Source organism: Rhinolophus sinicus, chromosome 4, assembly GCF_057876585.1.
Source record: "Rhinolophus sinicus isolate RSI-liver-muscle chromosome 4, RSI-T2T, whole genome shotgun sequence".
Taxonomy (NCBI): Eukaryota; Metazoa; Chordata; class Mammalia; order Chiroptera; family Rhinolophidae; genus Rhinolophus; species Rhinolophus sinicus.
This window is the reverse complement of record NC_142504.1, coordinates 25,554,638-25,696,079: the sequence shown is the minus strand read 5'-3', so window position 1 is coordinate 25,696,079 and position 141,442 is coordinate 25,554,638. Positions and strand designations below refer to the sequence as shown.

Below are 141,442 nucleotides of genomic sequence, written 5' to 3'. Positions count from 1 at the left end.
GTGTAATCTTGGCTGATTCGCTTAAGTTTTCTGAACCAATCTTTATTTGGGGGGAAGGGGTTTAAGATAATTAAATGCAATGGTATATATAAATTGCTGGCAATGTCCCTTATATCTTCTGGATGCACTTGTCATTGATTATTATTATTAATGATAATATAGAGACATGTCTTTGCATGACCATGGAAAAGTTACTTAATTTTCTGTGGCTTAGTTTTATCATCTGAGAAAACGACAATAATTATAGTATCAACTTCAAAGAGTTGTTATGAAAAGTCAAAAGTTTATATTTGTAAAACACTTGGAACATAGCACATGTCACTTAGAAATTGGCATATTTTATGAATAAAAATTTTAAAAACTATGTATTTTCTGTGTGCAAAATAAAATATATGCAGGGTCCAGGGACTAGCCAAGTCCAAGAGTTGACTGAAGACGTGTGTGTGTGTGTGTGTGTGTGTGTGTGTGTGTGAGAGAGAGAGAGAGAGAGAGAGAGAGAGAGAGAGAGAGAGAGAGTTCAATAAGATAGTCAATGGATTTGTGTAAATCCATTGGAGGGGAATCCAGAGAGTGAGACTTTAGTAGACAGTTCTCCAAGAGGACCAGATTACAGATTAATATATAAAGAGGAGACAGATGGCCAGAAAATTTCCTTTAAATGGGCAGAAGTTCATTTTATATTTACAAGCAATAGGTATGAAGTCATGCCACCAATGACTTAAGAGTGTAGACTTATCCTTAAAAAGTTTACATTGTCGTTATTTCAAATTGCAAAGATCCTGCAGTACTATGAGAAACTCTTGATTGCTACAGCGATAGCAGGGGCTTCTCCCCTATAGAGGATATTATACTTGAACTTAGTAATTGGAGGCTCCAACCACAAAGGAAATGACATGGCAGTCCATCACCAAGTTTCTTAAAGTGGTTACAGAAAATCATAGACTACCACTGACTGTAGCACGATGAAACAGGGCCTCCAGTCTCGCCAGAAACTTACTCTTCCTAGCTGTCCCTAGGAAGTGGCTTCTTCCATTTACTTCAAGAGTAAATATACCTTCATATCCCACAGGCTTCTCACAATAAAAATGTTTCAATCAAAAGTCACAGTTTCCTTTCTTTTTTTTTTCTTTTCAGAAATATTTGATATACTACATAGCGAATTGAACTCGGTGATGTTTCAACAAAATAGCTCTATTTTTCCTCAAACAATGACTTTCAAATGTGCTGTGTTGGATCTCCTTCCCTCAGCTTGAGAACTTCTTTGACAGATACTATAGGTTTTTAACTAATTCACTTGTACTAGCAGTGTCATTTCAGTAATTTAAACTCATGTTCAGTCATGAGACATTCAGGCTAGGATAAAAATATGTATTAGTCAGATCTCACACCATGCCTAAAGAAATCAATTCACGGCTGGATGGCTCAATTGGTTAGAGCGCGAGCTCTGAACAACAGGGTTGTGGTTTCAATTCCCTCATGGGATGGTGGGCTGTGCCCATTGCAACTAAAGACTGAAAAACAGCAACTGGACTTGGAGTACGCCCTCGACAACTAGATTGAAGGACAACAACTTGGAGCTGATGGGCCCTGGAGAAATACACTATTCCCCAATATGCCCCAATTTAAAAAAAAAAAAAGAAACTTTAAAAAAATTTTAAAAAGTTTTAGAAAAAGAAATCAATTCACATGAATTGTAGATTTAATATGAAAAAAAAATAATAATAAAGCTTCCAGAATACATTTGGGAAATTAAATGAAAACTTAGGACACCCCCCCCCCAAAGGCAGTATCCACACAGAAAAAAAATTGTAAAATGTTCTACTGAAGCAGTAAAACTCCAATTTTCTATTCATCAATAGACACCATTAAGAAAGTAAAAAGACAGCCACAGAGTTCAGAGAAGATATTTGTTACTCATATAACCAAAGGAAAATAAAAAGATATGTATTAATAATATATTATGAACTCATGCAAATAAATAATAGTCAAGCAATCAAATAAAAATAAAATATTTCATAAAACAGGATATCTAAATGACCAAATATATGAAAATGTACTCATCTTCATAAGTCATCAGGGAAAGGCAGTGCGATACACAATGGCATACTATTGCAAACACATCAGTATAGCTAAAATAAAAGACAACACAAAGTACTAGTAAAAGTATGAAGCAACTAATACACTGCTTGAAGGAGTGTAAAGTAGAACAAGTAACCTGAAAAACTATTTGACAATATATTCTAAAGTTGAATGTGTGTACATAACTTATGACACAAGATCTATTCTTAAGTATATTTAGCTAAGATATATACAGTGTGTACCCATACACTCTAAGGTATGTGGCGTGCATGTATTAACAGGAATGTTAATAGCAGAATTATTTGTGATAGCCTTCAAACTAGAAACAAACCCAATTCCAATAAATAATAGAATGGATAAAAAAAAGTGTGGTATATTTACACAATGGATTACCATACAGGAAATGAGAGAGAGGAGAAGAGGGAAGGGAAGGGAAGGGAAGGGAAGGGAAGGGAAGGGAAGGGAAGGGAAGGGAAGGGAAGGGAAGGGAAGGGAAGGGAAGGGAAGGGAAGGGAAGGGAAGGGAAGGGAAGGGAAGGGAAGGGAAGGGAAGGGAAAAGGAAGGGAGGGAGGGAAAGAGGGAGGCAGGGAAGAAGGAAGAGGGAAATGAAAGAAACACTCACCCATTCTAAATTAAAACTTGAACCTCACAACATCTTTACTCTCCTTCACAAAAGCCTGCCCTGAAGCTGGGGCATTTACAGTGGGAAAGGGAACATCATCTCCCTGTTTTCTCTTTCTCCACAATTGGACATTAAATGGTCCATTGTTAACACTGGTCAGCACTCCACCGTACTGATGCTGAAAGAGGAGACATTTAGTAACTATGTGATATATGACGTATTTAGAAGTCATTGATTTTTGCATCCTTTACTGTCTTTTACAAATCAAACTCAGCATTGTGCAATCACTTTCATAGACATAACTTCACTCAATTCTTTACAGAGCATGTGATGTTTAGTTAGGTATTACTATTATTGTTATCATCATGATTATTATTATTACAATTTTATAAACTAGGAAACTGAAGTCCTCATGGGCAATGTAATGTTCACAGCACTTAGTCACGATGAAGCTCCAAAACACTCACAGAGCTGCAGACTGCAGTGGCCTATGCATACCTTCTGATAAATTACCAAGAAATAATTTGTTTGGCTAACACAGTACAGTTCTCATTCCATATCTTAGTTGTAGTCAGGCTCAACTATTCCTGTTTGTTAACATGTGGTTATGAGCTTGGTTTTAGACGGACTTCTCTCTAATGAGATAAGAGGACTGAGCAGATGACATCTAGCCTTTGCAGTCATGTTTCTGGTTCCGGGAGTGACATATCAGGTAAGCTTCATGCTTTATAGAAGTTGATTCAGGAAACCCTGCTTTCACATTTTCTTTTGTTCATTTCGATAGCTAAGGGACCAAAACAACATAGGACTTCCAGAAATCTCCTGAATATTCATCTTCTGTGCATTTCCTTATGAAAACACTGATGGATGTTGGCATTGTTCTGGATTCCAGGGAAATATGCACTCTCCGAGAGGCTCTAAAACAACAAGCTTTAAAAAAAAAAAATGTTGCCTAAATTGAAATTTTCTTGTAACAGTGATAAGAATACTGTCATCAGGGTTTTGATTTAGTTTGTGAAAGAAGATCTTTTAACTATGAGCCGAAATGCTTGTACTTTCTGTTAACACCCAGAGTTAAAGCGATGCTCTAATCTCAGGTTAAGCTAAGAAAAGTCAGGTAAATAATAAGAATAATGCTTACTGATTTTGACCACCAAGCTTCTCCAAGGCGGGCATTGCAAATTTTCTGTTTGCATCCTTCATAGTAACAAGAACTCCCTGAATAGCATATATTCTCTTTGAGGATGAATATTATACTATTTGGCGGGATATAGTTGGTTAAAAGTCTACATTTTTGGCATCAAAAAATAGAGAACAATGTAGCAAAAGTTAAAGTATAAAAATAGGGCATTTTTTCAGGGGGATATTATCCAAAGAAAAAATAGAAGAAATTTTAATTTGTGGTATACAGCATTGTTTCTTAACATTTAAATTGTTCCCAGAAGTAGATTTTATTTCAGGAATCTTAGGATAGTATTTATTTGTTAAAATAAATTCAAGAGTTATATGTATGAACTTTATGTTCATATTTAAAAGGTGACATAAGCTGAAACAATCAAAATTTCTTTGTATGTTTACTGCATATTGAATCAAAATCTTAAACTTTATTTTCCAATTTTTGCAATACATTTTTTATTTATTTATTTGAGACACTCAAATATATTAAAAGAGAGAGAACCTCCAGCTAACTGAGACAAACAAAATATATCCTTCATGAAGATAATCAGATACTTGGAGAAATTATAGTTACGGAGGAGGGAAAAGTCTTTCTTTGAACATGTTAAAATCATTTTCTAAAATTTTGTTTAAATCTTAAAAAAGGAAAGAAAACAAATGACTTGAAATATCTTCCTTGTTTTTGATCAGCATTTGATAATTATCATTTTAAATAAAGCAAAAGGGGGTAGAACCTCATACCACTGATATTTTTATCAAATTAATTAGCCTGTCTTCTTTTCAATTTGATATGAAAACTCATTGGAATAAAGTCAAATAAGGATTTCATAGCTCTGTTTGCATAAGCAACATTAAGTGGAAAGATGAAGCAATGCGCTATATTATTTCCCAGAAGATGTTCGACATAATACAAGCTCCTAGGAATTTTAATAGGCGAACCACAAAAAGGAAACATATTCTTTAGAAAAATAAATGTAGCAAATACTAGATTAAATATATTAGATAGCTGAATTTATTCAGGACATGTGAGTAGAAATGTTGGAATGCTTCAGGGCTCAGTTCTTGGCCCTCATCTCTTCCCTGTCTACACACACTGCCTTGGTGATTTCATTAATTCTTGTTGCTTTAAATGTCATTGGCATGTCTAAGATACCCTGATGTATATTCCTAGTCCTGGCTTCTCTCCTGAACTCCAGACCCTTAGATTCTTATGTATGACAACCTACTTCACATCTCCCCACAATGTCTACCAGTCCTCTCAAACTTATCCTTCCCAAATCTTAGTCCTGGTATTCTTCCCCAATCCTCTCACAGTCTTGCCTGTCTCATTAAAGAGCAACTCTATTCTTCCATTTCCTCAGGCAAAAAACAAATGTAAACTGGAATCATCCTTGATTCTATTCTTTATTTTACACCCTTTGTCAGCCAATCCTGTCCTTTTAACTTCGCATTATACCATGACCCCAACTACATTTAATCACTTCTAGTAGATACACTGATCCAATTCCCTATCATCTCTTGCCTGAATTATTGCAATAACCTCCTATCTGGAGGTCCCATGGAGGTCCATCCCCCCACCTCAGTCTATTCTCAAACAACAGCAGAGTTGTTTGACTCTTCTTATAAAAGGCATTTCCTATCATGTCATTCCTCTGCTCAAAACCCACCAATATCTTTACATCTTAAGCCAAAGTTCTTTCAGTATCCTTTGCTACTTAGCCTTGGTTACTTCACTGGGCTCATCTCCTACTATTCTCCTTATTTCCTTTTTTCCAGCTACTGGGGTCCTCCTCTAATATGCAAGCTTCATGAAGGCAGGGAATTTGTGCGCTCACTGTTGTGTCCCAGTGCCAGTAGAGTAGCTGATGCATAGTAAGTGACTATGAACTATTTGTTAAATGAATGACTAGGGATTAGCATGTTCCCTGAATATGTGGTAGGAATTATGTATAATTAAATTAAAACAAACTTTTTTTTTTCAATTATAGTTGACAGATAATATTATATTGGTTTCAGGTGTATTACATAGTGATTAGACATTTCTATAACTTATGAAGTGATCACCCTAAGTCTAGGGATCCATCTGACATTATATATAGTTATTGCAATATTATTGACTTTATTCCTTATGTTGTACTTTATAATAATTTTTTGGCTGGTACTTTGAGAGAAAACTTTCAATTAGTAATACAATATACTTCGTGGCTACTATTCTTCTCAAGTTGTTTTTTTCATCTCTTACTAATTTTTGTCACTTCACATTTTTACATTCTTTGTTCATTTAATTTGGTTTTCTAATGTACTGTGAAATCATTATTTACAACATAATTTGATAACTTGTCAATATCTTTTATATCTTTAGTTATTTTACCTACTTCATTCTGTGTTTTGTTTGTTTGCATACATACTCTTTCACTGATGATCCAGTTTTTCAAATGTATGTCTGGCTTACTATCTTTAAAAAACAGCTTTCAGTTTCGTAAATCATACCTCTTTCTTCCATTTCGTTTTAATGATGTTATTTTTATTATTTCTTTGTTACATGTTTGATATCGTTGTTTGTTTATTCTGTTGATATTTTTCTATATTCTTTATTTGAAGGTTATTGATAATTAATATGCTGTTTTAGTTTCATATAATGTTTTACTTTCAAATAATGTTTTCAAAACCATTACCTCTATTCATTGCTGTATTAACTTTGAATTATCTCCTAGAATGAGAAGTATTCAATTTGCAATGGTTCTTTAGATTTTCTGAGTTATACTTGCTGACTTGATCTGATATTCTTTATTTTTGTCAAATACTTGTCCTCTCACAAGGAAAATTTGTTCAAAAACTTGAATTTGATATATAGCTTATTCATTTCATCCCCGTCTCCTGTTGAAGACTATGCTTCTTTTCTAGAGCAGTGACTTTCTTTGACAATTTGACTATTATACTTACTTAGCTTTCTCAAAGAGTGAGGAAAAAAATAAAAATGTTATGAATTAAGAGAAGTTTTAAAAATTAAAACCATGTGAAAGGTACATATTCTACCCAAGGAGATTATAAATTGAGCTGCCATCAGTCTTTCCAGATTTTAACATTATGTCTCATAATTTCCATCTATAATTTTACATAATAAAAGTAAATTTCAATAAGAAAAATCATGTTCAACATGAGATTAATTTTGTTTAAAAAACCACATATGTATACATATAAAGATTGGAAAATATTTGAAGTGATTGTATCAAAATAGAATTTTACTTTAATTTTTATATATTTTCTAGATTTTCTCCAATTTATGTGCATTAATTTAGCAATTAGAAAATAAACAATAAATGCCAATAAATAATCCTAATAAAAAATAAAACTGATTTAAATATCACCCCTCACGAAAACAAATTTGTACCACAGATTATCCCTTTAAAATTTTTGTCAAGTGTGCCAATATATATATTTTAAGATCTAAATGGTATGTTTTCCTACCTGAGTCTGGCCTACAAAACTGAATATCTTCATGGCTGGTAGACATTTATAAGTGGAATATTAAACTTCATTATTTTCAAAAGAAGGGTTGTGCCAAACCAGAAGTTGAAGAAACTCCCTGAATTAAAGTTTTGAAAAAAATATACTTTGAAAGAAACTGTGTTTGAAATGCACTCCTATTTAGCTGAAATAATGTTGTAAAGCCCTATGATTTCAGGAAAAGGCAAAAATACCTAGAAGAGGAAGCTAAACATAAAAAGAGTACCAGCCAAATTTCTCAATATGGACCCATGTGACAGGAAATGTCTCGGCAAGAGATGATCTGCACAAATAAAGCAATTTCAGACCAGACATCAAGCCTTCACTTTCAATTCAAATTACCCTAAATGCTGGGGTGTATTATTTGGTTTTCTCTTGTTGGGCCTTAGTCACTGAAGAGCAATATATAACTACGGACTGAATAATCTTTACAGTCCCATCCCCTCTCAATTTCTACTTCTGATTTCATGTTTATTTAACCACGTCTGAGGCAAATGGCTACTTAATCGATAGAAAGCTATATAATTACAATCACATGTGCAAAAGTGTTTTATATGAAGATTAAATGTCTGAAGAACAAAAAGCTATAAAATTATCTTAGAACCTGGTTAGTGTTATCAACTTCTCAGGATCCCAGGGATCCTAGCCCCTCTTCTCTGAGTGATCCATACGCATTTTGAGAGCACTTGGGCAGTTTTAAACGGCTGGGTCTCCTTTTCTTCTCCAGCAATAGGTGGCTGAATTCTGTCTCTGATCTCTCAACACCCCTAAGGAATAAAATGGAGGGTCATTGAATTTCAAACAGTCAGGTCTTATTAGATAAGAAATAGCTTTTGGAGAAAATACTGGCACTTGTATGACAAGAAGCTTTTCATTGGAGCCACAATAACATTGATTTAATTCGGAGGTTGGTGAAAATATTAATAATTAAGAATTGAAAGCAGTGAGAAGAAATATTCTATGTTTGCCTATAGTTGTACAACAGTGAGCTGGAGATGCATTTCTACACTTTCTTAAGTTCAAACAATTGCTTTAACAACTGGTACAGGCCCAGGTATAAACTGCAACTTTTCTTTGTGAAAGTTTTGAGCAATCAAAAGCCTATCCAATAAAATAAAATAATAAAATAAAATAAAATAAATAAAGTGATGCCATCATCAGGGTGAGGTAGAGATTATCAAACACTTATTTTAGAAAAAAAAAAAAAAAAAAAGAGCAGTGATATCCAACACTAATTCAAACCAAATGTAGGAACGTAGTTTTCCAATGAGAACACTTTGTCTCTTTCGGGGAATTTCAGAACAACGTTCAGAATCATTCAACTATGCAGATACACACTGCATTTTTACCTCATTCTGTACAACAAATATGTTTCTAAAACTTCTTTTAAAAACAATTATTTTCCGAAGAGGATGTATCATTGCTATATATTTTAAATTAAATGTAAATGCTATCCCAGAACACATAATAACTGTTTGTTGAATACATTCCATAAATGTTCTAGTTACTTGTTATGTACCTTGTATACACAATTTAACCTAATCTTTACAACAGTGTGTGCATTTTATAAATGGGGAGGTTGAAGACGTGACTAATTTGCCAAAGGTCATACTGCTTATAAATGGAGGATCTGGAAATCAAACCCAGGTAGTTTGGGTTTTACCAAATGCAAAGTCCAGATGCTAAACTACTATATGCAGTGCCTCTAAGAGTTATAAGCATGCAAAGGGCAGGAACAGGTTTCAAGTGTCTTCATCTCTTTAAGGGTTTTTATTCTTCACTTTAAGGTGAAGAATGCCTTTTCTATGTTTTCTAGGATAACAGAAAAAAAAAACTTTAAAGCAAAAATAACTGCTGTATTGTTTTTCTTTTTAATTTTTTATTGGGGAATGTTGGGGAAGGGTGTGTTTTTCCAGGGCCCATCAGCTCCAAGTCAAGTTGTTATCCTTCAGTCTAGTTGTGGAGGGCACAGCTCAGCTCTAATCACCATTTTCAATCTTAATTGCAGGGGGCACAGCTCACCATCCCATGTGGGAATTGAACCGGCAACCTTGTTGTTAAGAGCTCATGCTCTAACCAAATGAACCATCCGGCCACCCTGTATTTTTAATGACATTCCAGTTTTTCACTCACTGAAACACTAAGTTAAAATATTCAGATTTCAAACTATCTTCCTTTCATTGAGGTCAAACTTTAAACTTTTATTTTTCTATTTCAATTTCATCATGAAATTTTTAAATTTCTCTTAGCATATGGGCAGGTGCTTTCTGTAGAAAAGATTCACTCTAAGTCTCATAATCCCAAAAGGAAAAATTGGAGGCTCTGTAAATTAAAAATCTGCCCTCGTCATGCAAATGACAAAAGAAAGTTAACTTTCTGACCACCTTATGAATGATGTCACTCTTCTCTAAAAAATGGGCTTAATTTATTCAATATGTCAAGGAAAAAAAGCCGGCTAGTTATATTGTTAAATAGAAAGGCTGCTGGGCAGAGACATCCAGAGTTGTTCTCATCAGCCTCTCAACATTCTCCTTTAGATTTTAGTGCTCATAATTTAAAATGTTTAAATTATCATGAACTTTCAAAACAAATGTTACTCATTTTGAACTAGTATTTTAATATAGAAAATTCGCCCTAAACAGAATGACTCACTTATTTAAGCTGTGTCAATAACATTAACCAATTTCACTCACTAATCTCCTTTTGTGCAATTGTTCTCTGTACCGCCTTTTGGAAATTGCAAAAAAAAGAAAAAGAAAATCATTCTATTCCTTCACAGTTACTTGATTATAATAAAGATTCATTACTTGACAGGTTAATTTTTAAATTGTTCAATGAGAGGGAAAACAATATTTGTAGACATGAGCTTCCCCACACAAACTTGGAGAGGAAGAAAACTCCCCAAGAATAACCACACATATGGAAAAGCAGCCCCCACCTGCCAGTTGAAATGGGATATGTGTGTTAGGCCATCCCTCATCCTGAATGTCACTGGCCTTTTGGACTGGCATCAACAACACTTCTAAATGTATCGCGCCCTCTAGCTCTAAGAACTTTATTCATTCATAAATATTTCAAAAGGCAATTATAGTAAAATGACTTTTAAAACCACACAAAGCCTGTGTGTAGTTAATAATAATAATAACGTAGTTCCCCCAATGATTTTATTATTGTTTTAAGAAAAACTTTTGACGATGGGGAATTTTAATCTTATACAAAAGTTGGCCTAAGAAAATAGTGAACCCATATACACCCATCACTTCATAGCAATAATTATTATCACTTTGCCAATTTCATTTCATTTATTCCTCCCCAAGTTTCTTCCTGGGGTATTTCTATTTTTTTTTAATTAAAGTTTATTGGGGTGACAATTGTTAGTAAAGTTATATAGATTTCAGGTGTACAATTGTGTAATACATCATCTATATATCACATTGTGCGTTCACCATCCAGAGTCATTTCTCCTTCCATCACCATATATTTGATCCCTTTTACCCTCATCTATCACCTGCCTCCCCTCTCACCCTCTGGTAGCCACTAAACTGTTGTCCGTGTCTATGAGTTTTGTTTCTTCATTTGTTTGTCTTGTTCTTTTGTTGTTCTCAGTTTTATATACCACATATCAGTGAAATCATATGGTTCTTGACTTTTTCTGACTTATTTCACTTAGCATAATAATCTCAAGATCCATCCATGTTGTCACAAATGGTACTATTTCATCTTTTCTTATGGCAGAATAGTATCCCATTGTGTATATATACCACGTCTTCTTTATCCAATTATCTATCAAAGGACACTTTGGTTGTTTTCATGTCTTGGCCATGGTAAGCAAAGCTGCAATGAACATCGGAGCACATATATCTTTACGGATAAATGTTTTCAGATTTTTTGGGTAGATACCCAGAAGAGATATTGCTGGGTCATATGGTAATTCTATCCTGGTGTATTTCAAAGGAAACCCCAAACAAAAAATTTATGAATTTTATTCATAAATATTTTATCATATGACTAAATAAGAATGAGATGCTTTTATCTTTTTTTACCTCTTATGGTAAAGAAATATATACACTGTATTTTTTGTTGTTATTTTAGTAATTAAATATTGCAATCACATAACATAATACAGGGCATAAATGCAAGAGCATAGTAATTAAGACCATTGGAAGGAATATAGCTAAAGGGAATAAATATTTTTCTCCATTTTTCTGCCTTCTCTTACATTAAGTACTCACCAAGCTGTTTCCTCTTTGTTTCCTTGATTGAATAAGTAAGTATGTTTACTGGGTCCTTTAAGCATTAAAACTAAACAAAAAAGAAAGGCCAACATAAATCCATTATAAAGCATATCATCCTTAACAATTATTTGAATGTTTTTATAATGATAGTTTGTAAGGCTGCAAGATTTCAGGTCATAGAAACAAGTATTTTTCTACACATTCTTGAACCAGACAGTAATAAAATAGTAAATCAATAACCCAGGTTTCACGATTCATGTGAAACACTTCCTGATTTAAAGATTTTTCTTTTTGTCACATAAACTAAAAGAATATACTACAGGGGAAAAAATGGAGTTAGAACGACTATGTTCTTCTCCAATAATTAATTCTCTTTGTGCTATTCTTTAGGCCCCGGATTGCTTTAAATCCCTACATAATTTTTTATTATAATAGGTATAAGTTTTATATATTGATATGCCAAAATTAAAAAAAAAATTCACTTCAGATAGATAGATTGATTTTTAAAGTTTTTTCTCTATTTTCATTTTGTTTTGCTTTGAAATTTTGAAACTCAGTTGCACAGAATTGAATTGACTGTATTCCTTGGTTCATGTCAAATTTTTATTGTCAACCAGTATACCTTCCCTCTTTTGTTTTATTTCATGATTTTTCCCATTCATTTCTCTGTCATCAATTCCCTTCCCACCCCGACCTGGCACCCACTCACATGCAGTTAATGGATGCTCTTCCAATCCACATTCCATATGGTTCATGATCATTTGCAAATATATGCATCCATGAAATTTATTTTTACTAATATAGGTATAATTTTAATGGCACAAATAGCATCACGTTCTGTTTCTTATTATTTTATTCAACTTTATAGTTTTGAAATCTGCCTATGCTGCTATTCTTTCCATGTTGTTCTTTGGCTCTGATACTGCAGAGTATTCCTTTCATGCATGTCCATTTTATTTATACATTTACCTATTTTTAAACTCCTAGGTGGCCTTTAAATTCTTTCTACCACAATATGCTTTGGTGGACATCATTGTACATGTCTCCTTGTGCTTCTATGAAGAGTATCTCTAGAATACATACCCAAGAGTGGAATTTTGGAGCACAAAGTACGTGGCTGCAATTTTCACTCCGTACTGCCAGATTGCTCTCCAAATGGTGATATCATGTTAGAGCTGCCCCCTCGCTATTATTATATGAGATTTCTCATTTCTCCACATTCTCAATGGCCTTTGATGTTATCATTCTCATTTATAACAATCTGATAGCATAAAAAGGTGTAACAAAAACAGCAGAGTCCTAGTGGTGTGGTGGTTAGGTGGGTGGACTAAGATTCTAGATCTACCACTTAATACTTGTGTAACTTTCTGTTTCCTGATTTGTAAAAAGAGAAAATAATTATACCTAGTTTATTGAATTGCTATAAGGATCAGAACAGTTATATTTACAAGCACTTAGAACTGTGCCTAAACATAGAAAGCACTCAAATATTGGCTGTTTATGTAGTTCCCCCAATGAATAGTGAGGCCAAAATCCATGAATACTGTTCATATATTTAGTGGCCAGATTACTCCATATATTTACATTACTTTTCCATAAAGTTCCTTCACTTTTCTCCTGTTGCAACCTTTTTTGTTTGTATATATTCTTGATATCCTTCGTTATTTATAGAAATTAAAAACATTTTTCCACAGTCTACCACCGTCATTTAATTTTGTCTTTATTGTCCTCTTCTGAGGTCATATCTTTATTTCAATGTAGTCAAAGCAATCAATTTTTCCCTTTATATTTCATGCTATTTTTGGTATTCTTTAAGAAAACTTGTTTCAGTTTTGAATCTGAAATCATAGACACATACAATTTTAAATATTTTAGTTCTTTTGAATTTGTATTCATATTATGTCACATTCTAGTCATTTGATAATCTTGTTCAACTTTTTTTATTAGTTTGTCAGTGGAGTCTTAGACTTTTCATTTTCACATTATCATCTGCAAATAATGGTTTGATTTTTTCTAGTTATTGCCAATATATTTTCTTACTTTTTCTGATCTTATGCTGTTGTCTAAGACTTTCAGTACCCTATTGAACAGTAGTGAGATACTGGGAATCCTATTGTTTTTTTCCTGTATTTTTTCAATTGTAAGTGAAATTCTTCTAAATATTTTCCATTTGATATGTTATTGCTGTAATTTGTTATGTCATTAGATTAAGAAAGTTTCCTTTTTTTCTAGTTTTCTCCCTTTGCCAGATTCAGAATACAGAGTTCTCTGAAATATATAAACTAAAATGTTTACCAAATCCTTCCAATCAATGTGAATTGTCCGTAAGAACCTATGATTTCAGGGAAGCCTCAAAATATTGAGATACGGGGAATCTAAGAGTGAAAGGAGAACCAGTCAGATTGCTTAATTTAAACTGATATAAGGAGAAGTTGAAGTTAGAAGAGAATTAACTAAATAAGTGATTTCTGATCAGTGAGAAGGAAACCTTCAAGACTTAACTCTTAAATGACCAGCCATTTGGTTTAAGTGAATTAATGAACCTTATCTTTGTAAGTACCTGCACAACAAAATGTGATCATGTCTGACTGCCACCTTTCTCTATGGTCACATAATTCTGACATTCAAATATTCCCAGTAATTGCTGACGTACGAGGTCGGACAATTAAGTTTTCGAACTCATCCTAGAGAAAGTGCTACTAACCTCATTGCTGAACATCACTACAGTCACCTTCGAAGTACTCCCCTTGGGAAGCTTTGCACTGATGTCATTTCCTAGTCCACCCCTCAAAGCAATTTTGGAACTCTTTTTCTGGAATGTCCATCAGAGCTGTCGTTGTATTATCCTTGATGTCCTGAATGTCAGCAAAATGTCTTCCTTTCAATATTTCCTTTATATTCAGGTAAAGAAAGAAGTCATTGGGGCCAGATCAGGTGAGTAGGGAGGGTGTTCCAATACAGTTATTTATTTACTGGCTAAAAACTCCCTCACAGACAGTGCTGTGTGAGCTGGTGCATTGTCGTAATGCAGGAGCCATGAATTGTTGGCGAAAAGTTCAAGTCATCTAACTTTTCACACAGCCTTTCCAGCACTTCCAAATAGTAAACTTGGTTAAGTGTTTGTTCAGTTGGTACAAATTCATAATGAATAATCCTTCTGATATCAAAAAAAGGTTAGCAACATCGTTGCAACAAGTTCACAAACTTAATTGTCAGACCTCCTATGCCTTGGAAATTTGAAGTTGTTTCTCACAACCTGGTAAAGTCAGGGCTACACACAAACAAAACTGAATAAAACGTTAATTGTGATTATTAATTAACAGATACATTTAGAAAAACCAGACAAAAAAGCTGCTATATTCTCAAGCAGATTTAGCCTCAATTTAATTTTTTAAATCAGAATTATCCTCTGATTTCTATTTGCATAAACATAAGCTTAAAGCAAAAATTATTCTTCTTAAATCATAAATCTCTATGAACTGTGAATCCTCAACCTTTCTTTTGGTCATAAGCATTCTCTAATATTTAAACTCCTAAAGTAATGATGACGTCTTCTCTTCTCTCAATAATCTCATAAGGGTTAGCTATTTCCTAAATAATAATAATAAATTTTTATATATAATAAAAAAAATATTAAGAAGACAGTGCTGAATTAACCTGCTATGTTAAGCAGGTTTACAAAATATGGATTATCGATCAAAACAGCAGACATTCACGACCAACAAAACCTTCAGATTAGTATTGAGCCATGACTATTCTGTGAACAAAAAAGTGGTCACATAGTAAACCTGACAAGTTCGGGGGAGGTCATCATGGTGGGCCCTGCAAACTCAGAGACCGAAAGTAACCACATAGGATGATTGCCCATAAAAATTCCTAACTAAAAATGGGTCATGGTGGGTACTCATGTCCTAGACCTGTAGCTTCCTTGACAAAGCTCAGTCTTTACCTTAATCAGGCCTAACTATGTTGTCTTTTTGCATCTCAGATAACACCCCTTTGAAATGTCAGAGTAAACTCCTTTTCCAGACCCCTCCGGGCACAACCCACCACAGGAGAGCACCAGACCACAGAACCCCTCATTGTTATTCCCCAAATATCATCTCTATGTGCTGTAAATGTTAATTATTAACTATCCTGTACCCCCCAAAGTAAAAGAAATGTGTGTTTCTCTGTTTTACTTTTAATCCAATCCCAGAGATTTCCCCACTTTGCTTTCTCCTGCCCCCTTAATCTACCACCAATGGATCTCATCTCCTCCTTTGATTCTAATGTATCAAATAAGCTGCGAAACTGCCGTTCTCTGAGTATTTTCTCAATGTGTTGAGATTTTGTTTCCCAGCAATTGTCATCAGTCAGAATCAAATAAACACATAAAAATTCTCTACAGGTTTGGACGTTTCTTATATTGACAATGCCTTATAGTTACAGTATGTGCAATTTAAAAAATGACGAATGAGTGAAAGGGAAAGTCCTAGATCCTGATTGAAGCTTTTTAAAAATAACAGGTGAATTGGGTGAATTTTTAAAATCATTTCTAGTTTGTCTAGTATTGACAGGAAGGATGAAAATATACTTCCTTAGAAGACATTTTCACTTTTAATCATCACATAGCTTTGATAAATAATGGGGCTAAGGGACCCTGCTGATTATTAACTGTGTTTATTTATTGTATTCCCAGGGCTTTCACATACATTATCTCTTTTAATCCTCAAAGCACTCAAAGTCTTCTGACTCTAAGTTCCAGGCTTAAACCCTCAAATCATTTGGAAAATCAAACATAAGTTATTACAATTTAGCAGGATGTGGTGGCTAAAAAAAAACAAACACTTATCTTTGCACTTTCTAAATTCCTCTAGTTGGGCTGATAGTCAAATTAACAGAGACAGATTAACAGGGGGAATCAAATTTTAATACATACACATTGCGGAATTCACATAAGCATGAAAATTCCAAAGACAGTGAGGGAATACTGGGTATGTATATTTCGGACAAAGAGAAAGGGTGGGTGGAACGGGGTATTAGATTTCAGAAGGGAGAATGGGTGATGTATAGATAGTTGAGGAAGAACGGAACATACATGGCAGGAAAATTCCTGCCAGGCAACTCAGAAACATTGGGACACAGCAGGTATCTAGCTAACAGTCCTCTGCCTGAAGACCTCCTATTGACTATACTTAATCCAAATTAGGCGAAGGTGAACATCCTAAGATTTCCTTTCTGAAGCAGGTTTTTCTGTCTGAATCTCCTGGACAGGAACGGGGGGAGGGGCAAAGGTTCTTTCTGAGTCTTGTTTCTTAATAAATAGGTTAAAATCAATATCCCACAAAGGCAGCTCCAGGATGGCAACATTTTGGTTCCCTTCCCATGTTAGAAGAACACCTACCTTGAATTCAAACAGAGGCCCCACACCTCAGACCTGACTTAGTAAAAGGCTTACTCAGCTTGGCTGTTTCTACCTGGATTGAGAGCATATGGGTAAATTGATTTTTTAATGTAATTTAATCCAAAATCAACTATTGAACCACATCTTTTCAACATGTATTATTATAAAGCCAGGGAATAAAATAATTAGACAAAAGTCTGTGAGTGAGCCTACAATCCTGTGAGAGAAAACACAGTTCAGTGTAATAACTGCTAGAATATAAGAGCATCTCATATCAAAGGTGTTAGGAGCACAGAGGATGCAGAAACTGGGTGAAGCCAGGGGAATAATGAAGATAAAGATGTATGTGTAACTTTAGTTAAACCTTAAAGAATTGGTAAAACTTCAACAGACAGATAATGGAAGAAGGGTTATAACATGAAGGGGGAGGAAATAATCTAGTTTTAAGAACCTGGGGGAGAGAGAGAGAGAGAGAGAGAGAGAGAGAGAGAGAGAGAGAGAGAGAGAGAGAGAGAGAGAGAGAGAGAGAGAGAGAGAGAATAAAGGCATGGAGAAGAAATTGGCATCTGGTTTTAGAGACACTATTTTTCATAGGAAACAGGCAGTTCTTATCTGAACTAGCCTTGGAAACATTATTCTTATAGGGCTAGATTTGAACAGGCAAATAAACCACTCATCAACCTCAGGTGAGTTACTGCCACAGTATATATGCAGGCACCATTCCTGCTTTATATTTATTTACCTATTTAACACTCACAACAATCCTGTGAGGTCATTTCTTTCAGTATTCCCATCCCACAATAAAACAATACACGAGACACAATAATGTTAGGTAACTTGTCCAAGCTCAATCAGCTAAAAAGTACAGGCGCTAGGATTCAACCTAGAACAAGGTCATACTGTAAACTAGGCCATTTCACTCCACTGCATGTTTCTCCTGAAGATGGGAATCAGAGAACTAGCAAGAGAGTGGGCAGCTGGGATGGATTTGAGAAACATTTTGGACACCATAATTGAATGAATGTGGAGATAAAAGGAAAGTGCTGAGTCAAAATTAACTCATGCTGTCAATGATACTAGGATGACTAGGGGAAGCGTGTTCAGAGGTAATGCTGAGATTGTTTTGAGCATGCTGAACTTGACCTTAGCAGGATCAGTTAGGTAGTTATGTCTAGTAGGGAGTTGCAAGTTTGAATTTGGAGGTTGCTTAGACAGGTCAGAGCTGGCATGATGGGAATGAGGCACTTGCCTTAGGCACACAATTTAAGAGGGATGGCAAAATTAATGCCCAAAATGATGAACCAAATATCAAAATTTTACGTAGAGGAAGATCAGTATATTTCCTTTAAGGCCTCAGCCTCCAACATGGCCTCATACACTATTAACAAGTATGCCTTTATTTGAAATTTTGCTGTTTTTATTATGATTTTTCAATTAATTTTGATTGTTTTAAAATACTTACTCAAAATAGTATACTGCCTCTTCATTACTGAGCCTTTTTTGGTGCCGCCCAGGCCTCACTTAATCCTGGTCTAAATGAGAGGGAATTTCACTTATCTATGCCAAAGTTGTTTTTTATTTCTCCACTAAAAGAAATTCCTTCACTTACAGGAGGAATTATCACTAATACTGAACTTAAGTGATAACTCTGATATTTAACTAAGTCCAGAACATCAGTTCTTATATTTGTTTCCCTAAAGAAGGGAAGAGAATAAATGATTTTCACTTTACGGACAAGGAAACCAAGACAGCCAAGTATAATGGCTCAGTTACAAAGTTAAAACTAAACTTGGTGCTGCATGAGACACCCTAGATCAGAAGCTTCTCGAGGAACACGTTGGAAGAAAATGAAAATATAAACTACACTTACGCAAACAAATCTTGGCCAAATAATTTGGAGTGAAAGAATAAGTTTTTGTAAAGAGCACGTGCTTTTGCATTAGACACAAATGGGCTTGAATTCTTTTGACAGTCAACATCTGACAAGTTTCAAAGCCTCAGTTTCCTTATCTGTAAAATGAGGCTCACACATCTGCTCTTCATTGTCTGGGTTAGGAGAGAAAAAGAGAATGTAGCTAATGATATTTCTCAATCAGTATCTCAACCTATAACAAATGACACACACACACGCACAAAAAAAAAAAAAACAGAAAAATTCCAGGAGATTTTTCTTAAGTGGTGAAATAAAGATAAATTGTATTGCACAGCTTGTACTTTCAATTTTTTTTTTGACCATTTGGACATGTAACACCTGTTTAAAAACAAGTTAATTAAGATAAAATCAAATTGTACATTATTGGTGACTTTTGGGGACTCTTGTAATTTGGGAAACAATGACAAAAAATGTACATACATAAAAATCATCTTTCTTACTCTTTACCTAGAGATTGATTTGATTTTTCAATAACAGTAAAATACTTTGCTTCTGTTAAATGAATGCAAAATAAAGAGTAAACCTCCGTTTGTATTTTACAGTGCTTTGCCTGCACTGGAAAAGCAAAAACGGTAAGGAAAACAATGAGAAAATGAGCACCTTGAAGTTAGAGAACAGGTAACTAACTCACAAAGCAGGCCAAGCGTGATCACAGCCACAAACAGCCCAACCTGAGAGCACCTGTTCTTTTCAGCAACTTTCTTGGCCAAAGGACACAGGTGGCAAGGAGCTTCACCACAGCTCCTGAACCCCAGGGGATTTACAGAGCTCTGTCCCCCGGGGTAGGACCGCCAGCCTTCCAGGTTTTCATTCTTTCCAAGAAATCCGACGTGTTGTTTTTCAAGATATATTCAAACCGGGAAGATCAAGACAGAGAATAGAGAGACTGGCCAATGGAATGATGGCGTTGATGATTAGGATGATTATTACCTGGCCAGTCAATTTTTTCAAAACGATGCGCCAATCACTTTTTATTTTTAATCTCTTCCATCTGCCGCCAGGGATAACGCCCTTCCTTGGAGGAGGCACTTCCAGGAGTTTCTATAAATTCCCTCCGGATCTCAATTTTTAGAGACCCCGATTCTCCTCCCACCCGGGATGGGAATAGGAGTTTGGTGCGAGGCGCAGCGCTCCCCCTGGGGAGGGACGGGCTCCTGGTGAGCAACTCCCGCTTGGGCACTTAGCCCCTCCCGTCTCGGTGCCCCGCCTCCCCGCAGGGCAATCCTATAAAGTCGCCGCGAAGAGGGTCCCTCCGGACGCTCTCGGTTCTGTCCGACTCCAAGGTCAACAGGGCCCCGCGCCCCCTCTCAGGAGCATCGCGTGCCAGTCATGGCCCAGGAGCTGTACCACGCGGAGTTCGCCCGCGCGGGCAAGAAGGCGGGGCTGCAGGTTTGGAGGATCGAGAAGCTGGAGCTGGTGCCGGTGCCCAAGAGCGCTCACGGCGACTTCTACGTCGGGGATGCCTACCTTGTGCTGCACACGACCAAGGCGTGCCGGGGCTTCACCTACCGTCTGCACTTCTGGCTGGGTAAGGGAGGCGGGCAGCCGAACCCGGACGCGACCAGGTCGGGGAGGGGCGAGCCTCGGTGGGGCTGAGATTTGTAGGCTGGGGGAAGGGACAGGGCAAATGGGGCTGGCCTGGTGTGCGCCCCCGCGGGGCCGCGTCTTTGAGGCTGGCCACCTTCTCAGAACCCGCTCCTGCAAACGCGGCTGCAAACGCGGGGCGCAGCGAAGTCAGGGGCAGTCATGCCCCTGACATGCACCTTTGTGGTGTCCATCTCCCGGGTGTGGGGGCAGGTTCCTCCGGCTGGTTCCTCCCCCCTTTCACCTTCCAGCTCCAACTCCCACTCCTTTCCCGGCCCGCTGCTCGGCGCACCCTGGCTCTGGCCAAGTCCCGCGGACAAGTTCAGTCCTGGTTACCCCGTCAGGGAAGAGATGAAGTCAGACAAGTTCGTGGGCACCCGCCGCAGCTGGCGAGAAGTTGTTTTCTGTTGTTTGCTTTGGTTAATTCCTGTGGTGTTTTTTTTGTGTGTTTTTTTTCGTGCATTAAATCACCGTGCTGCTCGCAGGTGTAGCGAACGAATTCTTTAGTAGGATGCTAAAGACTTTGGATGGAAGCAGGAAACAATTTAATAGCTTTATATGGCCTATTTATTTATTTATTTATTTATTTATTTATTTATCTATCTTTTAAATGGAGGCATAGGCTCCCCGTACATATGGCCTATTTATTTAAATGAACTGCTTTAATTGTAATTATTTTTAAATTAGTATGTATCTATTTGAACAAGGACACCGTGTGGAACAAAACGTCTCCTTCAGCAGTAATTATTTTGGGCTGCGCTCACGCCAGGCTCTCAGGACACTGGGCCTTGTGTGTTCTACTTTTTCCACCTTCTACTTTTACTCGTAAACATCCTGAATGCCCTGCCTCTCCCGGTGAGATCCTGCACCAGTGAGCACACCCATCTAACAACGCGTCGATTATCTGAGCCTCACCGCCTTCTTTTTAAACTACTTTGCGTCCCCTGGAGTTGTGTTTCTTATTTTCAGTTTTATTCCTGAGCTTCTGGGAAAACACACAAAACCACACACACTTACAGGTTTTGAAGACTCTGGAAGCCAACATATTTATTAATAACATTTGAAGATTTTTAAGAAAGAATGATAGAAAACATTGAGAAACGCTGTGCTCAATAAAGCTGTTATGGACATGATATTCATGCAGAAATCTATACAGGAATGTCCGCAGCAGCTTCACTGGGAAGCGCTGTTCTCAATGCTAGTTAACACCTGGTGGAGACACTCCAAGTGGCAAATACATTGAGGGAGAAAGGACTGTTGTTCTCATTACAGATTTTGATGTTAAAATGTTGTGCCTGCTTGAGGATGCTGAAGCTGAGTTCCAAACTCATTTTGGTCTCCCACTGTAATGTCACTATTCCTGTTATCAGTGATCTATTTACATTTTCTACAAGAAAACACTGAAACATTAGTATATAATCCTGTTCATAAATGAATGATGCTAGATAGAATAATAGTGTCCTCACCTTGGTCTTTCCATCCAGAACTTGGATCTGGAATGAATAAAAGTGTCTGAAACGCTACATTTGTCATTTTGTTGAAATGTGACAGAACTTCGTCTCTTGCTGTAGACAACAGCTGAGTTTGACTTTGTCAGAAGATTGCAAGAGGGCTTTGAACACACTTTTTTAACACTATAGTGTCCTTCTTATCCAAAGAAGGTCTTTAAGCACTATGTTTCCTAGGGTTTACAGAGAATCATTATTAATTATTAACTTAATTATTCATTTAGTACTTACCAATTTTAAAAATGTAATAGAAAATGCTCTGAGCAGAAATATGATCTGAAAGATCTGCTAAAACTGAAGTTAATAATGGGTTAATTAGTAAGTTGTGGGGGTTTTTTGGGCAGTTTTATAACTTTATTCAACAATCAGCAGTTAGTTCTCATCCACATTATTAACTATTTGTAGATTTTTGAAAGTGGTGACAGGTACATAGGTACAACCAATGTATGGAGCTTATTTGGTGACTCTTCATCCTCATTACGCTTTCTGGACAGCCACACCCGTATATGCTATGGGGAATTATTCCTTTGGCCCAGACAGCTTTGTTGAGTCTAGTGTCAATTCACACATATGGGGTTCCTGTCTCCTTCATGGCAAATTTCCGATCTCTTTGAGTGCCCTAGGGGCACGCTTCTTGAATGTGCTTGTGAATGTTGATGGTGTGTTCTCTGGTCACTACCTCATTGAGTGGTCCTTCTTGCCACTCCTCTGTGTGGGAGCATTCTTGCCAGCCCCAAGTTGGAAAGAAAGCAAATTAATTTCTTCACTAATTATTCAATGTGTCCAGAATTGTAGAAGGCATTTTTGTGTATGAATAATTTATGAACCTTTATGAAAGTTTATAATCTCAAAGGTGCAATAAGGCAAAATGTGATATAACACAGGTAAAATGTGATAAGTGCTGTGAAAGAGACACTCAGTGTCTGGGGTTAGGGGGAAACAGAAGCCTTGACAGAAAAAGAAAAATGAGAGTAATTGGGAGGGATCTTGTGTCGTGAAAATCATGGGGAACATGGAAAAGTTTAGAGTAAAATAGTCAACAGGCCTTTCAATGAAATTGTTCAGCAGTTCTCCCTATGTGTGGTCCCTGAAGCAAGGTGGATTTCATCCAAAATATTCTACTCAAAGACCTAAATTTAGATAAATTCATGAGGATCAATCAGACAATTTCAGAGAAAGTTCCAAGAGGGAGAGCTAAAGTTCAAGGGAAAATAAAGTTTGACTAACGGAAATCAGTTGGAAGGAAGGTGAAAGGAAGGGAGTGAAGTTAAAATCAGATTGAGATGAAAAAGGTGCATACAGTAGAAATGAAGAAACAGACTAAGTAAGAGGAAGAAAGGGATAAGGAAGAAGTGGGACATGAAATAGGAGAACAGAGAGTTATCTTCCCTGGTCTCTCCTTCAGTGACTTTCCATAATACCCTTGCATATCTCCGATTGTTTTTTTTTATTATTTTCTTTACAAAATAAGAATTTGTTGCATATAATTTGAAATGTGCTGTGTTGGTTCTTTGTAAAAAGCATTTCCGCTTTGTACCTAGTGGTTTAAAGGCATCCACATTCTGCATCTGGTTACTTACAGCATCGTGTCTATGAGCAGGGCTAGGCGATAAAGCTACTCTCTGTCCTATCCTGGACTTAGGCTACAAACACCCACCCTCACCATTTCTCCTTGCCAGTTTTAGACTTTACATAACTATATTTGAGAACGACAAACATATATGGTATCACTAGTCTGTGGTAGCTACGCTCTATGCAAGGCACTGGGAACCCAAAGAGTTGGATTACAAATACATACAATATAAAGAACTGATACAAGGGCTGGCGAGGATGCCGAGAAACTGAATTTTTCTATCTTGCTTGGGGGAGGGGTAGAAAATGGTACAACCGTTATGCAAAAGAGCTGGGCAGTTTCTTAAAACACTGAACATGCAACTGCCATATGACCCAGCAATTTCATTCATGGATATTTATTCTAGAGAAATGAAAATGTCTATTTATGTAAAACCCTATGCATGAATGTCCATAGCAGCTTTATTTGAGTAGACAAAAAACTTAAATCAGCCCAGATATCCTTTAACAGGTGACTGGTTAAACAAATTGTGGTACATCAATAACAAGGAATACTACGCAGTAATAAAAAGGAACAAACTTTTGATACACACAGCAACTTGGATGAACGTTCATGGACTTCTGCTGAGTAAAAAAAAAAAAAATTGGCCAAAATGTTCCATACTGTGTGATGTCATTTATGGCAGGGGTGATACATAAAGGAGGTAGGTGTAGATATAAAAGGGCAACAAGGGATTTTTTGGTTATGGAACTATACAGTATCTTGACTGTTAGGGTGGGTATATGAATTTACACATGTGATAAAATTTTATAGAATTTTAATGTACAAACACACATCGATGAGTACAAGAAAAATTGGGGAAATATGAAAAGGATAGGTGGTTTGTATCAATGTCAATATCCTGATTGTGGTATTCTGTGGTGTACTGCACTTATATGCTTATACTTTAGTATACTAGAGATACTAAACTATAGTTTTACAAAATGTTAACCTTGGGGGAAACATGGTCTACTGATCTATGTGTCTATACTTCCACTGTAGCTACATAGTGGACATTAATATCAGATAGAGTTGTTCCTTCTAGCTTTGTCAAGATTCTTTTAGCTATTCTAGGGCCTGTGCCTTTTCCTATAAATTTTATAATAACCTTGTGGACTCTATAATAAACCTTGCTGTGATTTCAATAGGAATAGCATTAAGCCTATAGATCAATTTGGGGAAAATTGACATCTTTATTATATTGAGTCTTACAATCCATGAACACTATCTTTCTAGTTACTAAGGTCTGACTTTTTTTTATCATCATTTTGTAATGTTTAGCATAGAGATCATGTATCTATTTTGTTTTATATATATACGTAGATATATATATACGTATATATATATCTACGTATATATATACACACCTCAGTATTTCAGTTTCTTTGATCGTAAATGGTATCGTGCTTTTAATTTCAATTTCTGCATGTTCATTGTTTCTATTTAAAAATGAGAGTGCTTTTGTCATTGATTAACCTTTATCCATCTAGTTTACTGAATGCACTTACTATGGGAAGTTTTACTTTTTTTGTATTTCTGTAGATTCTTTAGGATTTGCTATGTAGAAAAATCTCTAAATAGAGACATAGCTATTGCTTCTTTTCCAGTCTGTATGTTTTTCTTACCTTATTGCAGTGGTTAGAATTCCGTACATGATGTTGAGTGAGAGTAGTGAGTGGACATCCTTGTCTTGTTCCCAGTCTTAGGGAGAAAGCATTCAGTTTGTGCCGTTAAGAATTACGTTAGATGTATGTTTTTTGTAGATGCTATTTATCAAATTGAGGATGTTCCCCTGTATTCCTAACTTGGTAAATATTTTTCTTTTTTTTAATCATGAATGTTTGATTAACCTAGTATAAAACTTCCCTTTTAATCTATGTTTTACATATAAAACATCACATCCCCAAAACAATTTTAGGAAGTTTATAGCATGTATACAAATATACCATAATGTAACATAAATAACATAACACAAAACAACACGAAAGACTGGTAAAATTAGCATAGGGGAAATATTATAAAATGAACCAGAATTCATGCAGAAAGTTTCTGATCACTTGCTAGAATTTCATCATGATACAACTGAATTTAATTCTAGTTTTCACATTTAAAGGCCGATGTCGGCTTCATTAAGACCTTTCACCTTTAGAGCAAGGACTCTGGTTTAGTCATATTGGTAGTCCTTGGCCTAGCACAGTATGTCAACACCAACAAATGATAGCATAATTTAATTAACTTACTTTCAGTTCATTCATTAATTGCATGCCTGTCTGTTTGCATCTACCTATAGAGACTCAAGTAAGAATGTTTGCTTGAGTAAATATTCAATGTTTCAACTTGTACTTAAGTAAGAATGTTTATGTCAAATACATCATCCTTAACACCTTTGATATTAACCTTGACTTAAGTTTCCCTTTTAAAGCATCTGTGTGCAAATCTACATCTATGCCTTAATTAGTATTCATTTATCGGTGGGAAAGGGAAAGTGGGCAGAAGAATGACACTGAGTTCTTTCGAACTGCAAAATTACATGTGTGTTTTTTTATGTGTTATTACATAATTTCCTTTGACCACAACAAGCTTACAAAATTTATGTCCTGTCAAATCCTCTTATAACTACTGAGACGATACTTGCTGCACAGGTCTGGTTTGAGAGTAGGGGAGGAATTGTAAAGAACCCAGTTCATTCTTTAATATAGCTGACTGATTTTCTTTCTTCAACTTTAGTGAATATTTTCAATTGGGGTTTCAGGTAAACTACAGTATTGTTACAGCTTTTAAACACTTATGCATCAATTGTCCATGGAGGAGAATAACATACCTTTGTTACCACAAAAGTTTTTTGCTTATGAGAATCTGAGTATGAAAAAAAAAAAATTTAGTATTGTAGTTTCTAAGAGCTTGTGCTTCAGAGTCACAGAAACACAGGTCTGGGTTGAGTTCTACCAAAGGTTAACGTTAGACCTCAGGGAAGTTACTTGGCCTCTCTAAGCCTCTAGATCTTCTGTTGTAACATGATAGAGAATAGTTTCTGCTGCAAGGGGTTGCTTGGTGATTAAATGAGATCATCCATGTACAACACTAGTGTAAATTCTGGCCCATAGCAAGGGTACTATAAATGTGTAAATGCTATCTATGATTATTTCTAGAACCATTCACAACGGTCACACCGTTCAGATGTTATAAGGGTTTTGAAATGTCTTTTATAGAATTTGAGTTCCCTTTAGGACTGTCCTGGCTCTGATTTTCATGCAAACTGAAAACACTAGTTCTTAAGAATTGGTGTTTCAAGCTCAGTGAAATTGCCTGGATGGGATCTGTATTAGAATTGTGAAAATTAAATGTCTGTGGTATGTGAAATTCCTGGGATAGTGCTACATATGTTAACGTTCAATAGATGTTAGCATGCTAGTTGCTTTACTCTCCCTTTTCCTTCAGAGAGTATTCTCTTATATCAATAAGATAGTGAAGTGGGAAAACTAGGACTCACAAATAGGGGTAAGGTCAAGTTATATTCATTTCCCATTCTAAAAACCACTTGCTTTTCTGAACTTGTTTAGCTATGGCCTATAATGTGTATATTCCTTACAAATATTAACATATCACATAGTAGATTCCTAAACTTACTTACTTGATAAAGGCTAAAGCAATTGTGAAATGTTTTCGTAGCCTGATCTTATTGACTCTACCAAATGAATCTGAATCCTACCAGAATATCTATATATCTGTATATCCGTATATCTATATATCTATATCTCTCTCTCTCTATATATATATATATAACTATATAACTGTATAACTCTAATACTATATATTGTTATAGAATATAACTATGTTGTTATAGCTTCTTGAGCATATTCAGACCATGGTATATATTTTTCAATTAAGAAATAAAGAATTGGAAAGCAGTAAGAAAACAATTATTTTAGTTATTGGAAAAATAGTGTTTTTTACATTACACCATTTCTGCTAAAAGAGTGTTCTGTTGAAGACAGTGTGTTGTATTGGTTTATAATATAAAGAACATTTCTGAGGTTTTTATGTCAGAAACTGCCTTTAGCCTTTTCCTTGCCTGATAAATGAGGCGCTATCGTTTGCTGTTTCAGGAAGGGAGTGTACTCAGGATGAAAGCACAGCCGCCGCCATCTTTACTGTTCAGATGGATGACTATTTGGGTGGTATGCCAGTGCAGAACAGAGAACTTCAAGGCTATGAGTCTAATGATTTTGTTGGCTATTTCAAAAGAGGTCTGAAATACAAGGTAAGCTTTTCTCTCAAACGGTTTCTGTTATTACCCCCTTTCTCTTTCTATCCATCCATACCTCATGTCTTCATAGAACCAAAGTACATTAACAGCAGAGTTTTCTGTTTTAACCCATTTTGTTCACTGAACTAGAAGCTGCTAGACACATAATAGGTCATCAACAAATGTTTGTGGACTGTTATGGGACAATATGTGGACTATTCTTACTTGATTTCACTTAACAGTTTCACTTTTATCAACGTTAAGAGCTTCCAGTTATGCTGTCTCAAGGAATTATTGGAGTGACGTTACTTCAATAATTAAATATTGATAAATTGGGTATTAATAGTTTTTGATTTGCTATTCTAGAGAATCTCTGAATTTGCTGCAAACAATCCATGATGTGGGAATCTCAGTTGTTCTGGAACATCTTAATATAGTATTTGTAACAATTATAACTTCAGTTAATACAAAGAACTGTACATATAGTGTGGCTTGATCTTGGAAAGGGTACAAATGAAACCATTGAATATGTGTGGTTCAGCCTCACAAATTCAAATGAATATACATTGGCACACACACACACACACACACACACACACACACACACACACAGTTTATTGGCCTGAAACACTAATCATCAGGGCAAGTACATAAGTTTTCTGTGCTCAGTAATAGGTCTAATGATAGCTTCCTTGTGTGTGTTGTAAGGATTAAGGATTAAATTGAATAATACAATACCTATGTCTTACATATATAATCAATGGGAACTTACATTATTATTTGTCCTTCTGGGTATTAACAGGACTTCTGAAATCAAACTTCTAGATACATATTTAAAAGTGGACACGATAAAAGTAATTTTAGAGTTATTGGGTAATTATTTTCTAATTATCAACATTAAACCCACCACCAATCAGCATTTTTAGAAAGAGGATGTTTGCAAATGGAGGTCAAATTTATCAGTAAAAAAAATCAGTTCACTAGCTTATCATTAGTGACATTGAGCGAATGGCAATGTGTGTGGTTGCAACAATACTTGCTAGGAAATGTAGAAGCAGAGATAATTTACCACCCAGAAGAGCAAAGGCGATTATGCTATACTTAATTTCATGCTTATAGGAATGTGCTAAGCAGTTCATGTATATTAGCTCATTTAATCTAAACAAAAACCCTGTGGTGCAGTTTCTATCCTTATCACCCTATTCAAATAAGTAAACAGAGGCTTAGAGAGAAAGACTGTGTAACTTGCCAAGGCCTAATAACTGATATGTTACTGGGTGACCATCTGACTCCACCGCCTAAGCTGGTAATCGTTATACTATGATGCTCTCCACATAAATAAATGCTTCAAATGTCAGGACAAATTTTTTATGTCTATTTGGAATGGGCAAAGCTTGGCAAAGCCTACCATTACCAAGTCAGCCACCACCATATTTAGTTGTCATACGTAATGTAAAGATTCAGCTAGGAAACATTAAGACCATCTTCTCATGTCGTTTCACTGACTTCACTTTTTTTCTCTGTGAAATGTTTTAGGGGGTTGGAAGGGATTATAGAGGGCTATTACTTACACTGCTCCCTTATATTAAATCTCTGGTTAATTATACCTTTCCCAAACTCAAGAAGACCCAGCCCTCAGCTGTGATTGTAAATAGCAACCACCAGACATCTTCCAGCTAGCAAAACTGTATTTGTGTCGCCACGGATTTAGGCGACCTTGTTGTTGAATGAAAACATCTACCTTGTTCTAATTCTGTAGAATAGGTAGGAAGAGGCAGGGGGTTTTTAGGGTTGATTCAAACAATATTCACAAAACTACTTACTGTCTCAAACACACATACATGAAACAAAGTTTTTTGTACATTTTTGGCATCAAATATTAGAGAGAAAATTAGTTTTTAAAATACTGTTAAAGTTCATAGACTATATATCACCATGATGGTTCATCATATGAAATTAGCCTAAATGTTGAATATGTATTCTTAGTCTACATCTATTCTATATTTTATAACTTTTTTGCAGATTATAGTGTTCTTATACTATATATTTTTGTACTTATTGAACAAAAAATCGAAATAGCCAAGAAGTATATAGATACAGTAGTATATAGATAAAAACTTGTGTTTTTTTTTATTATTATATAGTACTTTGTTCCATCAAGAAATATGGCAAACTTTGTAAAATTATGGACTGGGAAATTATTATGTATTTCTTAAAATTTGTGGTTGTAATTGTCCTGAAGTCAACATTTAGCGCATACCAACAAAACCTTTCTATTCATGAGGGGCTTTTCCTGGAGAATGGGGGAAATTTAAAGTTAATGGAAATATAAAGAGTGTTCTAATGATTAACTATACAGCTTAGCCTCCTTTTTCGGATTCACTGTATATGTTTATATAATAAATTTGAAAGTTGAATTAATATATAGATTTCTTATACTGCTAATTTTTCTTATATCATCATAGGAGGCCTTATGTCCATCAATGGCAGAGATTTGTTTACACTGCATCTTTATTATACACATTGCCGCATGATTAATTGTGGAAATAAAGATTATTGTTCTTAGCATTTAATTAGGAAAAAATGAAAAGATAAATGCTGATTTCAAATAATGCAAGAAGATGTACTTGATACAGTTAATATTTGGCCTTCAGAATTTCTTAATTCAATGTGGTTGTGTATTGCTTTGTTTTGTTTTTGGTTGGGGATGTGCAAGCAAGATACTGCACCGCTCCTAACTTAGAGTATAAATACCTAGGCATGGCATATTTAGTAAACTCTTATTACCAAAAAATAAGCAAGACAGGTGATTTTTTTTTTTTTTAACTTAAAAACAAGGACCATAAATAGTAGCAGCCCATACCAGGCCAGAACTTAACTCCCCTTCTCTGTCCTAATGCTGTGACAGTGGGTGCCTTTGAGCCCCTCCTTCTCTGGGAGCTCCTCCCCTGTACTTGTTCCCTCAGACTCCCCTCCATCATCTTGCTGCCTTCTTTGAAATCCTTGTCTGCCTTCTCAGTCCAGGACTTACGAATAATTAGTTCCCAAAGGACACCAGCTACAGCTTCTTTTTGTTCATGTAGCAGGTTTTAGACAACTGAGGGTTCTCAGTCAATATTTGCAATATTAAATTGAATGGTTGAAATAGGAAGAACAAAGAACCTACATTTTTTGTTGTTGTTGTTGTTAAACCTATTGATTAGCCAAGGAATTCTCTTCTTCATATTTAATTTTTCACATGCACGGAGGTGGCTATTGTATTTTGGCTTGACAGGCAGTTTGGTCACAAACATCTGTGGTTTTACACATGGCTGGGTCTAGTTAGAAGCCTCATCGGTTTTGTTTTTTCTGTCTTCTTCCCACTGATCAGGCTGGAGGTGTGTCATCGGGACTACATCATGTTCTCACAAATGACCTGACCGCCAAGAGGCTCCTGCATGTGAAGGGTCGGAGAGTGGTCAGGGCCACGGAAGTTCCCCTTAGCTGGAACAGTTTCAACAAGGGTGACTGCTTCATCATTGACCTTGGCACTGTAAGTTTATAGACTCATGTAGACATCTAAAGGAAAGTAAATTGTCTTCTGATGTACGTGTCATGGGAGATAATCACTTTTTCTACACACTAGAAAGAGGTCATGTTTATGTGAGATATAACCCTATCATAGGAGTAATTGGCTAGTATTGAAATGAGACATATAGTGAAACTTCAAAGTTTTTATTTTCTGATAGGTTTAGAATGTGTAGTGATTTAGTTCTTCCTACCATAGAACATAAATTGAATAATTTTTAATTATATTTCCCCTTTTCTCTGAACAGAGCTTCCTCTAATTATTTTTGTCACTAATGGTGTGTGGGAAAACATTGCTTGAGGGGAAAATTGATTCCCCGAGAAAACAAAGTTTCTAGAATTTTACGTGGACATAGCATAAGTCCCAACAGCCTGCCTGAAGGGTTTTGGGCAATATTCCTTACACACACACACACACACACACACACACACACACACACAGACCATACTATTTCACACTTTTTAATTATCTTAGGGCTATTAGAAGAACAAGGACAAGTATTAGGTGGGTACAAAAGTAATTGAGGTTTTTGCAATTATTTTTAACCTTTTAAACCGCAATTACTTTTGCACCCACCTAATACTAATATCAAGTATCATCTTAATGGGATACGCAATGTTATATTATATCTGACCTATGTGTGCTTCCAGGAACAGAGACCTCTCTCATGTCAGGTATACTCAATTACTATTATCATGACAAAGAAGTAGCATTGCAAGGTTTTGTCCTAGACTCTAGTAGGTAGAATTTAAGTTGTGTCTTGACAATATTGTAAGGTTTTAAAAATAGAAATAAAGGGCATGGCCCCAACCTTTAAATGCCATTGATTTCTCTACATTAGGGGACACCTACAGTTTTATTACTGCTAATATATAACCCAGCTGTTTTGGATCACACCAGCTCATGTGATCTCACAGTTGAGATCATAACATTAATGTCCGAAGTACAATTCTCAGGGTTGCACTTAAACATCTGCACCCAACAATGGTAGCACTCTTGCCCTGACTCTCAGAATGGGGTACATGAGAAAGTCCTTTCAACCTTAAATGCTGACCCATCCCCCTACCCAGGCTGGTCTTGACCCTCAGATTGAGGCAGAAAACGAATGCTGTTCCAGCCCTCCGTTCTTCTGAAACCAAAACTGTAACGTATACAATTAGATAACTGTGTGTGCCATCAAGCTACACAGTTCCAAAAACAATTACCAGTATTCAGAGTCTCTCAAAGCCTATGCACAGTCATTGATTGCTTGTCTCAAATTTCATCTCAACCACTTACATAGTAAAGCCCTTTATCCCTTTATAAAGTACTTTTACATATAAAACGGTGTTTTTCATAGAAAAAGGGGACCTCAGGTTTAATCCAAGTTTACTGTAATCTCAGGTTCTTACTTACGAAAAGTTAGGTATTTGGTTCGATGATCTCTATGGCCCTGAAACAAGAGACTCTTCCCATTGATCATGTAGTTCATCGTGGCCATTACTTGAAAATATTTATTTTCTAAAAAAAACTTTTTATGGGTAATATAATTGTTCTACAAATGCAATAGTCGTGAATAGTGTTCAATTCAGCTCTCCAGTCATCTACTATTTGTTGTTTTGTTTTGTTTTGTTTTATTGGGTAAGGGGAACAGGACTTTACTGGAGAACAGTGTGTACTTCGGGACTTTTCCAAGTCAAGTTGTTGTCCTTTCAGTCTTAGTTGTGGAGGGCGCAGCTCAGCTCCAGGTCCAGTTGCCGGGGGTGCAGCCCACCATTCCTTGCGGGAGTCGAACCGACAACCCTGTGGTTGAGAGGATGTGCTCCAACCAACTGAGCCATCTGGGAGCTCAGCGGCAGCTCAGCTCAAGGTGCCGTTTTCTATCTTAGTTACGGAAGGCACCTCACTGGCCCATGTGGGAAATGAACCAGCAGCCTCGTTAACCAGAGCTTGCGCTCTAACCAACTGAGCCACCTGTCTGCCCCTACTGTTTGGTCTTGAACAAGTAATTAACCTCTCCAAGCCTTAACTTCCTTATTTATTTATTTATTTGTTTGTTTTCATCTTGACTCTGGTTTGTAATAACATTTTTAACCTTAGCTGGCTATGATTCAGTCTCATCTGACACACAGTCACATGTGGAAATGACAATTATTATCCCAGTTTCACAAGAGGAAGAAAAGCCTTAGAAGGAGTGAGCAAGTCACTTGCATTAGTACAGGTTGAGTGCTGACCTGGGATAGGACCTGGGTTTTTCTATATCCTTTTCACTACACTAAGTGAACTTGGTAGTATATCAGATGGTATGACTCTATAACAGAATACCTTGCAACAATTTCATAAATTGCTGGATTCAGAATTGATTATGTGTAACCTGGCTTAGAATGTACTGAAAGTAGTATTGTAAGTGAAATCACTTATTTTGTTGAACAAGCATCAATTGAGTTTCCATAGTGGGCTAATTAATAGTTGGGTGCTGTGGTAGACAGATTGTTGTTCTAGTAACACATGCTGTATATGTTCCCATAGATAATGTCTGCCCTTGGGAGTATGACCCACAAATCCAGGCTCACAAAAAATGGACAGAGTCTTCATAATAAGGTTCAAGAACATTCATCTGTTTAATAGTAAATTATCTTTATTTTACATAGTTAATGATCCTCAATAACTTTCAAGTGGTCACCCACTCTCATGCCTGGTTAGAGACCTTTGGAATGATTTTGTTGCGGAGATACCTGAGTTTGATTATCTCTTCTGTTGTGAAAGTTTCTTACACCCCAAAGGGATACCTTAGGAGGAAATCAAGCACTGGATTCCTAAGTACGTTGGAACAAATACCCACATGATCTGTGTTTATGTTGCTAACTTTTAACTAGTTGGTGTATCGCCAAAGGTTACTAAATGGTGATGATAAGATCTTGCAGTTACCTTGGGGACTTTACTTTGAGGGTGTGTCAAAATAAACAGAGTAGGCATGGAACCAAAATTTTCTCTACCGTAACATTTTAATAGTAAGGTAATTATTTAGTGATCACCTTCTGCTTTAGAGCACACAAGAGGAAACCCGTGCCATTTCTTCAAGTTTGTTTGATCACCCAGGTATGAAAACAGTAGGTTAGACATCTAAAACTGTCTCCCAATGAAAGCCCACTGGCCAATTCTTGGGTTATGGATATAACCTAAATCTTATATCTTACTTGTATTTAAAGGAAGTCAGCTTTTTGATAAACAATCACTATTACTAATATCACGTGCCATATAATTTAAAAACATTTGCTGTGATAAGATTTTGGACTACAGTAAATATTCCCTAGATGTGACAATGTAACCTCCTCAACCTAAAATATGAGATTGTAACATTATCCATTTAATCACTTTGAAAGTTAAGCAAAGCATCAACATTTTAGAGGATAATTTGGATAAGTTGTCTTATATTTAGCATGTTTTCAGAAAAAATAATATGTAACATAGCTAGATCTCACCAATTTGGAATTTAGTGTATCTTTGGAAAATGCTTTTGAACCATATATTTTAATGTTGGTGAATTTATACATCACTATTTTCCCGCTATTTTTAAAGCTATGAGGTATTTGTAGAAATTAACTAATACATTATGTCTAAATATATCACAAAAAAGCATCCATAACTACAGAATGTGAATGATAATGAAAAAAGCCCATATTCTCAAAGCTTGGCACCTAGACTTAACTCTTTTAGAAATATGGTATATGTCTGAGTCAACCACTAGTGGAGAATTAGATTTTACAGGGTGGGAATTTCTGTGGTGAGTTCTTTATGTTCTGTTTCCTTGTTAACTTGTTTGGTCACTCATGCAGCTTTGCCCTAATCCCTTTGCTATTTATATTCCATCATCCCCCTCATTGTTTAGTCATGCTGCTTTGAAAAAGCAGTCTCCACTTCCTTATTTACCAGTCAGTCTTCAACCCACATTTTCTGACTTTCACTCACATTATTTCTTTGAAACTGTTCTTCCTAGGGGCATAATGCCTTTTGCTGAATCCAGTGGCCACTTTATCATTATCCACTTGATTCCTGTGCTGCAGTTGACACTTGATGACTCCTTTCTACTTCAGCCTCACTCCTCCCCTGGCTCCTTGCTTCTCCTCCCTTTGAAGCTACATTTTCTTATTCTTTTTCATATGGTCTGCCCACCCCCTCAGACTTTTTGTTTGTTTGTTTGTTTAAGGATTCCACTTTTGATCATTGCCTTTTCTTTATATAGTCTTCCTGAGCAAACTCATCTTCACCCACAGCTTCAACTACTCGCCTACTGGTAAATCTCATTTGTATAGTCCAGTGCCGACCTCTTACCTGAGCTCTAGCTCAGTATTTCAGACTGCTTCCCAGATCCTTCAGCTTGTGTGCATCATGAGAACCTCAAACCCAAGTCTAAACAAAAATCATGAGCTTCACCCTCTCATTCCAGAATGATTTCTCCTCTTACTGTCCTTATATTGTGAATGGTGCCATCACTCAGTCAGGCCCTCAAACCCGAAATCCAGGAGTCGTCCTGACAACTTCTCCCAAATGCTGTGCATTCACTCACTCATATGTTTAGCTTATTCTAGCTCTTAAGTGTCTCTTGAATCCCTCCTGTCCTCTCAGTCACCTTCAGACTACCTCAGTACCCTGGGTTTGAAACTTTCCCTCAAGTCGCCATGCTTTTGCTTTTGTATGCATTGTTTCCTTTGCCTAAAATGCTCTCTTCTTCTGGGTCACCTTTCTCCAGTAAGCATTCGATACCATTTCACCCTTAAATATTCAACTCAGTATTGCCTTCTTTGTAATGAGTTCCCTGACCTCTTCCTCCACCCCTTCCGCTGTCCTACAACATACCCCTGTAGGTGTAGGCATACCTTACCTTAACTTTCCTGTCACCATGCAGAGACTCACCTCTCAGTACTTTTCACATTGCCTGCCCGTTCATTTATTACCCTCACTCATTCCCTTTCTCCCTAATCTAAGGCCCAGAACTTAGTCATTCCAACAAATGTATAGCTGTCCAACATAGTCTCATGCAGTCATGCATCTAAAGATGTAATTTTCTTTTTTCATCTGTAACTTAACCCGACTTTATTCACAAGCCCCTAATTCCACAGGAAACTTAAAAATAAAATAATCTTGGCTTATTAAGGTGAAGTTTGTTTACCACTAAAGCAATTCCAACTTACCCCGCCCAGCCCCTTTTGTATACCGCAGGTTGGAATTCGTGTGTAATATTATGCCCTAAGCATGGGGGTTGGGGTTGAAAATGGACCTGTGAGTCTGGTTTGCTTGCAGTCTTCAGGCTTCACTCCTCTCTAATTTTCATGGAGGCCCAGCCATTTCATTCATTTTTCAGCTTTGGGCTATGACCTCTGTCCCAAGATATTTGCTGGAAAATATCCATGGTCTGACCTTGTTCTCTTGATATGCCTACATATCCACTGCAAGATCCTTTGTGGTTCTGTCATCCACTACTACTCCGCCCCACCCCCACCTCCCCACTCAGGAATTCTGCGTTGCTTTTCCCATGCCACACTGGAGTTGTGGGGACCCTGTATCCACATTGTACCAACACCTATTGGTCCAACTGCCCATCATTGTTTCTGCTCTGATGCTTAGGATCATGGATGAATATACGACAAATATGTTGGGGGGTAGGGTACCAAACTCTTCTCAAAGATTTGTTGCACCTGATCAAGTTTCATAGTTCTCTTGTAATCTACTTTTCTCTTCTTGGGCCTCACAAACGAGTCTTACACCATTTTACACTGTCATCTACTCCATGGTTCCTGCAGTGCACTCTAGCCCCTAAGGACATGACTCTGTGTGTGATGGGAAAAACCAGCTTTCCAGACTGCATCCTCACTTTTCCTCAAAAAGACCTTTAGCAAAATCAAGGTTCTTTTAAATTAAAATGATGTTGGCTTTCAGATGTTTATCTCTGCTGTGACTTAAAACTGCTTATTTTAAAACTAAAAACTGAGCAAAGTCTTCTTTGTATGGGATAAATTTGTCCTTACCTCAAAGTAATGCTATTCACTAGGTTTATAAGGGGAGAGCCTTGAGGCAACAAGAAAACATAATGGAAAAGATTACTTAATCTTAAATCTCCAAAACTTACCTTGCGATAAAAGTAGGGATAAATGGCATTTATTGTTTGCTTAGCTGGGTACATGGAACATAAGGATGAAAACCATATAGTCTTTGACCTCAAGGTGCTGTCAAATGGTGAGAGGCACTCACACATACAGAAGCCATAGTATTTCACATCAGAATCATTTGGAAGAGGTTTTACAAATACTAATGTGATTTGACCCCTAAAGATTCTGATTTTAAAGTTCTGGGATGGGATTTTGAGTACTTATTGAGCCCCACCCCCAGGTTATTATAATGTACAGTGAACTTTGGGAACCAGTTCAATATGGGAAATGTCTAAAGGTGCTGAAACATTCAGGGACTATATGCCTAAAGAACCAATAGGCCAGTTAAAAATAGTTCATTCACCAACTAGGAGAATTAGTTTTTGATAAAATGTGATGTTAAAACTTCTTTGGTGTGCCAAATACTTTGAGAGAACATGCTTTCACCTACTCTCGCTGTCACTACAAAAAGAACCCTCCAAAGTTGTCTCCCAGTCCCAGTAAGTGGCGTCATTAACAGCAGCCAAGCTGGAATCATCCAAGTCATTTCTCCCTTGCCCTGTCGTCCAGGACACCCAGAGGGCATTGTTAGCCAATCCTGTAGATTTCAGCCTTCTACAGAGCCCTCGATTCTTCTCTTCCCCTCCATCACCACTGCTCTGCCCTAGTTCACATGTAATTGGTTCCTTGCTAGTCCCCAAGCCATCAGTGGCCCTACATACCTAGTCCATTCATCTTCTTTTGTCAGAGGTATTTTTTAAAAAACACATATATATGTCATTGATGGACATTGAGTTGGCTTGGCTTTGATCAACAACACTATAGGACATAAACTGCTATTTGTTTATCCAAAAACAAAGTCATGTTATAAAGTTTTTTTGGGGAAAAAAAAAAACGATGATTCCTGGAATTATCGCATAAATTATTACCGCTTTTAAGCTATGCTTAGAGAAACTCCAGCCACGAGGTATAGTTGAATGATAACTAGATCTAAGGCGAAACTAAGCACAGCAAAAACAAAGCCAATAGAAGCAAGAAAGAGAAAGAGGACTGCTCCCCCTTCTCCTTGTATAACATTTTAGACGTATTTAGAATCAGTAACTTAGAAAAGGACAAAAGGGTAGCGAGTATGTGTTGAATTATTTGCACATGTTATGAGTCAACGTCACATGGGCTGTTTGGGGCGTTCCTTTAAAACTCAGCTTCCGAAATCTTGTTTCCCTTCAAGGGCATCATTGAACATTGTTTAATTCCTGCTCTTATTTCCTGTCTCCAAATGAGGTTTGGCTGTACTTTGATGTCTTACTAATTAACTCTGACTACATAATTTAAAGGAAATTTTAGAAACCTCTAGTTTGCCCCCAATGTGGTGGTTTCTTTAAATATCACTCATTTTGGTTTTGTTTCTTGTTGCTAGTGAACCAGACTAATTGCCACAAACAGATTGTCTTTACTCTCCTATTTCTTCCTTTCGCAACCATCCAGAGTAATTTTGTTTTCCTTTAAGAGTTCGTATATTAAGAGTTAACTATAGTTCCATAAACTTCTATTAGAGAGTGTTCATGGGCCATATATGTCTATTAACAAATTTCAGCTAAAATTTAAGTGGACTTATTCTGAATTGAATGGATACTTCCATATTTACAGGGAGTTTTTGTGTCCCTTCGCTAAAGAAATATAACATTTAGTGTTGAGTTGTTAAATTCTTTAGGATCTTAGAGCATCAAATAGCTTCTTCTGAAACCATGTTTGCTTTAAACATGGTTTTAAATTAATGATTTTCCACTTAAATCAGGTTTACAAAAGGTTTCTCTTTTAAATCCCAGGAAAGTATTATAAATAAAACAATTTAAGTGATCATGAAAAGTTTTTGTTGTAGTGATACAGATCAACCTCTCTCATCAATTCAGACATTTGTTAGCTCTTTGAAGAATTTCCTTTTTGCATCCCATTCGCTCTGAAAAAAGGGTAAGTTGAATTATAGGAGAGACTTTTTCAAACATGGTGCCAATTGAGTACAAAGTTTCCTTGTGCACAGTGGTGAAGTCGTCTTAACCAACTACCTTCAAATAAAGCGAGCAGCACAGTTTATTAATAGTACTCCGTACACACATTTATTTTAGCACAGTAGAGCTCTGTTCAAATGAGGTACCCGAAACACATCACCCACACATGGTGGAGAATATGAATTGCTCAAATGTAATGAACTGCTAAAATTCTGTTTAAGATTTTAAAGCACGTTTAAATGTGCTGCAGTCATAATCGAAAAATTAATTAGCGTTGAATGAAAAGGGTGTTTTAATTAATAAGACTGTTGAAACAGTTCTGACTTTTAGCAGTTTATAATTAGAATCCATATTTTATTGCATTTCTTATCTGACTAAACCATTGAAAATTAAGCTAGTAAATAAGATGTCACTTTTATGGAAATAGTAGCACAAAGTAAGGTGAAAATAAGAGGAAGCATAACATAGCATTCATTTTTGTGGTCAATAAAAAATAAAAATAAAAAACATCTGTACAACTTTCTTTAGTGACTTAGTTATCTTTGAGTTCAAAGGAAAATTTCACTCTTAAAAGTTATATTATTTTTATGACTATTTCCTGGATTTTTTTCTTTTCTTTTTTTTTTTTTTTTTTTTTGCTGTTTTAAAGGTAGAAAATGTGGCCTATAAGCAATGATGAGGAGTATTTCCTACAACTAAATTTATCTAATTTATCTGTGAATTGATACTGCACATAAAAACTCCCAAACCAAAGTAGTAGTAGAAAATGTTTTGGGATCCATAGAATATTGTGAAATACTACATTAAATAATAATTATGTTTATAAAATGATTATCTTCAATTCGTTTTTAAACACATTTTACCAAGCTTTCATAATGCTTTATAAATGCTAATAAAATTTTGTGTGATTTATATAATCTCTTTGAAGTAAATGAGAGGTCATTATACAACCAAGGTAAGGAGAACATAAACAACTGTTAGATGATCATATAAATACAGGGCAAGTGTGTGATGAAAGTTGCTAGTAAATTTGAGAAATCTAGAGAGCTAACTTCTGATCTACCTACTAAATTTCATTGTAACGTAAATTAGCAGTTTGCTTTCTCAGACCTATTGAGGAAAGAGTCATTTGCAAAATCACGTGGAATAAGGTAGGAAAGGAATCTGAGCTAAGAGCCGACCTAGGTGTACTCAGGAGAGTAGCATGCTTGGCTGCATTGGTAAGTACTAGATGTTACAGGTTCTCTCTAATGCCTGCCAGGTACCACGTGTTCAGGGCGACCAGCAGGGGTTCTCAGCCCTGAGAGAATGCTACAATCACCTGGGGAGTGTTCAATAAACAGGGCTGCCCAGAACATACCTGAGAGTCCCTAAGGGGAAGGCTTAGGTAGCTGCATTTTTAAAAATAGCCTTTTTACTCCAACATTTGATTTTAATGTGATTGGGCGTTGCCTGATAGTTGGGAATCATTTTTTTTTTTTTCACTCTTTGTCACTCCTAACCTGGGCATGGTATTCAAATTACCTCCACATAGGAGCCTGATCCTCAGAGGCCCAGATGTAGAAAGGAGGTTAGAGGGGAAATAGTAGAAGTGCACGATTCGTTCCGAAACAGAAAAGCCACCCCTTGCCCATGTTGACTATATCAGATTCTAGAGTGAAAAGGATTGCAAAGCCTAGTCCTTTTTATTTTACTTCTTTCGAAGGCTTTAATTCCTAAAATGTATATTTTATTTTTAAAGAGGAATATGGACTAAGTCCATCAGGATCAGAGTGGGGTGAGAGATCACAGAGTCTGTAACAGCCGATGTGGCTCCAAGAAATACCTCCAGGGCCTGGAAGACAGCCCGCCCCCTTTTAAGTGATAAATACACTTTTTGAATGAAGAAATGACTCTGAAAATGTCTTGTGATCAGAGAAAAGAGCCAATGTTTTTGAATGTTTGGGTGCTCTTTTATTTTGCTCTTATTATTTGCTCTTTTAAAAATTGCACATGCAAGGTCACGGAGCCAATAAGTGGCTACCAAGGTCTGTCTCCTTCACACTTAACCGCAATGCTAACTGCCTCTGAAGTATGTATGTGTGGAAATGTTTTGAAAACCAAATTTAGTGCAAATATATTACTAGCATTAGTTGTCTACGCGTCAACGTCTCCTGCTAGTTTTCTCTCATTCATTTCTCTATCCCCACTATCTAGCTCATAACAGATACCTAATAAATGTGAGTGACATTTTTGTAGGAAAAGGAAAAAAATCACTGACTTAGATACTATAACAACTGAAGGCTGTCTTTCTGTGTATACCAACCCCACCCCATGTGTTAAAGCTGTTTTTGAACGTGTTTTTCTGCAAATGCATAAAGAGCATATTTTTGTTTCTACATTATTCTATGGAACTATATTATTCTATGGCTTTAGTTTATTCTTGATGATATACCTTGCACAATTTTCTACATCAATATTGATACTTTTTCCTCAATTTTTAACAATTGGCAACCTGCAGTATCCATTTAATGACATTTATGTAGCTATCTTTCTATTGATGAAAATTTTTGGTTTGTTTGTTTCTTTGTTTTTGTATCCCATTATATTGGTGAGGCACATGATACTAATATAATGGGATAGATTTTGAATGCTTCTACAGAATAGATTCCTAGAAACGGAATTTCCTAATTGTAAACGCACATACAATTTTTTGATATGATCCCAAACTGCCCTCCAAAAAGCCTGCGTTAGTTTATACCTCCCACTAGTGTGTAATAATGCCCATTCCCACACCCCACCGGGGCTAGGTACCATTAAACTTCTCTTTTAACCACACTTAATGGAGAAAATGATATTGTTATTTTACGTTTATATTTGTATACCTTCTGAACACTGTACTGAAGTCTAAAATATATACTATTTTAATCTAAATGGCAGTTAATATAATCTATCTAATTTACAATATATCAAACTGTTGTTCAGTTTATTTTTTTAAAAAATATAACTTTGATATTTAAGTATTTTTTCTATGTATCATAATTTATGTAACTGTTGTTTTATTATTGAACATTTAGTGTCTTTCCAGTGCCTCACTTATATAATCTCATAGCAATAAACACTTGTACATGTGTTTTTCTATCTTTTTATGAACAATTTATTAACATAAATTTTGGATAGTGCTATTATTGGGCCAAAGGTTCTAACTCTTTTAATGGTTTTTGATAAGAATCATTAAATTGCTTTACAAAAGTGTTGTATCAGTTTTTATGACCATCAAGAGCATATTACTGTAACAGCTTCTTGACCACTTTTCTGAAGTATGGTTTATTATTTATGATTTTAAATGTAAGTAACCTACATAAGTTTACTTTCATAAATTGTACTTAGTGGATTATACAAAGAATGGTGAAATACGTATTTATGTTTCCCATATTTAAAAAAGGCTTACTTTATCATTCTGAGAGCAACAAGGTACAGAATGAGGTATAAATTAAATATATAAAACCATATGTACCTCAACTATAGATAATTTTAAAACATTTTCAGTAATAAATTGATTGGGGTAATATTGGTTAAAAACATTATATAAATTTCAGATGTGCAGCTGTATAATATAGTATCTGTATACTCTATTGTGTGCTCGCCACCCAAAGTTTGGTCTCCTTCTATCACTTTGGTTTTTTGGGGGTTTTTTTTATACCTTTTTTTTGGTCATAATTAATAACCATGTGTATTACAACATGCTTGAATGTCCACCACATATTCCTGGGGTCAAAAGATCTATCTCTTTCTTTTAGGAAATTTACCAATGGTGTGGTTCTTCATGTAACAAATATGAGCGTCTGAAGGCAAGCCAGGTTGCCATTGGTATTCGGGACAATGAAAGGAACGGAAGATCTCAATTAATTGTGGTGGAAGAAGGAAGTGAACCATTTGAGCTTATACAGGTATTGTGACTTTGGTGGTTTTTTAAAAGGTTACCACTCTTAAATTGAGTGTGTGAGGAGAGACATGTGTGTATGTGTGTGTGCGTTAGGTTTAACAAATTCTCTACTACTTAGGCTTGGATTAGGTAAGAGGAAGTATCAGCGTTATCTTAAATCATGGTACTAGGAGAGGAGAACATTAAGACTGTTTTCTCTCACCATTGAAATCATTATCGAAGGAAGCCTTGGCCCTGTCTTCTGTGGTATTCAAGGACAAATAGGTGGGCAATACTTTTGAGAGTGACTTAAGAATTTATTTTGGAAGAAAAAATGGTTTATTCATCTTGGCGTCTTGACTGTTTTTTAAACAGTGATGTTGAATTTTAAAATCGAACAATTATTTCATTAAATAAAGTCTTACACCAAGAGATGGAAAACACCAATATTTTACATATTTCAATAATTTGACACTAAAAATTACAGACAAGACATTTATAATTTTAATATAGTTGTTAATGTAAAATGTGTTTACATGGCTCTTTATACCTATGTCATGTACTTAATCATTATACCAGTCACATTTAATGGTGACCAATTTTGCCCCTTTACTAACACTGCAGGGAGTATCTGAGTGTATTTATTGCATATATTCCCTAAAGTAAGATTATAAGTCAAAGGGTTATCGTGTCATATTCAGGTGTCTAGATATATATTGATCAATTGATTTCCATTTATTCATTTAGCAAATATTTATGGAACGTCTATGGTGTGCCAGGCACTAAATGTTTGCACCAAATGCTTCTTCCTTGCACAAGCACTGTGTTCCCTCATGGACTTACAGAACTCTGTCAGGATATACTGTTGTGACACTTTTTGAATCTTCCTGCATGTAGTAGTAGCAGGTGGTATCTCTGAATTTTCATTTCTCTAATTTCCTGGGATATTACACATTTTCCTCCCAATGAGGTTAGCCATTTGCATTTAAGTTTTCTTAAAGATTATCTTGTAAACATATGTTTAAATAATATTGATATAGAGCAATGTAATACATTGCGTTACCTGATCCAGTGATAGCCTTCATAGTCTAGTGATCAAATATTATATAATAAGATCATTTTTATGGCTTATAATGTCTTTAAACTTTATGACTTTAATAACCACCAAACACAGACTTGCACATTAATGATGTTTTAGAAACAATTTTAATTCAGTGGGGAGATGCTCATGGTATATAATGCTAAGAAAAAAGACAGACTATAAAATTTTGTATATAATATTATGTTAATACGTAAGCTTATATGTGTATGCTTTTGGTGTCCTTACTTATTGGAATTCATTGAAAGTTCTGAGACAGAAAAGTTTAAACAGTTAACATATTATACTGTTAAATTAAGAAAATGTAAACCTGAAAAAAAATATGTGTAAAAATATAACTTTGATTATAAAATATTAGTGATAGGGATAAGGGACATATTTCCTAATATAAAATGCCATGTCTGTATTTTAGGGGCATTTCACTTTTAGCTTTTTTAAAAATCCTAGAAAATACCTACTGTGTTTCCATTCAGTACATTCAATGTATACAGCATTATATTGACAGCTCTCACAAACTGAATCAAATTTTCAGTGAGAGCCTTCATTTTTTTTTTTTTTCAAAGCGTGCCATGGGATTTTTGTTTTTATACATGTTGTTTTGTAGCCTGATCACAAAGTTTAGTAGTTATCTGATGAATTAATTATGCTATGATAAACTGGTTTGTGTAGGCTCTTTTAATGTTGTACTTGTAACTATGGAATACAAAAAGATCACGAACTTGGTTGGGAAAAAAATCAAAACTTCAGTTTCACTAACCTCTTAATGAAGATTTTCTCCAATGTGAAGATAGTCAGCAAACTAGCATGAGCAGTACCTGTGACTTTTCAGATCCCATTATTGTTATTGCAGGTAACCTCAAAATATCATTTACTTTCATCACTACTTGGTAATTTTTATGACAGTTATTAGACCTGCTGTTCAATAATGTTATTTAATGTTTTAATGAAGAGGCCCATATATTATTTTATCACATGTATTTTAAATATATTTTGATATTTTGATAGTTGTATTCCGATATAATTGGTTTCCATCATAATACTTTGTATTGTATCTTACACATTTAAAAATATTTTTCTTAGACGAGGTTCATAAGCTTCAAAAGTGGTCTAAACTGGTTCAAAGAATACACACACAAAGTTGCCTGGTTTAAAATAATGGAATACTGTTTCTTTTTCTGAAACTCTAAAGCAACTGTTGACATTGCTAGAGAAGGATTCTAAAAATCTTTTAAAATATCTTTTTCAATTGACCTTTTAAGTGACTCATTTTTAATGAGAATCTTTTAAAATTATTTATCTTCTAATTTTTTGAAAGTCTTAATATAATGGTTAGTAATGGCTTTGAAATCGAGAACTTTTCAGCCAGTTAAATGATCCTATTATCATTACTTCATATTCAATGCTGAAATTTTGGAACATGTTTTTCTAATACATTCGAGCGCTCAGTACCGAAAATATTTTCTTAATTTTCCTTAAGGCAATGATACTTAGCATAAACCCAAAATCCAAAGAATGATAGTAACAAGTAATGTATGCTGCAAGGTTGTGATGCTTTCAAGAGCACGATAGTTGCTATTGCCATTTATTCCACCATTTATTGATAGCTTACCATGTGCCAGGTGCTGTTCAAGGAACCATCCATTACTTGTCATTTACTTAATGAATCTTTTGTTTGCATTTCTAGCATTCAGGTACCCATTTTGTTCCTTACCAGTTCATCCAGTGGGGGAAGTAGAAATATTCTGAAAAAAGGAATATAGTAACAGAATAGTTATCCATATGCTACAATAAAATAATATTCCAAATAATCTTCTACTTTGTCACACCAAAGCTCAACATGAAGAGAGGTGACCTTACTGATAAGATGTCACTTTTATATAATCAGTCCAAATTAATACCACTTTGCAATCATTTCTGACTGATGTAATTTTCCCGTTAGCTTTGCAACTGAATTGAGGGACTGATGATAGACCTAAATAGAAAAATGCAATGCTAAGATGGATGGACTGTCTAGGAGGGAGGATCTTTGCCCCACAAAGAAACTGTATGGGACAAACTGTATGAGAAATTGACCTACTGAGGCTGAAGGGACTGCGGATTTAGCTGGTAACTCCCATCCCTCACTGGTTGAGGGACACTCCTTGGGTGTTAACTGCCCAGAACCTCCAGCCTGCTTGTGTGTGGCTACAGTACAGCTCGATGGCCAGATAAACCCATCAGATGGAGAGCAGAAGGCTTTGACTTGATGAACTATCTGCAGATGACCTCTGTGGTAGACTGAGGTGAGGTGTGTAGAGCACCAATAGCATTTCTACACCCTCACTTTACAGATGAAGAGAGTGAGTCAGAGAGAGGCTGTGCCACCTCCCCAAGTAGGAATAGGAAGGAGCCATCTGTGATTCACACACAGGCAGCCTTCCTTCTAGAGAATGCAATCTTAAGCCTACAGAGATGGCTATCCCATCTGCAGGGAAGTTATTTTATAACTGCCAAACGTTTGCCGCACAGTTTTGACAATCATACCTATTTTCTGTATTCCACATCCTAAGTAATAGCCTTAGTAGCACGATGTTTCTGCTCAGTGGACCCGCCTGACCTTTTGTTTTATATCTCTTACTATGAGCATTCAACCTTTCAGCCAATGCCATGCAATCATTAGATACAGGGTAATGGGGGTAGACATTTTTTTTTTTTTTTGGAAAGAAAATACATTCCTTTAATATGAGTATAAAATCTATGCAAATATTTCTCAAGCATCCCAGAGTACATAAAAGCCATTTTGAGTTTGCTCAATTAAATTTTGGTGCTTGGAAATTTTCTGAATTATGTAGATCAAAAGGAAGTTTTCACAACTCTCTTGCCATAAAACTGGTGCTAATCTGCTTAAACATTTTATGTGAATCAGGTTTATTTACCTCTCCCTGCGTAGGCGAGGGACATAGGCGATAAGATGAAATAAATGTGCGTAAATGTGCGAGTATGTGAATATGATGAGGGGGATAATGAAAAAATACTCCTAGAGCTGTAGCTCATCTTCTCATCATAAGCATGCTCTGTGTAGCTCTTTGTCTGATTGTTGGCCTCAAAGGAAGAGACTGGAGAAGAAGAAACTGAAAAAGGAAAACAGTTTCTTGTCCATTCCTCCACTCGTCCAACCTAATGTAGTTTTTCCTCTGGTTATCTTCAAAGTCGATGAAAATAAGCAATGCGTTACTGAGCAAAGAAGCCCAGAGGCATAATGGTGGAGAGCCAACTTTAAGAGGAGCAGGGTGGTCCTCTGTGGACCTGAAACTCTAAATATCTCTTAAGAATTTGAGAATCCTTACAGGCTATTTTCATCTGTTTGGGGTTAAAAATAAATGATATACACATCTTATTATTTCTCCTACCTGCCCATGCATGTAATAACTGGTAGGTCATGTTAAATTTTTTCACTAAATTTGGAAGGAACCTCAGAATCTTTCTCTGCAGACTGCTCCAGCAGCCACTCCCTGCATGGGAATTTAGCAAGGACAGGTAAAACCTAGTTAGCATTCCTGCACTGAAAGTCCTCTTGCTGAGGGATCACAGCTAACTGTTAACCATTACAGCCTGGCCCTTTGTAATGCTGATAAATCATAGACACCCTATGATAAATCTTATATAACTGATATGTCCTGCCTCACCAAAAGATGGTCATATGTACAACACTACATGGGGAGATGTGATTGAATCATGTGGGAAGATCAAAGAATTCGTTTTGTAACCAAGGAGGACTAATGAGATTGTACACACCATAATTGTGGAGGAACTTCAAAGGGAAGAGAATATTACGTCTTATTCTTCTGTTTCAGCATTATCAGCTATTCCCTTTCTGCTTGCACAGGAGATTGCTGTCTAGATTTTGCTCGAAGAAAGATTTATAGATCTGTCTTCAATTGGTAGTTTTAAATCTAAAAGATAAGGCTTTGACAGAGTACACTATCAAGACATACAGATTACTTAATGACATCATTAGATCAAGACATGAACCAAGTATTAAGTGTAGGTTGATGGGGCAGTGTGTGACAAGAGCCTTAATGGTAAAATTGTCATGCAAAGAACCAGAGCGGTGATATGCAAGGGCATCTCCAGGAGAAAGAATGACCTTTTGACGAAAGTAGGATTTGACGCTGGATACAAGATCCAACTTGTGTTGAGTTTTCACTATGTGCCAGGCATAGTGATAGTCACTTCACATACATTATTTCTCTTAATCCGCATAATAATTGTGAGTGATATACTAATTTTTATACCATTTTAAATATGAGAACAAGGTAACAGAGTCACTCAGTAGTGGGTCCATGCGGCTCAGATTGCCTGAGCCTACCAAATGAAGGGGTTGTCAAAAGGAAAAGGAGGCGGTGCTCATTGTAAAGCATAGAAATTAGGCACCCCAAAGGCAAACGATGGCAGTGTCCACTTCCAGCCCTGGTCAGGTAGTTGTCCAAGTGGGTTTAAGGTCTTACTGAAAAAGCTTTAGCGATCCCGTACAGGGCAGATGGCCTAACATTTTTACCTGAGATTTGTTCCAGGGCAGCTTCCAGACTACCAGACCATGATAATTTGTCCAGGGGAGAAATTTCCTAAGAAGCTATGGGAACATCAGAAATGCTTGGCAGATGTGTGCCCTCATGGTTGAAGTGAATGGACCAGGTTTACAAAGCTGATCCTACTGAAAACTGGAATTTATCACTGAGCCAGGCCCAGGGAGATTTTTGAAAACACATTGCCAGGGCTTCAATCGGAATCTCAGGTTCAGATGCAGATTTTTGTATTCTTTATCATAACTCCTCTTAATATGCAGCCAGTGCTAACAACTGTTCTAGTTTAAGAAGTTGGCATTCTGGCTTATGTATTTTAATAACTTGTGAGTTAGCGGTCCATGTAATAGTAATTTGTAAGTTAGCTTTCCATATTATAGTAACTGGTAAATTAGCTTCACATAGTATAACTTATGAGTTAACTCTTACGAGTTGGATCCTCTGAATCTCATCTCTAATATGCTAATGTTACAGTAACACTGAAGATCAGAGCTGCATCAGGGTGAGTTGCCCAAGGCCACCACATCCCCTGTCAACTACAGTATCCATGAGATACAAATGGCTGTTGAAGTTCTGATTTAAATAAGATAAATTTAAATAGAATTTAAAATTCGTCATTTGGTCACACTAGCCACATTTCAGGTGCTCCGTAGCTACATATAAGCTGGTGATACCCTATTGGACAGCACAGCTATAGAATACTTCAGTGACAGAAAAGTCTGTCGTTGGACAGCGCTGGCCCAGATAATTAAATAGCCAAACCTCTCTTGCAGCTACCCAATTCACTTTATCCTTTTATCCAAATATGTATTTCACATGCTTTCCCTCAATCTAAAGTACCTTTATCCACTATTTGACGTATTAAATTACCCTTTACTTGATATGTCAATAAAGGGATAAAGGTGTTTTAGAGGCGAGCACATCACTGAGAGAGCAGGAGAGCAGGGGTTGGGATCTCATACCCAGATTAGGTGGAGCTGGCTACAGGAAGTCACGGCTTTCCTCAGAATTACCTATCTTTGATTGATCTGTGTATCTTCCCTATTAGTAAATATTTGTCTTACCTAAGGCATAAAATGCCTCGTAGGCAAGTAAATACACCATAACAAAAAAAAATTCTTCACTTTTTATAATGTATTTCTATTCACCATATGCTTGCAATCTATTGACTTTATGTTTTTTTTCTTGTCAGGGAAAGGAAATAAGACACAAGAATTACTGAGTAATTAAAATGTTCTCTCTTAGAACCTGATAACTTGTTGCCACGCAGCAGCCTACCGGTCTGTCCCCTAGTACCTACCCCTAAAGAAAGGAGAGTCTGTGAGACCAAGCCTTTCAGGGACTTAGCTTCACCTTTGTGCTTACACCTTATGTCTCCCTGTTTGGCCCGGAAGCATGGCTGGTTAGCCAATGCCAAGTAAGAATCTCCACGGGGGGACAACTCAAGCCAGGCACAGTCGAGTAGGGACCAACAGGAGAACCCATGGGGTTGATAGAGGTGGGCATAGACCCCCACCTTCCCCCAGTTAAGGAGAGCTTCTGCCTCTGTGGCTGCATTCCTCCATTCAGCTAGCTTCAGTGTCGTCAGATTGAGGTTCTCCCGGTGATCTTTTACAAGCTTTGGCTATTCGTTGACATCAGGGTGATCACAGCTTTGAGTCACTCATTAAAAACAGGTGTCATACCAGTCTAGCTGCTACCTTGATCTGAGCGTAGATTTAATAACTCATAATTCGCCAAACTTCTGAGGAGCTGGTGAATTCTAAAATCAGGATCTTACAGAGTTTGACCTGTGTTCGCGCCCGTGCCTGGGCTGCGGTGCTTGCCACAGCGGCTGCCTCACTGGTCGTCATCTCCCTCCCCCGCCGCCTCTGCCTGCCACCACCTTGTTTGCTCAATGCCTGTGTTGCGCTGGATGCGACAACAGCTTACTTTCTTTTTAGTGAAAATAGAAGCAGAGCCATTCACACTAAACTGATTAATGTAAGAAGAATGCAAATGTCTTAATCAAGATAAGAATTTATGTAGAGAGCTTTGCAGTAGGATTTGGAAGGTCTTTGCTTTAGTATTTATGGGACTTGGGCAGTAGGCAAAACTCAACTTTTGTCAGTCTCAGTTTCCTAATCTATTAAGCTGAAATCAGAGTTGAGAGGCACATAACACCCTCTATGGTAAATGCTTTTAGGACTTGACACCAACTTAGAACATACTATTTATCCAGAGTGATCTGGAATTTTGAATTATATATTGTCCTTCCTCCAGGCATGTATTATCTGGCTCTTTTTCCTATTGTTCACTTCTAGTACTTATTATAAAGTGTCCAAACATCTTGACTTTTTTTTGTACAAAGTTAAAGGAGGAAAAACGCATCTTAAGCAAGCAGCATTTTAAATGTTGGAATTTCATATCAGAATAGAAAGGGCTGGCTAAAAGGTTCAAAATAAATAAAGACAGATGCAAAAGTGAAAATTAAGTAAAGCTTATGAGGATGCAGCAAAGGTGTTTTTTTTTTTCTTTTTCAATTACAGCTGACATTCAATATTATATTAGTTTCAAGTGTACAGTATAGTGGTTAGACATTTATGTAACTTACAAAGTGATTTCCCCCCAATAAATCTAGTACCCACCTGGCTCCAGCAAAGGTTTTCATGACTGCCTGGTTCTTCTTTCTAAGAAAACAAATTTACACAGAGACCAACTTATATGTTAAAAGAAAAAGTGACAATGGGTCATACAGACAAAAACGTAAGATACCGAGGACGGTCTGGAGACAGGTCGTGAGAACTAAAAATTCTGCAACAAGTAGACTGTGAATCTAAAGCTAGATTGTTTATGTGCTTTAATGGTTTAATGTAAATATTCTCTGACTAATTTTGAATTGAACTCTTGAAGGCAAAGCGTGAGCAGCAGAAAACGTCTATTTAGGCAGAGAACAAAGTTGTATTTGTACCAATTTCCAACATCTTTCATGTACTTGGGGGCAGTGTCTTACATTGCTAAATATTTCCATTATGTTACTGGCAAAACAGAGAGGAAAAGATACAGATTTTTCCTATTTTTCTATTCATATAACACCTATAACAAAATAGCACCTGTGGTCTCTGGAATCACTTAATTCCTAGCTGAAAACTTAAAGCCCCTGTGCCACTGGTGGCCCCTTCTAGGTCTTTATATTAACAAGTGTTTCTATGGTCAAAATGCCTAGAGCAGTTAGGAATCCATTAGGAATACAGTACCCAGCCCCTTATTCTCAAGGGGATATATTCCACGACACCTGGTGGATACCTGAAATCATCGATGGTACCCAACCCTCTATGTACTGTTGTTTTTTTTCCCTATGCATACATCCTGATGATGCAGTTTAATTTATAATTTAGGCACAGTAAGAGAATAGCAACAGTAACTAATAATAAAATAGAACAATTATAACAATATGCTGTAATAAAAGTTCTGTGAATTTGGTCTCTCTATCAAAATATCTTGTTGTAACCATCCCTCACTTGTAGTAAATAGTTTGGTGTCACTGGTTTCAGGAGATCCCTTGCTGAAGTCTTTGTATAGGCTCGATGCTTTCTGGTACAACACATTGCACTCAGCTGGGGCACGTTTGCTGTTCATGTCTTATCACATACTGTGGCAGTAACTTTTTCAGTTTGAGGTGAGACAGCAAAATTAGCATGAGTTTCTTTCTCTTTCACACTTTCATGGATAGAAGATTCATTCTTACCATGGATCTTAGCAAACTCATCATACAATTTTTTTTTCCCCTTTACTCAGTCTTCTAAGAACACAGCCTATTAGTTATGAACACATACTCTGGAGCACTAACTTGTCAAATCCTAACGTGTCACTTACTAGCTCTATGACCTTGGCAAGTTACTTAGCTTGTTCCTTCAGGTGTAAAATGGTGCCATAATAAACAGTGCCAACTCATAGGGTTGTTACGAAGATGGAATGACTTAATAAATGTAAAGTGCTTAGCACGGTGTCTGGTACATAGTGAAATGTCAGTCTTTGTCAAATAAGAGTTTTAAAGTGCCTGGCATGGCACATAATAGCACTTGAAAAATGTTAGTTGTTGCGACAACGTGAATGGATCTTGAAAGTCTCGTGCAAAGTGAAATAAGTCAGATGGAAAAAGTCGAGAACTGTATGATTTTGTTCATATGTGGGATATAAAACTGAAGGTATTATATGGACAAGACAAACAAACAAACACTCATAGACACAGACAACAGTGTGTGAAAAGTGTTAACTGATACATACAATACTAATAAAAAGCAATAAATATATAAACAGGCCCAAAACATGTAGCTTAGACAAGAGGAATACTAGACATTCAAAGGTAGTTTTCAAAGAAGTAAAATCATGAATAGTATACAAATATAAAATAACTTATTTTCAAAGATTTTATTTGTCATTCATTCATAAGAGAAATAATAAAATATTGTGACTAGTTCAAAGAAGAATCTAAAGAATAGACAAATGTATGGGCAATCAGTCTTTAGATGAATGTTGTAAACAATGCAAAAGTTACCTCTTTCACCGGGCGTAAATTAGTTTCACCTCCACTTAACAAAAATTCCCGTGAGACTCTGTGGACAAAATTGTTTGCTACTATCAGTCTTCTACTGAATTAGAAAATAACTGAAAACGAATAAGAGAGAGAGAGAGAGAGAGAGAGAGAGAGAGAGAGAGAGAGAGAGAAACAGAAACAGAAAGAGAGAGAGGAAAGGAGGGAGGGAGGGAGGGAGGGAAGGAGGGGGGAGGGAGGGAGGGAGGAAGGGAGGGAAGGATTGGACCTCTATAGCATCAGATCAACAGAAGGGTCCCCTAGACAACATCCATGGAATGAATCTTTTTGTCCCCATCCATAGTTATTCCAATATTACTGACGACATTCCCTATGCTGTACTTTACATCCCTGTGACTATTTTGTAACTGCCAATTTGTACTTCTTAATCTCTTCTCTTTTTCACCTAGCCACCCAAACCCCGTCCCATCTGGCAACTATCAGTTTGTTTTCTGTGTATGAGTCTGTTTTTTATTTTGTTTGCTCACTTATTTTGTTGTTTAGTTTCCACAGATAGGTCAAATCATATGGTATTTGTCTTTCTGCGTCTGACTTATTTCACTTACCGTAATACCCTCTAGGTCCATCCATGTTGTCGCAAATGGTAAGATTTCGTTCTTTGTTATGGCCGAGTGATATTCCTTTGTATATATGCAACCAATTGTTTTTCAAGTTATTGAAAAGACATTAAAGGCACCTGTGCCAGAGTCTTCACCTCAACACTTAGCAGCTCTGTGCAATAATCACTTTACCTCTTTGAGCATCAGTGACATTTTCTGTAAAATGCTGATAACAGTAGATAGTTCATGGGGGCTCTTATCAGAATAGAATGAGGTGTGTAAAGCTCATGATACAATGTGTGGCTCATAGTAGGCATTCGATAAGTGGTAACTATTCCTCTGCTGATTATAGTTAGCTGAACCAACCAAGAATTAATTGCTCAGTTTTGCTTCTGCCGCACCCAGTCAACCTAGGCAGCAGTTACGTACAGCATTAGGTAAGGCCCTGGGGTAAGAAAGTGTGAGGCTCCCACAGGGAACGCCGAAAACGGCCTGTTTAAAAAGGGTGCTTGGTAGAGAATGCTGAGAAATAATGCAAGGTATATAATAACCAGCCCCTGGAGGAGCTTTGGAATCCACACCGAGGAGTTTGGGCTCAGTCAGTTTGCATCCAATTTAGAATCACCTGGAGTGCATGCAGATTCCTGGGCCACACCTATCACTTGATAGTTGGCAGTTGGGAATCTGTTATCAAGTCATGCAGACCTTGCATGAGCACCTTGAACTTTAAGAACCACTGCTGCAGATATAAGATATAAATCTTTGTCTATAGTCATACTCTTGAAATATAGGAGTAAAGTGAAATAAGAGCCAGCTTTTTGGATGAAAAAATAGGCAGACTGAGGCAGGAGGGCGGTGACTAGAGTAGGTATAACCCATGACGAGGGCGATGAAGGACTTCACTAAGTGAGGTGGGAATTAAGGAATAGAAAGGAATCTGTGACTCTAAACATTATCATAAAGAAGTAGAATTGAATGACTAGGTGGGTAGGAGATTCAAAGTGGGGGACAGGAACTATTCAAAACTGACCACATGATTTTAAGTTCAGGTGAGAAGACCCAGGAGGTATGAGGTACGCTGACACAAATTGTGAATTGAGAAGGGCCAGTTCTGTGGAACGATAAGTTCAGTTTGGAGCATGTTAGAGGATGGTGATCCTTTTAAGTGGAAACTTATAGAAAATCATTAACGGAAAGCGGCGGGGGCAGGGGGGAACTCAAAGCTTGAGTGACAGGTCTTGGCTAGAACAACAGATGAAATTTTTATGAAACATCCTCAGATGAGGATTCTCGGTTTCCTTTCCTCTTTAAATTGTCAGAATATATGTTATTTCATACACAAAGGATTACATGATCTACATTCTAATCACTTGAGAAACCTAAAATGAGTGTTTTTAAATTTAAGCATTATCCTACCTGTAGAGAAAAAGAAAAAGTGGTGTTTACATTTTATTTCAAAGATCAAAATATATGGCGTAGTTGATAAAGTGAGCATATTTAATAATTTTTCTCTTTCTGGGTAGGATGCAAAGTGCTTAAGGGCTGGGAGAGGTGGTTGGAAACTCATATGCCCCAGTGAGGTATTGGTAAATGCTGAGTTGTTGAACTGAACATTAAAATAATCCTTAGAGATGTCTGGCAATATACGGCACCCATGACTCCTGGAGTTCATCCCGTTTTTGGTAAATCCCGTGGGTGGTTCAAGTCTCAACTATTCTTACTTAAATTAAAAGTAAGAGTTGACCCAAATCTGAGACTCACTCGGCCTGCAGGGAGACTTTTCCTAGAATTAGATAATGTCCTGGTCCAAACCGTTGACTCGAAGCTCTCCTGCCTTGGTTGGAGGAGAATTACAAAAGGGTGCATGAGGAGCCCTTTCACTGTTCTTATAAGAGACACATACTTCTACTAAAGTAAAATTGTTGAAGAAATGTTTTTGGTTGTGTTTTAATTTTTGTTTTGATCGTACTTTTAACAAAAAAGAAAGCTATATTATAATAATTTAGTATGTCTAATCATGAAAGCATTTTATTAATTATTGTATCAGCAAAAAAGATGGACATGTTCCCAGAGGAAATACATTCTTTAATGCATTTCTAAACTCGAAGCTATGCCTATACTCATGCAAGGATTAGAATTTATGTACATTTTATGATTGCCTAATACTCATATGCTGTATTGTAAGAAACACTAAATATAAAACACATTATGCAAGCAGTTTCATTATACGTTGAATATTTATTGAGTCCCAATTAATATCTGTTTTGCATGTTTTCAGCTTGAATTTATGCCTATGTTGTTTAAAAAAGTCACACTGTTTAGAATAAATATATGTTTTATTCCTGTCCTTAACATTCTTTGTGTCAGTTAACTTAATTAAGGTGCTTCCTAGACATATTATTTTTGTGATTTTAGTGCACAGAAATTCAAAGCAGATTCAAGTGTACTTCCTACTACATGGTTTACTTGAACTTTTGGATTGCATCATATATGCAAGAATAAATACACTTATTTGTTCACTTGACAACTAGTTATTGAGCACCTGCTATTGCCCGAGCATTGCTCTAAGTGCCGAGGATGCAGTAAGGAAACCATGATATGGTCATCAAGAACTTGCGCTTTATCTAGCTTATAATATGTCAACGAAGATAATAATACACAATCCTCAAATAGTTATTTTGATCCAGATTGTTGTAAAAATAAATCATTTAAAACTATAGATTGCTTCTTCTAGAAGCAATAACAGAAGAAATTATGTTGCAGAACTACACTTAGAAATCATATTTTAATGAATTCCTGCTAGTTTTCAATAATACAGACACCTAGTCTTTCAAGTTTGGGGTTTTGCTTTCTTGGAAGTTCACATCACCAACAAACTCAGGGTTTTTGTTTACTTGATGCCATTGATTGATTTGACCCATGGGAAAATCCTATGGAGCATAATTACTGAGAAATATTTGAGCCTCGTCATTTTAGTTGTGAATATTTTTAATCTATGTCTTTAGAAATATAAGATGGTTTTCTTTCCTCAAAGCTGCATTCTTTAATCAGAGATCTTTATCTTTTATCTGTTCGCTTTTTTCTCAGGTTTTAGGAAAAAAGCCAAAGCTTAGGGAAGGAGATGATTATGACGACACCTTAGCAGACATATTTAACAGGAAGATGGCTAAACTGTACATGGTGAGTTTGCTGTGAGAGTTCTGTTGTTTTCACGGGACTGGAGGCAGCTGGGGAGACCTGTCTTGGAAGGGACTCTAACTGCGACAGTTGATACTCTCCTCATTGCCCTCAAAGAGAAATGTGTAGGTAGAATCTGTTCTTTGCTCTAGTATGTTGATTAATATTCCTCTTTTTATTACTTTTTGTTTTGTTTTTTTAAAACAAATAAGTGAACTTACTGCTGTGAGAAATAAAATTGTATATTGTTGCTGTACTCATTTGCAACAACATGTTTTGATATATTACATTCAATAAAATGTTTCCTGCATGGAGTAAAAATACCTTGCAAATTTTTCTTATAAAATTTTGATGAGCTGTAAAATCTTCACCTTATTTTCAATATCCTGTTTGGCCGTAATGAAGGCTTTCTTTGTTACAGGAGGGCAAAGCTATCAAATCACATAGCTGGAAGGAAACATGGTCAGAACAGCCCTGTCTGTCCTGGGCATTGGCAGACCTAGTTCCATGCCAGCTCTGTGGTGAAAGTCTGGCTGGGTGACCCTGGGCAAGATATGACCATTCTTAATTTTATCTGGAGAGAGAGGGAAAAGGAATGGGAGAGGGAGAGGGAGAGGGAGAACACATTAAAAGACTAGTCAGGTTCTTTCCAACTCCATAATTTTATGATGTTTTTATTACTGGTGAGGGTAACAAAAACCACAACATATACCAGTTGAGGAGACTGCTCAATTGAGATTCTTCAAATATTCCCTCCCCTGTAACTTGAAGCATGTGATTTGGAGCAGATTATAATCTCCTTGCAGAACTGACTTGTTTTCTCATCATTTATAGGAAGAAATTATATTTGTTTTCCTTTGAGTGACCTTCAAGCTCAGGAGCGCTGATTTTAAATGAAGATTGTTACTAACTTGGGTAGCATAACTTCTTTTTTGTAAAGGAGAACTAGATTCTTTCTTCCTACATGGCAAAGGAAAATGTCGTTACCTCTTCTGCTAAAATGCTGATAATTTTAATATAATCCATACAGAAATCGTTATCTCAAGACGTCATGGCTGCTTTTTTTTTTTCCATTGCTATTTGTAAAACTTATTTTCAACGGCTTAACAAATCTTTTATGTCATATCATCAAATAAAATTGTTCTCCCTCTTGGACAACATGATGGACTAAAGAAATAGTTTGCAGTGTGAATATCTTAATCCTGGGTCATTTCTCCCTCTAGTGGATATATTATGTATTGCAAATATTTAAAGTTTCAAGTCCGTTTGAAAATGCTTTAATTTGAGATTGCTGAAGAAGCTGGGAAATAGAGTCACCTGAAAGCAATTTGTAAACACACAGAATCTAAGTCCCACCACTGTGCTGCAAAACACCATTGATCTAGGGAGAACCCTGGAATCTGCCTATTTAAGAAGTGCCCATGTTGCAGCCCATAAAAACTAGCTTTTGAAAAATCAGTGAATTCTAACCTGGCCATTAATATCACTTTCAATTTTGTTAAGTCCACCTCCAACATTTAAAAAACATGCTTTTTGAAGTCATTTCCAAACTTCAAGAGTCTAGATAAATAGGAATTCATTTGTGACAGAGGAAATTGTACTTTAATAGTGTATATAAAGTATACTTAAATTGCTGAAACTATAATGAAAGAATCTATAAGCACAAACTGTAATGTAGCAATGACTTCTTCAGTACAGTACCTGGCATATGATCGACACTCAATAAATGTTGCCTGAATAAATGTTTTAGTTTCAGCTTTTTGTGTGTGCACCATGACTGCAAGGTTATCCATTTGAAAAGATTACTAGAAAAATTAAGAAATAATCATATAAAGTTCATAGCATCATACCTAGCACATACAAGAATCTCAACCAACCTTAGCCATTATTATTATTGCTATTATTTTCTGATATTTTAGGCACAGTGGGGAAACTTAACTTTGTATTTGCAGTTATTTTATCCTAAGGACTTTTTAAAAAGCCTTTACAGTGTAATTAAGCTTGTGGGTTTTGTTTGTTTGTTTGTTTGTTTTCTTTGAAATAGCTTTCCTGAGATATAATTTACATACCACAAAGTTCCCCCATTTAAAGTGTAAAATTCAGTAATTTTTATTACATTTACAGAGTTGTACAACCATCACCATAATCTAATTTTGGAACATTTCAATCATACCCAAATGAGCTCATGGTTTTTATATTAGGTTTCAGATGCCAGTGGCTACATGAAAGTGACTGTGGTGGCAGAAGAAAATCCCTTCTCCATGGCAATGCTGCTTTCTGAAGAATGCTTTATTTTGGACCATGGTGCTGCAAAACAAATTTTTGTATGGAAAGGTAAAAGACACCATTGACATTGTCTCTGCACTTCAGATGTATATATATATGTCTTCAGCAGGGTAAAGAAAATATCTTTTCTGATTAAAAAAAAAAGCCTACCTTTCTGAGATTTGATAAGTGAATAGCTCATAAAATGCAGACATCAAAACCATATTTTTTTCCTAATAGCATCATTCGTTAGGGATGATGGGGTTTAAAAAGCATTTGGGCAATAGAAAAGGGATTTTTTAATATGTACTGTTCATTATTACATTATTAAATATATTTAATACACTAGGAAAGTTTTGTCATTTTCTCAGTGTTATATTTCAATTAAGTTATGCTTATCTTTGTACACAAGGATTTCTTAATCGTATAATATCTTCCCCCACTAAAATTATGTCTCTTTATTTTGTATTTTAGGTAAAAATGCTAATCCCCAGGAGAGAAAGGCTGCAATGAAGACAGCTGAACGTTTCCTACACCAAATGAATTACCCCATTAATACCCAAGTATGTGTAGAACTGAGCTAGATAAAAAAATAATAATAATTAAAAACATGGGAGCTCATGACATCTCCACCAACACGTGAAAGAATTTGGTTCAAAGTAATGTATGTGTGTGAAGTCATTCTTCACTTGAGTGTATGCAATCTGTGTCATATGTCTCTAGAACTCTGACTGTGGAGGATGGAATTTTGCAGAAACTAGAGAAAAGACCTTCTGTGGGGCTGCATGATGAGGATAAGAGTTCATCTACTTCCTCCACAGCTTTCAAGTCAAGATAATCAACCACAGTTGAATTAACTGAGAATGCTTATCATTTTTTCCCTAGAGCAAGTTGTGCAGTTACGGACTAATATCCAGAAAATAATCGGCTTCATGGAGATAAACTTACTGGAAGAGACTGGCTAGTTACTCTTCCTGTCTGAATCTCTCAGCCTCATCTTTTGTTTCCATGTTTTATGTCCTGGCGCAAGGAACAACACCATGCAATCATTTCTTCTGGGGCACAGTCCTCTTATGAACGTAATATAGAAAAACAGTTACACTTATTTGACTGCAATGGTAACATGAAAGAACTTCATTCTTACCTCAAACATCCAAATTTAGTGGCGATTCCTTTAGTTGTGAGAAAAATGTAAGGTTGGATTGTTTTAGCTTTGTATTTGGTAACCTTTCCTTTAGTGCTCACTTAAGGACCCCAGCTTCTAAGTTTACATCTGTCATCACAGAAACCAGGACAATCTTTTATTTCCTTAGTTTTTTTCTTTACTTCTAGATTAATGTTTTTCCTCAGCGTCTTATTTTCCTGTTTATAGTAATTATTTTTTAAATTTCAGATTCAGGTACTTCCAGAAGGAGGTGAAACACCAATCTTCAAACAGTTCTTTAAGGACTGGAAAGATAAAGATCAGAGTGATGGTTGTGGGAAAGTATATGTCACAGAGAAAGTGGCTCGAATAAAACAAATTCCTTTTGATGCCTCTAAATTACATAGTTCTCCGCAAATGGCAGCCCAGCACAATATGGTGGATGATGGGTCTGGCAAAGTGCAGGTATTTACCTTTTTGGTTTGTTGTTTGTTTTTCTCAAGCCCATTTATGCCAATATATGTGGAAATATAACTTCAGAAAATTATAAACTTTGTAAAGTGTGACTTTTATGTATTAATAAACATGATCCAAGATTGTATATTAAATCAGGGAATTGAAAGCGAAAAGATGTCTGAATTTCAGTTATAGTTTACAAAGTGTATGTTGCTATTCCAATAAATTAGGTAATTCCTGCAAGATCACCTCATTACCATCTTAGAGATCTGACACGGAACCTACCATCTTGTTTCCTGGTCCAAAACTGCTCCTGTTCTCAGAACTGGGATTGTCCAGTGAGAGTGTGTTGCCTCGACTGTACCAATTACCATCAGTGTGTCCTTCCCTCGCATTTCAGAGGCATTCACAAAAACAAACTGGGCATGCATTATGTGCCTATGGATTACTGAATTGAGTTTGTTGATTATTCCTTTTTTTTTTTTTTTGACAAAAATTGCTTAAAACTCCATAATAATTCTCCCTAACTCATATCTCTCCACACTTAATCCATTCTTGAGTCATCTAACTTCATGAGAACTGGGTGATGTCATTTCCCATTCTAAAATATTTTAATGTCTCTCCACAGTCTTCCTGAGGAACATCCATCTTTGGCTGGGGTGGCAAGGTCTTCCATGATTTGATCATTGCCGCCCTCTCCACCTCACCCTTCCACTGTCTTGAGGGCCCTGCCCTCCATTGTCTGGTTAACATGCCCATTCCTCCTTTGTAACTCAGTCAAGTCATTAGCTGCATCTCTTCTGAGAAGCCTCCCCTCCATGTTGAAATTGCCTTTTTCTGTGCTCAAACCATAAGTGATATTTTTCAGACAACTTACCATATAAGTACCACAGAATTGTTCATTTGCTTACAAATTTCTCCTAGACTTCTTGTAAGTTCCTTATGGTCAAGAATTGAATATTTTATCTCTGTGTTCCCAGGGTTTACCACAATGCTTGGACCAAAGTACAAAAAGATTTAGGAAGTAGTTTTTCCTCTTTTCAAAGACATGAAGAGTGAATCTAAGTGTACAAGGATTGTGGGAACTGCAAAGGGAGAGATGGCTGCTGTCAGAGAGCTATCAGTTTCTGGGTCTGGGTCTGTCTCCTACTCAGACATCCTTTTCTGGATCTCAGCCCCTGTGACAGATTTGGCTCCCTGGTACCAACTATATCCCAGCTGCAATCTCCATGTCAGGCCCAGCATCTCTGAGATGTCCTCCAATGCCACCGCAGAGCTACTGAAATCCAGGGGTCTCTCTAGGCTCTTGGGTTTAGCCAGAACTTGCTGCCATCTCTCCTTTGCTCACCAGGATGGTGTGGGAAGGCTTCTCTCTAAAAGCACTGCACTTCTCCTCTCTACTTGCTCATCTCCAAATTTCAATCAAAGGGTCTATGTGACTGCTCCCCAGGACACAGGCAGGAGGGTGCCTGCATGTTACACAAAGTGCCTGGCAGTCTTTCACTCATACATTACTTTCCTGTTTCATCTACAACTTTCATCATCTCTCCAACTTGGAAGTATCTTTAATCTGAGATAAGGATGAGGAAGTAGGAAAAAGACTGGCTCTGCCTGTTTTTGTCTTTTCAGCCTTATGCCTACATGGCGCCTTTTAAAAATAGAAGTCATACACTTGGCATCTTTATTTTTAAGTCGCAATCTGTCAGTCTTGCCTGGGAAAACAATAGTCTCATGCCTTAAAGCACAGGGGGAAATAAATTTCAAAAAATTACCTCCCAGGGAGGCCGGATGGCTCAGTTGGTTAGAGCACGAGCTTTCAACAAGGTTGCCGGTTTGATTGAAAATGGCGACTGGACTTGGAGCTGAGTTGTGCCCTCCACAACTAGATTGAAGGACAACAACTTGAAGCTGATGGGCCCTGGAGACACACACTGTTCCCCAATACTCCCCAATAAAAAAAAGTTAAAAAAAATTATCTCCTAACTAATGGAAAATTTTATGTAAGTTAAAAGGTATATTTCTGAGCTAAATATTTTAGTTTGTTATTCCACTAAAGTGTCATGTTCTTTTCACTAATCAATCAAAAATAGGTATTTATTAATGAACAGGCTCAGAACTGAGCAAAGTGCTGTGGAGGATGGAAAAGAACTATAAACACACTTAAAAAGTCAGCAAACAAATTGCCAAATGGATCAAACTGCTTCTCATTGCTTGATTTGTAAACTGATTAGAAAAATGATAGATCTAAGCTAATTTTTTTAAACTTCTGAGAAGTATTTCTAGAGCCAGAGAACTTTAATTTTGGTACACGTGTTCCGTTCCTTTCAGATTTGGCGTGTAGAAAACAATGGAAGGATTGAAATTGACCAAAACTCATACGGTGAATTCTATGGTGGTGACTGCTACATTATACTCTACACTTATCCCAGAGGACAGATTATCTATATGTGGTAAGTTTCCTCTTTTGTAAGATCTAAGTTCCACAGGGGCCATATTTTCCTCCAAAGTTAAATTCCATTACATACCATGCAATATGGGGTAGAATTTTCCTATAGGTGCCCCACTGAGATTTGTATAACATGCATGTAATATTTTCTTCTATATGCTTTTGACTATCTTTTGTAGCTACTGTCCATAAATAGAAGAGGTTAGGTAAAAATATCCTTCTAGTTGGGAAAAAGGTTTTAATATCCAAAGAGTAGTGTTATCTGAATTGATATGTGGTTGAATATCTCATCTCCTATGCGAGCTTCACTCCAACTGGCCAGCATTAGGTACTATGTCTTCTTATTGCTAAAATCTCATTCTGATTAGAGCTGCCAAATTATAATGAGGCAAGCCCTCTAAGGGATATATATAATTAGTGATTCTATTTCATACTCCAGAGACTTCAAATTGATGCATCCTTATTCTCTGTCCCCATGAAATTCATAGCAATAATGGAGAAAAATGCCAGTGTATCCACATCTGATATGGTTTTGCATAATGATTTGAGTTAGTTGCAGGTTAAGTTGACTTAGTCAGAGTTAGTGTCAAGGCCCTGCGCAATGGGACGTGTCCAACCAAGTACGGTACCACATACCAGCTGGGCTATGCAAAGGGGTAGGGGTTCTGCAACAAATCATATAATGTGGGGTTCTCTAACTTTTTATGAAGTGAAATCAGGTAAAATAGAATATTGCTGAGAAGAGTGGAAAAAATAATTCTCAAGAAAGGTCTTAAAGCTGAGAGATGTAGGCGGAAGGCACAAAGGCAGAGCAGGATCTACCTTTGCCTATATAGTGATGGCAGCCTTCAGTGGATGTATTAAATGTACATGGACTCAAGTCTCTGTTTATATGGTGACTTTTCTCTTTGGTGAGTGTCCCACCAGATGAGAGAATCATGTCCATCCTCACTCACAGTGTGACCTCACTACTTACTGCTTACTACTTACACTGACCAGTGCCTTGAGCCCATCCAAATTCAGAAGATTGGATGATTACCTCTATCCTTTAGGTTCTTGCTACCCAAAGTGTGGTCCGGGAACCAGAGACCTCAGCATGACCTGGGAGCTGGTTAAACATGTAGAATCTCAGGCTCCATCTCTGACCCACTAGAGCAGAACCTGCATTTTAACAAGATCCCCAGGTGATTCATACGCACTTTAATGATTGACAAGCACTGCCTTAGGCAATGGTTCTAAACATGAGCTGAACATAATAACCTGGGCCCTCACCCCATACCAAATAGATCTGACTCAGTGTGGAGGGACTCCTGAGATTCTAATGTACAGTACGGCATTAATGAGAACCACTCTACCCAGGGATGTTTCTGACCCCACAGCCATATCATAGCCTGTCAAAGATGAATGTATTTAGCTATTTAGCTCTGTGTTTAAGATGTCATTTTCATAGCAACCATTTTTTTGAGCAGCACGTTTGTGCCAACAAAGTGCAAGATGTTTTCATATATGATCTGTCTCACTCACCACCAGGCTCTTTCCAAAAGGAAAAAAAAAAAAAAGGAGGGGAGGAATCAGACAGATTAAGTAACTGAACCCAAAGACACAACCATTTTAACTGGTGTGGCAACATTTGACTCTTTGATCTGTAGGTCTCTTTAATTCTGAGGTGTGAGTGCAACTATACCCTGTAGGTATGTACTTATTTTGCAATTTCCTTTCCTAAAATTTTAATTCAGAAAAGTTATTTGAGCAAAGTTTGGCATTTATAGGGATAAATTAATTGTTCCCAATCAGCTTTTCTTTTACATTCTGTTTCTTGGTCTTACACTTAGTTCTCTTTTGTATGTAAAAAATATAATTGATTGTGGCACTTAGATCTAACAAGAAAGACTAACCAAGCAATTCAAGAGGATGTTTTGAGGAATTAACAATTTGAAACCCACATAAATAATTATGTGGATATGACTAAAATAGACTAAGTCAGGTTATACATTTTAAATGTAGAGACTATTCCTTAAATCAATTGAAAGTATTTATTGAGCACTTTCTATGTGCCAAGCACTGTACTAGATACTGAAGATACGATAGGGAAGAAAAAAAAAAAATCCTGCGACCCTCAAAACTTACACTTTAAAGAGAGGCAAATGATTAACAGGCGTTTTAATGAGATATAAATGATTCTAAGATAAGACCAAGCTGAGTGATCTTTGGGGAATTATAGATGGGCACCCAAGCCCACTCCTAGGCTAGTAGTGAAGAGCTCCTAGAAGAAGGGACATCTCAGTGGGAGCACAGGTAGGAGCTAGGCTGGCAAGCAAACAGGGAAGTTGTTCCAAGTAGTGCCGGGAAGTGGTCTCTAATCAGCTAACAATAATGTGTGGCTGGAGCAAAGTTAGGGAGCAAAAGATTAAACCGGAGAAATTAGAAGGAGCCAAATTGCCAATTACTTTGAAGTCATGCTAGGGAGGATTAACTTTATTTTCAGGCCATTGGGAACCAGCCAAAGAATTTGCACAGGAACGTAATTGTTTTTCATCTTAGATAAATTATTCTGATTGACATCTAAAGAATAGACCATTGGGGACAACCAGTTAGCTCAGTTGGTTAGAGCATGGTGTTCTTAACAAGATTGCCAGTTCGATCCCCACATGGGCCACTGTGAGGTGTGCCCTCTACAACTAGATTGAAACAACTACTTGACTTGGAGCTGATGGGTTCTGGAAAAAAAAAACACTTAAATAAATAAAAGTTAAAAAAAAAAATAGACCATTGGGAGAAGGTTGGTGGCCGGGAGGTCTCTGGGATATGGTAATATTCAGCTGAATGAGAATGTGGCCAGGATTCAGTGTAAGGTTAACGGGGAAGGAAAGGACATGGCAAGTGTGCGAGGTATTAAGGAGTTGGTATCTGAAAGACTGATTATGGGGAACAGACAAGATGACTGTGGGGACAGAGCCAGGAGTGCAGTTTCCAGGCTCTCGGCCTCACATGGAAAGGTGCTGGCTCAGGTAGTAAATGGCCATCAACTGTGACTGAATGGCCATCAGCTGTGGCTAGTTGGCTGTCAGTTGTAACCAGTGAGCCATTGGCCAGTAATATAACTGCCGTGGTTACGCTAGCAGCAAATGGGGGGCTAGCAAGAAGATGGTGGCTGAGCTAGCAGGTGGCGGAGTGTGGATTGCAGCTTGTGTGGCTCCTGTTTCCGGTGTCTCCAACCCAGCCGCCAGCAAGACTATAGTAGTTTGACTCCCCTATCTATGGCACCGTGGGTGTTCCTTTTGGGCCTAACCACATCCTGCGTTCTTATGTGGGGAGTGGGAGCTAAGACCCCGCAGGCTGCCCCCCACGACAATGACCGAGTCAAGGGTGACCCCCAGATTTCTGGTCTGTGCACAGTGGGTTGTGTTTCATTTACTGAGATAAAGAACTCAGGAGAATAAGTTTGCACCACCATCACCACTCCCCCAATAAAAAGTTCAAAGAAAAAAGGAAGATAATAAGAATACACTACATTGTTAATAGTTACTATCTTTAGGATAGGACTGGAGATGGGGAATAAGGTCATTTCATTTTCTTTTTTCAATTTGATGTGTTCAAAGTTTCTATGATGGGAATGTCTGAATTTTTTGCGATAGCAAGTATATAAGGTCTTGAGAATCCTTTTGTGAGTCTTTGCCACTTAATGAAACAGATGTTAGATATGTACCTTTGTTAACGTTGTATGGTTTGTGGAACTTCCGAAGCTTCCATAAAGGCAGTGAAGAGGCATTTAGAAAATAAACAGATCTCTTGAAGACAGCCTTTCAAATTAAAACACATTATAGTTTATATGATAATTTAGATGCAGGCTAAGCCTAGGAGGCAGAGCTAAAGGTGAAAGATTAGAATTAAATCAATTTTTGAATGCCCGAATTTGTCTTCTCATTTCTAAAACCACTTATATTCTAAAATGATACAAGGCAAATAAATAATTTCAGCAGTGATCTTTTTCGCTAAAGTGTCAGGTAATTGAAGTTGAACAAACATTAAACAATGGCAATAATGAATCCCTTGAAGCAGCAAATTCCATTTTCAGTGCAGCATTTATGTTTAATGAACAAAAAGCACCACAGGTTTATAAAGAAATCACATCAAAGTAGATTGCTTCCCTCCACCCCCAGCAGAGGGTTTCAGAATTAGAAGCAAAGAGTGACTCTTTATGTCTTGATTGTAGTGGTGTACTTGACTCCCTGGGTCACAGATCCATAAAGCAAATTAGTTTGAATCTGTCTGGATGGGAGCGTGGTCACTTTGACAGGAACGGGAAAAGGGGCTCCAGATAAGTGGTGGAGTATTTAGTAAGAGTGTCAGAAGGTAAAAGGTTGGTCAGGTTTTTCAGGTTTGCTGGTTGAAATACTTGTGTGTGGGTGGGGAGCAAAATGTAAATAAAGATTTGGTGATATTGTCTATTAGTTGGTTGATTTTTTTTTTTTTTTCCCTGTATAAAAAAAGCAAAATGGAGAAATAGCCAGGAAACTAAAAATGTAGTGACAGGTGGTCACCGGTCCTGCTGTTACCGTGTTTCCCTGAAAATAAGACCTAACTGGAAAATAAGCCCTAGCATGATGTTTTCAGATGACATCCCCTGAATATAAGCCCTGATGCATCTTTTGGAGCAAAAATTAATATAAGACCAGGTTTTATTTTCGGGGAAACATGGTACCTGTCCCTCCCACTCTGTGCTCCCAGTGGGTCCCAGAAATGTGTGTCAGCATTACAGACTTAGGGGAAATGTAGCCTATTAACATTAGAAGACCATATGTTTATGGGTGCCTTTTTTAGGGAAAACACTTTTTTTATTTCCTTTTATATCATGAGTATGTGGTTGGTTGTTTTTTTTTTTGTTTTGTTTTGTTTTTTGCACCCCTCTGTAGAACATGTTTATATTAATCATTTAACTCTGTAGGTGCAATGAAATATTATGAGATAAATAAGGCATGTTCCCTGCACTCAGTGTTTTGGGGTGTGTGTGTGTGTGTGTGTGTGTGTGTGTGTGTGGTGCCCAGGGTAGGAGATTATTGTTCATCGTTCTGGGTATAGAACAGGTCACTTACATGGTTTCACAAGAAAAAGTATTGTTAACTTTCAAAATCCAATTCTGGGATTCATATTTTTCCTGCTACCCCCCAGTCATATAGAGATGGGAGAGTTGGCTAGACACAAACAATACCTTATGCTTTGGCTGATTCCCCACCCCCATGCTACCCCCCCCCCCACACACACACACACACACACACACACACGTTCATCAAAGAGACAGATCTCCCAAAAGTTGCTTTACAGGTTAAGTTAATGATTGGAGTTATAGCTGCAAGCTATCCAAGAAAGAGAAGTTGCAAATGAACCAGACAAATTGGTCTATTGACCCTTATGTGGGTTGCTGGTAGTTTAGCCACTCTTACAGTTTTATTAATAATTTCTTCAAAGAATTGTTAGGATGAGAAAATCAGCCCTCTCCATTGCCTACTTCTGATTGTTATTTTGTTGATTTTTCTGGGCTCAGATATTGCGTACTATGCTTACCGAATACTCATGGAATAATCAAGTGCCTCTAATGTCCAGCCTAAGTTATGGCTCAGATTCTCTTACTCAAAATGGATCATTTTCATTATTGATATGGTGTCCCAAAAATAGCGGCTTTGACTGAAGTTGGACATGATTACTTATCTAAGTTATGTAAGGAGCTCAGGCTATATTTCTTTACCTATAAAATGGAGATAAAGATACCTATCACATGTAGTTCTAGACAATACACAGGACAATTCATGGCTAACCTTAGTACTTGCTAAAACCCATAGCTTCTACGGCCATATCATGTTAAAACAGTTGGTTTCTTCTTGATCTTTTATAATAACTTAAGTCTCTGCTTGAAATGCCTGTGCTAAAAAGTCTTAAAACTTAAATACAAGCAAATTTTTTTTTTTTTACTTTGGTTCTTCCAGGCAAGGAGCAAATGCCACACGAGATGAGCTGACGACATCTGCATTCCTGACTGTTCAGTTGGACAGGTCCCTTGGAGGACATGCTGTGCAGGTGGGGAGATATTTACCTCAGAGAAGTTAAAGTTTTACTAGTTCAATGTCTAATTAAAGCCCTCCTCCTAAGTTGGGATGACAATCTGACATTTTCTAGGTATTATCTTTTTCATATTGGAATTCAAATATTCCTACTCTCATGCCATACTAATTCTCTCAGACTCTGTGAAAGAGGAAGCAAACAAAATTTAAGAAAAATAGAAGAAATAGAAAAAACAAAAAACTATTAATAGATTTAAGAGCCCCAAAGAATCTTTTTTTAGAATCACATCATATGTCAATGACAGTCACTTGACATTAAAACTGTTCTGAGTTACCACTTCCGGCTATTGTTAAACAGATTCCGTAAGGCAGAATTATTCCCCCACCCCCGTCCCTGCTAAAATGTCAACATCTTAATCCTCAGGACCTATGAATATGTTATATGACTAGGAATTAAGAGTGAGGATAGAATTAAGGTTGGTAATCATCATTTCTTAAAAGAAGAATATACAGGATTCCTAATTAGTTCCAGTATAATCACAAGGATGTTTGTAAGTGAAACAGGGAGGCAGCATGAGAGTGATTCAACCAACAATTGCTAGCTTTAAAGATGGAAGGACCCACCCAGCCCCAGCCATGTAATATGGGCAGCTTCTAGAAGGTGAAAAAGACAAAGAAATGTATTCGCCCCTAGAGCCTCCAAAAAGGAACAAAGCTGTGCAACATCTTGATTTTAGTTCACTGATGCTCCTTCAGAACTTCTGAACTCTCAAACTATGAGACAAATTTGTGCTTATTTACAGTAAAATTGTGGTAATTTGTTATAGCAGCAATAGAAATTAAATACAGCAGTAGAACAAGTATAGATTAATGATTCTAATTAATAGTAAAAAAAGAACAGTATTTTACATGCTTCCAAATCATAAAGTATGTAAGTTATGTTTTGCACAGGCAAACTGAAATAAACCTTAATAAAAGAGCATGGATCCTTATTTTTCTCTTTTGAGTTGTGGAATCTTGACTGAAAGTTCAACGCCCAAAAGTGAGGTGGGTAGTGGAGGAGAAGAAAAAAGAAGAGAAAAAGGAGGGAAAGGGGGAGAGACCAAGGGGGGAGGGGAAAAGGGGAGAGAAGGGAAAGAAAAGAGATAGGAGGGGAGAGCAGGTGAAAGAAGAGAGGGAGACAAATCACAGAGGAGGAAATGAGAGGGGAGAGAGGAGAGAAGAGAAAGGAGAGAGGAGAGGATGGTGTGAGGGAGGTGTGAGATGGATTCTTTATTTGGGTATTTCTGAAAATAAAAAATAATTTCTTGAGATTGACTGAACCCAAATTCTGAATGACAGTTCCATATAAATGAGTCAGGTTTGGGTGGGGGGGAAGGAGGGAGAGAGAGAGAGAGAGAGAGAATATTGAGACAGAGAAAGGGGGAGAGGGATATAATGTGTTGACTCATTTATTATAGAAGTTTGAATGTCATACAGTGGAACTCCAATATCAATGTCTAGTTCTAGATCTCGTTGTGTCAAATGTCCTGTTTCCAGCCTGGTTTGACCTTCTTGCCTCTTTTCTCAAGTTCAGCTGCTCCTCTTCTTATATTTATGGTAAAAAGTCAGCTACTTGTTTTAGGACCCTTATTAGTAACCACAGAACATTCTTGGTCTTTGCTTATTTTAATTCCTTGATGTGTAACTGAAATGCAAACCTCGAGGAGACTTTGTTTCCCCTCAGTGTACTCCGATGTGTCAGTCTACTTCTCTTCTTAACCCCAGGGTGGCACTGGCTTGTTCCTTGGCCTTACACACGTTCTCTCTAGTCTCTTTCTCTCTCTCTCTCTCTCTCTCTCTCTCTCTCTCTCTCATCCATTCCCTCCCTCACTTCCTACCTAGAGCAGCTCACAATGCCTGGGTATTTTCTCTGGCTGGTTTTGGGGGGAGTCTGCTCCCATCTGTTGAGAAAAGCATCTTCCAGATTGGGGTTCAGAGTGAGGGCAGGTGCTCCTTTGGCCAGCGTAGTGACACTTCTGACACAGCAGCATTGTATGTTCCCTTCTCAGAAATGTGTCTAACTTCCTCATGCCTGAGATTCTATGTGGTATGCAAGGTTTTTTGTTTGTTTGCAAATCTTTATAAATAAATGTGTAATTGCTTCTTTGGAAGTAATAATTAAATAGATAGGTAAAGCTGATACTTTGGTCCATAAAGATCTAAAATGTTGATGCTAAATTTGGTCTTTCAGCTGGTTTCCTTTCCACCTTGATACTTGTTAATAGATAACACTATAAAGCAAGTTAGATATTAATTTAAAAGTGTAAGTTAAGTTTTTGAAAAAATAAATTTCTTAATTGTTAATTAACAAATTAATAAGAATGAATTATTTAAATGTACTGAACTCTATTTCACTGTGAAGTATATTCATTTCTTGAATGAAATATTCCTTGCTAACAACTGACATCATCTATGCCATTTAATTGATCTTTAACATTTTTTACCAAATTATGTAAAAACTTTGAAGATATTTATTATGCCTTATAAATTCCACTTTTCATAGTAAAATATTTGAGATACCCAATGGATGAATTTCCATTGTTAACCAATTGAATCCTAAATTGACAATGAAATGGTAATGTTTAGTTTAATCACTAGATGGCAGTAGTTTATAATAATGCATAAACAAGTCTTTTATTGCTGTTTTAAGCATTCGTTTGTAGAGTATATTAACAGTATCGAAGATTTTTCAATTTAGTTCTTCTCTTATTCTCATTTCACAGGTAAAATGGGTCTTAATCAATGGTCCCTTTCTCTTAGGTTAGCAATTGAGGTTTTCTCAATGTTATAGGAAATGCTAAGCCATCGAGAGCTTTAGGTGTTCCCAGCTAATCTCACCCCAAGCTTTGGAACACACTCAAAAGATGTTTTCGTAATTTGCCCCTCACTTATTTTAATGTTTACTAATTGAAAGATCTATGAAGTCAATCATTTTCAATGTTCCCTAGCATAGGGCAGAATAACTGAAAAAAATAAGGGACCGGCACAAAATGTGAACACTTTCTGTAAAAAAAAGAAAAATGCACCAATAGCTTATGCAAGAAATAGGAAATTTATTTCTAATCTAATATCTGGTGTTAAGCTAATAGGTGAAATTAAATAATTTACCATTTATTTACTTCAATTTCCATATCCTGAGAAGCCCTTATAATGTATTTTTTAAAGCACTTATGTTAAACAAATCTATTATATTAGTACCAGTTCTAAAGTTAAGTTAAAAGGTAGAAAGTATATTTTGTTTATTTTTGCCAGTTTTGGATGTTTGGATAGAAAACATACCCATTCCCAGATGAATTTACAATTATTTTTTTCATATCAGTTGTGGGGATGTGGAAATAATGGATATGCTTCTGTATTGTCTTATTTGTGGAGGCATTTGAACCTTCTGAACAAGATCCAAAACACGTGAGAAACAAGTGTATCCTTAAACATCTGTAAAGTGTTGGTGCTATTGAAAAAAAGAGTAATTTTCATAAAAGATGGCATATATCAGCACTTTGTTCTCTCTTGGAGATGAACAGACTACATCTTTACGCTTTCCGGACGCAGAAAGTGGTGCAGTATGGCAGGATTTCCCCTGAAAAGAAACTGGTTGGGAGTGTGGGTCTGGACTAACAAACAATTCTTAAGTCAGTGGGAAGCTGTGCTTTATTATCAGTAACCCATATTTTCTGTCAATCATTATTCCTCCTGCTCTTGACTTATGGTTTAGTTTTTGTTTTTCTTTTCAAAAAATAAAAATAAGAACACATTTGCAAATGCAACCTTCTTTCATGGCACCCTTTATGTTATTTCTTTTATCCCCTTGCACCCAGATCCGAGTCTCCCAGGGCAAAGAACCTGCACACCTGCTGAGTTTGTTCAAAGACAAACCGCTCATTATTTACAAGAATGGAACATCAAAGAGAGGAGGTCAGGTACCTGCTCCCCCTATACGCCTCTTTCAAGTCCGGAGAAACCTGGCATCTATCACCAGAACTGTGGAGGTATGTTATACATTCAAGAAAACAACCTGAGCCATCAACAAGTATTAGTCTGTTAAAAATTGGCAAGTAAACTCCTTCCTTTCTATAATTAATCCATTGTCCACAATTTTTTTTTTAAAAAGCACTAAATGCAGGGGAATTAAGTAAAAAGTTAATTCCCAATACCAGGCCTCTCACATTTTTCAACTGCATTGCACAAAAACAAATGAATTTTAAGAATAATGTAACAAATCAAGGTGTCAGAGGCATAAGGAAACATGCTTTATCTTGGAAGGCCTGGGGGAAGATGGATGGCGGTGGTGATCAGGTGACCGCACTGGGGAAATCTGAGAGGGACGGCCCTTGTCTGTACAAGTGTAACAAATGTGGGAAGCAAGCTTCACCACACTGTGGCAGAACCATAACTCAGCTGGCCAAATAAGCTGTCTGACAGCAGCTGTGAAAGAAATCAAACCCCGTATCATAGTGTCATCAGACAGGAAGACCTCCAGGTATGAGCAAGGCCAGCAGATGCAGGTTTTTAAATAGCTGAGTACTTTTACCTCTACGATGATCTATCACACCTCATATCCCAGTCACCTCAGTCACTATTGAAATCCAAGTCTCCCAAACCAAGCTAAACTATCCTGCACACCCTGTATATCCTCAAACCTGAACTCATCTGCCAATTTTTCCTCTCCACACAAGCCATTCAGCTGAGCCCTTAAAACCAGGTAGGTCATCGCATCGCCCCACCTGCAAACTATTGTCTAAACCACCCTCCCCCTTCATGTTCTACAGTTCTCTGAGGACACAGGTTCCCACACAGACCTCTCAAGTAGAAATTGTGTTTTTCCCCAGTGTCCAGGTGCCAGTGATGGACTGTACGTGGTACCCTTTCCATGAGGTACCCTGCTCACCCTGGCCTCTTTGACTTGTCTGCTTTTCAGACTCTCCCTTCTCCAGCCCTCTTGTGCTGCCATATACTGAGCTGCCAGTCCTTCCCTTCTTAGACTTTAATGGTTTCAGCCTTTGCTTCACTATCTCCATCACTCTGGCTTTTCTCATCCGACAACCTTGGCCTTGACCCCATTTCTCTCACACTCACATGGCTCAGTACTAAACCTTGCCATTGGCAATAACTACACCACCTCAGGTATCTGTTTCAAACCTCTCATCTCTGACAACCATCTCCTGTCCTAGCTCCTTTACTCCAGGATGCATTTTTGAGCAATTCTCCATTCTCATACCTGAATCCATGAACCCTCTCCATCCATCACACCCTTTGGGTCCTCCTCTCTCTACAAATCTCCAGCATGCCTGCTCTCTACTGGTAACTGTATCAGAGTGCACAGAGCACATAAATGTGATCACACAAGAATCACCTTCTCTTCTCCAATTTCACCAACTTGTCTGCATCGATACATGTATATTCTCCTTCCCGGCTGTTTTATGAACTAAATTTAAATTGTTTATTTATATTCAACAATTAACAGATATTCTATAATAGTTATTTACATATAAATATTAAATTGTTTTAAAAAGAATGTCAATCTATTGTCACCCATAAATTAAAAATAAATAATAATGTTTATATAAATTATGTATTAGTAAATAATTTAATGCATATTTAATACATAAATAAAACATGACTCCTATTTAAGGCCCAAATCCTCCCACCTCCACCCCCCACCAACTTCTGCCTGGAATCCCCTGCCCTCGGGGCTTCATAAGGACTTTCCAGTGTTTTTATCCCACTTCCAGTCCATCATTGTTACAAGCAAAAATCTTCTTATTCTTCTGTACACCATCAGTTTCTTCTTCTGTTCTGGATCATTTACTTCAGAATACAAATATGCCTTAAAAGACTGCCATTCTTTCTTTAAAAACTATCCCTTGACTATGACACTCCCCACAACGCCCTTTCTCTGCCTTCCTTAAAACCACAAATCCTCAAAACAGTTGTCTCCACTTACTCACCATCTCTACATTTTTAAGCCTATTCTCTCTAAAGCCACTCCACTCAGGTATCATTCCCCCCATTCTACCAAAATGCTTTTTATCTAGTTTGCTTATTTCCTGCTTTCTGCCTTCTCTGATCTCACTTTTCTTAACCTCCCACTATCATTTCCACGGTCACCATTTCCTGTCTTCTAGAAACACCATTGTTTTTCCCCCACTAGCCTTCTGAAACACTACGCTCACCAGGATTTCTTCCAAATTCCAGGGGTACTCTTCTAGGGACCATTTCTCTGCATTCTCCTCCTCTGCTTGTCCTGTAAGCACTTGAGCACTCCAAGGGTCAGTCTTGGCGCTCTTCCTGGTGATCTCATTCAGTCATATAGTTTAAATGCCATCATGTGTATCGATCTCATCCAGGATACACTGTGCATGGATTCTCACGTGTTCAATTATGACTAGTTTTTTTTTTTGTTTTTTTTTTAATGGATCAAATTAAAGGACAGTGTAGCTCTCATCTATGGGCACTCTCAGTCGATTTCAGATGGAAGAGTCAATGAGAATCATTGCATTCCCAGCCTCTTGCCAGTGGACGTTCTTTCTGAGACATGGTACACACTTGTGATGCACCTCCTTTATTTCCTTGTGCCTCTCAAACTGGCCTTGTCATGCCTTTCCTCTTGGAAATGCACGAATCAAAATCATTGTTTATAGAGCTTTCTGTTTTCATTTCCTGGGAGGCTAAAGCTTTATAACGTTCTGTTTTGGAACTACCTCCCTGATCCACACCAATCTGGACATGGGCCATTTGTCACCTATCTCTCCATCAACCAAGCTCTTTCCTCTGTATCAATAAGGTGACCTTTGGATTAGAAATCGGAAGTCATGATTTCTAGAATTTTCCATCACATCTGATTTCTTTGAGCTTGGTCCATAAGGCTTTGTTCTTACTGGAAGAGGATGATAGCTACATCCCCAGATGTTACCAACCCCTGGAACATCTTTACACTTCCAACAGCCATTCCTTCCTCTTGTAGTGCTCTCTCTGAGGACAGAGTCCTGACCAACCTGGTGGAATCTAACACTCCGCACGGTTGATGCCTTCGTTTGGCACCTCAGCATGGTTGGCCAAACAGCATCATTGGCCCAGCTGCTCACCAGCTCCATCTTGAAACACTGTCTTCTCTTGGCCTCAAAACACCACACTTGTTTTCTTCCTCCTGCATGGGTGTCCCTGTCAGTCTTGCTTACTTGTTTTTCATTTCCCTGTTATCACACATCGCATGAGTCCCACAGTCATGAAGGAGGTCATACACATACTTTGACAGTCACACAATCCCATAGTCAGAGGTTCTCACAGATACTGGCACAGAGTCACAACATCACAAGGCCATAGACACAAAGACACAAGCCCATCTTAGACCCTCGGGATCACTACCAAGCCTGAGACTCTGCACGTGCCTGTCCCTGCCTAGAGGTCCCACCTTTAGCCTCACCCTCCAGCCTGGGTTGGCTGGAGGAGTCTGGGCCCACCTGGGTTGCTTTCACTCCTCTGTGTCCCCATGTTGCAGAACTGTGTTCTCTTGGCCAATCCCAGACAGTGTCCAAAGCTTCTGGTTGAAAGGAAGGGCTACATCAGTGCCCTATGGATATTCTTTTATAATTTGGGCTGTAATGTATCCAAGCCTGGAGAACCTTTTGGTGAATCCACATTATTCTCTCTTTCCCTACAATGGACTCCAGTCCCTGTGTTGTGATTTTTAGGTGTGCCTTTGATTATTTGATAAACCTTCTCTTTAGCGAGCCAAATAAAACTCAGTACCTTTGCTTTATGTATGTCATTTTTTAATATTACACCTTTTTTTTTTTTAATTATAGCTCATTCTTGTTCTTATGGCCTCTGAATATTATCTTTATTACTTTGTCGCGTCCAGCGCAACACGGGCAGTGAGAGAACGAGAAAGGGAGGCAAAGGGTTAACAAAAAAAACAGAAGTCAAGAGATTTATGCAGTAGGGGCCAAGGGTCTCACAGCCTCAAAGGACTGAGAGTCCTGAATCGGGCCACCTTGTGGCTTTTATTGATGTCCACACAAGGAAGTGACATTGTTTTCTCCACGGTCTATAAATTTCATACATTATACTAGGAAACTGATTCAAACTAATCACCCTTGCCTGCAAGCAGCGGAACTGTAAGTCTCAGGATATACCTAAGGGACAAAACCTTTATGCTGAAACTTACTGATATGAATAGATGGAGAACTGATGTTAACACATCATTGAATCTCTTCCTAAGCAGGTTGTGGGAAGGAATGCAGCCACAGAGGCAGAAGCTCTCCTTAGCCGGGGGAAGGTGGGGGTCTGTGCCCACCTCTGTCAACCCTGTGGGTTCTCCTGCTGGCCCCCACAAGGCTGTGCCTGGCTTAGGTTGTTCCCCCCGTGGTGAATCTTACCTGTCATTGACCAACCAGCCATCCTTTGGGGCCAAACCGGGAGACATAAGGTGCAAGCACAAAGGTGAAGCAAAGTCCCTGAAAGGATCCGATCACAGACTCTCCTTTCTTTAGGGGCAGGTGCAAGGAGACAGACGGGTAGGCTGCTGCGTGGCCACATTACTTATCATTTAAGTTTGGCTCATTTTATTCTTTTGCTACTCCCTGCATACAGCTGAGCATTAAAGTGACACAGAGCAATGTGTTCCCGCTGTAATGTTTGTAACACCGTAGTGATGTCCCATTGCCACCCCGAATTAATTTCCTGGGGTCAAGACAGAAGGCTGTGGATGGTTTGTCACTGCCACAGGCTTCTTGGACTGTTATTGAGGGGGCGGCAATGGATTTGAATCATTGTTGTATTTTTCTTCATGCTCTAGGTAGACGCTGATGCAAATTCGTTGAATTCTAATGATGTATTTGTCTTGAAACTGCGACCAAACAGTGGCTACATCTGGATAGGAAAAGGTGCTAGCCGTGAGGAGGAGAAAGGAGCAGAGTACATGGCAAGCGTGCTCAAATGCAAAGCCACAAGGATTCGGGAAGGAGAGGAACCAGGTATGTGCTGTGGGGCCAAGGGCATGAAGCAGAACCGATGTTGGGCATGATTGCTAATCAAGTATTTTTCCCATAATTCATGACTTTGTAAAGGTTACAGGCAGTTAAAAGTCCTCCCATCAGTTGCAAAAGTAAAAGATGGTAGCAGTTATATTTAAATGATTTCTTAATATTAAAATCAAGGTGAGATAATATTACGCTTTGTTAATGGAAAGCAATATAGACCATATGCCCCTGAAAATGCATCAGGTAACATACTGTGTTTTCCACAGAGGAGTTTTGGAATTCCCTTGGAGGGAAAAAAGACTACCAGACCTCGCCACTGCTGGAAACCCAGGCTGAGGACCACCCACCTCGGCTGTATGCCTGCTCCAACAAGACTGGAAGATTTGCCGTAAGTGTCTTGGGAGAGACATTCCAGTGTTAGCTCTGACTTTCCTGCCATGTTACTGCTTTGATTCTCCATTTCAGCTTACTTGCAAACCATAGGCAATGCTCTTCACTCCACAGAGGGCCGTTTTAAGAGTCAGTGCCATAATGGGTGTGAAAGCATAGGAATAGTGTAATGTACTATGTAAATCAAGCTGCTCTTGAAAATATCAGCAAGTTTGCACCTGTGTCAGCATGTATGTATTACTGTATGAATACGCAGTTGGTTAGATTTGGTAATTACATAATTTGCCACTTTTTGTGGGCAACAATTCTGGTCAAACTATGTAAATTTCATACTTCAATTTCCCAGGAGAATAAAAAGTTTCACCAGGTTGACTGAATAAAATGTATTATGGAAATATTATGATCATTGGGCAAAATCACAGAAAGTGATATGCACACCTGCAAATTAACTGAAATCAGCAGGAATGTTTTATTTCGGAGTCATTCACAGGCTTTGAATTCCTGGCAATTTAAAGTAAAAATATCTATGTACAAGAGTGATTTCATACTGGGCTCTGAAATATCCTGGACGGCACCCCCCTCCTCTCAGTTAACCATGAAAGTTCTTTCTTTGTTTAACGGGCTAGGCTCTTGTATAAAATTTTCATTTAAAGAATGAATTCCTTTCCTATATAAAATTTGATCTAAAGATTTCATCACCATGTCCTAGTAAATATAAGCTTTATTTTTCAGCACACACGCTTGAAAATTTCCTAAGCATTTTCCCAGATATGTGCTTACTAGAAATAAAATGCTTTGAAGAAGAAATTGCTCATGTATAAACCATACTTGAAGTTTATAAGTGATTTGGCCTAAAAATTAAAGATTTGAATAGTTATTGAAAATTGTTGATTTATGAAAATGACCAGACCTAGTGATTTTTTAAAAATCATCTTGACTTACAAAATGAGAGACAATTTAATACGCCAGACCATAAACTCAAATGTCTTCGGAGACTGGGAAGGCGACATAAATCTGTGAAGCACTTGTCATAAGGAGCTGGAAGTAGAGAGAACTCTGGTCAGACGGACTGTATATGGCCCATGTAAGGCATTCAATGCAGTGTTTATATGAAGCACTCCTAATAAGATAACATCAGTTCATGATAATCGACTAAATATATAAATAATTTTTTTAAATCTTTAGTGCACAAAAGTAAGAAAAAAAATGACTACCAAACTTTATTTTTGCTGTGCTCCACAATAATACAAGGCATTTTTATTCTACATACTAGAAAAATTACTATTTACTGTTTGGTCACAAAGATTTTTTTATGCATTTCAGATTGAAGAGGTTCCAGGAGAGTTCACTCAGGAAGATTTAGCAGAAGATGATGTCATGTTACTAGACGCTTGGGAACAGGTAAAACTATATTTTGTTTATGCCAGAAGAGTATATGAGTTGGGAATTGATAAAACCTGCTTTGCGAAGCGGCAAGTCTAATAATAAATGGACCTGTGGATTTAGTCTGTATTTAAAAGAGATGCAACACATTTTGGCGAAAAATGAAACTGATGCATGTAGCAAGTTGATGTTTCAACATGGAAATAATTCCATGGCTACCATCTTTGTCTGTATAATTTTAGGCAAAACTCTTCCATTTTTCATTTATTTGTAAAATTAACTCACTCCTAACTTATTCATCCATTCATAATAAATGCATTAGCGGGTACAGTAAATGTGGAGTATAATAGGGGTACAAAACCGTGGGGGGAGACTGAAATATGCAGAATTTCTCTAAAAATTTGACAGAAAGTCATAGGAGACCCTTACCCTGGGAATGAAACAGACACAGAACGGTTTTGAGTCTACAAAGTATGTCACTGTTATCTTTATTTTGGAGATAATTATTGGTCATTTGACATGGCACATCTGATGTTGTTTTTTTAAATTTCTATGTAAACTAACAATTGTGAAAGAGAAAAAGATACTAGAAACTAAATGATATAAAGCAATTATTAAACACTTATTTGAATTTGACTTACTCTTAGAGTCAACCAAAGATTGTTACTTTTAGATCTGCTCTAATTGCTAAGTCATTCATTTATATTACACCTTAGTTTTTTGTTAACTAGACCTACTGTGGTGCAATATGTAAGTACAGTGAAACTACTGTAATGTTATATATCAATTATACCTCATAGTTTTTATTTACATTAAGTATGTTATACGCCCTTCAAGCAATATTCTAGCACTGTCAGTATGAATTAGAACACAATCAAAACTAATTTGACTAAAATTTGTCTGCCAACAAGTGACTTTTAAAGTGATTTAAATATAAGGTAATTCAGGAGAATTTTCAGCATTGAAGTACCCAACCTACACATTTAACAAGGAGGATATATAATTATATCAGTTAACAAAAACACAAACAAACTCAATATTTAAATGCTAAACAGTATAGCACTTTTACCAAAGTGTTATAGGATACAGTATTATATGAAAGCACGAGACTTAAGTCAGGGGTTCATAAAGGGAGTCTCTGGTGCCTACAGACAAGCTGAATATTGTCCCCACAGTATAGGAATATAGGGATAATGATTGCCTTACATAATCCACAGGTGGGTGCACGTACATACACACACGCACACACACACAAAAACTATCAGGCATTAAGTTGTTTTTGAGAAAATTCACTCAATAAACTAGAAAATACAATATAAACATATATCAAAATATGAAATCTGGGGTCCAACTAAGTTTAGGTGTTTCTTAATAAGTGTAAGCACTGGGAAAGTGGCTGACATTCTCCACACCTGTCTCCACATTTCCAACTTCAGGGGTTGTTGTGAAGATTAAATGAGCAATGTATGAGAAGCACTTCACATAGGGCATAGTACTGAGTCACCACGCCCCAAAGGTACATATGGTTGTTGTTTCATTTTTCAGATTTTCATTTGGATTGGCAAAGATGCCAACGAAGTGGAGAAGACAGAATCTCTGAAGTCTGGTAAGCTAGATATCAATTATTCTGAAAAATTTAAATTCCCTTACATTTTTCATTATAGAAATAATAAAACCTCCATAAATGTGATAACCTAGATTTTTTTTAAATTCCTTTTGAGAAATACGATTCTTCCTGGTTCAATTTTTTTCTTATTGAAAACATAAGAATAATTATGCCATAAGGATAATTGAATAAAGTTTGGATTTTTTTCAGGCAGTAATAAAACTCTGATGGCACATTCTATAGTAGATGAGAAAAATCTATACAGAATTGTTCATATGGAACAGTATTTGGCTACTTGGGGGCAAGGAAAATTTAATTTATTACTTTTGTTGGAACACTTCTCATTCTATAGTTAGTTGAATCAAAATTAACTGAATTTATATCTTTGTGCCTCTTTTTAGCCAAAATGTACCTTGAGACAGATCCTTCTGGAAGAGACAAGAGGACACCAATTATCATCATAAAACAGGGCTATGAGCCACCCACATTCACAGGCTGGTTCCTGGGCTGGGATCCCAATAGGTGGTAAACTGATTTTTGTAGGAAACAAATGTTATGGAGCAGCGTCCCACTGCTGTTTTGAGGGGAAGAAGAAGGGCTTTGTTTGTTTGACTTTAGAAAATTAACCTCAGCCATATGGCTATTATTCAATGCTTAGTATTGGTTTGAAATTCTTTTTAAAGTGGAATTTTCTTACGTTAATATTTTAAAATACCCTAAACTTTTGTTATGGATCATTATTAGCTCTGCTGAAAACAGATTTACATATTTTTTGTATGATCTCTTAAAGGTGAAAAGCTACTCACAAGGTAGGGGAGACTGTCAGGAAATTGTTATAATTCAGGAGCCATTAGCCAAACTTGTTCTTTAACGTGCCAGAGAAGAAAGCCGTATGCCTTTGAGGTTATTCTTTCTATGTTGGGTTCAAAAGAGAAGTGTATTTGCAGTAAGGTGTATGTTAAGATGACTTTAAAAGTTTATTGTTTTCCTTCTTTAGCCAATGTGATTTCGATATTACTAACTCCAAAGTGTCACTTTCTAAGAAAAACTTCACCTGTCTTGTCTTTTTAAAAGCCTTTGAAAGCACTGCTCTTACATGACAAAATAATTTGTATTCATATACACACACACACACACACACACACACATATATACACATATATATATTTGCCAGTACATGTTTAATATCACAAAAGATATGTACAAAAAAAAACTGCACTACTCCTGCCTGTCATCATTAAAATACATCTGTTTTTGAAAAGGTTTTTTGTTGTGACATTTTCTTCAAATGTGATACGTGAGTTAATTACACCATTAATTGTAAGGTTAAATTCTTTTATGCATAAACAAATATGAATTTAACATTTCTTATTTCATCCTCATTTGCAGTATTTGATAACTGGTGAAACATCCCTTTGACTGAAAAGCCCTTTCCATGTCTTATCCTTGCCTCATCTAAAATTTGTGGCAGGGAATACTCTAAAAAAATCTACACATCAACAGCAAAGATTTATTTTCTGTTTACTCTAGAAGTAGATTTTTATTTTAAAGCATTAAGGATGGAAGTTATCTATTTGTATATCTCTTCAAGTTCTTTAAAACAATGTTCTGCCTGATTAAAACAAAATTAAGAAATAAAAAATAACTCAGAGATGTCTACACCCAAACAGCACAATAGAGGGCGCTCTTTGTCCATGGTAATGAGGAAAGACTGTTAGTTCCTGAAAACACTGAGAAATGCAGTCATATTTACTTTTATTTTAGATTGGGAAAGAGTAGTATTTCTAGACGGTCAAATGTGGCTGTGTTCCTAGTCTAGAAGTATTTTATACTGATTTTTAATTTTGAGATTCAATAGAGTGCAATCATATTGATTTTATAATATATTTGACACATGCCAGGCTATCCTGACATCAGGTACATGTTGTGTGTGTGTGTGTATGTGTCTGTGTGTGTGTGTGTGTGTGTGTGTATCCTGGTGTATATTCTAGTGCTGGCGATACAGCAGAGAGCAGATACTTAAGGCTGCCCTGCCCTCGGAGCTATAGTCTAATGGGGAGAGACAGAAAAGAAGCAAATATTCAAATAGATATTCTGTCATGTAGCAGTAAGTGTTTTGAAGAAAAATAACGCTAGAGAGGGATAGGAGTTGTGAGATGAAGGATTCTATTTTAGATAGAGTGAATAGGGAAGGCCTCTTCAAGGTGACATTTGGACAGAGACCTGAAGGAAGTGAGGGAATGAGTCTGTGATGGTTAGTTTTATGTGTAATCTTGACTAGGCCATGGGATACCCAGGCATCTGGTTAAACATTATTTCTGGATGTGTCTGTGGAGGTGTTTCTCAAAGAAATTAGCATTCAAATTGGTGGACTGAGTAAAGCAGATGGCCTCCCCTGGTATAGGTGGGCATCATCCAACTTGTTGAGGGCCTGAATAAAACAAGAAGGTGAAAGAAGATTGAATTGGCTCTCTCTGCCAAACTGTTTGAGCTGAAATATCAGTCTTCTCCTGCCCTTGGACTGTGACTTACACCATCAGCTCTCCTGATTCTCAGGCCTTGGGACTTGGACTGGAACTTAGCACCACCAGCTTTCCTGGGACTGCAGCTTGCAGACAGCGTATTGTGTGGGACATCTCAGCCTCCATAATCATGAGTGAATTTCTTATAAGAAATCTCATTTTATACACACACACATACACATACACACACAAGGTTGGACAATTAAGTGTGCACACTTATCCTAGAGAAAGCGCTACATACCTGATTGCTGAATATCACTATGGTCACCTTTGAAGTACTCCCCTTGGGAAGCTATGCACCGACACCAGTGCTTAGTCCACCCTTCAAAGCAGTTTTGGAACTCTTTTTCTGGAATGGCCATCAGCTGTCATCGTATTACCCTTGATGTCCTGAATGTCAGCAAAATGTCTTCCTTTTTATATTTCCTTTATCTTCGGGTAAAGAAATAAGTCACTGGGGGCCAGATCAGGTGAGTAGGGAGGGTGTTCCAATACAGTTATTTGTTTACTGGCTAAAAACTCCCTCATAGACAATGCCTCATGGAGCTGGTGCATTGTTGTGATGCAAAAGCCATGAATTGTTGGCGAAAAGTTCAGGTCATCTAACTTTTTCATGTAGCCTTTTCAGCACTTCCAGGTGGTAAACTTGGTTAACTGTCCAGTTGGTACAAATTCATAATGAATAATCCCTTTGAAAACAAAGAAGGTTAGCAACATCATTTCAACAAGTTTGCAAACTTAATTGTCAGTCCTTGTGTATATATAGTGCCAAAAAAAGTATACACATTTTAAGAAAGGAGAACTGTATTAAAATAGTAATACTCAATACATACCAATAACAAAAGATAAATACAAGTCACGTTTGACTTCTGCAATTACAAGAGGTGCTCAAAGCGGTTACCATCAGCATCCAGACACTTCCGATTATGGCGAACTAGTGCTTGAACTTTGACCAAAATGTCCACTTGTATACATTTTTTTGGCACCCCCAGTATATGTGTATACATATATACACACACACACATATATATATATATATACACACACACACACACACATACACACACACATATGTATATATATGCATATATATGTGGATGTGTATATATACATATATATATTATAGATAGATAGATAATAGCTTTGTTTCTCTGAGGAACCATGGCTAATACAGAGCCCTGAGCATCTCTCTATATCTCTGGATGGGGACCAGCAGAGCCTTTCATACAGAGGGATTAAAAGCTGCTTGGCTTGTTCAGGAATTCTGAGGAAGCCTGTGTGGCTAGAGTGGATTGAGAGAGATGGAGAAGGGTGGGAGATGAGGTCAGAAAGGTAATAGGAGCTTAGATCATATGGAACTTGTGGAATTTTCATTTTCCCTCTGGGTGAGATATGGTATAGTGACATGATTTGTTTCACATTTTGAAAGGATCGGTCTGGCTGTTGAGTCGAGAAGAAACTGCAAGATTGCAGCCTAGAAGGAGAGGCCAGTTAGGATGGTTTGCTTATAATCCAGGCAGAGCTGATGGTGGTGGTGGCAAAGCAGGACTTGACTCTGATGTGTTCTGAATATGAAGCCAATAGGAGGGTAATGGATTTGATATAGGGTGTGAGAAAATGACAGAAATAGAGTGTCAGAGAGCAGTTGCCATTTACTGAGCTGGGAAACACTGTGGAGGAGAAGGTTTAACTGGGGAAACAGGAATTGGTTATGTTCATATTTGAAATGCTATCCTATTGGACAGTCAATTGAAGTTGTTGAGTAAGGTGTTCAATAGAGAATTCATGGCCGGGGATGTATATTTGCTGAGTCAGTGCATAGATACATTTAAAGACACATGAGTGGTGTGATTACCTAGGGTGTGAGTGTAGATAAAGAAGACATCTGAGGATAACTGAGTCCTGGGATGTTCCGTCATGTAGAAGTGTGGGAGGCGAGACAGAGTCTGTAAAGAGGATGAGAAACAGGTCCCAGTGAGGCAAAAGAAAACCGAGGGAGTCCATGAGAGAATGCTTTGTTGAGGTTGTTGACCTTACTCAGTTATAAACATGTGAATTTTAAGTAAACACCAACCTATGCCTTTCGGATAATTTCCTCGTACTATAACCACATATTCTTGTGAATGTTCTAGCTAATAGAGTATTTAACACCAAATTGAGCGTTCCTAAAGCAGTGATTTTCAACCAGGGCTGATTTTGCTCCCCAGGGGACATTTGGGAAAATACCTGGTGACATTATTTATTGTCACAACTGGGGCACATCTAGTGCTACTGGTATCTAGCGGGTAGAATCCAGGAATGCTGCTAAGCATCCTACAGGGCACAGGAGAGTCCCTCACCACAAAAGATTATCTAATTCAAAGTGTCAGGAGTACTAAGGCTGAGGATCCCTAACCTAGAGTAACTACATTTCAAAATGGAAATGAAGTTCTGTGTTACTACAGAGAAATGTTACGGAAAAGAACTGAAACGAGCTAACACCACGAGATAAAATAGCTGCTTCTTTTCTTCACATGATGTTTCACATAGAGAACCAAATAAGATCTCTGAATCAGTGAACTAAACTTGCCATATTCTTTTCATCATGAAATAGAGACCTTATACCTAAGACCAAATTATTTAACAAATATAAAATATATGGATACAAGTATGCTATAGGTAATATTTTTAAAGATTTTTAAGCACTACAGTTTTGATATTCTATATTTAAAATCCATGTTGCTGAATCGTAGTGTGTGCATTTCCTATTGCTGCTATACCAAATTATTCCAAATTTAGTAGCGTTAAACAAAACAAATAGATTGTCTTTCAGTTCTGGAGCTCAGAATTCTAAAGTGAGTCAATAGGGTTGTGTTCCTTCTGGAGGCTCTAGGAGCAGAATCCCTTGCCTTGCCTTTTCCAGCTTCCAGCGGCTTCCTGCTTCCCTTGGTTTGTGGCCACTTCTTCCATCTCTACAGATCACAGTGTAACATCTTCAAAAATCTCTCTCTCTCCCTATCTGACCTCTGCTATGTGGCCATCGGTAACATTTCCTTCTCTGACTGATTTTCCTGCGTCCCTCCTTCACTTATAAGGATGCTTGTAATTACATGCCCCCCCACCCACAATAATCCTGGATAATCTCCCCATCTCAACAGCCTTAATTTAATCATATCTGTAAAGTCCCTTTTCCATGTAAAGTAATATATTCTACAGATTCCAGACAGGATATGGTCAGAGGGCTATTCTACCTACAGCACTAAGGTAAAAAGGTATACAACGAAATCAGTATTCTAGTTTGTTGGCATATTGGGTAAAAGCTGACAACCTGAGAAGCTAGTGCATTTTCCCACTCTCTTTCACCAATTCCATCTTCCACCTAGACCCTCATTTCTAAAATAGAAAATAAATATAATTGTAGCTGGGGGAAATCTAGTCAGCATTCCATCTCTTTCCTAATCCTTGCAAAGTTGCTGTTCTTGTTCCAACCTGGCAATCTTATAAACAGAGGTAGAAAGAAATCTCTCATTCTGGACTCACAAAAGGCAGCTGCTGTCTGCACAAGTATAGGAACACTACTGGAAAGACCAAAGTGCAGGCGGGACAGTTACGGAGACAAGGGAGTGGGTAGCTATCTCATTTGAGTCTAACCAAAAACAAAATAGTTTTGAACAACTAAAGATCTAATTTAATAAGATAATTTGGAGCTTTGGTTTTTGAGAGAGGCATTTTTCTATTCTCAGTCACAGGATATCTGTAAATTTTATGTATTTGAAGATCCAGTGGGGACATTGCTAGAATGGTAATATTCTCAGTGAATCATCAGTGAGGGTGGGCAACAGGCTTCTAATGGCGCATAATATTCAACCCAGGTTTGACTGTAAAGAAGGATTATTTGAGATTTTGAGTTATGAATGTAAAAATGCTTCTAAAAAGGTGATGTTTATATAAGGTCAAGTATTATTTTACATGAATTTTTATTGAAGGCACCAGAGATAACATCTTTTTTTTTTTTTTTCAACAATCTGAATTGTCTCATTTGAGTCTGCATTTTAGTCTTTCATTGTAATGTTTCTGGCCCCACGAGGTCATCAGGGACTGAAAGCAGAGAATTTTCCTAGTGCCTCCACATCCCTGTGGAATCTACACAATCCCTTCTTTATGTTCCTGTGATGATATTCCTTAAGAGAAGAAGTCACTGCCAGATACAGTATATTTCTCAAGGAATTTCATAAATGACACATAGGAGCAAATCATTCCATATTCCAGCACCCAAACCGCTACAAGCTCAGAAGAATGTGTAGGCAAAAATAGTCACAGATAATGATTCCCAATTTTTAATGAAAAAAGAGTTAATAGCAAAAATTATAGAAATGATGTTGTATTAGGCTGGTGCAAATGTAACTGCAGTTTAAAAGGTTAAAAATAATTGCAAAAACCGCCATTACGTTTGCACCAACCTCATATTTCCTACCGAAGATTATGGGTACGCTGTAATTTGTTAAAATATTCTATGATCCTAAAACTTCCAGCTCTATGGGTTTCTTTAAAAATGTACTTTGTACTTGTTGGCTTTTAAGGTGACTATTAAGGAAGACCAAAATGGAAAGGATGTCATTTTATTCAATTTTCTAGACGTGGTTTTCCACCCCAGGAAAGTGATCTATTCAGTTTCTGCAGAACCAGATGCCCTCCTTAGCATCCCCATGATGACACCTAGTGGCCAAATATAAGGGACAATCAGTGATGCTGTTGGACTTCCTTTGCTTTGTCTGGTTGATTATAATAACAGTGCGATACTAATGAACACCGTGTGGTGTCTCGATAGGTCCTTTAGTTAGAAGGCCCTGGGAAGAATCCTGGCCCCACCATTACTCCACTGGGTGCATTAAGTAAATCAATTACTTTTTAACCTGTTTCTCTAGTGGTTAAGCACACATTTGCCTACCTCCTCACCTTACAATCCACATATCAGATGGCCTTCACTGGTTAGCGGGGGAGGGGGGGGGATCCTAGCATCGCTGCAGGGAGTCAGGAGGAGGTCTTTGAGCTGCTGCCCCAGTTTAAGCCAAAGGAGAAGAGGAGATTTAGGGAGCATGGCATAGTCTCAGGACATACAGAATGTAAAGACAGAAAGACAATCTGAACAAAACAGTTTGAGTAAACAGATCCATCAAAAAGTGGGCATGCTGAGGAAGGGAGTTATAAGCCTAATTGTTCACCTGCTCTTGGAAACCTTGGGGAAAAAAGGAGGGGATATTGGGAAAAGCTCAAGGATTGAGTAAACTAAATAAGTAAAGCAATAATGATGGTGAGCATGGAGTAATGATAAGAAAACTGAATGCCAGAAACTATTACTAGTTTGAAGTACTTTGTTTTTGCTGAGATCTGTTATACATACAGAGGTGAGAAGTAAAAAATGAAATGAATACCTACAAGGTCTGATAATTAAGTTCACGAATTTGTTGCAATGATGTTGCTAACTTTTTTTTTATGTCATAGGGATTATTCATTGTGAATTTGTACCAACTGGACAAACAGTTGAACAAGTTTACTATTTGGAAGTGCTGGAAAGGCTGCATAAAAAAGTGAGATGACCTGAACTTTTCGCCCACAATTCATGGCTCTTGCATCACAACAATGCACCAGCTCACAGGGCACTGTCTGTGAGGGAGTTTTTAGACAATAAACAAAAAAATGTATTATAACACCCTCCCTACTCACCTGATCTAGTCCCCAATGACTTATTTCTTTACCCAAAGATAAAGGAAATATTGAAAGGAAGACATTTTGATGACATTCAGGGCATCAAGGGTAATACGACGACAGCTCTGATGGCCATTCCAGAAAAAGAGTTCCAAAATTGCTTTGAAGAGTGGGCTAGGCTCTGGCGTCAGTGCATAGCTTCCCAAGGGGAGTACTTTGAAGGTGATCGTAGTGATATTCAGCATGAGGTATGTAGTACTTTTTCTAGGATTAGTTCACGAACTTAATTGTCCGACCTTGTATGCTGAAGGTAGAGAAAATTCCTTCCAAAGGAATTTTTGAGAAGGAATTCTTTGGAAGAAAAAAATAAACAAAAAAAGTTGTTCCTGTGAGTAAAACAAAAAAAGTATAAATAAACAAAAAAAGTTCCTATAAGTATATTTATTAACCATTTTATATATTCACTCACATTTTTCATTATGTATCACATGTAGTCTACCAACATCAAATACATCAGTAAGAAATTTTGAACATTTTAGAAAGTAGAATTTAGATGTTTAGAGAAGTATTCTCTCTAGCTCTGAAAAAAACCTGTGTAACTTGAAGGACAAAAGACAATAAAAAAGCAGAATGTAATGTAATTTAAAAATACTTTTATTGCTTAGTGACTTGGCGCTGATAAACAGTCTGAATAGTCCAAAGATATGAAATCTAGGTTGAAAATATATAATCTTGTATGTGACTTGGGAGCTAAAAATATTGTTTCTAAATGCACATGTTATTTCACCCGAAGTGATGTCAAAAAAAAAAAAAGCAAAGGAAGAACAAATTATATTAATATGATATCCATGTCTGCTAATTGGTCTCTATTATCCATTCTTTCCTTTTTCCTTTTAGTGCTATAATAGATACCTGCCTGCACGACGTAGTAGGTCACGTTCTCTGTGTCCCTGGCAGCAAGGTATGGTCAGTCGTCTGACTGAATTCTGGCCAATGACATGTCAGCAAAAGGTCAAGTTATAAGGGCACATTTCTAGTCACTTCATTTAAAAGGAAGCTCTTCGTCCTTCACTTTTCTATCCTCCGTTCTGCTGGCTCGGAAGTGATGAGAGTTCAAATAGCCACCTTGGACCCAGAGATGGAAGCCACATGTAGCAGAGCTTCCCTACCATGACTGGATCTGCTTATTTAAAGACTGATAGATAAAAAGGAAGACCTTTCTGTCTTATTTGAGCCACTGTATTTTAGAGTCTATTTTTAGAGCAGTTCAGCCTGTACCCTAATTAATACAAAAATTGGTATCAAAAGTGGTTTTAGATAAAAATGTTCTAATGTATGTGACCCTGCCTTAATGGTAAACTTGCGAAGAATGAGTAAATAGATATTGCAGGCTGGGGAGCCAGGAATCCTTTTTATGCTAAAACATTAATATTTACCACTGTTTCCTGTGGTAACTAAGAGGGCAGATCATATGCCTACCAAGGCTGTACCTCCTAGAAAAAGGGTTAGGAAAACTCAAAATATTAATGTGCATTGGCCGTTCCTGGCAGCTTTTAGCAATGTACTTACTATAAAAGAGGTGAAATCAGGCAAGAATTAATTAGTTGAAAGCAGAGATGAAGGTGGGGAAGGGGGGGAGGATAACTCTGCTCTATTCTCAGCAGGTGTTCTTTAATCTCAGTTGACTAAGGGATTAGTGACTTGGAAAAGCCAACTGTTTCTGTAAACAAAATAACAGCAGATAAAGATTTCCCTGGGGACATTGCTCAAGAGCCTTCCCTTATGTGTCATCAACCAGTAATGTGAGTCAATCCAAAATCAGATTAAGGTGTTGTTTTCACACCCGATGTAGCTGCTCTTAATTTAAGGGAGACAGGGCTCATAGCAGTTAGGTTATAAGCCTTTGTCTGTGGTATATTCAACTACCTGGAACCAAATAGACAGAGTCAAATATGTTTTTGAGCAAATTACATTGCTAAAGAACTTGCAAATCTAGCCTACAAATGTTTGTGATTGCTTGACCATAAAGCACCTCCTGAGATCCTAACGCGGGCAACAAGTTGAGAAACTTGTGCTGCATTCAGCTCAAAACCTAGAATTCCTTGTCCATCATCCCATCTAAAGTGGAAAGAAGGGATGCTTTCCAACATGCACAGTAGATGTGGCCCAGAGGATTGTGGACAGAGAAGAATTTCCCAAAGGACAAACCCAGGAGGCCAAAAAGACAACTGGCTGAGAGAGTTCCTCCCTCCCCCAACCCAGAGAGCAAAGCCAGGATTTCAAGATACTTACTGCACTGTTAGTGAGGGAAGCCTTTGCAATTTCTACAGCAATGCAGAAAGATTTCAGCATTGCTACAGACAAGTGGTCCTGTGTGTTTCCCTTTCTTCTCTTTCCCAAGTACAAATTTCTATCGCAGTTATCCTGCTTCTGTTCCACTAGGTGTATCAGTGTATTTGTGTGTAGGGATGTGGGGGCTGGAGGGAGTGGTAGTGAAATTATCCACTAGTTTATAGGTCACACAATCAGAAGAAGCCACATCAGGCTTCATGGAAGGAACTTGGAATCATGTAGAGATTCTAGATTTTGAGCTAAACTGGGTTAGACTCTATATTGTACATCATTGAAAAAGAGGTGTGCCCTTCATGTGGGATGAAAGAAACAAGAGATAGAGTGACCATACAATTGGTTATGGTAGAAATTGCTAAGTGTCCTCTAAAACTCAACATCCCTAATCCCTTCTAATCATAGAACCCACTAAAATTTTAGCAAAGATGCTCTTGTCCAGGTAGAACTGAAATTTCTCAGCCTCACTTGGAGCTGATTATGGCCACATGACTCAGTACTCACATTTACCTAATAGGACATTTACCTAAAAAAGGAATCTTCTTGCTACAGCAGCTTAACCTGTAGACTGATAAAGATAGCACTTCTGCATTCAACAAGAATGATATAGCAAGGTATTTAACTATTTCTAGGAATAATAATCGAATGAAAAAGAATAAAAATATACATTTATAACTATGAGGCAAGCTTAATATTGTACTTGTTTAAGGATAGTGAGAAGGAAATTTTTAGAGTATTTTTTCACAAAATTAGTAAAGAGCAAGGTTAGTGGGTCAATGTTAATTGTATTTGACTATGTTCTGTAGCTTAGCTACTGGCTTTCTTATCTCCAATTTTGAAGTATATAGTAAGGCCTCAGCTAATACTTATTGAATGGCAATCTCAAAAGTTCTCTGGATGACAAGATAATAAGGTGGACTGTTGTGAGAGCCTAAAATGTTCATTCAATTCTGTGGCAGAGAGTTTTAACCTGCCCCCACAAAAGGAGAATGAAACACAGCTATATAATTTCCGAATGCATCACAGGAAAAATATATGCACTCAGAAGGCAAAAAAGGAAAACATGATACAATTTAGTACATGAAAATATAAGACATACACAGTACCAAAAACAGATGAGAAACTTAGAAATTAATGTGTAATTTCTTTAATGTGTACAGTTAATGTTATACTAATTTATTTTATTGAAAAGAAACTCTTACAAATCAATAGAGTCAACAACCCAATGGAAAAATGGTCAAAGGATATGAAGAGACAGTTCACAGAAAAGCATAAAAATAACCAGTAAATATTGAAAAGATGTTCTATGGCACTTATAATTTAATAAATTCAAAACAAAACAGGAGAACATATTTTTTTCTATTTACCAAATTGTCAAATGGTAAAATATCAACATGTTACTAATCATCAGGTCCACAAATATGCTGTAAATGGGTATATAAATTGGTCAAAACTTTTTGATCTATAGCAAAGTATTATTTTTATAAAGAAAAGAATACTCCTGAAACATTATGCATTTATTGAATATGCACTAATCTAAAATCAAAGACATTAGATTGGGTACCTATGGAAGAGAGGGATATATGTGTTCCCAAGGAAGCGTACACGTTGATGTCCCTTCAAACTGATCTATTGCCATATTTATCTAATATTTAATCAGAGGCAAGGAAAGACAGGATGTAGATATACTATTAGCAGAGGTCGGTCTCGTTTCTCCTCTCTGATCTCAAATGTGCATACTCTCCTCAGTCAGTCTGAAGTGCTGAAGTTACCTTGGAGAGCCATTCAGAGATTGCCTATGTTTGTTGAAGCATGATTCTTGGTATTCTCATCTCCTATCTCAAGCAGCTTGTCAAATAGTTTTCACACCACCTATTTCTAACAACCCTGGTAAAGAGAATTGCCTTCACATTGCATGTTTAGTAATGGCCTCCAGCAACGGTTAGGAACCCACTATAGATTTAAACATTAAGCATCTGTCTACCTTGCTCATCATTTGATCATGCAGAAGTTGTCACACCAGTCATTTTCCAAAGCTAACCGCGTTAAATGTATATTGTTGTTTAGAGAAGCCAGCCCTTCTACTGAAAAATAATAAATAAGTTGAGACATACTTTGAATTAAAAAAACAACTAATATTTATTTTAAGCCTAATGCATTTGAACTAGGTTTGAATTTAAAAGTCTGCATATGCCCAGTATGTTAGAATGACCACTCATTCCAGTTTGCTGTTGTCCTTGGGTAAGATAAACAGTGAGAGAGAGAGAGAGAGAGAGAGAGAGAGAGAGAGAGAGAGAGACTTCTAAATGCACTTCACAAAGAATGATGTAAAAATGCCATAAAACCTGTAACATGTGGTTCAACCTAAGTATTCATTAGGGAATGGCTAAAATCACATATTTCTACTTGGCAATATCAAGTAAAAATATTGGCGAGGATGTGGTGCAACTGGGACTCTCATCCATTGCTCGTAAAAGTACAGACTGATACATTGGTTTGAAAACCTTTCACTTTCTATTAAAATGAACGTGTAGGGTATGTGTATATGCCCTATGACCCTGAAATGCCACTCCATGGTATGTGCCCAACAGAAATGCATACAAAAGTGCACTAGAGGATATACTTAATTTTTAAGTGATAAATTTCTTTTTTGCATTGACAAAGAAATGAAGATATTGATTTCCTTGTATAATGCAACCACCAGAAGACAAATCAGAGGTATTATTATTTTCCCTTGTGCTTTGCAACTTGTGTTTCTTCTTTCATACTGATGTGTAAAGTAGCCTACTGTCACATCAGACCCTTAAGATGTCATTTTCAGTATATAATTGACTATGACCCTTGCATGTATTTCATCAGATCTCCTTCTCTTCAGAATGATGATTTCTAATATTTTTCTCCTAAGGTAAGAATAAGAATTCAGTAATCATCATGTTTTTTGTTACCTCTGAAAAATAGGTCTTTTAATTTAGTTAATATGACAAAGTCCATCTTATTTAAAGGGATTATTTTTAATGTTATTATAATAAAAATGACACCTTTACTTAAAATTCTTGATCATAAAATGCTTTTGCATTATTTCTGCCCTGATTGTAAATAGTACTGAATTAAAGTCTTATTCCTAAAAATTAACTGACTCAGTCTAAGGCTTTAATAATTCATTAATTTAGATTAATATTGATGTTATCCATATCATTCTGTCTAATGCCGACTCCTACATAAATAAGTAAACAAGAACGAGTGAATTTCCATTTTCCTAATTATCTGACATTGGCATGAGCTTGTGCTAGATCCATAGCTGGAATATAGTTTTTCCGATCTCTGCTCCCAGGGGACTGATGAGGCCTCACTGGAATGGAGTGAGAATGACAGGGGATGGCCCTCAACTCCTTAGAATGGTCAGAGGAGGGGATGAGCATTGAACCATCAAAGATGCTACAGAGGTGGAAATTGCTTGTGACCCATTCCCTTTCCAATGAACAGAAAAGAGCAGGTGAGCATGGAGTTATCAGTATCACAACACCTTCTAGAAAACAGTCTCACTCCATGTTTTAGGTTTTTGGTATGCATAATGGAGCTCATGGCAGATCGAGTTCAGGGGACAAGGTGATACCAGGAAGGGAGGCACCTGAAGTAAGGTTGTCTCCATCTTTTTAGACAGGCCAGGTTCTTGGAAAGAGTGACTGTAATGACAGGTGGTGCCAAGACTCACATGTCTGATCTCTTTCTAGCTTCGTGCTGCTTCCTGCTTTTTGCCTGTGGGAGGGAGTCCAGGCAGTATTTACATATCTATCTATCTATCCTTTCATTTCTTTTAGATAGATCGACTCAGGGGACTTGATGGAGTGTGAGAAACAGAAATTGTAATTGCTATAAAGTATGGAGTGTTCTGGGTGGAACTGCTGTATGTTTTTAATTTGATGGGTTAAACATTGCTGCATATGCTTTTTGAGAGCACATTAGATCACTTATTTGTGGGTTAAATCCACTTCTCTATGGATGGTAAATAATGGGTGGGTAAATGCCGACTTGGCTATATTTAAACACGACCTTTAAAAATCAGAAGTCATAGATCAGGTAGCTAGACCTGACATGGAGTTAGAAGATGCGCTGAACTGGTGATGCCTGGAGTGGAGATATGAGGTGTGCTAGAGGTAATGTGCCATTTGGGCGTGGATGTACAGCACTGCCATGATAACATTGGATTAATGAAAGAAATAAAATTCAGAATAAGTTTCTCCATGGCCATCCAGGGGAAGAAAATGACTTAGATAATCCATTACGCTATGTATGACTTAACCTAGGGACAGACAGCACATGTAAACATAATACCAATCACTGTCCCTATTCTGAACCATATTTCATATGTTGACAGATCCACAGGGGCTGGCTATAATGGCACAGTGACAAATCCTGGCCATAGGGTGCCCCATGCAGAATATATCATCCCCCACTTTACACAGAATGTTCTGCATGTGGTCTTGGAGCTTTTAGATACGTAGACTGCTGCGTGTAAGCATCTGATGTTCACAATGGCCTCACTCATTCAGCACCAAATGGGAATCAACAAAAGCAAAGTTTCCAGAGCAGAAGTATTCCCTTGTTTGGGCCTCTTCTTTTACTGCCTGGTAACTGGGCTGTGTGAATTCCAGAGCATTCCACAATATTGCTGTTGCTGCTGCTGTTGCTGTTTTGGGGGGTGCCTCGCATGTAGATTATGGTGCACACGCAGTGCTGAAATCCATAGGCTATGGGGCAAAAAGGAGGAGGATTTCTGGGTTGCCTGCAGCTGCTCCAGGCTACAGTGAATTTTAACTGGATTAGTGCTACAGAGCCCCAAAGGCATATGTGACAAGTAATTTCCATTTTTAGATGAAGGAGTAATACTTCTGGGGTGAGTTTCCCAGGCAAATCGTGCAGTGATAGATGTTCTGAAGACTGGGAGAAAACATCTCGTCCAACTGGAAGAGTAGGTCCTGACGGTGGAAGTCTGGGTACATCAGGGTGCCTCGCAGAGCAAAAGTAAATGCATCTTTTCTTTTCTTAAACATCTGTAGCTGTCTCTGAATATGAGATATCACAAGTACCCTAGTATACACACACACACACACACACACACACACACACACACACACACATCCTTATATATTTTGTTTTGCCAAAGAGAAATTACCTTTATTTTATTTTCTGATTATAAAAATGTGACCTAACTTGAATATTCCATACCACCCCACTAATCTCTTAGTAATGTATCCTAAAAAAACAAAGACCCAGCCCCAGAGACACTCTGAAGCAGTTCCAGTGTTTACTGACGTCCTCTTGAGATGGCAACAAATGGAGATTCATATTTTAGGACATAGAGCAAGCCTTCCCCCAAATCTTCTCCTTGTCACAGAAGCTGCTCATTTTTCCTAGTTTTCTCATGCCCTTCCCACCCTCCCTGTCCCCAGCTTCCAACCCAATCCCTGCTCTTCGTGTTACCCTCCTTTCTACCCCTCAACAAGATCGAGCACGAAAACAACAGATATGCACAGTACCTGGCTGAGCTGGCAAGTGCTTCTTCCCCTCCAGAAGAGAGGAGAGAAGAGAAGATAGTAAATATTGTGATTTAGTTGCATTATTTTATCGCTGTCACAAAGATTATAGGTGCTGTATTAGTTTCTTAAGGCTGCCGTAAAAATTACCACAAACGTGGTGGCTTAAAATAACAAATTCATTCTTTCACAGTTCTGGAGGCCAGAAGTCCAAAATCAAGGTGTCCTCAGGGCTAGTCTCCCTCAGAAAGCTCAAGGGAAGAAGCCCTCCTTGTCTCCTTGAGATGCTGGGGGCTCCAGGCATTCTTTGGCTTGTGGCAACGTCCCTCCTATCACTGACCTCTCTCATGTGTCTTCTTTTCTTAGAAGGACATTTGCTCTTGGATGAGGGCCCACCCAGTTAATCCAGGATGCTCTAATCTCAAAAGTCTTAGTTACATCTGCAAAAACCCTGTTTCTAAATGAATTCACATTCACAGGTATAAATTAACACTCCAACTTACATTTCCCAATATAACTATGCACAGAAGAAAAGCCTAGATGGATATACATCTTCCCTTGTTACATTCCTTGATATAGTCCAGAGTGCAGCCTCGTCAAATTGGCTGAGCTGTGATGTAAATGCAGGTAGCTTGTCCCCACAGCCTATACTCCTAACCTCAAGGCCCATCATGAGCTAGTACGCTTGAGCGTGTGTTAATTGCTTCCACCTGGGAATGAACCCCCCCCCCCAAAACCAGACCTGTACGAGAGCGTGGAAGAGCTTTTCCACAGAAGAAATACAGAATATGATTCAGAGTAGGGATTGAAAGATGAGAGTGTCTTCCTATATCAAGATAGTCTCAATCTGCCAAAACTGAGATTGTACCACCGCCCCTCCTTGACTCTGTCAGTGTGGAGTCCCATGCGACGAGAGTTGTGGGGAGTGAGGAGGGTGGCACAGGGTTAGAAAAGACAGTAGTCAATAATAGATTATAAACAGAGCCAAGGGACCCCCAGTCTCAAGGACGCCCCAAATCGGGCCTAGCATCAACTTTTATTAGTTAGGTGGGGAAATAAAGGAGATAAAGCTTATCAATCTCAAGATCTGTGAATCCTATACATCACAATAGGAAACTGATTCAAGCCAATCACCCTTGCCTGCAGGCAGCTGAACCATAAGTCTCAGGATGTATGTACTTCCCCAAGGGACAAAACCTTTATGCATATGAATAGATGGCAAGCATATCATTGAATCTCTTCCCATGCAGGTTTTGGGAAGGAATGCAGCCACAGAGGCAGAGGCTTTTCTTAGCCTTGGGAAGGTGGGGGACTGTGCCCACCTCTACGAACCCCGTGGATTCTCCTGTTGGTCTCCACTCAACTGTGCCTGGCTTGAGTTGTCCCCCCCATGGGGAATCTTACTCGTCATTGGCTGACCAGCCATCTTTCTGGGGCCAAACAGGGAGACATAAGATGCAAACACAAAGGTGTAGCAAAGTCCCTGAAAGGATCCGTATCACAGACTCTCCTTTCTTTGGGGGCAGGTACAAAGAGACAAACAGGTAGGCTGCTGCATGGCCACTGTCAGGAGCAGAGGGGGATTGCTTGGGCACCTTGAGAAATCCTGAGCACATCCATCAACAATGGACCCTCTATGTGTTTATCCTTCAGAAGTTAGGAAGATTGTAGCCTTGTAACAGTTTAACGTGAAGAATGTTTTTGAAACCTAAGAAAGGAGACTGTGAAAAAAATGAGGAGAATGGCTTGGCATCCTTTAGAGTTTTGGTGGCCACATCTCCCCGAACATATGGCTCAGTGCTTCTGGGAGGCTAGGGGTGTTGTTGACCAGTGTTCAGCTTGTATGAAAGGGGACTGTTACACATCACTCTACCTTCTCCAGAAGCAAGCTTTCCTCCCTTCCTCCTTTCCTTCCTTCCCTCCTTCCTTCTTTCCTTCTTCCTTTCTTCTTCCTTTTTCTTTTCTTTCTTTCTTCCTCTCTCTCATTTCTTTCTTTCTTATCACGTAACATCCTCTTTGACAACTATTCCTTCATTCAAAGGACATTCATTCAAACAATTTCTGATAAATTCAATAGAAATATTAAACAGAATATGTTACTGTTGCAGAATCCAAGACTGGAAAGAACCCAAGCGGCACTCAGAGAGTTAGGAGAGTCAGCTTTATTACGCTGGCAGGCTCAGCGGGATGTTCCCAAAGACTGAGCCCCTAGCAAAATTTTGAGCAGGTTTTTATGGGTTGGGGACTTTCTTGAGTCGGGGAAGGGGTAGGTGTTGTCTGGTGATTGGCTCACGGTGTGGCTTGGAGGGGGTTAAGCAGAAGTGGCTGGGGCTTAGGCTGGGGACCTCTCTCTCCATTCAGGCCACCATTTTAGGTCAGTTCCACATGGCAGGGAACCATTTTAAGGTCACTTTCCCCATCCTTACCCTTGTATAAATCAGAAAAGCTGCTTTCCTCGTCATCTTTTGAGGAAAATCCTCTGAAGTTATGAAATGAAGGTTATTTCTTTAAAAATGCACAAAATGATTTCTTAAGAAATGTTGGTTCTACCTTGAAGGCATCTGCTTAGCAAAGTAAGTCAGACAGAGAAATACAAATATGTGGTAACTCTTACATGTGGAATCTAAAATATATATATATATATATATATATATATATATATATATATATATATATATATATATATATCATAAAAAATAGAACTCAAAGAAACAGAGAGTAGAGTGGTAGTTACCAGGGTTTAGGTAGGGGAAGTGTGGAGACATTGATCAAAGGGTACTGACTTTCAGTTATAAGATTAACAAGTTCTGGGGATCTAATTATATCATGATGATTGTAGCTAGTAATACTATGGTATATACTTGAATTTTGCTAAGAGAGTAGATATTAAATGTTGTCACCATGAAAATAGAAATGGTGATTACGTGACAGGACAGAAGTGCTAATTAATGTTATGGAGGTATCATTTTGCAATATATAAATGTAGCAAAACATCTTAAGCTTAAATAATATTATGTGCCAATTATATCTCAATAGAGCTGGGGAAGGAAATAAAATAAGAGAGAGAACAAAAGGAAAATATTGGTTCTAGGTTTGGGAGCAAACGTTTGCCCAGCAAAATCTTGGAGGCTTCCCTTATATTAGGGCATGTGATAAATATGGATGAAGATATAGAGAATGCTTAATTAATGGTTTATTTATGAGTTGACTTTTAACTTCACTTATACTTTGAGACCATTCTTTATTTGTTTTCATCATGTTTTTGCAATCTTATGATAGCTCACTAAAAATATAAAAGCTTCACCACAGATTGTCATTGCTTAGTGTTTTGCATTATTCATATTAGTGAAACTTTAAAGTTATATTGTATATTTTATTCTGAGATATGGCTAGTTTTCCCAAAGCACATTCTCTGATGTCTATCCCACTTAGAATGATGTTAGCAAATATAAATTCTTTCTGAATCTTAATTTTCAGTGTATATTCCAGTTTTTCTGTAATTTTTCAGAAAGCATTAATTCATAAGTAATCTATCTAGATTTGGAGCCCATGTTTAGCCAAGAGTGAGGATTTCTGTGTTAAGTCATCAGTACATGTCGTAAGAGAATGATTAGGAAAGAACTACAGAATTCTGCACTGAGAAAAAATTAAGCCTGAGAAACCTGCAAGGGGTCTCGGCCTTCTGCAGAATTCAACATGAAAATCCCTAGGCAAGAGTTTCTTCCTAAGCTTTATCAATCTCCACCATTTTTCTCCCCATATGAGGAATAATGACACATCCAGCCACTTTCCCTGCATGTATTTCATTCAACAAATATTCATTTAGTTTCTGCTAAGTGCTAAGACATGTGAGAGGATGTGTAATAATATTTGAGAGTTGAGGTTGGAAATAGAACTATTTTGTTTTAATTTAGAAAGATTTCATTGCCATGGTGAGAGCGAGAACTATTAGGATCTCTCCTTTGATCCATTACCTGACATACGCTTTAATCCTCGCCCTTGGACTAGTCAATCATTTCTTCAAAGTAACTGACTCTATTGAGTCTCATCTGTCTGTTTTATGTGTACTCACATCTTAACGATACATCTGAGAAAAATAAGCAAGTGGCCCAGGGGAGAGTAAGGCCAGTCCATGATGGGTGGGGAGCATACTATTAATTACAAGCAAAATTGATCCATTCCATATGATTCACCTCATATTTCTTTTCAAGTATGTTCTAATGTCTTGGATCTCTATATACTGTGCTTCATATATATATAATATAGATTATAACATATAATGTATACATCCTTTTGATCTCCATCATATTCATATTTATTTCATATTCATTCAACAGCTTGTCTTGAATGCAGATATACTATGTACTATGGACATGCAGTGGTGAGCAAAACAGGCATACACGTAGTCTAGTGGGATATTCTGAGAATTTAAGAGAAAATGATATCACATTTAAAAAAGCAAATCTTGCTGAGAATACATAGGAAGGTTAGTTTGAAATTTGAGGGTGGATTGGATAGGAGTGGCTCAAAGACGACATTCTAAAAGAAGTACCATTTAAGCTAGGCCTGAAGAATAAATAGAAGTTAGCCAGGCAAAGAAGAGTTATGAACATGTTCTAGATGAAGAGAGCAGCAGAAACAATGACAAAAGGACCTGCTAGAGAATGTTTCATATTTTAGGCTTCAGAGAAGGTTCCTGGGGTATATACTGTTACTTAGTCAGAGTTCTGGCCAATGAGACATAAGCAGATGTTTGGGTGACGTATTAGTAGGTTTTGCTCTCCTGATATAGGCGTTATCTCTTCCTCCTTGTTGCTTCCTTTCTCCTCTCCTATCTGGAATGTGGCTGTGCTGCTGGAGGTGGAGCAGCATCTTGTAACCATGAAGTAACCACAAGGAAGAAAGACGTGAGCTATGGGTGGTAGTATAGAAGGATAAAATAAGGAGACTGGCAGGTTGATGATATCATGGAACCTGTGTTCCAGCCCTGATCTGTCTACCCCTGGATTTCTTGATATGGTAAATAATAATAATAATAGTAAATAATAAATAATAATAATGCCACCAGCACTCCCCATTCTGTTATTCAAGTCACTACCTACATGTGGCTGGATGTAATCTCTAACAGAGCCAGTGCTTATGGCTGGTGCATTGTGTGTGAAGACTAAGGATGACAAAGCCAGTAGGCAGAAGGTCAATGAAAGACCTTAAAACGTGTTAGTTAATGCGTTTAGACTTTACCCTTGAAGACTGTGGGATACTAGGAAAATATTTTAGATAAAGAAGCCAGTAGCCAAATTTGCATAATAGAAAGTTCAGCTTCGCTGCAGGGTAAAGAATGAACCGGAGGGAGCAAGAATGAAGGCAGGGGGACCACTGAAGCTGGGAGCCAACCAGACATAAGATAGTAATGGCATAAACTATTGTAGTAGCTTCAGGGAGGAAAAAAAGTGAGTAGTGCACAGAGGGATACTGAAGCGGTAAATCAGTAGGGAGAACTTTGCAAATGATTGCACATTAACGGTAAGAAAAGTAGACATGTGAGCGGTGAAAGCAGTTTCTGGCTCAGTCAGCTGGGAGGATGGTGGCATTTCATGAGGATGTGGGAACAGGCAAGTTGTGAGGGGGAAGTATGAGCCCAGTTTTTTGTGTTTTTTTTTTAAAGATTTTATTGGGGAAGGGGAACAGGACTTTATTGGGGAACAGTGTGTACTTCCAGGCCTTTTTTCCAAGTCAAGTTGTTGTCCTTTCAATCTTAGTTGTGGAGGGTGCAGCTCAGCTCCAGGTCCAATTGCCGTTTTCTAGTTGCAGGGGGCACAGCCCACCATCCCTTACAGGAGTTGAACTGGCAACCTTGTGGTTGAGAGAATGCACTCCAACCAACTGAGCCATCCGGGAGCTCAGCGGCAGCTCAGCTCAAGGTGCCGTGTTCAATTTTAGTTGCAGGGGGCGCTGCCCACCATCCCTTGTGGGACTCGAGGAGTTGAACTGGCAACCTTGTGGTTGAGAGCCCACTGGCCCTTGTGGGAATCGAACCGGCAGCCTTCGGAGTTAGGAGCATGGAGCTCTAACCGCCTGAGCCACCGGGCTGGCCCCTGAGCCCAGTTTTGAGCATTGTGAGTCTGTAATGCCTATAGGATGTCCATGAGGCCATGTTAGTTAAGTGTTGGTAACACAGGTCTGAGCATAGGTGATATCTCTAGGTAGTAGATACAGATTCGGGAGTTATCATTTAGGTGATATTTGAAATCCTGAGGGGAAATGCGGAAGTCCAAGGAGATGTGCAGAGGGTGAAAAGGTGAGGTCAAGGACAAAGGCTGGGGGATAACAACATGTTTAAGAGATAGGCAGTAGGGAAAATCAAAGCCTTCCAAGAAGCCTAAAAAGAGGCCAAAGGATGCAGGAAAGGAGGGAAAGACTGTGGAATGAGAGAAGTTCAGGGAAAAGGTGTCAACAGTCTCAAAGCTGCTTAGTGATCAAGGAAGATAAAAATCCATGACCTGTTTGTTAGATTCAGCTCTAACCATCTTTGGTGACGTCTGTGACAGCAGCTACAGTGGGATACCAGGGGCTAAAGAGAGACTGGGAGGTGAGATAATAAAGCTGGTACAGGAAACTCTTGAAAGGAGTTTGGCATCGTTCTTGGCCATGCGGTTTCTAAACCAAGTTCTCTGGCCCTCCTATAGATTCAGAAAGCTACCTAACATCCTTATAGTACGTCCCTTTTCTGCTTCACTAACTAGAACTGATTGGCAGCTAAGAATCCTGACTGCTACATGCAGACCAAAATGTTGGAACTGAAAATGTCTTGAAGGAAAACACGATCTTTTGATGTAGTCCCCTTTAATGCTGACCTCAGTGAAAGCTTTGGTTCCAGAACATTAGTGGATAATCAAAAAATTCCAAGATCTCAGAAGAGTCCCCAAAGTTGCTTCAGCAGATAATTTCAGTTATCTCAAAAATCTATGAAAGAACTAACAGTTTCTCCCTTCCATGTGTGAGATGATTTGTTGTCAGAGCGCTTCAGGGTGGAAAAAGAGAAAACTGGTGTCCTGATCCCTTTGAAGTCACTTAAAGTTAGTGACTTAAGTAACTTAAGAAGAGGAGTAAGGGGAAAACAAAGCAAATTTAAATTTTAGTGTTCTGTGTATTTGATTAAATAATTTACAGTTTGTTTAGGGCTAACATCATGAAAGAAAATAATATGTGGTGAGATCTATTATAACAATGCTTAAAGAATGTATTGTATTTCTTTTGCTTTTTTTTGCATACATGCATGTTTAATTTCCAAGACATAAATATCAGGCTGCCAGCGGAATTCATATACATAGCACTGTCTGTGTTTATGCCAAAGTTTTACCAGTCATACGAGTGTTCAGCTTGGTAAGGAGTTTGAGAGTTCAGTCTAGATTAGAATGTATACAACGCAGCTGCCAAAACTGAGAGTTCTGTCTCCATCCACTGGCACAGTGGATTGCCAAATACCTTTGGTTAATCTTTGTTTAGTCCTCTTCTTTGATGTTGCAGCAGTGTAATTTTTATATTACATTTGGAGTGGATTATCTGTGAGATGAAAACGCGCAGTAGACACAGTTCTAAACCTAACCCCTCAAAGGCCTTTTGCTGTTTTGTGAAGTCTTGCATATGTAACTAGAGATAGTCAGCTAGTACATGCTAATTATTTGCTTGGCAAACAATCACTCTTCAGATGACCAGATATTTAGATACAAACACTCAAGGCGATCTATTAAAGCCTGATGACGTTTTCCCTTTGAAGTAAAAAAACTGTAATGCATTTTGTCAAAATGTTAGTTCTTCTGAACACAGCACATTTAACAGCCTATATACCTATCCTGAAGAGCTGGAGTATTGCAAATGATTTTTTTTTTTATTTCTATAAGTATGCTAGATTTAAATATTCTTGTAACTGGGAAAGTGTGTAAAACTTTTTTTTTTTTTTTTTAATTTTATTGGGGAAGGGGAACAGGACTTTATTGGGGAACAGTGTGTACTTCCAGGACTTTTTTCCAAGTCAAGTTGTTGTCCTTTCAATCTCAGTTATGGAGGGTGCTGTGCCGTTCAGCTTCAAGTTGTTCTTTCAGTCTTAGTTGTGGAGGGCACAGCTCAGCTCCAGGTCTAGTTGCCGTTACTAGTTGCAGGGGGCACAGCCCACCATCCCTTGCGGGAGTCGAACCGGCAACCTTGTGGTTGAAAGGATGCTCTCCAACCAACTGAGCCATCCGGGAGGCAGCTGAGCTCAAGGTGCCATGTTCAACCTTAGTTGCAGGGGGCGGAGCCCACCATTCCTTGTGGGACTCGAGGAGTTGAACCGGCATCCTTGTGGTTGAGAGCCCACTGGCCCATGTGGGAATCGAACCAGCAGCCTTCGGAGTTAGGAGCATGGAGCTCTAACCGCCTGAGCCACCGGGCCGGACCTGTAAAACTTTTTAAGAGAAATGTGATTTACTTGTACAAACTGATTACTTTTTGAGTGCTTGCTTTTGCCCACCCCCTAGTTATTTATTTATTTATTTATTTATTTATTTATTTATTTATTTATTTATTTATTTATTTATTTTACCAATTCAATGATTTTGGGTATAGTCACAGTTGTATAACCATCATCAAAATAAATTTTAGGACATTTTTATCATCCTAAATAGAAACTCCATACCCATTAGCAGTCACTTCCCATTTTTCTCCAACCCTCCCCCTTCGCAGTCATAGGCAATCACTGACATACTACTTTCTCTCTCTACAGATTTGCCTGTGGTGGACATTTTATATAAATGGAATCTTGCCCTTTGAGACTCACTTCTTTCACTTAGCATGTTTTCACGTTTCATCCATGTTACAGCATGAATCAGTATTTCATTTATTTTTATTGCCAAATAACATTCCTTTGTATGGATACACCACATTTTGTTTATCAATTCATCATTTGATGGACATTGGGTTGTTTCCACTCTTTGGCTATTATAAATATGCTGCTATGAATATTTACATACAAATTTTTGTATGAACATTTTCATTTCTCTTGGGTATATACCTAGGAATGGAATTGCTGGCTCATATGATAATTCTACTTGTATGTTTAACTTTTTGAGGAACTTTCACATGGTTTTCCAAAGCAGCTGCACCATTTTGTATTCCCATCAGTAGTTGCATATAATTTTTTAATATCAAGCTATTTTTTATATTCTTGGAATTTATTAAAACTTTTAACCTCATATTCAATAGTATATTCCTTAGTATTTGAGTAAAATTTAATCAAATGGAATTTTTAAATTGTTTGGAAATTATAGTTTGAGATCCAAAATATTAAAACATTTGATTTTCAGAAGCCTCATTTTAATATCCATTTCTCCAAAGAAAGGGAAATATTCTTTTTGCTTTATTGCATATAATTATATTTTGTAAATTTACAAGTTGTATATGAACTTCAGAAGATTCAATTACAGTCTACCTCGTATTCCTACATTACACTAATCCAATGCCTACCTCTAACCTCCAACTAAATATGAATAAATGGAAAGTCCATTTAGTGACAGAAAGTACAAAATATGAAGCATGTCCATCATTTATAATTTCCTTTTTTTAATAGAATATACAAAATTCTTAATATTTTACAGATATATTTACTTTCTTTTTTTTTTTTACCTTCTGACCCCCTTCACCCATTTTTCCCACCCTCACCTCCCACCTCTAGCAACCACCAATCTGTTCTCTGTACCTATGAGCTTGGTGCTTCATTTTTATAGGGGCTAAGTGTTATTGGATTCCATATGTAAGTGAAATCATATGGTATTTATCTTTTTCTGTCTGACTTATTTCACTTAGCATAATGCCCTCGAGGTCCATTCATGTTGTTGCAAATGGTAAGATTTCATTCTTTTTTATGGCTGAATAATATTCCATTGTATATGTACACCACAATTTCTTTATCCATTCATCCTTCAGTGGACACTTACGTTGTTTCCGTATCTTGGCTATTGTAAATAATACTGCAATGAGCGACCCTTAGCAGTGTCCTGATGAAAGATTGAGCCAAATAATCTGCCAGGGTGAATGACTCAACCATTCATTGATTCATTGATTCATTGATTCATTGATTCATTTCACAAACATTCCCAGCAGATCTAAGATGCCCTGGAGAAGCATACAGACCAGTATGGAGGGCAGACACAATTGGAAACCTGGGGTCCATAAAATCTTACCTTCACTAGCCATTTCTTTCTTCTTTGCTTTCCCTGGTTATTCAATAAATGCATCTTTTGGAAAAAAAATAATAATATTACAATGAACATGGGTGCATATATCTTTTCAAGTTGGTGTTTTAGTTTTTTTGTTTGTTTGTTTGTTTTCTGGTAAATACCCAAAAATGGAATTACTGGATCCTATGGTAGTTCTGTTTTTAATTTTTTGAGGAACTTTCATGCTGTTTTCCATAGTGGCTGCATTAATTTACATTCCTACATTCCTACCAACAGTGCATAAGGGTTCTGTTTTCTCCACATCCTTACCAATACCTGTTATTTACATTTACCATTTATAGATATGAATAAACAGAACTAAGACATAATTATAAATTTACTCTCAAAGTTACAAAACATTACATTTCTCTTAGATAAAAACATTACACTTAAAATTGATTTTCTGATATTAATAGTTCAGCAATTATTGGTATGGTCAGATTTTAACACACACACACACACACACACACACACACACACACACACAGATCTGTAGTCATCCAAAAAAATATTCTGGTGGATCATTCATACTTTCTCTATGCATCTGTTTTGAAATGAAATACAATTTTTTTCCAGTGTGAGACTGAAACAGTAAGATTGAGTTCTACTGTGTGGTCTATGTCACAGACTATTTTATATAGAGCAGGATTTCAAATTGAATACTACTTATCTTTGTAATCATTCAACACAGAGCTTTCTAACATCTCAGATTTTTCCTGAAACAATGTTGCCTTATTGTACTTAGCGTTTAGGACATCTTGAGGACAAGTTTAATTTCAGAATTATAGAAATAGTTGAAAACCTGACTTATTACACATTTTTATCTAATGTCTTAAGCTATGATTTGAAACAGAAGTGATTTCCCAGTCTGAATATTAGACTGATTTAATGTTTAGATTCCTGAGGAAGCATATTGCCTCCCAGTTTAATAAGCCATCCAGCATACTTTGAATTTGTATCACAGAGAGTTACTATTCTAAAGAAAATATAAAGACCCACTGGTTTGATGTATAATGATCACTTGGGGCATTAAGAAAACCCCCAATTTTCTATTAAAAGGCAGTTTTATTTTTAAATAGAAGATAACAGGGCAGTCCCCCAACACTAGTTATTTCTGGGTAAGTGTTCAACTTTAAACTTATTTCATTCCCTGATTTGGAAACCACATCTGGATATGTCTTAAGAACATAAAATCATTTTGGATGGAGAACATCATAGATTTGTTGCCAACTCACAATACATTCCTGACTGATTGTTATTAGTCCTTAAATATCATATCCTCGTGATAAATGAAGCCTACTGAGGGATTATTGTGCTAAAAACAGGAAATGTACTTTCAAAACAAGGACACATTGATCTTCCATATTTTTTCACTGCCCTAATCTGTTGTAGTGGAAACTTTCTGAAAGAACCTTCTTTCCTCCCTTGCACTCCACATCCCAAAGCGTGTTAGCGTGTGGTCACAGGCAGAGCTCTTACATGGAGTCAGCCAAGTGACAACTTCAAAACACTAGCCTAGGGACCCTCAGCAAATAAATCACTTACCCTCACAGAGCCTCAGTTTCTTCATTTATAAAATCAGAATAAATCACACAGATCTTGCTTTCCTTATAAGGCAGTTTGGAGGATAATTGATAAATAAGGAAAATTCCTTTTTCAATAACTTTATAAACTGTATATGTTCTTCATATATTTAACAAATACTGATTTTTTAAAAATGCAAATGACTTACTCAATATCAAATTAGGATTCAGTTTGCTCATTAAATTACTTGAAAATAGACAGCAATTTTATTTTTCTCTTCAATGGAAGGTCAAAAATAATGAAGTATTTTTGCTCAGTATACTTGTTTCACACCAAAAACATTCAAGTAGCTTAGAGTAATTTTTAGATCCTAACTATTTATGACTAAAATGCTGTTGAGTTAACACCATCAGGAAGCTAAAAAATAAAAGTAATCATATACCAAAAAGGTACTATTTTATCTAACAATTATTGGGTTATGCATAGAGTAAATTTATTCAATGTCCAAAAACAATTCATGGAGGAAATGAGGCACAAAGAGTCTAAGACACACTTAATTTGCTCATTCATTCATTCTGCAAATATTTTCGAAATGCCTGTCAGTTGCCAGGTCCTGACAGGCAAATGCCAGGTCTCCTAATTGAGGACAATTAAGGTTCTTCTGTTTGATTCTTTCTTTGATCCTGTACCATCGACAAAGGACACTCTTCCCACCCCTGTCTCAGACATTCCTGGCAATCTTGTTCTACTCTCATAGCACAACCTTCTGGGCCAGGGCTGACCTACATTCCCTCTAGTGAAAGGAAGGACCCATGTATTAGATCTTTACATTTTTTCAGTTGAATTTTGTTCTTTAACACCCTCAATCCATTTTATCTGTTATTAACCTCGTTTGTTTAGGACTTTCATTATCTCTAACCAGGAGTCTTTAACAAGCCTCCTAACTAGTCCTCTCCCTCTAACCTTACCTTTTTTTTTTTGCTAGCGTTATCTTCCTAAACCACAAATCTGAGATTGGCAGTGTTCAAATGAAAAAAACAATACATATATTTGATGACTATTCATTCTGTGTTTGATATGATTCACCTCAAGAGCGTGGGGTACAAGTAAGGTCACAGATCTTATTTTTCAAAATAAAACCACCTCAGGATCAAATATTAGGTTAGCAGGAAGACTGGTATCTTTCTCTCTGAACCTCTCCTCTCTCCCTGAGTGATCCCATAACGATGGGAACTTAATTTAAAGTGCCAACCTTCCTTCTAAATACTGTGATGAGTCAAAGATAATCTGGCCAGTTTTCTGTTGATGTCTGTTTTTCAACGACTACTGTTTTGGTCTATATACTGCAGTATTGCTGTTCCAAACAGGACCTACTATCATACTGTGATTATTGAGCAATATCTGACGTAAAGGAAAGAGTAAGCCTGTATCTGGAGTAAGTCTACCATGCTAAGAAGACAGGATAAGGAGGGACATACATTAACTAACAAGAAAAAACATAGGATTGTATGACATGAAGCAAATTCAGAAGGGCAGAAAAAGACCCTTATAATAGTGTCTTGGATATCTTAATAAGGAACTTGGACTTTAGCTTTGGCAACTCCTTAATATTACCACCTCCCACCCAGTCAGTTCCAAAGTCCACATATGGTACTTAGTAGAGTGGCTGGCCAGAGCAATAACTCCTTAAAAGCAGGTGATAATGTTTTCTTTCCTGACCTGCATAGGAGTTACGTAGACAGAGAGGCATGAATTCGCATAGTATGCTATGAAATACCTGGAGAAATAGAAGTAGTTCCATGCAGATGGAGCACAGGAATAAGAGTGGGGGAGTGGGAACGAAAGAATGGTGATGAGGTTAGAAAGCAAGCCAGAAAATAGTAATCAAGGGCCTACAAATTAGAGTTTTATAATTCCAGGGATACAGGAAGGTATTTGGGAGGGTATGCAAATCTATAGTGTAAACATGGTGCATTTTGCTGAAATATTAATTTCGCTTTCTGATGAGAAGAGTGGAATTTATGGTGTGGATGAAAAAGGGGTCACATACTTAATCTGACAAGCTCAGGCGAGGCCAGCATAGTGGGCCCTACAAACTCAGAAACTGACAGTAACCACACAGGATGGTCTAAACTTAAAAAATTTCTAACTAAAAGTGGGTCATGGTGGATAATTACAGCTGAGGCCTGTAGCTTCCTTGACAAAGGTTATTCTTTACCTTTCAATTTCTCTATTGTCTTTGTCCAGCTAAGATAATATGCCTTTGAGGTTGTCTATTTTGTTTGTGCATCTAAGATAACATACCTTTGAAATGTCAGAGTGATTTTCTTTTCCAGACCACCCAAAGACACAACCAGTGGCATCAGAGTATGAGACCACATTGTTATCTTGTTGCCTACGTACCATCTCTATGTGCTGTTAATATTAACTACCCTGTACCCCTAGTGAATTCTTATGTAGGTGTCATTCTAAGTGAATTTTGGGTTGTACTTTCCTCCTAACATCCTCTTTTTACAGTCTTGTCAAAAAATGTACCCTGGCTTTATGTTATGGTGGATCAAAGTGAATTAACTTAAATGCGGACTCCCGACAATGTAATGAATAAGAGAATATACTCTGGTGCCAGACATAGTGGGCAAATCCCAGCACCGCTGCCTATTAACTGAAAAATCAGTTAGGAGGTGGATTAACTAGTTTAGGGGAGACATCATGAGAACCAGATGTAAGTGGTGGAAATGGAATGTAAAGAAAGAAATTGATTAAAGAGACAGTGGTGGGTAATCATAAATGGGCCATAGGAGAAATTTGAAAATAACTGAGATTTCTACTTGGGGCTCTTAAACAAATTACTATCAGCCAAAACAGGAACTACCCTGTTTCCCTGAAAGTAAGACCTAACCCAAAAATAAGCCCCAGCTAAGATCTCAGCCAGACAGACGCATTTAGTACGTTATGACGATGTTCCATAAGAAGATGACATGACTGGAATTAAATAAATGTAGGTTGCTGTACATGAAAAAATAAGACATCCCCTAAAAATAAGCCCTAATGGAGCAAAAATTAATATAAGACCTGGTCTTATTTTCAGGGAAACATGGTAATACAGGAAGACAGAGGTGACACTGAAGTGATAATTAAGTTGTGAACACGCTGGGTATTTGGCAGAGGAGTTCAAGAGGCAATTGGAGATAGAGTCTAACTCCAAAAATCTTTTGACTATAAGGTTATGAAGCATTCATAAATTATCCCGAGTATGAATGATATTGATACACTTCAGAAACATAAAATGCACCAATTTTCTTCTGTCATTTGGGACTCAGGAAAATAGCCTTTTTCTAGCACATCTTTCCCCTCAGCTTTATTGAGACATCATTGACATATAACATTGTGTAAGTTTTAAATGTACAACACGATTTGCTGCATGTATATATTGTGAAATTATCACAATAAGGTTAAAACATCATCTCCCGTAGTTACCATGTGTGTGCGTGTGTGTATCAATAACATTTAAGATCTACTCTCTCAGCAACTGTCAAGTCACAATGCAGCATTGGTAACTATAGTCACCATGCTGTACATTAGAACTGCAGGAATGTATTCATCTCATATTAACTATAAGTTTATACCCACATATGACTTGACCAATATCTCCCCATTTCCCCTACCCTCCCAGCCCTTGGCAATCACAATTCTACTCTGATTCTGAGCTCAAAGATATAAGTGAAATCATATAATTTTTATCTTTCTCTGACTTATTTAGCATAATGACCTCCAGTTTCATGTTGTTGTAAATGGCAGCAATTCCTTCATTTTTAAGGCTGAATAATACATATATATGTATATATATATGACATAAATATGATATATATATATGGTATAAATATATATGTGTATGTGTATATATATGTATCACTTCTTTATCCATTCATCTATTGGCACGTAGGTTATTTCCATGTCTTGGCTATTGTGAATTATGCTGCAATAAACATGGGGGTGCAGATAGTTCTTCACAATAGTGATTTCATTTTCTTCGAATATATACCCACAAATGGGATCGTTGGGTCATACAGTAGTTCTATTTTTAATTTTTTGAGGAACCTCCACACTTTTCCACAGTGGTTGAAACAATTTACATTTTCATCAATGTGCACAACAAGAGTTCCCTTTTCTCCACATTCTTGCCAACACACATCTCTGGTCTTTTAGATAATAGCCATTCTAACAGGTGTGAGGTGATACTTCATTGTGGTTTGGATTTGCATTTCCCTGATGATTAGTGATATTGAGCACCTTTTCACATAACCGTTGGCCTTTTTATGTTTTCCTTGGAAAAATGTCTTTTCAGGTCTTTTGTCCTTTTTTAATTGGATTATGTTTTTCTGAAAGGAGAAAACATACATTTCCTCATAATGTCTAATCATTAATACCTGGGCTACGCATTGAAAATGCAGATCTCTAGCCCCTCCCCTGGTGTTTCTGATTTGGCAGGTCTGTAATGGGGACCAGGAATCTATTAATATATTTTTACAAGCACTACCAGCTGATTCTCATTATTAGCCAAGCTTGGAAAACCAGAACTAAAGGCAGAGTTTCATGGAGTCCCTAGTGTCTCAGTAATTTTCATGGTGCCTCAGGCCAAAAGAAATACCCCAAGGTTCCATTTAAGTAGGTAGATTCAACTTTAACAGTTGTAGTTTTTAAAAGGGTCCAACAGATGGCACTCTGTTTCCCTCAAAAAGTTAAATTATCCCATAGAATCCCCAGGAGTTCCCTGAGGCACCCCAGAGCACCTACCTCAGCACAGTTTATGAACTATTACCCTAAGAGAACATTTTCCTGGCATAGCCTCTAAATAAAATATCTGAATGGGCCTTCTATAGGAAGATTGTGCAACAAAGGAGAAAGCGTATGCCATGAATTTCATCACTTTTTATATCATTTGTTAGTTTCATGATTATGATTGCTTATATAGTAGAAGTATCATTTTCCTATGAAGGGCCAGGCAGCAAATATTTTTAGGTTCTGTGGGCCACAGATAGTCTCTAATTCATATTTTTATCTTGTCTGTTGCAGACCTTTAAACATAAAAATCATTCATCTCTTGAATTTGGCCTAAGGCTGTAATTGCCACCTCTTGTTCTAGTTATAAGTCTAGTTCTAACGTTCAAGTGCAGTTCAGTGAAGGTGCTACCGCAAGGCTGGATGTTCTGAAGTTATTTTCCTATCTCATCCATTTTTCTCCAGGGAAGAAATGCACCCCTGCAACTAATATGGGAAGGGCCTAGTTGATTTCGAAACTATTATAAACATAAGACTGTCATTGAATCTTGCTCCTTATTCTTGATTTAATGAGAATTTGCAAGTTTTTCCAGTTTAATAAAGAATCCTGTTAAATTTCCAAGGAGACTAGCTATTCCATTAAGCCCTTTGCACTTGATGATTATTATAAATGGTTAATGAGATTACATAATTATAACTATTAATAATAAGGCCTTAGCGTATACTAGAGTCAATACATAACTTGGTGGAATATGCCATTTGAGACTTCCAGCTTTATTTCCAAAATTAGTATGGCTATCTTGGAAATATGCATTGTTCTTAGTCATTAGGTTTTATGTCAGTTAATTTTTAAATATCTAATAGGACAAATACTGTTCCTATGCTAGTCGTGAAGAAGATAAATATCACTAAGAATAATGGTTTTGAGAAAAATCAGGAAATTTCAATCCATATTTGAAAAGTAAAAACTTTTTAAAATGTACCATATAGATTCTTCCAAGTTCCAAACTCTTAACAATCTTCACCAAAAAGATGTTTGTTCATTAACGCTTTCCCAGAACTTTAAGTCAGTACCCGTCCTTCTCTGTTGCCACAAGGACCCTGAAATTATCAATGATCACATTTTGTAATTATCTTTATTCATGTGGCAATTTGGTTACTTTCTTTTTCTCCCATGAGACTTTATTACTCCAGGAGAGCAGAGGCAATGTCTGCATTTGCTCACCATTCTATTCCCAGGCACACAGAATTGTTCCTACTAGCCATTTTCAAACAATATTTGAAAATGTATGAGTCAAGCACACAAACTGCGTTTAGTCAGAAGTATCCAATGAAGGTATTACGCATTTAATGACCAGTAGACTTTAAAATTATGTTCCAGGACCACTACTCAGTTTCCTTGGGTCCTTAGAAACAGCCATTTAATCTTTCAAGGCATTTCCTCATTTATAAAACCGGGGTATTTCTACCTGTCGCCACGTCACAGAGATGGTACTACGATCACGTGGGAGACAGACCGTTTATTTGCCTTCCGAAAGAAGGTGCGTTACAGGCACCAGTCCAGCCCAGGCCACTCAGGACAGCTACTGAGACACGTCCACGTCACCCATTATATAAGGGGCCCGCCCGTCCGGTGTCCTGTGAAATCCCTGACCTGCGTCACCGGCCACCGCCCCGAGGAAGCCGTACAGTGCCCGAGAATAGGCGGTGCGGAGCGGGACCCGCCCGAAGCTAGCGGTCCGCCGAAGAAAGCAACCGCTAAGGGGACTGAGACCGGAAGCCCCACCCGACCTCGCCCGCCACTCGCAAGCTCTAGGCCAGTTCGAACGCGACCTTGTTTTGTGGTTGCTAGGAGACCGGGCTCCCGCACGCCCCCGACTGGCCCGCGCCGCGGCGGACGCTGGAAGGGGGCGGGGCCGCGGGAGGCTCGGGAAGCGGTCTGCCGAGCGCCTTCGGGACATCCCTGGCGCGCGGCGCCCTGTCGGCGCCTCTCGGAGCCGCGTCTCAGCTCCTGCTACCGCCCAAGCCTCGGTGGTGCCCTCAGGCAGGTATCAGCGCGCTCCCCAGCGACTGTGAGCAACGTGGGATCTGGACGCGACACAGTTAGGTGAGCCGCAGCGGGGCGGGCAGCTGGTGTGGCCGCGCCTTGTCGAGGGAGACACGCCGGGCGGGTACGGAGGGACGAGGTGCGGGGATCGGGCTGCGGGAACAGTGGACCAACCCCGGCGAGTGTCGCGGATCGGATCTTTCACGCTTGGGGGTGGCGCAGCCGCAGGGAGCAGCCTCCGGGCAGCGTACAAAGGGTTAACGCGCCGGCAGTGACCGCGGGCCCCGGATGTGAGAGCCGCGGTGTGGCGTCCGAGGGCAGCGCTGCAGGTGCGCCCAGGCGGGCGGAGCGAGCGGGCTGGCGCCCAGACGGACCGGCCGAGGCTCCCTCTCCCCTGCAGGGGCCGCTCGATTCCCTCCGCGGGCGCCTTGTTTTCTAACTTGAGGGCAACAGGTGGTGCGTGTGGACCGAGGGAGAGTCCAGCACCGCGGCCCTGGGAGCGGCAGTTACTGTCAGCGATTAGGGTGCGGGGGCTGGCAGAGCACGGACGAACTGCCGCGGGTGACCAATGGGATTTGGGCTCATGGGTGGACCATGAGAAATGGGCGTGGTCAGAGTCTGAATCCACGGTTTCTAGTGCAGAAAGCGCCAGAGCTGCGTGGAGAGCTAAGCAGAGCGGACCTGGGGTGCTCTCCCTCACCGCGTAGAAACGCCTACCAATGCTTTCTCCTTTGGATCCAGACTCCAATTCGGGAGGTGAGAGCATTGTGCTGTTTTGGGGGGGATGTAGGGAGGATACTAGTGACTTTGGGCTTGCTGTTGAGTATGTGGAATTAGGTCCTCAAGATAAGATTGTGTTGTGAGTTTGCTGCCAAAAAAGACACTTGTGTGGTTACTGCGACCTAGACTAGTGTTAATAGGTTGTCTCCGGGATGAGGTCTTTGAGGTTTGGGGACTCGGGGGCGGGGTAAAGTACATATTACAGCAATTTTAGTGAATGTTAAAGAATTTCCATCACAACGTTTATTTTATCATTTGCCTCAGGTTGCTTACGTTTCTTTATTTCATTTGGTTTGTTTACTGAAGGAAGTTTTAGTTCCTCGTGTTGCCTATTTTAGCACAAAGAAATAAAAAGGGTACGCATTTCATAAGAATAACTTACTCATTTTTCCCCTCAGCAGTCTTGTAGCTGGATCTTCTAGGAAGAGAAGTTGTAAAGCAGAAAGAAGAAAGCATTTCAATTTGGAACACTCATTTGCAACTGAAATGGGGAATGGACTGTCAGATCAAACTTCTATCCTGTCCAGCCTGCCTTCATTTCAGTCCTTCCACGTTGTTATTCTGGGTTTGGACTGTGCTGGAAAGACAACTGTATTATACAGGCTGCAGTTCAATGAATTTGTAAATACCGTACCTACGAAAGGATTTAACACTGAAAAAATTAAGGTAACCTTGGGAAATTCTAAAACAGTCACTTTTCACTTCTGGGATGTAGGTGGCCAGGAGAAATTAAGGCCACTGTGGAAGTCATATACCAGATGCACAGACGGCATAGTGTTTGTTGTGGACTCCGTGGATATTGAAAGGATGGAAGAAGCCAAAACTGAACTTCATAAAATCACGAGGATATCAGAAAATCAAGGAGTCCCTGTACTTATAGTTGCTAACAAACAAGACCTGAGGAACTCATTGTCTCTCTCAGAAATTGAGAAATTGTTAGCGATGGGTGAACTGAGCTCCTCGACTCCCTGGCATTTGCAGCCCACCTGTGCCATCATAGGGGATGGGCTAAAGGAAGGACTTGAGAAACTTCATGATATGATAATTAAAAGAAGAAAAATGTTGCGGCAACAGAAAAAGAAAAGATGAATGGTTTTACCTTTCATATGTGTGTGGAGTAGGTTTTCTCTGGTCTGACTTTGACAAATGGAAGCGTGTCTACAGCCTGGTTTGCCTGCCTGCCCTCCTGGATGCTGTTAAAGCTTTGTTTTGTTGGACAGTCAGATGCCCAACTCTGTTGCCTTGTGGAAGATGAGTAAATGCAGTGCTTCTTAAAATGGTCTCTTCTCCCTACCCCTCAAATCTTTTGGTACTACCATTTTGGGAAGCCGAGCAGGGATAGTTAATTGACCAGAAAACAGTTGTGGGAATTTGACCTGAAGTTAGTGAAATAAAACTTTGAAGAATGTCTCCCTAGTGTTTTGTGCTTATATCTTTTTTGCAGGGACCCTTCATAAGGAAATTGCATACAAGTCTTTGTATGTTAAGATAAAATGCTAATGAATGGAAATGTTAAGATAGACTAATATATCTATATATCTATTTATGTTGGAATGTAGATATATAGATAGTTAAATATTGACCACATTGGTCCAGCGTGTAAGGGCCAAAGAGGAAGAGTTTGGTTTTTTAAATTTTGGTCAAATGAATTTTGACATTTTCTGGAAACAAATCATGTAATTCTAGATCTTAATTCTCGTCAATGTTTAATTTGGTCTAACTTAAAATAATAAAGGTAAGGTATTTGGGGCATATTCAAGTGCATGGATCAGTTTTCCTGACAAAGCATGTTTTGGTGTGTAGTGTTCTTTTTAGAAATAGCTATACGTCTTACTACACTGTCAGGTTTAAAACACTTTTGGGATTTAGGGCTGCTATAGAAATAGTTTGTTGTCTGAAGCACTTTCACTTGGAAAACCTAAAATAACTTTTTCATACAATAAATTTGGGCACAGACTGAACAAAAATTCATATGCTTGGATATATGAATGGATTTATGAAGAAAGTAATTGAATTCAGACAAGTGGATGTAATTAAAATACGTGGTCTCTAAAGTATTTCAGTTTAAAATGTTTTATTAATATTTGCTGGCTGAACACAGATGTGGTTTTTCATATATTTTTGTAGTATTTTGAGAGGAACGAAAGCTTTATAAACACCTGATGCACTGTGGAGTGAGACTGTAAGAGATATTGTGCTCTGAGCTTTAATTTTTTGTTTACAAACTGAAAAGTGTTACACAAGCAGTTCAGTCCTAATTATAAGTTAGAAAGAAATGATACGATACCGCAGAAAGGAATTGCAATTATATAAAATGAGGGGAAAGTAGCAGCAAAGCTATGTTTTGTGAAAATTCACTGGTGCTGTTTACATTGGAATCCAAAAAACCGAAATTACAGGAGAAACCTTTATCTAATTCTTATCTACAGGCAAAGACTTAACTTCCAGTGATCACATATAAACAAACCAACATAATTTCTACGTGTAAAGCCAACAACTATTTGTTTTGAAGATAACTAAAAGAAAAGCACTTTGCAAGCAAGGTTTTATTTTTGTTTGGTTTTGTTTGGTCTTTTAGTGGCACAGCTGAATTTTGGAACCTTGATTCTTCTTATACACAAAACGAAATAGCTTCCTCTGGAGCTTTCATATGTTAAATGTACCTGCACTAGTGACAGTCACTTAGAATGTTTATAGAAATGTGGATAATAATTACCAATAAACTACTAGAGACACTAGGAGAGCAGTGTTTTGACTTTTCATGTATTTCCACTTTCACTGAAGCTTTTAATTAACGTGTGTGAAAACTTTGACATCTGGGTTACATAGTCCTATAGCAGTTTGGTTCTGCTCAAGTGTGACAGAGTCCCTGGAAGCTATTTTCTGGGAGGACCTTTATTTTGCCCTTCATTGATATGAAATCATAGTGTATACTACAAACATCACTAGATCCATGATGGATTAATAAAGCTGGCTGAAAAAAACGTGACTCAATTTAGATTTTCAGCCTTCCTGTACTTTTTATATACTTGCTATACAAAACAGTACTGTTTTAACTATCTATTGAAAGTTTAAGTGTGTTGACCTTTATTTTGTACCCTAAGAATTTGATGAGCAAGTCCATGTTATCTAAGTTTTTTATATCTAGTGAACGACAAAAAAAGATGAGAACACAGTACTAGCTTTTATTTATAAATTTCGATTACAAAACTCATTGTAAGATTTTCCAGGTCGCTAAATTCAAGTTCTCCACCACCCTGTTAATACCATAGCTGTTAATACCATAGGATAGTAGGGTGAGTCTCAAACCTGGAGGAGTTCAGACGGTGTTTTTATGTCTAGTTTTTATTAAGGTACACCTTTTCCAAAGTATATTTCTAAAATATTTTTATGTATTTGAGGTTATTCAGTTTAATACCAAATATTAATCAAGGACTGGACAACTCTAATTTCAAATTACTGTCACAGGCAATGTTAAAAGAAAAAAAAAAAAGTTAAATGTCCAGACTTGTTTAAAATGGATTGTAAGCATTTAGGAAAGAAAAAAAAAAAAGCCAGCATGTGTTCATTAAAAATCATAGAAAAATGAATAAGTAAATCATTGAAAGTCAAAAAGTGAACTTATTAATAATATATGTATATAGAGAATTACATGATGGTTTATGAACACAGGGAAAGGCATAGACTTAGAATGTTTTTGTACAAGGCATTTGACACTTCAAGAGTGTTTCATTAATTATTCATGTTGACCTGGAAGCAGATCTTGGGTAGAGTGTTTCAAGGTTCTATTTAATACAATTTCATCAGTAATACAAACAAAATGGTTTCATCAGCAATGACACAAATGTTTCTTTAAACTTTTCGGTCGTGTAACACTTAGCATTTAGCTAATGCAACTTGGAAGCTTACATATACCAATGTTTAAGTTGGAATTTTACATTTAAGGTTTAAATTTAGCAGTACATTCTGTAAATGAATAGTGATGATGCTTGTGCAACATGGTCAGTGTACTTAATGCCACTGAATTATACATCTAAAAATAGTTAAAAATGGTAAATTTTGTGGATCTTTTACCACAATAAAAATTTAGAATATTAAATGTACACTTAGTTTCAAAACTCAGCTAAGAGTAGAGTGAGGGCAACCTGATTTAGAGACCAGATTTAATTGCAGATTAAATGAAAGACTGGGGTATTGAACTAAATGAAAGCTTAGTGTGAACCACCAGCGTGCTAAACTAATGAAGTTACTATTAAAATGTATGGCAATCAGATCATAGTCTCAACCAACCACAGCTGATGTATCACATTTTGTGTATGCAAGTTAGAAATGTAGAAATGCCTATATGGGAGGCTACTTTAGAGGGATGTGAAGTGTAGTAGCTTTAAACAGCATGAGCTTTGGAGTCATATCAGGGTTCAAATCCTGACTCTACTGCTGTTGCACATGTGACTTAATTTGGCAAGTTCCTTGAAACTTCTCATGGTGTGAATGCCCTCTTGGTAAAATGAAGACTCAGAATTTTGAGAATTTGAATGAAATAATCTAAGCTATTTAGCCCATCACTGAACATTTGATAAGGGCTCAATAAATTGTAGATGTTATTGAATCAATATGTGTTGAGAGGCAATGTGGTATAGTTGATGATGGCCATACAAGTCCAGGTTTGAACCCGGGGCCCACCACTTACTAGTTTCATCTTGGATAGTTTACTCTCAGCCTTCGTTTCTTCATTGGTAAACTGAGGCATGTACCAATTTGGGTTAAAGGGATTAAATGAAACATTTAGCAGAGTAACACATAGTAAACATTTAATTGATGGGTATTCATATAGTAAGAATATTTTCTGACATGTATTTAAAGAAAACTTACTTTGAGGGGGACTGACAAAAAGCTCTTAGTATGTTTTTCTTAGCATTCATGTAGCATGACACAAAATGGTAGCTTGGTGGAACTTGAAAAAGACTAAACATACTGAATTTTCTTGAAATCTGAGTCATTTCTTTAAATTTCTAAAGCACCAGTCTTTTAGCAAGTAATATCCTCCCCAGTAAGAAACAAAATTTTAAATCCTGTTTATTTTCTGGTATAGACACAAATCAAAATAGAATACTTCGCTTTGCAGAAATTAAAAATCTGGAACTGTGCATTATGGTTCTTCAAAATGCCTCAAGACTGTTATCAGTCAATTCACAAATTTTATCTAATGATAAGTAGGGATCTGTCTGCTGACCCTTCTGTGGAAACTTGAAAATATTGTGGGCACGTCTGATAGATCATGGTGGTGGTTTGGGTTTGTGGGGCAGGTATGTGTTATGTGTTGTTTTTCAGTTACTTTCAGGTTTTGGTCTTGTTTTTATGTTTTCTGCTTATGTTTTACTAGAGTTGAGATTACCATATTAGGCACTGGGTTATAAACAAGTTGAGTAGAAAATTCTGGGTTATTAGCCAAAATAAACCCATACTTTCTTGGGCCCTCTCTTCCCTAGCTCTATAATAAGGAAGAAATTAAAGCATTGCCAAAACAAGAATTACCTGGAGCATTATCCCTTAGCACTTTCCCTCCTGTTTGAAGGCTAACTCAGGTAATGCAGCTTAGATACATACTGTATTTTATTACCTGTTCTCAGCGATTGGAAATGGTATGGGTTAACAGTGGTTTTCAAAGTGTGTTCTCTGGACCACAAACATCATTAAGCAAAGAATTGGCTAGAAATGCAAATTCTCAGGCTCCACACTTGACCTACAGCTACAAGTTTGGGGTTGGGCCCAGCAATCTGTGTTCTCACAAGTGCTCCAACTGATTCTGATGTTCCCTAAAGTTAACCATTAAGTTAACAGAAAACCCAGTCATTTGTCATGCTTAAAAATTAAGATAAACTTTTAAATAATTTCAATGCTATAAAATTCAGGCCTTTTTAAAAAGTGCTTTTTCAAGAAGCACAATGTTTGCTTTATTTATAGTTGGCATCCAGTAAAACTATGTTGAATGAACTTTAATTGATGTCAGCAGAAAAACTATCTTGGTCACATCTTACAAATTTATACGTAAGTATACATATGCACACAAGAAGGGAGTTTTACTTGTGAATTATGCTAAATATCCTAGGATGTGTGGCGTTCTAAAAATCGGTAGTTGAAGAGAGATGTTGAAGTTGATTCATTTCAGTGATGCTCTAGTTTTAAATAAAAATCTTAACTTTTTATTATGACAAACTTACACAAAAGTTGAATAGCATGTTGAACATCCAACTATCTCTCACCTAGTTTCAGTAATTATAACTCATGGCCACTCTGGTTTCCTCTATATTTCCGTCCATTTCCTCCTCTGCCACCTTTTCTCTCCCTCCCACCCCACCACCCCTCTATTGATAAATATTTTGGTGTGTGTCTCTAAAAGATAAGGTCCCTTTTTTAAAACAATATTGACACATGTAAAAAAATTAATACTTCTTCAAAATAACCAAATGTCCATTCAGTGTTTAGATTTCCCCAATTATTTTAAAGTTTTTCCAATTCTTTTTTGGAATCAAGATCAAACCAGTAACAGTCCATACATTGTAATTGGTTGATATGTGTCTCTATAGGTTCTCTCTCTCTTTCTTTCTCTGCCTCCCTCCCTCCCTTCCTCTCTTTTCCCCCACTCCCTTCTCTCTCTCCCTCTCCCTCTCCCTCTCCCCCTCTCTCCCTCTCTCCCTCTCTCCCTCTCTCCCTCTCTCTTTCTTTCCCCCCATTCCCTTTTTTATTGCAATTTATTTTTGTATTGTTTCCCACACTCTGGGTCTTGCTGAATGCATCTTCCATGTGGTGCCTAACAGGTGCCTTTGCACTCTCAATTTTTTTTTTTCCCTAAGACTATTTCAGGGTGGTGGTTTATCTTTCATCCATAGATACTATGTCTGGTTGTCTCTTTTTGTGAAGTTAGCAGCCATTGATGGTCCTTAACCAATAGATCTAATAACACTGTGATGATGAAAATATTCTATATCTACAGTGGCCAATATGGTAGATACTAACCACATGTGCTTATTGAGTACCTGAAATGTGGCTGATGTGACAGGAGAAATAAAATTTCAAATTTAATTTAGTTTTAATTAAATAGCCAAAGGTGGATATGGCCTCTGTACTGGATAGGGCTGGCCAGATTTATTAATTCACTAAATCTTGCAAAATGGTGACATTTTATATTCTACCATCTTCTTCATTTGTGAGCTGGAATATTTCTATATTTTGGTTATTCTGAGGTCCAATTCTTAAAGGAAAGGAAAGATAAATGTTTGTTTCTCTTGATTTACAAATTTTCAAAATGAGTTGGTTCCCTAGCATCCTCCAAAGGTGAGCAATGAGTTTTGGTTTAAGTATCATAACCTTACACATTTAAACATATTTGATATATTTTGATCCTTTGCAGTCTGTTATCCCCATTTATGTTTACATTGCCCTGTCTTTAGAGAACTGAGTCCTATTGACGTTTGCTAGTAATCTTTGGTAGTTTATTTGCTTTCTGGTTTTACAAAAATTTCCTGCCTTACCTTGTACATTTCTTGCCCCAGATCTGTGGTTTTTCTAGGATCCTTTTGGTGGGAAATGGTATGTAGAGTCCACAGTATAAACTACTAGATTTGGCACTGTATCTAGGCCTTTTCAGCTGATTGGAGCTAGGGCTTTTTTAAAAAGATACATCATTAATTCACACTGATACTTCCAATTCAAATCTTAAAGTTCACAATGGTAGGGTTTTTACTTGACCTTAGTGATAGTACTTATTATGTCTTTACACCAATGCCGGAAGTCCTACTTATCAGCAACACACACTTAGCCCTTTGCTTTATTTCACTCTAATCTCACTGCAGTCTCAAGAGTAATACAACATTACTGCAACAATATGATTGCTGTAAATGGTTTAACAAGTCATAGTTCCTTTTATGCTTAGGTTATACCTCACGAAGGGCATGCAGTCAAATTCATGTGTTTTAATTTATTTTTCTTTTAAATGTGTGATTATGCCACAACTGGAATGGGTTTAGGTACATTTGTTTCACAAAAATTTTTATTTGCTTTATAGAAATGTTGACTCTGGCTTATTTAATGTATATGTAGTTCTTCCAATACATTTGAAATTTTCAATTTGGGATTAAAAAATTTACACGTTATACTGAGCTACATGAATATTTGCCACAATAATTTTTTTCTAGGCAATTTATTTTTAACCTTTTTTAATTTGAGACCCATACTTTGCAGTGGAATTGTTTCACGAAAATTCAAGTTCATGCCGTTTGCCTTGGAAGACATCAGATATAGAATAGTCTCTGAATGAAAATGGATTTTTGCCATCCTATTGAAGTTCTACATCATGTCAGTAAGAATATGATAGTCTTTTTTTTTTAACTCAGAAACTGAATAATTAAGCAGCCAGTAATTAGAAATCATTGGCATCTAGTAGACCAACATATTTTTCAAATATTAAAACGAGATGTGCTTGTTTCTTTTAATCTGTCATCTATGTGTAGATCCCCTGAGATGGATCAATAACGAAATGGACTTCCCTAGAACAGTATTTTTCAAACTGGCTATACTTCAGAGTGGCTTAAGGAGCTATTTTAAATCTCTAGACTCCACCCTGGACATTTTGAATCAAATCTCTAGGAGATGGAGTCAGTAATTTATAATTCTAACTCTTCCTAGATTTTTAACACACTTATGCCAGCCAGATTTAGAAACCATTCCTTTGTTGGAAATGGCAGAAGGATGGTACTTTTAGTGGCAGGAATGAAGGGATCATAAGTTCAACTGGCCTAGGAAAAATTTACCTGTCTCTCTTGTATCCCTTTTCTGCTGTAAGGTGTTTTTTTTGTTGTTGTTGTTTTTTATTGACTTGACATTGATATCAAAATAACCTGAGAACATTGTCTGATCCAGGGATGTCTCACATCAGTTGGCTTAGAAGACATTTGAGAGCACCCAGGGGAAAGGCAACGTGGAATAGACAACTTCCTTCTATTGATGTTGCATATACCTTGTGCTAAGAGGTGTAAGGTGTCCTAGAAATTCACAAGTAGTCCTATCATATCACAAAAGATAGAGACCATTAGAGATTTAAAGTACTAGCTAGTGCCTACAGTGTTGCTTTTCCATAATCCTCGGAAACTAAGCGTCACAGGTTTCACTGGTCATGATCATAATTATTTTGGGACTAGCAGGAATGATAAGGAAAAAATCAAAGGCATATGGCAATAGCAACACCTGAAGAAAATGGACATTGTCAAATGGCCTAGACTAAACTCTGACACATTTGATTAATCAAATAAAACATTTTCAATCACTCAGTTTGGTAGACAGAGGGTTCCTTTTGCTCAATCTGTCAACAACTCCCCATCCTAAAAACTGGGCGCTTGTTTTAAATTTTACAGAGAGAGTTTAAATCATGATCTTGACATATATTAGCTATGTGACTGAATGCAAGTTACTTAATTTCTCTGAGTTTTACCCTTGTCACCTTTAAGTGGTGACACTGCCTCTCTTACAGTATTATGTAACGAGAAGTTTGTACATCGTCTGGCATAGTTTCCAGCACATAGATCAAACATTCACTCAAGAAGTATTTGAAGGACTGCCTCATGCTGCCAGATGTTTGGGATACAGCGGTAAGCTACAGATGGGTACTGTGTCTCTCCTACTTTAGAAAGTAAGCTCTACCATCCACTGTCATATCCTTAGCTCTTAACGTCCTACACGGCACACGCATGCGCATACGGAACATTCACAGCTACATCATGAACAGAACACGCTTCATTTTAATTGGGGAGCCAGACAAACGTTAGTAAACAAAATAAATATAACATGTGAAGAGGACTATAAAGGAAGCAAAGGGCTGAGGAATGGAAAGCAGTATTGATAACTTTCAATAAAGTGGTAGGAGAACCACTCTGATGTATCTAAAGAGCTACAGAAAGACTAGAGGAAAAAGCATGTTGGGCAGAAGGAACATTATATGCTAAGGCCCTAACATGGAAAAAGCACTTAATTAGAGTTGAGAACCAGGAGTAAATTAGGATGGTGGGAGCTTGTGAGGAAAGGAGAGAATGGCAGGATGTGGCGTTGAAAGATGAGAGTAAAACATTTATTCAGTCTGACAAGTGGGATAACAATAATACTCCCCTTTAGAGTTATTATGAGAATTACAAGAGTCATTAGTTGTTAAGTATTTAGAATCTTGCCCCACCCTTTCTAAGCATTTGATTTATTATTATTATTATTATTTTGCCAATAAAGTTTTCTCTAAAGTTCCCCAGATACAATAAGGTTTGTGTAGAATATCTGCAATCCCTGACGTTCTGTCAATTGATGTAATTTTCAGGGATTCTTCAGCAGTTTGAATGAGCTATGGCTCTCTCCAATATGACATTGTTTATATCTGTACCAATTCTATATATAGCAATCTGTGGTCTGTGGAATAATAAGCAAATGTTTATTTTAAAGTCCGTGTTGGAAGAGCGAAGCGTAGATTTTGACATAAAGAAGTATGAGAGAATTGGAGAGATTTTTCAAGAGCCAGCGCTAAAATGTTGCCTCTTAGCTGTAGAGAGGAATGTTCAGGGAGCTGTGATTTTGAGGGAGCAACAGCAGCCAGCCACCGGTTTTCCCAGGTTCTGCCTTTATGGGGTTCCTCTGACCCCCTTTGTAACTGAAAGTCAGGTGGACAGAGGGCTGCTGCATCCTGGAAGTCCCCAATATTTGTAAGTAATAAGAGTTACCACTCTAATTACACAGCCTTGACGAAATGTTGACGGTTGGGGTTGCACAGGTGTAGTGTAACATAAATTGGCCATGACCACAAACAGGATGTCATTGTCATTCCTTTCAAATTACAGGGCAGTAATTTGGTAATGTGTGAACACCTGGATTTGTATCTCCTTTAACCTGAAATAAAGGGGGGAGGAATAGCTAGTGTCTAGTTTTGTCTTTGTGAGATCTGACCCATGGCTCTTCTTTAAAAATATTGTATTTGGCTATGTGCTTATGTATACATAGGTATTTATTTTTTTTAGAACAACACCTTGAGGGAACCATTACTTTTGCGATATTATGTACAACAGTTTGGGTGCTAAATGAATATTAAGTACTACTGATAATAAGTAATTCACAGATAAGACATTTGGTGAGTGTTCAGTGTTTAAACTTGGTTATGCAAATATATCAGATTATTTCTTTTATGAACTTGACTCAGAATATTTAATCACTGGAGTCATAGTCAAGGACTTAAAATTTTTTTTTCACTTTTAATTTTGGAACAATTTCAAACTTGGAGAAGAGTTGCAAGAATAGTACAAAACATTTCTGTATACCCTCCACCCAGATACTTCACCCAAGGTTGGCCAGTTGTCTCAGTAATGTCCTTTATTACACGGCATACAATCCAGGATCAACTGTGGTATCTGTTTATCTCATTTATTCTAAATGGTTTCTCTTTCTTTCCTTGACTTTCTCAGCCATATCATTTTTGAAGATTATAGGCCAGTTATTTTGGAGACTGTCCCTCAAGTAGATTTGTCTAATGTTTCCTTATAATTATATCCAGGTCATGCATTTTGGGGGCAAAATTTCACGGAAGTGATGCTTTGCTGTTTTTCTTGCATCCACTCCTGTGGCACATGGTGTCGGTGTTTTTCAGTACTGGTGATGTTAACTTTGATCACTTAAGTGTGATGGTGTCTGAGGTTTCTCTACTGTAAACGTACGGTTTCTTTTTTACATTTTGAAGTTAGTCATTATTTTGTGGGGAGAAATTTTGAGGCTGTAAAATCCTCTTCCTAAGCCCACATTCGCCAATTAGTTTTAGTATCCATGGTTATTTTTTGCCTAATTATTGTTATTATTTTGGTTGAGGAATATTGATTTTCTAATCCCTTCATTCCTTATACATTACTTATTATTAAACTATGAGGAAGAGCTTTTTTTCCTTCCTGTTGATTTACTTGTATCATGGAGACTTCATGAATTCTTATTTTATTCAACCATCTATATAATTCATTGCAGTCATATGCTGCATAACAATGTTTCTGTCAACAATGGACCACATATATGATAGTGGTCCCATAAAATTGTAAGGTCTCATTTATTCTGGAACGGTTCCTTTTTCCTTCCTTGACTTTCTCAGCCATATCATTTTTGAAAATTATAGGCTGGTTATTTTGGAGACTTTGGTGATGCTGGTGTAAACAAACCTACTGTACTGCCGGTAATCGGCTGTACTAGCTGGGTTTGTGTAAGTGCACTCTATGATGTTTATAGAAGGACGAAATTACCTAGCTACACGTTTCACAGGATGTATCTGTGTCGTGAAATGGTGCATGCCTTGTACTATCATTATTTATCTTTATGCTCTAATTGTCCCAGGTTTGACCAGTAGGAACCCCTTTACACTGGCTTCTGTGGCGTGTATCCATCATTCTTTAAGCACTTCCTTACTTTCTGACACAGTCAGATGATCCAAGCTCATCTTCTTCTTTCCTTGTACCAGCTCTGGGATCTCCCATTTCTCCATGAGTCTGTTTTCTTTTAGCAGAGTGGAATCTGGGAACTGAAATCTGAATGCAAGATGTGTTCATTGCTGGGTACTACTACTTCTAGTTTCCTCTAATGGAAAAGGATATGTATGTACATATACATACCACTCTGTCTCACCCCCCCATATATATAGTGTGTGTGTTTGTGTGTCTGTGTATAGCCATGAGTACACACTAATACCTCCAATTTCTGTTTCCTTTCACCATAGAATTTATTATAGCTTTATTCCTTTCCATATTTGTACCTTCCTTTTCTGACAGTAAGAAATCTAGTTAGATGAGGGTAAAGGAAATCAAATAAATGATGATGGAAAGAACTGACTCTGGGTGGTGAACACACAGTGTGATATATAGATGATGTATTACAAAATTGTACACCTGAAATCTATGTAAATTGTCAACCCAATAAACTTTAAAAGAAAAAAAAAGAAAAAAGAAATCTAGCTTCCATTATCTCAATCTATTATTTGCCCAATCTACCTATATGTAGCCAGTCTTGCAGGGCTGCCTGCCTGCCCTCTTACACCTGCTTAATGGCTTTTTCACTGAATAGTAAATAAGGGACAGAAAGAAGGGTAGAGGGAGGGAGGGAGGAATAAAAGGAGGAAGAAAAGAAGAGAGGAAGGGAGGACGGGAATAACACATTTTAAAATAAAAATACTTTTTTTTTTGCAGATATTTTTTATGTATAGGTATGGTAGAAGTAAAGTTTTGGGAATGGAGTTTATTGTTTTTCAGATCTTGAATATATTTTCTATAGTATTTATGTATTTCTTCACAGCACTTAATGGTAACAGGCATTAGGCATACAAAGATGAATGAGGGGCTCAGTTGGTTACAGCGCAATGCTTTTAACAACAAGGTTGCCAGTTCGATCCCTACATTGGCCACTATGAGCTGCGCCCTCCATAACTACATTTAAACAACTACTTGACTCGGAGCTGATGGGTCCTGGAAAAACACAGTTAAAATAAATAAAAAAGTTAGAAAAAAAAAAAGAATGATCCATAGTCTACAAAGAAGTCTGCATTTGATAAAGCAAGTAGATATGCTGACAATTCCTATGATAGTATGATAAGGGTTATGAAAGATAAATACAAAAAGATCTAGGAGCACAGAGAAGAGGCCCATAGATTTGACAACAGGCAGCTGAATGATTTTCTTCTCCATTAAGAGTAAGAACTGACATGCTAAAGGCTTCATTTCTAGTTGGCCTTCTGAATTCTTTTTCTTAATCTCCTTTTCCTTCCTCTCTTGTCAGTCTAGAGAAGGCCAGAGAAGCCTGGACAGGACAGTCTCCCTCCATGGTCAGTTAGAACAGCAATAGGAAATACCACTGTCCCTTAAAAGTCTATTGTCCTATTTCCCCAGCTCTGAGGTTGGGGGCCTTTAGCAAATTTTGAGTGTAGCTTCTGACTTCAATAGATCAGCATTTTTAAATATTTAATACCACATAATTCTTTTGAATGTTATACTTTTTCAGTGATTTTTAAAGCCACTATTATAAAATTTCTTATCAAATAATGTCAATAGTCTAGAATTTTTATGCAAATCAACTGTGTCATTATAATTAGTGGACTTATAGGCAAATCACTTCAATTTTAATTATTTTGGTTAAAGCTTTCATTGTATAAGGTGTCTTTAAAATATGTTTATTAAAGGTCTCAACAATGTGGAAATGTGGGTTGGTTTTATTGCTCTCCAATTAAAAGTTATTGCTCCATGGTTTCCAAGGAAGGAAGTTAAGGCACTTGGAGATATTAGTTCAATTTTACATGATACAAGTAGAATAAATAAATCCAGATGAATGAATCTTGACCTGTTTTCTGCCCCAAGTCATCTGAGAGATAAATACAGAGGGTGCCAGAAACATGTATACACATTTTAAGAAAGGAAAACTATTAAAATTGTAATACTCAATATATGCCAATAACAAAAGATGAATACAAGTCACCTGTGACTTCTGCGATTACAAGAGGTGCTCAAAGTGGTTCCCACCATCAGGATCCATACACTTCTTTTTTTGTTTTATTAGTTTCGGGTGTACCAAACAATGTAATGCTTAGACATTTCAGACACTTCTGATTACGGCGAACTACTGCTTGAGCAATGTTGACCAGAGTGTCCACTTATATACATTTTTTGGCACCCCTGGTATACCCTCTGCTCTGATTTAGTGTCTATTCCTGTTCAGAAAACCATTGTGCCTTCTCAGCACTGGCCTTCAAGAACTTGAGATGCTCAAGTTTTAAATAAATCAATTTGCAATGAAAAAATAATCTTTGAGATTACAAAAAAGGCAATCGTAACGTAATACAAAAATCCATTAAAGCTATCTTCCCCCTGCGTTACAGAAATTGACAACTCTTTAAATATTATAGTAACTATATTACACCCCCCATCATATATTTTGCAATATAAAGACATTTCTTAAACCAACTACTAGTATTACAACCGCAATTATCTGTCTATAGTTGATATGGAGCATGGATAGTGATCATATCTTGACAAGGATTTCAGGTCTGTTGAAAGCTGGTTGAAACTCAGGGTGGAGTCTGAATGAGAGGCACAATATGATTATATGTTGGGCACAGCACAGTGACATTTTCCTAATAGCTTACAAGTTCACAGAGTTCAGAGGCAATTCATATAAACTCAAAATGTCTTAGTAGCCACGTGAAAGACTACTTGTACCTTGGGGGCACCTGGGTCTCAGATTGAGACTCATTTTTATATATCTAGAAACTGCTGGAGTCATCATTTTGGAATCTTAGCTTAGTGTAGGTATAATTAACTCTCATTACTTGCTTTGGATTTGGATGATTTTATAACCAGAAACTCACTAATTACAGCACAATCATCTTGTTCATTTTTTTTAGAGCTTTCTTCCTATTTTCTTTGGTTTCACTCATAACTCTAGTAAAAGATAAATGTCATGTGAATAGATAAGAATTTTTGAAAACCTGTTTTCAAAGCTGTTAAAGGAAGATAACTCTTCTAAGATTTCCCTTCTGGATTGCTTTAGTCAGAAGCATACCATGATAAAATACTTTCACAATTATTTTTATCAAGCATAATATTCAGCAAACTATAATACTAACCTTATCATACAGTTTCAGGAAATAGGTAATAAGTATTATTATTTTGTGTTTAGTGATAGAAACATTAAAGCTGACAGTAACAAGTGATTTTAAAATAATGATTAAGTTCCAGCTAAACTAGTGTTTTGACAAGCATTTACTAAAAATACTTGAGAGAACAGCAGTGGTAATGATACCAGTAATAAAACATAGCAGGACAGACTTGCCTGTTTCATGCCCCTGACTCTTGTGCAATGTGTGTAATTAACAATCCATCGAAACCACTGGAGGAACATCATCCTGTAACATGGTTTAGGGAAACCTTTGTCCTCAGATTTATTAGCTACTGATATTCTATGGTGATTTGGTAAATAATCGAATTCTATTGATTTTTGAATACATACTTGAAAAATATGAAGTCTGGCGGAGGACTTGGAGTTGATACCTTTTCTTTTAAACTCTTCACAGTAACCTCCCAACATGTTCTCAGTTTCCCTGAAATACCTAGAGTGTCTATCTCTCAGCAGATGAAATGAAGTGTCAACAAGAGACTTTCATTTTGAAATCCAGCAGTTGCATAAGCATATCAAAATTAGGTTCATCATTACTAAACTCTACTGGTATAAATATTACGTAACAGAATTGTGACTTATTGGTAAATCCATTTTAATTTTGGTAAGACAAAGATCAAGAAATGCAGCATGTTCTGCATTTCTTTCTGCCAACAAATATCTAAATCAATATATTTAAAAATTATAATATCTGCAATTGTAATAAATGTCATAGGTCTTTAAAAATACAAAGTTTTGAGGAATAAAAGTTATATGAGATGTACCAACTCACAGTGGCAGTAATATGAGTGCTCAACTGAAATGTGAAAATTTGGCTGAGGATTTGCTGAGAATAAGTAGTTAAAATATGTTTTCAGGGGAAAAGAAAAAGTAAAATAGATTGAAATTAATTCTTTTTAATATGGTTTCAATTGAATTAAAGAAAACAACAAAAACAGGCCGCTTCTTATTGCCTTCCTCTGAAATAGTGTCCACAGATAGGCATGTTTAAGGATGTTCCTAGCACAGAGTTTCTTAAGCTTTCTTCGTTTCTGGAAGTCTTAGTATCTCCGTAATTTTTTTATGGCGAGCCTAGGACAAAAGAAATATTGAATATTCTGTTTACTAAGTATAATAGTTAGGCCCAAATTTAATGGTAGTGTGGCAGTGGTAGTTTGTCTGACTGATGTTGTTGCGCTTCCCTCAAAAGTTAAAAATATCCCATGATACTCTGCGTATGCAGCAACCATCACAGTTTGGGAACCATGGTCCTGGCAGCATTAGTGGCAAAACACTGGTGATGACTTACATGCTCATGAATTGGAAGATGTTTAAGTGATAGTGTTTCTATATGATGGAATAGTATGTAGGAGTTAAAAAGAATTAAATAGATCTGTATACTGATTTAGAAATATCTCCAATACATATCATTGAGTGAAACTTGGAAATATTCAGAGGAATAGCTTTAAAATGATACCATTTAAAACACATATATGTATATGGAAGCAAAACTGTGGGCGTGTCTATATATTATACACACACACACACAATGTATATATATTCTCTTTCTCTCTCTCTCTCTCTCTCTCTCTCTCTCTCTCTCCATATATGGATGCATAGAAAAAAGCCTGGAAAAATTTATCCCTGACTAATAACAAAAAATAGTCTTAGATATAAAGTTGAAGATAATTCTCAAAGGGCCCTTTAGCTTTATCTGTAATATTTGTAATTTAGCTATAATATTTATAGTTTAAGACATTAAATTTATTTAAATTAAATATATATGTTTTAGTTAAGCTCTGATATTCTTCTAAAAGCTAACAGCCTAAGATAATATAATTTGAAGGCCTAGATCTTCCCTTAAATATAAACGGAAATGAATAGAAGTAAATATTAAAAAAATCATCCTAAAATGACTTTAAAGATATACAGGCATAAAAGCATTCTTTCTTCCTTCCTTCCTGCCTTGACCTATGAAAGCAAGACATGTTTTATAATAATAATAATAATAATACTATAACACAAATAAAGAGACGGATTTCCACTTCTCCCCTAATCCCAGTTGTTGAATGCATATATCTCTACATGTAAATTTAGATAGTTCTTGTTTAGTTTTTTTAACTATTCATATATGATAACTTGCTTTTGTCACTTAATGTTTTTGGAGATCTTTCTAGGATGACCAACTCGTTCAACGTTTGTCAGGGAATTTCCTGATTTCAACATTGAAAATCCTGAGCACTGCCCATCCCCAGTCTCATACAAACCAAGAGGCTGGTTACCGATCTCTAAGTCAGCTTATATATATATATCCACCTCAGTGGTAATAGCTGCATAATAAATAGTCCATAAAATAGTAATACCCCTATCACTGAAATTGTTTTCATTTTTTTTTGCTGTTATAAACAATTAGATTTTGATTTCTCTGTTATAAATTGTATTAATTATACATCAAGTATCTGAATCATTTTTGCTCTAAGAGGGAGTAAAGCAATGACTTGTGCAAGCCTCTTAATTGTTTTCAAAATACAGAGCTTTCTGATTAAGCGAGTAGTTTGGCAAAATTTTGATCCAGTACTTACAGCATGAAGTACCATCTCCAGATTACCCCTAGCCAAATTTGAGGTGTTGTGTGTTGTGGGTGGCACACACATTTTGGGCTGGTCCCTGAAAATCCCTGCTCTGTTAAGCGTGTTCCCACCCCTTACTGTTATCTCATCTGAAGTGTGGGGTGGAAAAATCCAGGCTTCTCTATTAATGATTGTCTTTTCCCCTTTTTCCCCAAATTGCTGTATCTGGCTGTACATATCCCATTTCCTCCTCCCCTTACTTTTTTTTTTTTTTAAGAATTAAGACAATTTTTAAAAGAAACTACATTGTGAATGGAGTAAAATTTAAAGTTATTTCCTGTAGGGCTTTCCTGATGATAGAAGGAAATCAATTAAAATTGTAAAAAAATTCTCAAGGAATTTTCATTTACAGAGCATATCTACCTAATTAGGTTCTTCTGAGCTTAGGTGCATACATTTCTCTCCTCCTTGTAGCCTTTTCTGTGAGGGTCTCTAATATGTTACACAGGATGCTTCAAGCCCTGCCTAGTGTGTCTTCTCATTCAGTACAGGATCTGCCCTGCCTCTCCAGTTCGTTGCCCCATTCTTCCTTAGCATGTTTCCCTTGGCCTAGGGTATGAGGTGGGAAAGAGTTCTCTTGGTCAGTTCTTGACCATCACAACTTCTCAACCATGTGATTTGCACACATGTGCTTTACCTATCAGGTATGCACACTTGTTTCTGCTCTAGCTTATTTCTGGCATGCTGTCAATATCACATTCTCTTACAGTCTTTCCCAACCTTCCAATTTATTAATAAGAAGTCTCCCAGGTAGAGATGTCAGATAAAATACAAGAGGTGAGTGAAATTTGAATTTCAGATAAGCAACGAATATATATATCATGTCCCAAATATTGCATGGGACATATTTATTCTGAAAACATTATTCGTTGTTTATCTGAAATTTAAATTGAGCTCTGTTTATTTGCTACTTCTAGTTATTTTCTCTTATCACACTCTACTGTAATTTTATTTTTGCATTTCCCACTCTTGTTTATTTAGTTGTTTTTGTGTTTAATGCCTGTCCACCTTCACAGGAATGCAGGGTCCAGGAGAGCGGGAACCCTGTCTGTCATTCCCCACTGTAGGCCCAGAATCTAGGGCACTGCTAGATATTCAACACACTCTTCAGGGAATGAACACAAATCTTCCAACGACAAAGGTATTTTCAATGGTAATGTATTTTAAACAGAAATATTCTCTACCTGCCTTGAATTTTGTAAGGAACCTTACCTTTCATGGAGTTCTGTTGTCACATAATTATAGACAGTATAGTTTATCCTTTACTGCTCCCAACTGTGCCCTTCAGAACTTCTAGGATAAGAAAGGAGTCATGTAATCAGTTACAGAAAGAAAAACTTTCAAAAGACCATTCTAAAAAAACCCACCAAAACCTTATTACCTTATTACATTTACTAATCTCAATGAAGGGAAGGGAGATCCTATATTTTTGTCAATCACACTTACTTTAACCATTCTTTAAAACTTTAATAAAAACATTCAAGAATGTATAACATTTTAACCCATAGGATACTGTCAACATATTAGATTGTCCTGGGGTTAACTTGAAATGTTTTTACAAAAAATCTCACAATGAAACTTCTCTTAACTACGTATGTTTGAACTTTTTTGTAAATGTAGCATTATATCCAATTCATGAAATTTTTTTAAATAATTTGTTCTTAGTAACAGCGTTCTGGTAGATTAAGGAAAGGTAAATTAACAGTGTTTCTTGTTCATCCTAGTAAATTTTATTTGGAATGGAAGTTCCACAGAACTTTAACCTTATTAATAGAACATAAAGTTCAGTATGATCTTTTTCACAAATAGTTCTACTTCTTTAGGTGAAGTTAGTTAAGTGGTATTTAGACAAAATGATCTGAGTAAAATTAGAGTTGTGCAATTTCATAATCACTGTGGACTGATTTTGCATGATTTAGACCTATTTTCCTTAATTCCAGATATAGGGATCCGAAAATTTTAAATTATGTAACAGTTTCTAAAATATTCTCTGTTTATTTATATGAAGTCTAAACTGCTGGGGGTAATGATGTGAGTATTTGTGTAGAACCGAAAAACTACATGATTGAAACCTTTGGATTTTAACTCACCAGTTCATTTGTACACAGCAAATGTGTAACTATCAATATTTTGCTTTCAAAACACAGACCTCTTTTAGACATTGATAATCAAAGCATCTATTTATCACGATATTCAGAAATCCTCCCAATATTAAGTGGGGATGTTTGATGTGGCAGCCTCTTGCACCGCTGATGCCAAAGGTGATTCAGCATATGGAGAGGGCCTCCCTCACCCCTGACACCTACTAGGTTTTGCTTGAATAAAACAACGAAAAAGCAGGAAGCTGCAGAGAGGTTGTAAACAGCAGGCACTGGCCTCCACCGGAGTTCCCCGCGGGCGTATCTCATCCTCTCGTGGGTGTGTGTGTGTGTGTGTGTGTGTGTGTGTGTGTGTTTGCTGTGAGTGTGCGCACGCACGCGCGCATAGCTGCTGAAACCCCTTTCCTGTTGAACTGGGACAGAACTAAGTTGGGAAGGTTAGCTTGTGGGGGGGCGGGGGTTGGTTCTGAAATCTAAGAACAAGCTTCCTTTCCCACCACTTTCCGCTGAGTCAGTTCACTGCCGAATGCTCCGCAGGATCTGAGGCCTTTGTGTTCGGATTATTTTACTAGCTACAAAAGCCACACCCTTGTACTACACAAACAGAACACTTTGTCCTTCCCGGAGTTCCCTGCTTTGACCACAGCCCTGGGATTTCACAGCTGCCTCACAGTGGCTTTCCTACCGTGATATGAAGTGTTAGGCCAGTGAGAGTCTCCCTGTCCTAATCCAGATTCTTACAGTTGTGAACTCTGGGACTCCCTTGCTGGTAAAGCTTTGAACAAAGATTGACTCTGTCACTTAAAACAGGTTCAGAAATCCATTTATTATACACTCAAAAAAAAGAAAGAAAAAGTTCAATGACAGTGAGAAAGAAATGTATTAAAGTGTTTTGATTTAGAAAAAATCCATCTTTCTATTTTTTTTTATTGTTTTAAATTAAAGTTTATTGGAGTGACAGTTGTTAGTAAAGTTACATAGATTTCAGGTATACAGTTCTGTAATACATTATCTATATCTCACATTGTGTGTTCACCACCCAGTCAGTTCTCTTTCCATCACCATATATTAGACCCCGTTTACCCTCTTCTAGAGCCTCCCTCTCCCCTTACCCGCTGGTAAACCCTAAACAATAGTTTATGTCTATGTCTATGAGTTTCTGTTCCTTCATTTGTTTGTCTTTTTTTTGTTGTTTTTAGTTTTATATCCCACATATCAGTGAAATCATATGGTTCTCTACTTTTTCTGTCTGACTTATTTCGCTTAGCATTATAATCTCAAAATCCATCCATGTTGTCACAAATGGTACTATTTCATCTTTTCTTACCACTGAATAGTATTCCATTGTGTATATATATATACCACAACTTCTTTATCCATTCACTTATCGAAGGACATTTTGGTTTCCATGTCTTGGCCACTGTAAATAAAGCTGCAATGAACATTGGAGCACATGTGTCTTTATGGATAAATGTTTTCAGATTTTTTGGGTAGATACCCAGGAGAGGGACTGCTAGGTCATACAGTAATTCTATTCTTAATTTTTTGAGGAACCTCCACACTGCCTTCCATAGTGGCTGCACCAATCTGCATTCCCACCAACAGTGAATGAGGGTTCCTTTTTCTCCACAACCTCTCCAACACTTGTTACTATTTGTCTTGTTGATGATAGCCATTCTAACTGGGGTGAGGTTATCTCATTGTGGTTTTTATTTGCATTTCTCTGATGATTAGTGATGTTGAGCATTTTTCATATGTCTATTTGCCATTTGTATGTTGTCCTCTTTGGAGAATTGTCTCTTCAGGTCCTCTGCCCATTTTTCAATTGGATTGTTTGTTTTTTTGTTGTTAGAGTTGTATGAATTCCTTGTATATTTTGGATATTAGCCCCTTATCAGAGGCACTGTTTGCAAAAATCTTCTCCCATTCAGTTGATTGCCTCTTTATTTTGTCAATGGTTTCTTTTGCTGTGCAGAAGCTTTTAAGTTTGATTTAGTCCCATTCATTTATTTTAGCTTTTACTTCCCTTGCCTTTGGAGTCAAATTCATAAAATGCTCTTTGAACCAAAGGTCCATAAGTTTAGTACTTATGTTTTCTTCTATGCAGTTTATTGTTTCAGGTCTTATGCTTAGGTCTTTGATCCATTTTGAATTAATTTTGGTACATGGTGACAGATAACAGTCTAGTTTCATTCTTTTGCTCGTGGCTTTCCAGTTCTGCCAGCACCATTTATTGAAGAGGCTGTCTTTTCTCCATTGTATGGTTTTTGCTTCTTTGTCAAAAATTATCTGTCCATCTTTATGTGGGTTTATTTCTGGGTTCCCAATTCTATCCCATTGGTCTATGTGTCTGTTTTGCTGCCAATACCATCCTGTTTTGATTATTGTAGCCCTGTAATACAAGGTAAAGTCAGGGAGTGTGATACCTCCAGTATTGTTCTTTTTTCTTGAGATTGCTTTGGCTATACGGGGTCGTTTGTGGTTCCATACAAATCTGATGATTTTTTTGTTCTAGTTCTTTAAAAAATGCCATTGGGATTTTGATGGGAATTGCCTTAAATCTGTATATTGCTTTGGGTAATACGGCCATTTTAACTATGTTGATTCTTCCAATCCATAGCACGGCTGTCTTTCCATTTCTTTGCGTCCTCTTCAAAATTAATTTACAGCAAACACCCATTTATATACATTAGGATTGCCAATGACCCCTTGGTCTACACAGGCTGCTGCAGGAAAGGGGGTGTAGTGGAAGGTGGGCTGAACTAGGAGACTGAGCTGCAGCCTGCATCTCCTGCTACCTACATAGCCACAGTCGTCTTCATGAGATTTTAAGTCATGTTCCTAGTCTCCTCAAAGCCTGTTACAGGTTCAAATGCCTCTTACGTAATATTGCATTCTGAACTTAATACGATAGACATTGCAAAACTACCTTTTTATTGAATGGTGATTACAGGCACTACACTAAATGCTGCTAAAAAAAAATTCAACTGAATAAATTTGAAGATCCCATTGGCTTTATTAAGCCATTCACGAATGGGGCAGCATCTCATTTAGCAACAGGAAGGGTGAGGCAAAGGAGCTATTTACAAAAGGAAAGAAAAGTTTATTTTCAGACCAGGACATCTTTTGGGGAAAGGGAATGGGAAGGGTTTTTATCATGCAGATTGCCTCTTCTCTCTATGGGGGGAGATGGGGGCCCCCCATGACAGATTACCTTACTGGTGCCTAACCAGAAAATTCCAGACTGGTTGATTAAGTTTATGTTTCTGGAAGAGGTTGAAACTGCAATTAGATCAGATATTAAATCTAGGTTTGGTAT

At 37.4% G+C, this 141,442-nt stretch overlaps 2 protein-coding genes across 7 annotated transcripts; both read left to right on the top strand.

Annotated features, from left to right (window-relative positions):
• The first annotated feature begins 20,138 nt into the window (after positions 1-20,138).
• Positions 20,139-83,489, top strand: SCIN (scinderin). Its single transcript, XM_019726923.3, has 16 exons — positions 20,139-20,466; positions 27,749-27,903; positions 31,259-31,420; positions 43,367-43,516; positions 57,373-57,465; positions 59,664-59,796; positions 60,202-60,290; positions 61,121-61,336; positions 63,656-63,777; positions 69,755-69,845; positions 73,687-73,857; positions 78,666-78,843; positions 79,116-79,237; positions 80,563-80,640; positions 82,168-82,228; positions 82,630-83,489. The coding sequence occupies exons 1-16, from the start codon at positions 20,268-20,270 to the stop codon at positions 82,755-82,757; spliced, it is 2,148 nt and encodes a 715-aa protein (XP_019582482.3). The 5' UTR covers positions 20,139-20,267; the 3' UTR covers positions 82,758-83,489.
• Positions 83,490-116,485: 32,996 nt separating this feature from the next.
• Positions 116,486-119,108, top strand: ARL4A (ARF like GTPase 4A). Of its 6 annotated transcripts, none has more exons than XM_074340789.2 (3): positions 116,784-116,978; positions 117,561-117,674; positions 118,100-119,108. In XM_074340789.2, the coding sequence occupies exon 3, from the start codon at positions 118,185-118,187 to the stop codon at positions 118,785-118,787; it is 603 nt and encodes a 200-aa protein (XP_074196890.1). In that variant the 5' UTR covers positions 116,784-116,978; positions 117,561-117,674; positions 118,100-118,184; the 3' UTR covers positions 118,788-119,108. The 6 variants fall into 6 exon arrangements, with proteins under 6 accessions (XP_074196888.1, XP_074196887.1, XP_074196890.1 ...); XM_074340788.2 differs by having other exon boundaries at positions 116,838-116,978; positions 118,097-119,108; XM_074340791.2 differs by having other exon boundaries at positions 116,839-116,978; positions 117,556-117,674.
• The last annotated feature ends 22,334 nt before the right edge of the window (positions 119,109-141,442 follow it).

What these genes read in the sequence shown, in the direction of transcription:
- SCIN (XM_019726923.3), top strand. Translation starts at nt 20,268, where the DNA reads ATGGCCCAGGAGCTGTACCACGCGGAGTTCGCCCGCGCGGGCAAGAAG. An exon ending in TTGGAGGACATGCTGTGCAG is followed by an intron (nt 69,846 to 73,686) that starts GTGGGGAGATAT and finishes CCTTGCACCCAG; the next exon opens with ATCCGAGTCTCCCAGGGCAA. An exon ending in TACTAGACGCTTGGGAACAG is followed by an intron (nt 80,641 to 82,167) that starts GTAAAACTATAT and finishes TTCATTTTTCAG; the next exon opens with ATTTTCATTTGGATTGGCAA.
- ARL4A (XM_074340787.2), top strand. Translation starts at nt 118,185, where the DNA reads ATGGGGAATGGACTGTCAGATCAAACTTCTATCCTGTCCAGCCTGCCT.